The sequence below is a fragment of the Callithrix jacchus genome, chromosome 11 (genome assembly GCF_049354715.1).
Source record: "Callithrix jacchus isolate 240 chromosome 11, calJac240_pri, whole genome shotgun sequence".
In the NCBI taxonomy this organism is placed as follows: domain Eukaryota; kingdom Metazoa; phylum Chordata; class Mammalia; order Primates; family Cebidae; genus Callithrix; species Callithrix jacchus.
Window position 1 is genome coordinate 123,121,661 of NC_133512.1, and position 139,629 is coordinate 123,261,289.

General features: G+C 38.4%; 1 protein-coding gene and 2 long non-coding RNA genes across 3 annotated transcripts; 1 reads left to right on the forward strand and 2 right to left on the reverse strand.

Moving 5' to 3' along the window:
- The first annotated feature begins 393 nt into the window (after window positions 1-393).
- LOC103795062 (uncharacterized) lies at window positions 394-101,709 on the forward strand. Its single transcript, XR_001913381.5, has 5 exons — window positions 394-437; window positions 5,001-5,102; window positions 83,133-83,347; window positions 84,217-84,340; window positions 101,276-101,709. It is a non-coding gene; the product is annotated as an uncharacterized LOC103795062 (long non-coding RNA).
- HYAL4 (hyaluronidase 4) lies at window positions 38,926-49,330 on the reverse strand. The gene is made up of 3 exons (XM_035254850.3): window positions 48,298-49,330; window positions 42,689-42,778; window positions 38,926-40,417 (listed from the first exon to the last, which is right to left on the reverse strand). Exons 1-3 carry the CDS (start codon window positions 49,249-49,251, stop codon window positions 40,016-40,018), a joined length of 1,446 nt encoding a protein of 481 aa, XP_035110741.3. The 5' UTR covers window positions 49,252-49,330; the 3' UTR covers window positions 38,926-40,015.
- LOC118143802 (uncharacterized) lies at window positions 82,749-98,299 on the reverse strand. Its single transcript, XR_013524297.1, has 4 exons — window positions 97,976-98,299; window positions 96,348-97,299; window positions 93,204-93,292; window positions 82,749-83,289 (listed from the first exon to the last, which is right to left on the reverse strand). It is a non-coding gene; the product is annotated as an uncharacterized LOC118143802 (long non-coding RNA).
- Window positions 101,710-139,629: the final 37,920 nt, after the last annotated feature.

Below are 139,629 nucleotides of genomic sequence, written 5' to 3' on the forward strand. Positions count from 1 at the left end.
ACTTTTTTTTCTGGCGAGTTCCAAACTTTTCCAATGAAAAACAGACATGGTACTGAACTCTTCCTAAGGAACAAGCCAAGACAATATTGCAGTCAAACCCTGCAGTTTGACTCCATACACCACAGCCTCAAACTCTTCATGGAGGTCATAATGAGGTGGAGAATAGAGTCGGGAGACAGGGAGCCTGAGGACAAACTGTGGCTGATTTCTTGCAGTTGGACCAAAAGGAAAACCCCACCTCTCCATGCCCAAGCGAAAAAGGGCCAGAGGCCCTGCCCTCTACAAAACCCCCCTTCCCTACCTCACAAATGTAAAAATGTCTCTGATTGTGAGCCAAGCCTTCACTTCAGCCTCTGATTGGTTACAGGGCTGAGCTTCCACTTCAGCCTCTGACTGGTCACAGACCAGCCTCCACTGCAGTTTCTGCTTGGTCTCAGGTCAGTCCTTCATTTGTATAGGGCGTAACCAATCGGAAGCCTCTAAGGAGTACCTAGGGGGTGTTACCAAATTATTTTAGTTTAATTTAAAGCCTTGAAGATCATTGCAATCAGGCTCTTGAGCCACTTGCTCAAGCTTGCTCCTGCTCTGTGCAGGCCATGTTCACGTCAATCAAAGCTATTGTTGCTTTGTTCATTTGCTGCTTTGATTGTGCATTTTGCTCAATTCCTTGTTTAATACCCCAAGAACCTGGACAACTCACAGTCAAGATTCTCTGTCTGGTAACAATAAGTGATTCCAGAACTACCTTTGTGGCATGAAATTTTGCCAAATCACCAAATGTTCTGGCTGGTTCATAGGCCACTCTTGCACAACCCGGGTGGGGTAGCTTCGTTGCTCTCCTGATTAGGCTATTTAACAACAGAAATTTTACGTAAATAGATAAAAAATCTGGATTAACTCGGTCAGGTGACAAAATCAAGCCTTTTAGCTACCAAAGCCAGATTGCAGGTCTCTTATGTCAAACATTTCACAACTTTCTGCTTTTACAAACTGACAAAAGCACATGAAAATGAAGGTGTGGAGACTTTAATATGACCAATAACAGAAGTTGTGAAACACACGAGGTGTGGAGAATTGCAGGTTCCACTTTTTATTCATGAACAACACTGGTCGTTTTATCTTGTGTGGTTGATGAAAAATGCTGCCTCTGTGAATCAGGTGGGACAAATGTTGTCTGATTTATACCTTTGAATGAAAAAGATTAACATTCTAAGATAATGAGGCTCAACATTTTATTAAACTGACCTATTCCCAGAGTTGAGAGATTAGTTTAATGGGATATAGAAAAATGTGCTTAGATTTGCGCTTTTCTGCTTATTTATTCTCATTCTAATCTATATATTCTTCTTTTGAAGATCTATCACTCAGCTACTAAACTGATCCTTCTCTCCACAGCCACTAATTCAGATTTTACTATGAGAAACTTATGGTAAACTTTCAGATGGGGGAAATGAAGTAATTCAGAACATGCTACCCCAAAATATGCTACTTTGGTGTGTTGATTATTTTTATTTTGCTTATTTATTTATTTATTTATTTATTTATTTATTTAAGCTGGAGTCTTGCTCTGTTTCCCAGGCTAGATTGCAGTGGCACAATCTCAGCTCATCACAACCTCTGCCTTCCAGGTTCAAGCAGTTCTCCTGCCTCAGCCCATGAGTAGCTGGGATTACAGGCAGGCAACACTGTGCCCAGCTAATTTTTGTGTTTTTAGTAAAGACAGGGCTTTGCCATGTTGGCCAGGCTCGTCTTGAACATCTGACATCAGGTGATCCACCCACCTTGGCCTCCCCAAATGCTGGGATTGCATGCATGAGCAACTGCCCTTGACCTGGCATGTTGATTATTTTGGGCTGAAGATAATTGAGCAACAGCAGAGGCAGGAAGGGCTCTCTGTCTTATTTCTGCCTCAGGAAGACATAAAATTTTCCATGTGAGAGGCTCTCCCTGTTTTACGAAGAGAACATCTTATCACTGGAGACTGGGGGTCATACTGAAATGGATCGGTACAAACAAAACTACTAAAATAATCCTTATCTTCCATTAGATTTTCTCATGTATTTTCTAGTCACTTTCCCACAAATAACAGCTTCTTGAAGTTTAAACCCTTTTTCCTTTGTCTTATCATTTCTCCACAATTTATCATTCTTTGTTTAAAACTCTTGGCCCTCATTGTTTCTTTGTGTCTTCATTTTTCTTACAAAGGCTTCTATGTGCAATAAAAATATTAAATATATATATGCTTTTCTCCTCTTAATCTGTCTTTTATCAGTTCAATTCATGGGCCCCAGCCCCAGAACTTAAGAGAGTAAGTGTTTGTCCTTTACACCTGGCAAAAAGAAAGTACTCCATAAATGTAAGTTGTTCCTGTTATTACTAGTAGTAATATTGTCCCTTGTGACCACCCACGCCTGTATGAATGGCAGTAAAAAGCATCAAAAAAGAGGGGCCAAGCCTAGGACCATTTAATAATTCACAAAACTGCTAACGTTAAAACTTTCCTAAGAAGTTAAGAGACAAAAAGTAGTCAAAATATGTGAGCTATTAAGGAATTGTTCGGGCGGAAATGAGTACTCAGCACACTAGTGGAGCCAGATCTGATGATGGTGCTGTGTGCCTCAGTGATGGTGAGTATCACTACGCAGTGTGCTTCTGAGACGGAACCTACTCAAGGAAGTCTTCATGGATCATGACTCTGTCAGCAAGTCAGACTGACTCAAGCCTTAGGGTACATTGCATTAATTTGACTACCTCTTTGCAACTTTGTGAGGGAGTCCACTAAAAATACACCCTATTCAAACTCAGACTTCAAGTTTCCTTCCCTCAACCCAGTTGAAATAATTTCCTGACTTATAAAGTGTGACTTACCTGGAAAGTTTTCAGTCTTTTAAATTGGATTTGTGGAATAAGTATGTAATATTTAAGTAAGTGACATTTAAAACAAATAGTGGCAAAACACACTGTTAATGTAGAATCCAGATATTTTTGCAGTGTTTGGTAGTTACGCTTAGTCTGAGAAACAGGCTGGTTGTATTTTCATTGCACAAAAGGAGAGGAAGAACAATTACCAAAAATCAAGGAAACAATAGTTAACAAGATTATTTCTTAGTACTAAACTCAAAGCAACTTACTTTAGCTATTAGCATGTTTGTTACGTCTACGAGCTCTGAGCAACATTAATAACCAATATTGCTTTTATTGCTATGATTAAATAATACATCTAGCATATAACACATATCATCAATGTATGGCACATGCAATTTCAGCCTTTTGTTGACATTATAAAGATGTATTAATATTTGTAGTTCTCTCTTCCCCCTTACACCAGCCCATGATAACATAAGCACATTTACACTTATGAATGAGAAGATCAGGTAATTGTGTTTGCCTCCTCACAAAGAACACAGGAAAATAGGCGTGCTCTATGATTCTCACCTGAGACAAGAGAAACAGGAACTCAATGCTAAAACAATAGGCGACTGATCATCTGACTAGTTGATGACAAGTTGGGAGTGTCCCTGAGACTCACCCACTAGGAAAAGGCACAGGAAAAGAAGGAACTCTGAGGGAAATCAGCTAGAAACAATACCCAATAAGCCCAGGTGTAGTGGTGGCTCAACTCCCAGCACTTTGGGATGCTGAGGCAGGAGGATCACTTGAGGTCAGTAGTTCGAGACCAGCCTGGCCAACATGGTGAAACCCGCTCTCCATTACAAATGCAAAAATTATCCAGGCATGGCAGCATGTTCCTGTAATCACAGCTACTCAGGAAGCTGAGGCAGGAGAATTTCTTGAACCTGGGAGGTAGAGGTTGCAGTAAGTCAAGATTGCACCACTAAACTCCAGCCCAGGCAACAGAGCAAGACTCTATCACAAAAAAACAAATGGAATATTTATTAGGATTGGGGGCTGTTCCACTTCAGAATTTTTGAAGACTTTGGACCAAACATGAGGCTGGGAGATGGAGACAAGTTCTTTATAAAATCTACTCTTTTGATTAAAAACTAAAGAACCAGAGAAATAGCAATATAACTTCAGAAGGTTAAACAGAAACTTCAAAAGGCACATGCTCAGTTGTAAAGATAATTACAGAGCAGTGACTCTCCCAAGGTTGCATGTAATTAGTACTTTAGGTACTTAATGAATGTTTATGGTTGGCAAAAAATATTGCTGTTATGCAGTTGTGTGTGGCTTATTTGCTCTTAACATGCAACAGCCACAATTTCAAAAATCTGTGCTGCAAGTAACATTTATTAATGGCCTAAACTGTTTTAACCAAATATGTGGTGTTTGTTATGATTTTAAATGTTAAAACACAAACAGCAAGTCTTTCATTAAAATTTCATTGAGACAGGTTAACGTTAAAGCAATATCTACCAAATTTCTAAAATCAGCCAATCAACAACTGATTTTGAAGTCATCTGCAGATTTTCCATAGAGTTAAGCAGTTAATTATTGATTTAAACATTGCAGCAACACTCTGAGGTAAGAATTATCATCCTCAATTGTCAAATGAGAGAATAAGCATTAGAAAAAATTTAATAACTTGCCCACCAGTCCAAATCTACAAAACCCAATTCTAGCTAATTCTAAGGCTGTTCCTTATCCTGTCTTTAAGCCGACAAATGGCCATCTTATAAAGATATAAATATGACACAAACACAGACATTTTCTACAGAAGGGAGATAATATTTTAATTGTCTAGTACAGTATGTAGATAATGGAAATCTTTCTGCCTGTATAATCAACCATCATATTTTGCTGACAGAGTCAACCTCACTTTTTTAAAAAAGGAATTTAAAGCTCACAGTTTAAATATCTTCAAAGTTAAACATTTAGTTAGCTCCCAGTGATCGAGATAACTTTAACAAAATGGTTGCCTCATTTCTTAATTTTATTCACTCAACCATTATTTTTTGTTCATTTACCCTAAATAATTAGAGGTGTCAGCCTGGCAATTATGTTTCATGTTTTGACTTAATTTACTCAATTTTTATCAGGAAAATGGAAGTACTATATTATTTACTAACTTCTCACATCATGGGATGGAAGAACTTAGAAGTCCTTTAAACTAAGGAACAAACATTTTATCTAAATTAAAGGTGAGTTTGAATTATTTATGGGGTCTTTCATCACCTGGTTATAGTACCTGCTAATCTGGCCAACAGTGATTAACTGAAAGTCACTTCCTCAGAAAAACACAATGAAGAGTGGGTGACGTCCGCCTCCACTCATACTGACCTACAAATTGTGATATAAAGCACAAATGAAGGGGCCAGGCGCTGTGGCTCATGCCTGTAATCCTAGCTTTTTGGGAGGCCAAGGTGGGCAGATCATAAGGTCAGGAGTTCAAGACCAGCCTGGCCAACATGGTGAAACCCCATTTCTACTAAAAATATAAAAAAAAATAGCTCAGCATGGCAGCATGTGCCTGTAATCCCAGCTACTCAAGAGACTGAGGCAGGAGAATCATTTGAACCCAGGAGGCAGAGGTTGCAGTGAGCAGAGATTGCATCATTGCATTCCAGGCTGGACAACAAAGCAAGACTCTGTCTCAAAAAAAAAAAAGCACAAATGTGGAACCAGAACAAAGGGCACTAGCCTAAGTCTAGCCCGAGTCCTAAATCTAAAGAGAGAGTTGAATAGTCACGACCATTTTTACTTTTCTTTCTTTCCTTTCCTCTCTGATTTTTCTCTCACTCTACATATATTGACACATTTAATCCTAATACTACTCCATGAGGTAGGCACATGTATTATCCCCATTTAACAGATAACCACTCAACTTTTTACCCTAGACCAAGCAAGTTTCAGTCTCATCCCTTGGATTCAGATTTCAGATCCGTATCTACTTCATTGGCAAAGCCCTAAAGAGCCTTACTTAGTTCAGTGGTTCAGTTGAGAAAAATTAACCAGCTGAGTTCTTCAGTTCAAGAGATGTGTTCCATCAAAATGCTGGCTTGAGAGATGCTTCTGGCCATCTTCAAATATATAAAGTTTCAAAATCTGAGGGAGAGAAAATTCTAGAAAGTGCCACAAGGGGTGTAGCTGGAACCAAGGACCCAAACCATAGGTTTGGCTAAAACCAGTCTGTGCTGAGGACCCCTCAGTTTCCTGTGGTGTCGCTGTCCACAGTCAAGGGTAGCCCTGGCTGCCCCTGAGCAATGAAAACAGTGTTACCAGAAGGAACGGAGGTTGGTACCCACCTCAGCTCTGTCCGCTTCTATATCCTTAATGGCAACATTGGGGAATCTCCATTATTTTTGTCATTTTGTCATATGTCCCTTTAAATCTGCCACTACCTCCATTGCCTCCCTTCCTCATCCAGCAGTAACACCGTGGACTTCCCATCGTCTTTCATGCACCTGTGCCACAGGGCTTGCTGGCTTCCAGGCTCCTGCAGCAACCTGCTGCTTCTCAGCGCTTGGACTGTTCTGATGCCTTCACTTCTCTGCTTTTTCACTTCTCTATAGTACATTTGCAAGTACTCTGCCTGCTGTGATTTTGATTTCTGGTTTCTCCTCCGTACTTCAGAATCTTAATGTTAGGAATCCTCTTGACTATAATCTCTACAAACCACATAAGGCTCCTCACCCTATAGCCAAGGTGCATCCACCCATTAAATTAATTAATTAAATTCTTATCAATTAATTAAGTTATACCAAATTATTTGATCTTTTCTGGCCCAAAACCACAATTAAAATGTATTTCTCTCTTGCTCCAATTCCTTAGCTAATTTACTTCCATGCAGATTTTCACACTGTAATAGTTTATATTACATATTTATACTTATATAATCATATAGATATATTTATATTATATATTACTATAATCATGTTAGTGCATTTTAATTGACTCTATGTTTTCATTGATTGCCTAAGTGAGAATGTCAGACATCACAGAAGGATATTAAGGAAATGTTCTAGGATCATGGAGCATCTCAGATTATACCATAGGTGCCAACTACTCAAATTATTGATGCAACAATTTAACAATTTAACAAATGTTAATGGGGCCTTAATTTCTTGCCAAACCCTAGGTGTGAAGGATACTGTAATAAACCACACAGAGCTAGCCCTGTTCTCATGGAGCCTGCATTCTAGCAGGAGGAAGCAGACAAACAAATAATAAAAAATTTCCCGTGAAAGCTGATATTACAGAATTTTTTTTCATGTCCAAAGTGTAATAGATGATGCTGACTCTTAAAGAGAGTGCATCCAGTTAGCACTTCTTTCAGAAATTGAGTACTTACTTTCCCACAGTCAAGAAAACACTGTATTACCATACTTTGTAAAGTCTTTGCCAATCTGAGTTATGCAAAAATGATATCTCATTGTCATTTTAATCATAATTTATTTTCAGAAGATTTGAGTCATACATATTGTCTTTGCTGATTTTTTGGTCATTTTGAATTGGTTGCTTAAGAGCTCTTTACATCATAAAAGAAATTAGGACTTTTTAAATGTTCCAAATGTGTTTTTCCAGTTTGTATTTTGGTTTGCCCATGAAATCATTTTCATGTAAAGGCAACCGCCTTTATTTTTTATATACAATTTGTTTCTAAGTATCTCGAGAGTAAATTGGACTTAGGTCAGTTTCCCCAAGAGCAGATCCTTCGATGAGATTTCGTGTGCAAATGATTTATTTAAAAAGTTTTCTCAGGAAAAACCTCGAGAATGAGAAAAGTAGGGCAGAGAAGGAGATAAAGCCAAGAGAGTGTGTAATTGTATGTAAAGGCCTCCAGAAGGCAGCTTTAACCTCATCATTTAGGGGATCCAATTAAGGGCTGAAGGAGGCAAAACCACACTGAATGGGAGGGAGGAACAAGAGGAAGCACCTTGAATCTGGAGGAAAAGATTTACAGCAAACAATAAAAGGGGACTTAGGGGATCTCCGTGGCCACTAAAGTGTCCCTTAATGAGGGGTAGATCAAGGGCCAGTGTAAGGAAAGAATAGGGAAGTTCAAACCCTGCATTTGATTTTCATGTGGAAATCTCTTCTTATTTGTTTGTGCTTAATTATTAAACTAGATAGCAGAAGGAATCCACCCAATCAGGAAAATTTAGTCCACCCTAACCCAGTTACTCACAATTAGTCATGTATAATTGTTTCCTTCTCTCCCTCAACTCTTTCCAGATATTCATAGTCAGGCTTGAGAGTACCAAAGTAATTGAAAAGTCAGTTTTCTGCAAACTGAAAGCCAAGTAACTATAGATGTAGATCTTGGGGGCCTATGAAAAGAGGTAATGGATTGAAAAGGGGATGACTGGTTATGGTTAAAGGAACACAGACTTTAGTCTTGCACTGTTAATAATAAAGGATATCCTTGCCCTATTTCTGGTGTAACTAGAAAATAATCCCTGATACTGACTTTTTAGCATCTCAGAGTATTATCTTCTTGGAGAATACATAGGCTCCACTAAATACATTTTTAATTTTATTTTTCCTTATCTTCTTGTGAAGTAAAATTTTTATCTTGTAAGGTAAATATCGAGCTGAAAAGTCAATTCAATACATGTTTTCTAACACTTGAGGAGATAGTGTGCACAGACTGTGGGTTTGTAGAATCTTCCATGAAGGGTACATGGAACTTACCTGGTCTGATACTGGGGCAACTACAAGCAGTAATTGCTATGGCACTGTGGCTTATATCAGCAGCATAAACAGGTCAGGTGACCAATGTCCAATGACAGAGGGTCATTTAGTATGAAAGATAGTTTATCTCAGTGACTTTTCAGTTGTGCTTTTCTTGACTGAAGTTTATGTATGTTCATGTGACTTTCATCTGGCCTTCTCATGGAGATGTTTTAAGAAATGACTTGGTAAATGCCACTATCTTTCTAAGATAGTGTAATCACATTGAAATTGTTATCCCCTAGGTTTGAAAAACGTAAGTCAAACATATGGCTGAACTATTTGCTCACATCAGTTGGAGTTTAACACCAAATGTTCCCTGACCTCATACTTGTCAGACACTTTTAAAAGTCCATGCCAAGTCTATATTACTTTCTGATAAGTCACAACTTAGTAAATAATATACTTGCTCTGGCACCAGAAAGCAAAACAATATTTTGCGTAGTTCACCAGTGCTTATCAATTCATTTGAATTCAACAAATATCTAGAGGACACTAGATAGGAACATATTGGCAGAAGAATGGCATAATTGATTATATAAAATTATATGCAAAAATGTTATTATAAAACATAGATATTGGTAGACTGATGTTCTAACAGTTGAGTGTCAGAAGGTAGTGTTCTAAGACTATATATTTCTATGTGTAATTGTCATCGGACTGTCCTTCTATCTGTCCTTTCAGGGATGTCAAATATACAGAAAAACCAAAATGAACTATCACATCATATTTGATTATTTAACTTTCATAATAAAAATACAATCATGTAAAAGTTTGGTTACAAACAACATGACCTACCATGGATTTTCCCTTCTACTTCCTTTAAATCAGTTCCTAAACTTACCTTTAATAAATCTAATCACCCTTTCACCTCTGCATACACAGTATTTCATTTGTACTTCTTTTATAGAACTTGTCATAATAATCTACTTTGAATTACCTCTTTGTCCTCTTTACGTGATGGTAGAATCCTTTATAGAAGACATGAAATCTTATTAATCTTTGTAACCTTCACAGTATCAAATATATTTTATATACACAATAAATTCTTCACAACGTTTATTGAATTAAACTGATTGGTCTTTTATTCATTAAACAAATATTTATTGAATTAGTTAAGTGCAAGTCTTTGGGCAGTGGGAGGAACAAGATGAATGACATTCTTCTCACACATGAGTATTGTTGGGTTGTTAAAACACATGTAAAAAATAACCATGAACAAGACAAAATTACAAAATTTGATTTTTAAATAAAACTATAAAATAAAAGTAAGCAATATACTAAATACATTCCCAGAATGGAGAAATGGAATACATATCAAACAGTAAATAGAAGCGTCAAGGAAAAAGGAGTCACAATTTTCATTTCAACAGAGGTGGAAGTGGTATGGGGATTAGGAAGGTGTGGTCCTAGGAAACATTTTATTGGAGTCCAGGAAAATAGTGTAGTATTTGAGTAGTGAAAGATAAGGCTGGAAAGATAGCTGAAATCAAATTGTGGAGGTTTTGGACAACAAGATAAAGAATTTTTACTTTATGTGGCATGCAAGTGGCATTACAAACCAAAAAATCACATTGATTGAAATTAACCTTTAGGTAAACTATTTTGATACCAGTATGTAGTATCTTTGGTACAATCAACAGCCAATCCACTCCAACAGTCTGGGGTTCTTATCCCTCTAAGAGGAAGTGGCAGGATTTTTTAAAAAGACAACTGCAGATAATTGAAAAGAAACTCATTTTTATTTCATACATTAAGAGACATTCACTGTTACTGACTGAAATCATAAGGTGAGTTTTGAATTACAAAAATCAAATGCTGATTAGACAGTGATGAAAAATTGAAAGAAGCAAATAAATAATGGGATCTGAAGCAGAAAGGAGAAATAGAAAGCTACCTCACCTTTTTATGGAAAGACACCACATTGTACTTCTCAGAAGGTGGATCCCAATTTTATGAATAAAATGCTAATGACAAGAAATCCTAAATGATAAAAAAGAGACTCAGCCAAATAGTGAAAAATCTAGCTACAAAACAGTAAAAGTTGTAATCTATAATGACTCCAAGAAGCTACTAGGTCTTACTATTGTGTTTTTTTTTCTGCAAGTTTCAAACCATTTTGCATTAAGTGCATTTTTCATGTTATAATCTTTGTGATGTGGTTATCCATGGGTAACCAGCTAAAAGCAGGCTGTGAGGTAATTTATCAAACTGAATATCTAAAGTCAATCTGAGTGTTATCATGATTCTGGGATGAATTAATAAAGCCTATTTTTGGCAAACTGGGCTCTCAGTCTAACAATTCCTCTCATGCTCTCCCCACCCCCCTGTGAAAACGTTTCTTTAGTCTGGCATTACATTTCCACTTGGATGGGCTTCAGGAGGGTCTACTCATACTCTTAAATTACATGAATAGATGTGCATTTTCCTAGGAAGAGTGTGCCATATTTTAGATAAGTCTGAAGCAGAAGAATAGTTAAGAATTATTAATGTAAATCCCATCAAAAAGTGGGTGAAAAATATGAACAGACACTTTTCAAAAGAAGAGATTTATGCAGCCAATAAACATGAAAAAATGCTCAACATCACTGGTTATTAGAGAAATGCAAATCAAAACCACATGGAGATACCATCTCACTCCAGTTAGAATGGCAATCATTAAAAAATCTGGAGACAAGAGAGGCTGGAGAGGATGTGGAGAAATAGGAATGCTGTTACATGGTTGGTGGGAGTGTAAATTAGTTCAACCATTGTGGAAGACAGTGTGGTGATTCCTCAAGGATATAGACATAGAAATACCATTTGACCCAGCAATCCCATTACTGGGTATATACCCAAAGGATTATAAATCGATCTATTATAAAGACACATGCACATGTATGTTTATTGTGGCACTATTTACAATAGCAAAAAGTTGAAACCAACCCAAATGCCTATCAAAGATAGACTAGATAAAGAAAATGTGGCACATATACACCATTGTATACTATGGTGTAGTATACATAGAATACTATGCAGCCATAAAAAGGGATGAGTTCATATCCTTTGCAGGGACATGGATGAATCTGGAAACCGTCATTCTCAGCAAACTGACACAAGAACAGAAAACCAAACACTGCATGTTCTCACTCATAAGTGGGTTTTGAACAATGAGAACACATGGACACAGGAAAGGGAACATCACACACTGGGACCTGTTGGGGAGTGGGGGATTAGGGGAGGGATAGCAGGGGGTGGGGAGATTGGGGAGGGATAAAATTAAGAGAAATACCTAATGTAGGTGATGGGTGGATGGAAGCAGCAAACCACCATGGCATGTGTATACCTATGTAACAATCCTGAAAGATCTGCACATGTACCCCAGAACTTAAAGTAAAATAAATAAAATAAATAAATAATAACTTTTTTAAAAAAAGAATTCTTAATGTGGAATTAAGCTGGAAGAGAGAGGTATCTCACAGCCAACTCCAGTGTTAGATGACTTTATAAAAATGATTTCCCTAGTATTCTGGCATTGGTTTTGAACTTCATTCCTGAACAGACTTGTTTTTCTGAAAAATAAAATACCCCAAGCTGGGCATGGTGGTTCATGCCTGTAAATCCCAGCATTTTTGGAGGCCGAAGCAGGAGGATTTCTTTAGCCCAGGAATTTGAGGCCAGCCTAGGTAACATGGTGAGACCTCATTGCTACTAAAAGTAAATAAAATTAGCTGGGCATAGTGTTGTGCACCTGTGGTCCCAGCTACTTGGGAGGCTGAGGTGTGAGGATGGCTTGAACCCAAGAGATTGAAGCTGCAGTGAGCCGCAATTGTGCCACTGCACTGCAGCCTGGGTGACAGAGGGAGATTCTGCCAAACCCAACCAAGCAAATAAACAAACAATTAATCTAGGAGTGAAGCCAGATCTAGTTTAGAAAAAATGCAATGCATGCGTTATATTGACTGAAATTTTATAAATGCACAGTGAAGCTGCTGCAATGTTCCTTACTGTAAATTCCTTCTACAGCCAAATTTTGACACTACACTTTCAATAGTAGCATACAATGTTGCTTTTAGGGAGACATAGTCAGGAAAACAATCCCAAAATTGAGGTTTTTTTTAAGCCAACACCCTCTTTATTTCTCAGATGGTAACAGTGACAAAGGTAAAGATCTCAATTCTCCTATTGGAAGTTGTATCTCATGAGCAGTCCTGGTACCCTGATGCACAAATGTTTCCAGTTTGAGGAGAAATGGCTGCTCTGTCTGTGGGAATATTTTCTAGACAAGAGCTTCTCAAACTTTAAACTGTCTACAGATTGCCTGAGCTTTTGCAAAATGCATATTCTGATTCAGGAAGTCTGGACTAGAGCCTAAGTTTCTGTATTCCTCCTCCTCCTCCTCCTTCTTTCTTCTTCTTCCTCTTCTTTTCTTCTTCTTCCTTCTTCTTTCTCTTCTTCCTCTTCTTTTCTTCTTCCTCTTCCTTCTTCCTCTTCCTCTTCGTCTTCTTCTTCTTTTTTGAGACAGACTCTCACTCTGTTGCCCCAGGCTGGAGTGCAGTGGAGTGATCTCGACTCACTGCAAATTATAGGCACAGGCCACCACGCCCGGCTAATTTTTGTATTATTAATAGAGACAGGGTTTCACCATGGTGGGCAGCTGCTCTTCAACTCCTGACCTCGAGTGATTCACCTGCCTCAGCCTGCCAAAGTGCTGAGATTATAGGCATGAGCCATGGCACCAGACCAAGAGTCTGTATTTCTAACAGACTCCCAGTTGATGCTGATGCAGTTGTCCCAAGACTACACTCTAAGTAACAAAATTCTAGATTAAACTTTCAGGATGCATTGAACTATCATTTGCTGTTGTTCTACACTGTCTTGTAATCTGTTTAAAGTCATATGGATTGTGCTGCAATGTAGCCAGTAACTGAGACTGTCCAGGAAAATGAAACTATAGACTATTTCTTAACCCTATAATCACTTGGGAAACATAAAACAAACAAAAATATACCAGTGCCCTGGCCTCACATCACATTTACTAAATCAAGTTTTTCTTGAAGTGATATTTTGAACAGCTATATTGAGATATAAATTGCATATCATACAATTCATTCATTGAAGTGTACAACTCAATGCTTTTCAGTATATTCACAAATTTTTGCAACAATCATTGCAATAGATTTTAGAATATCTGGATGACCTCAAAAAGAAATTCTGTATCTTTTAACTGTCACATTCCTACCAGACATATGCCTCAACCCTAAACAATCACTAATCTCCCTCTAGAGATTTGCCCATTTTAGATATCTCCTAAAAAGACGATTGTATACTGTGTGGTCTTTCAATACTTGTTTCTTTCACTTATTATAATGTCTTCAAGTTGCTTCCATGTTGTAGTGAAGGGAAGTTTATATTTTTCTCCTGATGGTTTGTTAATTTGAATCTATAGCATACTGATAATAGACAGTGGAAAAGCATAGAAATATATCCTGTGCATATGCATGCATTGGAGTCATACAAAGTATAAAAACTCAAAAAAAGTCAGATGGTTGACACTTTCATACCACTTTGAGGTTATGGAAAGAATAGGGGTTCAGGAGCATGGTAAAATAGGTTTGGGATGAAAGGAAATGGAAACACCTGGCTAGAAAAGTTGGTCTTGTTATTTAGATGAAACGTCTTATGTAGGAGAAGTTAGAGAAAAATAGAGGGTAGGCAGTAGTAAATGTTTCTGCCAGACTTTTTTTTTTAATGGAGATGGGATCTCACTATGTTTCCTACAGTGGTCTCAAACTCCTGGGCTCTACTGGTTCTCCTGTGTCAGCCTCCCAAATAACTGGGACTACATGCATAGGCCACCACATCTAGCTCCATCAGACTTTTAAAGGAGTCAGACTGCCAAAGGAGGGTAATAGAGCTTAAATGTTCACTCCTCTAAATCTCATGTTGAATTGTAATCGTAGTGCAGATGTCCATGCCAAGCTTGTATAGCCTGCAAACCTGTGAGCCAGTTAAACCTCTTTTCTTTATAGATTACCAAGTCTCAGGTATTCCTTTATAGCAGTGCAAAACGACTTATGATATGGTTTGGGTCTGTCACTACCCAAATCTCACGCTGAATTGTAATCCCTGATGTTGGAAGTGGGGCCTGGTAGTAGGTGATTGGGTTATGAGGGTGCATTCTTCATTAATGGTTTAGCACCATCCCTTCGTTACTGTTCTCATGATGGAGTTCTCATGAGATCTGGTTGTTTAAAAGTGCACGGCACTTCCACGTCTTTTTCTTCCTTCTGCTCTGGCCATGTGAGGGCCCCCTGTCACCTTTCACCATGATTAAAATTTCCTCAGGCTTCCCCAGAAACCAGCATCATGCTTCCTGCACAGCCTGCAGAACCATGAGCCAATTAAACTACTTTATAAGCTACCTAGTCTCAAGTTTTTATTTAGAGCAGTGTGAGATACGACTAATATAGAAAATGAGTACCAAGGAGTGGGCCATTGCCATAAAGATACCTGAAGATGTGGAAGTAACTTTAGAACTGGGTAACAGGTAGAGCTGGAACAGTGTGGAGGGCTCAGAAGAAGACAGGAAGATGAGGGAATGTTTGAAACATACTAGAGATTTGTTGAATGGTTTTGACCAAAATGCTGATAGTGATATGGACAGTGAAGTTTAGGCTGAGGAGTTCTCAGATGGAAATGAGGAACTTATCAGGAACTGGAGCAAAGATTACTTTTGTTATGTGTTAGCAAAGAACCTGGTGGCATTGTGCCCCTGCTATAGGGATCTGTGAAACTTTGAACTTGACACTGATGATTTAGGGAATCTGGCGGAAGACATTTCTAAGCAGCAAAGCATTCAAATTGTGACCTGGCTGTTTCTAAAAACCTATGCTCATATGTGTGAGCAAAGAAATAACCTGAAACTGGAACTTATATTTAAAAGAGAAGCAGAGTGTAAAAGTTCAGAAAATTTGCAGCCTGACATTGTGATAGAAAAGAAAAGCTCATTTTCAGGGGAGAAAGTCAAGTATGCTGTAGAAATTTGCAGAACTAAAAGGAGGACAAGTGCTAATTGCCAAGACAGCGGGGAGAAGATGTGGAAGGCATCTCAGAGAATTTTGAGGTAGCCACTCTCATCATAGGCCCAGAGGCCTACGAAGGAAGAATGGTTTTGTGGGCCAAGCCTAAGACCCTACTACCATATGCAGGCTCAGGACACCACTCCCTGCATCCTGGCTACTCCAGTACCAGCCATGACTCAAAGGGGCTCAGGTACAGTTTGGGACACTGCTTCAGAGAGTGAGAGCCATAAACCTTGGCAGCTTCCACATGGTGTTAAGCCTATGAGTACACAGAGTGCAAGATTTGAGGCTTGAGAGCTTCTGCCCAGATTTCAAAAGATGTATAAAAAAGCCTAGGTATTCAAGCAGAAGCCTGATGCAGGGGTGGAGCCCTCACCGAGAACCTTTACTAGGGTGTGTGGAGGGGAAATGAGGGGTTGGAGCTGTGAGAAGAGGGCCACCACATTCTCCAGACCCCAGAATGGCAGATCCACTGGCAGCTTGCACCCTTTGTCTGGCAAAGCCATAAGCACTCAACACTAGCCTTTGAGAACAACTATGGGGGCTACACCCTGAAAAGCCATAGGGGTAGAGCTGCCCAAGACCTTTGGAGTCCACCCCTTGCATCTGTGTGCACTGAATATGGGATGTTGAGTCAAAGGAAGTTACTTTGAACCTTTTAGATTTAATGACTGCTGTGCTGGATTTTGTAGTTGCCTGGGGCCTGTAGCCCCTTTCTTTTGGCCAATTTCTCCCTTTTGGAATGAGATTATTTATCCAATGCCTATACCCACATTGTATCTTGGGAGTAACTCACTTTATTTTTAATTTACTGGCTCATCGCTAGAAGGGACTAGCCTTGTCTCAGATGAGACTTTGGACTTTGGACTTTTGAGTTAATGCTGGAATGAGTTATGACTCTGGGGGATATTGGAAAGGCATGACTGGATTTTACAAAGTGAAAAGGACATAAGATTTGGAAACAATCAAACCAACATGAAATGATATGGCTTGAATCTGTGTGTGAAGTTGTAATCTCCAATGTTGGAGGTAGAACCTGGTGGGAAGTGATTATATCATTGGGGTGCATCCTTCATGAACGGTTTAGCACCATCCCTTTGGTGCTATTCTCATGATGGAGTTCTCATGAGATCTGGTTTTTTAAAAGTGTGTGGCACCTCCCTATGTTTCTCTTACTCTTGCTCTGGCCATGTGAAGTGTGGGCTCCCTTTCACCTTTCATCATGATTGTAAGTTTCCCAAAGCCTCCCCAGAAGCCAACCAGATGCCAGAATCATGTTTCCTGTACAGCCTGTGGAACTGAGTCAATTAAACTTATTTTTCTTTATAAATTACTCATTCTCAGGTATTTCTTTATAGCAATTCGAGAATGGACTAATACAGCCTAACACAGAAAATTGGTACTGAGGAGTGGGGAATGGCTATAAACATACCTAAAATATGGAAGCATCTTTGTAACTGGGTAATAAATAGTGGTTGGCCAAGTTTGAAGAGCTCAGAGAAGACAGGCAGATGATGCAAACTTTGGAACTTCTTACAGACTGGTTAAATGTTTTTGACCAAAATGCTGATATTGCCATGGACAGTGAAGTCCAGGTTGATAAGGTCTCAGATGAAAATGAGGAACTTATTGGGAACTGGAGCAAAGGTCAGCTGTGCTATGCCTTAGCAAAAAGCTTTGCTGCATTCTACTCATGCCTAGGGATTTGTAGAAGTTTGAACTTAAGAATAATGACTTAGGTTATCTGGTGGAAGAAATGTCTAAACAGAAAAGCATTGAAGATACAATGAAGATAATAGCTACTTCTGATAACATATGCTTAGATGCAGGAGCAAAGAAATGCCTTAAAGTTTGAATTTATATTTAAAGGGGAAGCAGAGTATAAAAGTTTAGAAAACTTGCTGGCTGGCCATGTGTCAGAGTAAAACAAAAAGAATTATCAGGAGAGGAAATCAAGAAAGCTTTGGAGCAACAAAGTTGCCAGAGATTTGCAGGACTAAAAGAAGCCAAGTGTTAACAGACAAGACAATGAGGAAAAGACCTTGAAGGCATTTCAGAGACCTCCTGGGCAGCCCCTCTCATCACAGTTGCAGAGGCTTGGGAGGACTGAATGGTTCTGTGGGCTGGGCCTGGAATATTACCACCCTGCACCACCCCGCACCACCCCAGCAGGCTGCTTCATGCATCCAGGCCACCCCAGCAACCTTGGTTCAAAGGGCCCCAGGTACAGCATGTACCATGGCTCTGGAGGATGCAAGCTGTCAGCCTTGGCAGTTTCCATATGGAGTTAAGCCTGCAGAAATTCAGAATACAAGAATGAAGAAGCATTGGCAGCCTCCACCTAGATTTCAGAGGATGTAAAAAAATAAATAAATAAACTTTGGTTTCCAGGCAAAAGCCTGCTGTAGGGGCATAGCCTCCAAAGAAATACTCTACAAGGATGGTGCCAAGGGAAAAATGGTGTTCCAGCCCCCACACATAGTCCTCAGTGAGGCTTGGCTAGTGGAGCTATGAAAGGTGGGCTGTCGCCTTCCAGACCCTAGAATAATAGATCCATCAGCAGCTTGTATCCTGAGCCTAGTAAAGCCAAGGGGTAGAGCTGCTCAAGGCCTTGGGAGCCCACCTCTTGCACCACTGTGCACTGGATGTGAAACATGGAGCCATAGGAGGCTATTTTTGGAGCTTTAAGATTTAATTATTGCTCTGCTGGGTTTCAGACTTGTGTGGAGCCTGTAGCTCCTTTCTTTTGGCCAATTTCTCCCTTTTAGGATGGTAATGTTTACTCAATGCCCATATCACCATTATATCTTGAAAGTAAATAACTTAGGTTTTTTTATTTACAGATTCATAGGTGGAAGAAATATGCCTTGAATCTTAGATGAGACTTTGGACTTGGGACTTTTGACTTAATGCTGGGATGAGCTAAGACTTTGGGGGACTATTGATAAGAAATGATTATATTTTGAAATGTCATAAAGACATGAGATTTGAGCGCCCAAGGCAGAATAATATAGTTTGGATGTTGTCCTTTCTAAATCTCATGTTGACTGATAATCATCAATGTTGGAGGTGGGGCCCTGTGGGAAGTGATTGGATCATTGGGGCAGATTTCTCATTATTAGTTTAGCACCATCTGCTTGGTTCTCTTTGCAGTACTCAGTGAGTTCTCATGAGATCTGGATGTTTAAAAAAGTGTGGCATCTTCCCCCTTACTCTCTTGCTCCTTCTCTTGCCCCGTGATATGCCTGCTCCTGCTTTACCTTCTGCCATGAGTAAAAACTCCCTGAGGCCTCCCCAGAAGCCAAGCAGATGCCAGTGCCACGTACAGCCTGCAACACTGCTAGACAAATAAACCTCTTTTCTTTATAAATTACCCAATCTCAGATATTCCTTTAAAGCAATGCAAAAACACCCTAGCACACAGGAGAAAATATGGAACCAGTTGAAAGAACAAATTGAAGTATATGATCTAAGATCTTGAATCTGTCTCTTAATTCTGAGAACAGTCACTTTTCTTAAACAGTTGTGTCTGATTTTAGATGATGATAGATGATGATAGCTAGGTTTCTATTAAAGTTAGGCCTCTATATTGTGAAGTTCATGTGTTAAGTTCAGAGACATTTTTATGGATGCAAAAGATAAACAAAGGTAAATATCTGCAGTGATTTATAAGCTAGTTTTTGTTGTTGTTGTTTTGATGTTGTTGTTGCTTTTTGAGTCTGAAGTATTTTTAGTTTAAGTTACAGTCTGGCAGAATTCTCTAAATTGTAGTTTGAATCAGGTGTATCAGTGAAATTCTTTAGTAGTCCATAGTTTATAGGCATGAAGGCTGTCTGTCTACATAGGTTACTACAGTGATTTCTCCCAATGTTCATATTAAGTTGTCCAGCTTTAGTTTGTAGGGCTTTAACAAAAACATATTTTTAAATTTCTAGTGATTTTAGATCAGAAAGGTGGGAGAAAAATTGGAAATGTAGGTCTGGAGCATCACAACCAAATATAGAAAAGAACTAAAAATCTAGAATTTTGACCAGACTGTAGGTGAATAGTAAAAAGTTAGAAATGATAGAAAGGGCTAGAATCTAGCAACAGGTGTGTGATAGTTTATGTATGTATGTATGTATTTATTTATTTAATTTGCAACAGAGTTTTGCTCTTGTCTAGAATCTAACAGCAGGTGTATAATAGTTTGCTAATTTATTTATTTAGAGACAGAATTTAGCTCTTTACCCAGATTTGAGTACAATCGCAAAATTTCAGCTCACTGCAACCTACCACTCCCTAGTTCAAGAGATTCTCCTGCCTCAGCCTCTCTAATGACTGGTATTACAGGTGCCAACCACCATGCCCAGATAATTTTTGTAATTTTAGTAGAGACAGGGCTTTACCATGTTGGCTAGGCTAGTCTCAAATTCCTGACCTCAGGTGATCCACCCACCTTGGCCTTACAGTTTTGTTTAAAAGATAATTTTTCTCACTCTAGTTTCCCATTTATACAAAAGATAAATCATAGTAGACCCAATTTATTTGTAAAATAAATTTTAGTCTTATTATACTTGCCTTGATTATTTTCATATAGTAAGAATACTAATTGGATATATTGGCTCTGCGGTAGGTTGGCTTTACTGAAACTTTCATAAAAAATCTCAGATTAGGGTGGCTCCAGCTAGTTGTCTTGATGCTTGATGAGGCGAGGGTATGAGTTCAAGGCCAACCTGAGCAACATAAGAAGCTCTCATTCATGAACAAAAAAAAAAATCTCGGATTAGACTTTTAAAAGCCTCTCGAGGTTATGAAGCTAAGCCAAGAATTTACCATCAGACTATGCATATAAAACCTGTATCAGTTGAATGAATTCTGCTCTTCTTGAGGTCCCCAAAATATCTTGAGTTTTCTGGGCCTATCAGAAAACATTCTTTCCTCAGCACAGGTCAGGGACCCTATAAAGAAACTGTGAGTATAAGGTACCCACCCACCAGTTTCCTCTAAGTATATTGACTTCTTAAAGTCAACCTCAACCCCTGAAAGCATTCCAGTCATATCTAAAAATATGACCTTCCAGTCAAAGCCTTGGTCAAATAACCAGAGTACCAAGTTGTCCTGTTACAAAATAAAAGAGATTTTTATTTAACTTTAGCCAATAACTATATTTCCACAAAATATGAATACTCGTGAATAGTTTCTGAATCCTAGAAAAATCAGATAGAAAGTTAAATGCTTTAATCTTTCTCATAAAAGTATACTTTACCCAGTTGCTGTGAGCTATAAATAGCTTAAGAGAAAAAAAGTTTTCTTGACCCTGGAAAACAAAACAAAAAGAATCAGCATGTTTTAAATAAAAAGAAGTCATCAAAATTATTTGTCTATTATCAGTTCATTTTAATGTGCTTAATTTTTATTCTGCTTGATGCTGAGTTAGCAATCTTCATGAACCCATCAGTATTTTTTAAATTTAAGGTTTGGAAGTTTTAAAGTAGTCCAATGGTATGATCTCCAATGTTATCAGAAACCTGTAATCAAAAATACTTGTCAGGATTCTTCTCATAAATTTCCTTGAAGAAAAAGCAAATATTAGACTGTATCTAATTATAAACCACTTTTTTTAGAAGAATCAAAGTAAAATAATAATTTCCTGTGGATTACAAAAGACCTAGTATAGCCATGGTTAAAGACACAATTGCCAAATAAATTTGGTTACTTTTTCTGTAGCCTACGGTAATTTAACATAGTAATTGTTATTATGACTAATAATATATACCAAGACATATCAGACTTTTAGATCTCACATACAATTTTAGAGCACATATTAATAACATCCACTCAAAAAAAGGTTAAACATCTCTTCTTATTTGGCAGTGTCTCTCATATACAGCAAGTAAACCTAATATGTCTCTCTTGGACATTCAGGGAGCATTACTCCATTCTCACACTGCTAAAAAGAAATACCAGAGACTGAGTAATTATAAAGGAAAGAGGTTTAGTTGACTTAACAGTTCCACATTTCTGGGAAGGCCTCAGGAAACTTATAATCACGGCATAAGAAAAAGGAGAAGCAGGGACCTTCTTCACAGTGTGGCTGGATGGAGTGAATGCAAGCAGGGGAAATGCCAGATGATGATAAAACCATCAGATCTCATGAGATTCCCTCATTATCACAACAATAGCATGCAGGAAGCTGCCTCCATGATCCAATTACCTCCACCCTGTCCCTATGTTGAAACGTGGAGATTGTGGGGATTACAATTCAAGGTGAGATTTGCGTGGAGACAAAGAGCCAAATGATATCATGGCGTCTCTTCTTTTTGAAATGTTCAAAAGTTGGCTTAAGGTTAAAAAGACTTAATTTAGAATTTGAAATTTGAGTTTGAGAAGCTTTTCAAATATAAAAAGTTCAATAAGCTTGATGAAAAACAAGATTGCAGATCACTGTAAAATATGTCATTCATTTAGCTAAAGAAATAATTTAAAATTTTCAAAAGACAAAACAAAAAACTTTACCCATTGATAGAGAGGTTTATTAGTCCATTCTCATGCTGCTAATAAAGACATCATCAATACAGGTAATTTATAAAGAAAAAAGGTTTAATTGATTTACAGTTCAGCATAGCTAGGAAGGCCTCTGGAAACTTACAATCATAGTAGAAAGGGAAGCAAACACGTCCTTTTTCACGTGGTTGCAGGAAGGAGAAATGCCAAGCAAATGAGAAAAAAATCCTTGCAAAGCCATCAGCTCTCATGAGAACTCACTTCCTATCACGAGAATAGCACTGACCTCATGATTCAACTACTTAGCACCAGGTCACTCCCAAGACATGTGGGGATCATGGAAACTACAAGTCAAGTTGAGATTTGGGTGGGGACACAGCTAACCATATCAGGAGGAGACTCAGTTTTTCCAACCAGTCAGAAGAATAAAGACAACATGAGGCAAACTCTCTCCACTTATTGCAATTTTTGTCTTTATAATCAAAAGGTTTGCAAAAGTATTGTACTATTTTTTAATTAGTTTTACATGAAAATCTTATTTAAAAGAGAAAGCCAAATTTTATCTTTTCACTAGTACATTATTAATACTAAAACTAATTTTAACAAAACCTTCTAAACAAATATATCCCATCTGAATCATCTTTAAATACACATGATTTTATACACCTTTTATAATCTTTTACAATTTTTAATTATTTTTCTTTTACCAATTTATATATATATATATATATTTAATTTTATCTTTTTTATTTATCTGAGTTAAAACAACCTATAAATAACCTCCAAATGAAAGAAAATGGCTTTTTAAAGAAAAGTCACATTTTTATATCTTTTTCATAACTTTTCTTATCAAAAACATTTTACATTGTTGAATATTCTGTATACAGAATTGTTTTTTCTATATCTAGTAATTTGAATTACTGATATTAACTTTAATGCTAACTCCTAGGCTAATTTTTAGTAAAAAACCAAGGATGTAAGTCATTTTAATTTTTAAGTATCAAGTGCCCAGCTTAGAACAGAGAACAGAGCTTGAAAGACAATGCCTGTAGGATCCAATTCCTCTGAATGTGGCCAGAAGGCACAGCTGGATCAAGAAATATGGGGCCATATTAGGGTTGGCTGTGCCCTGCAGCTAGTGACCCAGGCACTGTGGACCCACATGAATTTCCAGGTCTAACTATGGTCTCCTGTTTATACCCCAGAATCTAAAGGCTCAAAATCAAAGACATAAGCTCACAGACAAATTAAGCAAGTATCAAAAATATCTCACAAACAAGTTTTACAATGTTAAAAATCCAGGAGAGACAGAATATATTAGTCTGACCAGTAGACCCAGGCAATAATGTCTAAAACTTTTTAAACATTTTTATCTATCTTACCAATAATTTAAAAACTAGCTTTATATATGACAGATTACTAAAGCTACATAAATGTGCAAGGCATTTGGGCTTATTTGCTTAATTTACGAGTACTGATTTATCTATATCAATTTGGTACCATATATAGAAAGACAAATATATAAAGACAGATACATACACATGTATATATAGAAATAAAGACAGACAAGTGTAAAAATGTTGGAGATTTAATTTAAAATTTTTAGCCATGAAACAAGTAACACAGAGTAGGTTAAAAGGATCATGGATTTGAACTGTACCTTTGTAAATGGAACCAGTTAAAGTTGATCCATCCTACAGAAATGAAGCCCTTACCAAGTTCTGGACAAAAAAAGAGTGCTACATTTATATCTCAAAGCACACAGAGAGAATTTAAGTTGTTTTTAAGAAGGAATTTGGATGTGTTAGAGACATTAAAAATGGATGTCAAGGAAACAAAATCATAGAAATTTACTACAGAATTTTACAAGGAAAATAGATAAACCTACATAAAATTTAGAAACTTTTTCAAAATAACCAGCTGAGTGGCAAGAAAGTCATATTTTGGAGACTAATCTAGTTATATAGGTGAATTTTAAATTTAGCTTCCATTTATTAACTGAATGACTGAGCTCAAGAAGTCCATTAATAAATAAGGCCAACAAAGCATTTGCAATTTTTAGGGCCTTATACTTAACAAATGTGAAAAGCAGGTGCAGCTGGAAGGCAGAACATCTAGATCTCCAGAAATCAAGAATTTCATGTTTACACTGAATCCTGCGTCCTCACAACGAGAAAACACTATGGGACTAGACTGTGTAATGTTTTCCACAGTGCGCCTCACTGCAAGACAACCTCACACCAATCAGCACGCTCTAATCAGCTTATCCCTCATGGGAGTCATAGCTCGACAGCAAGTGTTTCTATAGTCTTCAAGTGTACAAACCTCACTTTTCTCATCCAAATGCATAAAGAAATGAGTAGCCAGCTATAGTAATAACCACTCACACAACCACTGTCAGCCACCTCCAAACTACAGCCTTGCCAGTGGCTTGTCAATCATCGCATACCCAAAATTCAAGTGCTCTCGCAATACTTATTAGGCCCTGCTATAGGCTAAAAGCCAAAGAGATGCTCGATGTGTGAGAAAGCAGAGATTTTAGACCTGAGAGAGACCTGCGCATAATGCTTGGAACTCCGTGAGGAAGAAGACCCTGAAAAGGGATGTGTGGTGGCTTTTACTGTGTTCCTCAGGGGTCTCAGGGTCACTCGATGTAACATAAGTTTATGTAATATAAACGATGACAAAAAGGAAGGAGTAGAAATAAATGGGAGAACAAGTCTTAGAAGAGCCAATTTGAGAAGATGTTAAGCTTTCCAGAAGGCCAATGAAGCTTTACATTTTTCTCAGTAAAAATTATGTCAACAAGAAAAGAAATGAACAGGGATAAATCTATAATTGAAAAGAGGTTTAGTTGACTGAAAAAAAAAAAAGTTCCCAGGGGAGAAATGTGATCCCAAAGAGAAAATAGAAAGGCAAATCTAACTATCTATCTATCTATCTATCTATCTATCTATCTATCTATCATCTATCTATCTATCTACCTGTCTGTCTGTCTGTCTGTCTGTCTATCATCTATCTCTTGAATATCAGCTTTTAATTCAGCTGAATTTTGACCACAGAGCTCTTAAAAAAATCTTTTCAAATAACTTATCAGATTTTGGCCAGGAAAAACAGCCAATATTACTAGCTTTTGAATCTTTTTCTTTTTAAAGCAAAAGTACCTTTCCAAGTGACTCACCAAAACATAAGCCTTAATCAAGGTTTTGACTTAACCAAGTAAGCAGAAGGCATCTCCAAAGAGGTGCAAAGCAATCTTTACAAGATGCAGAACCAACCCAAAGAAAGCTAAACAACCAGGGATGTGTGAGGTGTGTCCAAGGAGGTGCAAAGCCATTCCCAAAGGATCCAGAACCACCTCCAAAGACAGCTCAAATAAAGAAATGCTTTGCTAGCCGTAAAGTGGGTACAATCCACATTTTTATCTAGCCATATATTCCAGGGTCCCAGTTTTTCATCTGATCTGCTACAAAGGCCTGAAAGCCTCATGTGCCTCATAGAGACAGAAGACAGGAAATCAAAGACTATTAATGAAAGAGAAAATAATTAATAACAGATGGGTACTCCAAAAGTCAAGTGTAACACAAACCAATTTTTAAATAAATGTTTCTTCTCCCAAATTAAAGGACTTACATTTCCAAGTGACAGGTTCCCTGACTGGCAATCAAACCTAGGACATTGTGGTAAAAGCATTGCGTTTTAACTACAAGAATACAAGTTGGAATGACTTTCACTGCAAACTTTTCAGGGAATTCAAGGAGGGCAGTTTGAGTGTACAAAGGATGTTTACTTTGTTTTGAATTCGATTTCTGCTTTGTTTCTCCTTTTTATTAACCTTGCCACGGAAGTTTCTTAAGCTACATTCCTTTTGTATCTTTTCATAGGTAACAATAGGATAACTGTTTAAGACAAGCATTCTCTAAAAAGTTTTCTTTTAAATATAGACAATTTACTTATTTTGTAAATGAGCTAGTTCTCATACTCCCTTTCCCAGACCCTACCTCTTAACCTAATTTTGGGAGGGAAAAAGACAAATACTCTTACTACCTTTATTTGATCTAGCACCATAGTCAGCTATCTGGGAGAACTTACTTGGTTAAAAAAAAAAAATTCTTACCTTTCTCTTCTGATTTTTTGTCAATTGTTCCAAGATCCCTTCCATAGCCTTCAGAATGAACTGAGTGAGTTGTTACTCTGTTTATGGTACCAAACTGTATGAAACACAAACTTCCCCTTTGCCCTCTTGAAAGTTTACAGAAAATTACCTGACAAGAGGCAGGAGGAGAAAACGCCTACACAAGCATGGGGCGGGGTGGGGGGTCAGAGTGATTACCCTAACCCCCAAATGGGGTATGGAAGTTTATTTACCCTTTTTCACAGGGGATAAAGGAAGTGGAAAATGTAGGCATTTCTTTTGGGTAGTACGTGATAATTAGGTAGAATGAATGAACTAGGGAGACAAATTAATTTCTAAATGATTCTCTTTGGAATTTGAATGAGCCCAAGAGGCAGAAATTATCTTGTGAAAAAGTCCATTCCATTGTGGTTGCATTCCTGGGTCTTCTACTCTGCAATGGATAATGAGATTTCAGGGAGAAGACAGAAGGTTATTGTATTTCTTTTGGTAATAAGCTTTCTCAGTTAGATAAAGAAATTCCAATCAAGAATTCTTCTCTGTAGTTGGGGTTGGAGGAGGAACAAGACAATGATAGAAGGATCTTAATTCTGAGGCATATTTCTGAGGTCTTTTAATTTACAAAGCATTCAACATGCCCGAGCACCATATTTTGAGGAATTGTTTTCTGCACCCCAATGGTAGCATGTATCTATGTGTCATTTCTTTTTGTCACAAACAATATTCCATTGTATGAATATATTACATTGTCTTTATCCATTCATCGGTTGATGAGCATTTGGATTGTTCTCATCTTTTCATTATTATAAATAACGCTACCATAAACATTCATGTGCAAGTTTCTATATGGACATATATTTTCATTTACCTTGGGTATATACCTAAGGGTGGAAATACTAGTGATGCAGGAATTTTTTGCTCCTTAGTTCAGCTAAAATCCAGCCTCTTCACTAACGACCAGGAAAAATTAGGCACACAAATACATTGAGGGGTGAGGAGAGCAGATTTATTAAACAAAAAGAAAGCCCACAGCAAAGAAGGAAGGGGTCCTGCCAACAGGCTCCCAACTCAAGGTGAATACCAGGCCACCACATACAAGCTGAAGAGACTACACTCCTCCTCGGCAAGATGCAAATCTCTGGTGGCTCCACCTCGTTTTCCCAGTGTGCATGTAGGCCCCAGTCTGTTGTGGGCATGCCCAGCCAAGACCCTGTGTAGGTTCCCCTATCTGCCCCTTGCATACATCACTAGGTTATATGACAACTCTATGTTTAACTATTAAAGGAACTACCAGGAATTTCAATAAAGCAGCTATGCCATTTTACATTCAACCAGCAATGTATGAAGATTCTCATTTCTCCATATTATTGTCAACACTTTTTATTTCACTTTTGAATTATAGCCAATCTAGTGGATGTGAAATGGTGTGTCATTGTACAATAGAAGGTTTTTTAAATTAGCACATAATAGAGGTACGTATTTTCAGAGTGTACTCTGAAAATGATATTTTGTGATATTTTGCTATATGTAATGTGTCAAAATCAAATCAAAGTAATCGGGGTATCCATTATCTTAAACATTTATTTTTTTTAATGCTGGAAACATTCAAATTCCTCTCTTCTACCTACTTTGAAATATACAATAGGTTATTGTTAACTAAAGTCTTTCTTTTTATTTCCCTGAGAACTAATGACATTTAGCATTTTTTATATATTACTGGTCATTTGTTTATTTTCTTTGGAAAAATGTTGATTAACTGCTTGGCCCATTTATGTATTTTTATTATTGAGTTTTAACTATTCTTTATATTCTAGGCACAACTCTCTTTTTAGACATAAGATTTGCAAAATTTTCCCCCATTCTGTGGGTTGTCTTTTCACTTTCTTCATAGTGTCCTTTGAAGCACAAACGTTTTTAATTGATGAAGTTCAATTTATCTATATGTTGTTGTTCTTCATGGTTTTGGTGTTATATTTACGAATTCATTGCCAAATACAAGGTCATGTGTGGGGATCACTCCTGCAAAGGGCCCTTGACAGGACCCTCGCCATCTTGAGCTTGAGCCCATACACGTTTCTCCTCTCCTGGAGGCTGTCGAGCTAAGGGAAAGGAGGAAGTCTGGTTACACTGATTTTATAAAGATCAATCTTTGCCTCTGACATTTGCAACAGAATGGCTGAGCTCAGGCCTTGTGGTCTAACGAGACATTGTATGGTTAGACATTGTGTGCCTCCTAGTTCCTTCTCTGCACAATAACTGTATGACTTCATTTACCTCTGCTAACTCAATCATATTGTTTGCATATGATCCTATATGAATAGGCAAGGTTAGAATGACATTTGGAAAGGTCCAGCTGTACCTTGTTAACGATCTTACTTGCTTGTTTGACTGATTTTAGATAAACATATGTTTAGATTTATGACCCTCTTTTGCAAACTTTATTGTCCCTTTGCTGTACACCCTATGATTAAGAGTCACAGTTTCTGTACCCCTTTTCTTGTGATTTATGTTCTTGATTTTATTTCAAGATACAATGGAATGTACATCACTCCTTAAACACTGAAAGGTATATAACCTGTAGTTTGCACAAATAAACTTGCTGTCTTGGCACTTCTTGCTCCGGCATTGCCTGGCAGTCCTCCAGACCCCACTCTCTATCTATCTTTTCTTCCGTGCACTCCCTCTTCCAGGTTAAGAACACTTGAGTGGGACTGAGGCTCTCCACTGGTCGGAAGCCCCCTGGCAGAGGTGCCAGACCCCCATAGTCATGTAGATTTATCCCAATGTTTTATTCCAAGAGTTTTATAATTTTCACTCTAACATTTAGGTAAGAGCAAAACATTTTGATCTGTTTTGAGTAAAATTTTATATATGGTGTGAGATAGGGGTTAAATTCCTTCCTGCATGTGGCTATCTAGTTCTTCCAAGACAATTTGTTGGAAAGACTATCCTTTCCTTCACTTAATGGTCTTGATACTCATAAAAAATCAGTTAACTACGGACACATGGGTTTATTTCTGAACTCTCAATAGAACCTTCATAATTCCATTCTGTCGATTTATATGTTTATCTTTAGGTTAGTACCTCACTCACTTGGTTAAAGTTTCTTAGTAGTAAGTTTTAAAATTGAGACGTCTGAGACCTTAAACTCTATTCTTCTTTGTCAAGATTGTTCCTTGAAATTCCATCTGAATCCTAGAGTCAGTTTGCCAATTTCTACAAATAACCGAGGAAGAATTCTGCATAACAATTACGTTGAATCTCTAGGTCAATTTGAAAAGTATTGTGATCTTAGCAATACTAAGCCTTTAGAACCATGAATAGATGTTTTGCCATTTGTTTATCTTCTTTAATGTTTTCAACAATGGTTTGTAGTTTTCACAGTATAATTTTTGCATTTGTTTTGTTAAATTTATTTGTATTTTATTCTATTTGATGCTATTATAAATAAAATTTACTATTTAATATGATTTCAGATGGTTCACAATTGTTCTTTACATATTAACCTTTATCCTGCAACCTTGCTATAATTGTTTATTAATTCTAATAGCTTCTAAATTTCTTAGGATTTTCTATATATAAAATCATGTCATCTGCAAATAGAGACAGTTTTACCTCTTCCTTTTTAATATGAATGTATTTTACTTATTTTTTCTTGCCCCATTGACCTGGCTAGAACTTCCAGTATCATGTTAAATACAAGGGGCAAAAGCAGGTATTTTTTGTGTTTCTTTTTTCCCTACTCTTAGGGCAATGGCCTCCACTTTTTCACCACTAAACATGATACAAACAATGGGGTTTTGTTGGTGCCTTTTATCAGATTGAGGAAGTTCTATCCTTTTTCTTGTTTTTGATTGTTCTTGTCATGAAATGGAGTTGGATTTTGTTAAATGCCTTTTCTGCATCTAATGAAATTATCATATAATCTTTGTCCTTTGTTCTATTGATAAGTTGTACTGCATTAATAATTGATTCTTGAATGACAATCCTCTTGCGTTCTTGTGATAAACTCCACTTGATCATGTTGTGTAATTGTGTTATGGTCTAGTATATGGTCTGTTTTGAGAATGTTTTATGTGCACTTGAGACAAATACATATCCTTTTTTATTTGGGTGGAATTTTCTGTAGATGTCTGTTATATAAAATTTGTTTATAATGTTGAAGTATTTTATTTTCTAGTTATCTTTTGCCTAGCCATTCTATTCATCATTGAAGTCTCCAACTATGATTGTTGAATTGTATGTTTCTCCCTTCATTTCTGTCAGCATTGCTTCACAAATTCTGGTTGTCTGATGTTAGGTGTACATATGCTTAAAACTGTTATATCTTTCTGATAGATTGACTGTTTTTGAGGACTTTGGCCTATGAGGGTATAGCAAAATTTATGGTATTATCCTCTCTAGAGTTGTCTTACACTATTTTTTTATTATTTAGTTCCTTAAGGGGAAGTAAACATCTATTTTCATTCAAACATGCAATCTCCTTCCAAACTGAAGCCATTGTAAGGAATAAATCAGCATTTATTCCTTACAATGACTTCAGTTTCGAAGGAGATTGAAACAATCTTTTATTATTGTTTATCCTTATAAAGCTTTCCTTTTGGAACCAAAATACTGATTTTGGCTAAGTATTTTAAAATACTGAATAAGACAACACTTTGATCTTGAATATGGAAAATAAATATATAAAATTTGTTTTATAGATTTATATATCTATAAAAGATCTTGAATATATAAAATAAATAAGACAACACTTTGATCTTGAATATGGAAAACCAGTAAGTCAGTTATTGTGGTACATTGATTACAATCTTTTTAACAATAAATGAGTCCAGTTTTCCTGTGTAAATCAATCATACATTAATATCTTATTATGGAGTAAAATAAACTGAAAATGCTAGTTAACAATCATAACATTAGGAGAAAATAGAAGCAGAAAATCTCTGCTGATGTGGTACCATTAGATGAAGTTTTATATCAAAAAAACACATATTGTTGATCAGGACTATCTCTTACATCAAGAAACAAAGTAAACGCTTGATTAAGTGTTCAACTTAATTATCCAGTTTTTCTATTTCCTGTGCATACTTTAATAATAAATGTTACATTTATAAATCATATTGGAAAGTACATATTCTGAGTAATGAGATGTTCTCATTTTACTATTTAAGGTTACTATCAATAAAATCAGAGAACTGATGTTGTGGTCAATACTAGAAGATTAAATTTGTCTCCCAAGAAAAGAAGATACACATACATTCACACAGCCTAGACACAAGACTTAATTATTTTTATAAGTCTATGTGAAGTTTGAAAGACATATAATCTTGAAAATAACACTGAGTCTTCAACTAAGTAAAATAAGCCTATTGCATTTAAAAAATTGGTATGAAGTATGACTTTCTTCTTCTTAATACTTTTTATAATGAAAGACAAAATAATTATAGACAGATCACTTAAAAGAATACTGATTTTCTCCACTGTAATACTTTAAAGGTGAATCATGAATTATGTTAGCAAAATAGCAAGATAAAAAGTTTCAGGCTCCACTTCCCCCAACAGTAATCTCTAGACCAGAACATCTTATTGAAAGCCAAATATTAGTAAATAAGCCTGAGACACCCATGAGATTTACATAACTGAATAAAAACCAGATTAGAAAGGTAAAAAAAAGGCTGGGTGTAGTGGCTTACACTGTAATCCCAGCATGCTTGGAGGCCAAGACAGGAAGATTGCTTGATCCCAGAAGTTTGAGATTGGACTGAGCAATATAGCAAGATCTCATCTCTACAAAATACATATATGTTTATGGCTGATATAGTCATGTATGCTATAGTTTTGCCTACTCAGGAGGCTAAGGCAGAGGATTACTTGAGCCCTGAAATTCGAGGTTACAGTGAGTTATGATCATGACACTGCACTTAAGCCTGGGTGACAGAATGAGACCTGTTTCAAAAGAAAAGAAAAAAGAAGGAAAAGAAGAAAATAAGAAGAATGATCTCACTTCTACTGTGCCACCTCCCTCTCTTCCAAGTAAGTACAATATAAAAGGGAGACAAAAATCTAGACCCACAGTTTCTACAGCGGGAAAAAGAACCAAAGGCAGTTATCCAATTTTCCTAGCATTCCAAAATGCTAACCAGGAAGCCCACTCCATGGGAAACGCTGGGGTTAATTGCACAGCTAGATTGACAGGATTCAGATACATATAAAGAAAGGAGTTGGAGCTCACAGTAAGCAGCATAAAAATCTTGGAAGTACCTTTGTGTTCGGCCAGCTGTGTTGCCCAATCATAGATATCAGTCAACTGTATAGCCCACCTACAGAATTGAGCTTGCTACTTTTAGATGCATAATGGAAGGTCTACCTCATTTGAATCGCTAAGCTTCTAGCTTCCATGCCCAGTCCTAGAGCCCACCCCAATGACACTGCCCAGGTAGGAAGACACCCAATTCTATGCATTCTCTAGAAGTGTGGTGGCTAGATCTACTTGACTAAAGAGGTCAACTCAGCTTAGAGCCCATCCCATGGCTCCACCCAGGTAAAAAGGTAATCCTCAATCTTGCACTTCTAAGGAGCACAGCTTGTGGTCCCACTTGTTCCAAGAAGTAACTCTACCTAAACCTCAAGCCCAGCCTGAAGTACTACCAAACTGTAGATTCCAAATCACAGGATTGCTCAACTAAGAAATATATATGACTAGCCTGATCAGAGACCACTGAAGTGTCCAGCTCCACTTGATAGCAGAACACAGTCAGTGATCTTGCCAGGCAGTGAAGAGCCCCACCTGACATCAGAGCAAAGACAGAGGTACAGAAAATTAAAGGACTCACAAATAGTTCTGACTAACCGAGGTTGTCACCAGTTAGCCCTTCCAGAACTACAGGCTAGACTAATAGCCAAGATCTATCCCTGAACACACACACACACACACACACACACACCCCTGTAAAGGCTGGTAGAGCTGTCCATCCCCTCCAATGTGCAGTCTATGACTTGTTTTGTGGCTGAATAGTCTATATTGAATAATGATTCATGCATTTGAGAAAAATGTGTATTCTGTTGTTGTTGAATAAAATGTCCACTAGGTTCATATGGTGTAAAGTGTTGTTTAAGTCCAATGTTGCCTAGTTAATTTTCTGTCCAGGTGATTTGTTCTTTGTTGAAAGTGGGGTATCAAAGTCTCCTACTATTACTGCATTGCAATTTATATCTCTTTTAATCTTTTAATAATTCTTTTATATATTTAGGTGCTCTGATGTTGGATGCATATACATTTACAATGTTACAGTCTCTTGACTGATGCACATTATCACAACATTATTCCTTAGGGAACTAGAAAAAGAACAAATTAATCCCAAAGCTAGCAAAAGAAAGAAAATAACAAAGATCAAAGCAGAAATGAATGAAACAAGTACTAGAAAAACAGTACCAAAGCCCAGTAAAACTAAGAGGCAGTTTTTGAACAAGTAAAATCAACAAACCTTTAGCTAAACTGAAATAAAAAATACAAGCAAATAAAATCATAAATGAAAGAAAAGACATTACAGCTGATGCCACAGAAATAAAAAGGACAATAGGAGACTATTATGATCAATTACATACCAACAAATTAAATAAACTAGAAAAAATTTTTAAATGTCTACATATATACTACCTACAAAGACTGGATCATGAAGAAATAGAAAATCTAAACACATGGGCAACAAGTAAAGAGAATGAATAAGTAGTAAGAAAACTCATTTTTAAAAATCCCAGAACCCAATGGATTCCCTGCTGAATTCTACCAAATATTTAAAGAACTAATGTTCATACTTCTCAAACTCTTCCAAGAAATCAAAGATAAGGAAATACTTTTGAACCCTTTTCATAAGGCATTACTTTCATACAAAAGTCAGACAAAGGCATTATAAGAAAAGAAAATTACAGGCCAATTTCCCTGAGGACATAAATGTGAAAATCTTCAACAAAATAATAGAAATTGAAATTTGACAACATATTAAAAGGATTATTCACCATGATCAAGTAGGATTTATCTGTGGGAAGCGGGATGATTCAACACAAGCAAATCAATGTTATAGATCATTTTAACAATGACAGACAAAACCAAATTATTATCTCATTAGATGCAGAGAAAGCATTTGACAAAATTCAACATCCTTCTATGATAAAAACTTTCACCAATCTAGGTATAGAAGGAATGTACCTCAACACAATAAAGGTCATATATGATAAGCCCACAGCTAACTCACTGGTGAAAAATGGAAAGCCTTTCCTCTATGATCTGGAACAAGACAAAGACACTCATTCTGACCACTTCTATTCAACATAGTATAAGTTCTTGACAAAGCAATAAGGCAAGAGAGAAGTAAAAGCCTCTAAATATGAAAGGAAGAAATAAAATTGTATTAAAAACAGACAGAAGGACCAATGAAACCAAATCGAAAGTCAAGAAATGAACTCGCACATGTATGGTCATTTGATTTTGACAAAGGTGCCAAAAACACACAACAGAATAATCTCTTCACTAAATGATGTTGAGAAAACTAGATGTCCACATGCAGAAGAATAAGAGGACCCTCACCTCATGTCATATGCAAAAATTGGATCAAAATGGATCAAAGACTTAAACCTAATACCTAATACTGTACAACTACTAGAAGAAAACATGAGAGGGAAACTACATGGCATTGCTCTAGGCAGTGATATATCGGATTTGACCCCCAAAGCACAGGCAACAAATACAAAAATAGACAAAAGTAAAATAGATCAAAGGAAAAAGCTTCTGCATAGCAAAGGAAACAATTAAGTGTGAAGAGATTGTATTAGTCTGCTCTCCTGCTGCTGATAAAGACGTACCTGAAACTGGGTAATTGGCAAAGAAAAAGAGGTTTAATAGACTCACAGCTCCACACGACTGGGGAGGCCCCACAATCATGGCAGAAAGAAAAAGGCACATCTTACATGGCAGCAGGAAAGAGAGATAATGAGAGCCAAGTGAAAGGGGTTTCCCCTTATAAAATAATCAGTTTTTGTGAGACTTATTCACTACCTCAAGAACAGTATAGAGGAAACCACTCCCATGATTCACTTATCTCCCATTGGGTCCCTGCCACAACATGTGGGAATTATGGGAGCTACAATTCAAGATGATATTTGGGTGGGGACACAGTCAAACCATATCAGAGATAATCTATGAATAAGAAGAAAATATTTGCAGTCTTATATTCAATAAGGGATTAATACTGAAAATATGTAAGGAACTCAAAAAATACAATAGCAAGAAAACAAATAACCTGATTTTAAAGTGGACAAAGGATAGAAATATCCATTTATCAAAAAAAGACATACAAATGGCTGACAAATAGATGAAAAAAAAATGCCCAGCATCACTATTAGAAAAATGCAAATTAAAACCACAATGACATAGCACCTCATTCCCATCAGAATGACTATTATTAAAAACATGAATTAAATGTGTTAACAAGAATGTGGAAAAAGGAGAATGCTTGTATACTGTTGGTTGGAATATAAATTATTAGAGTCATTATTGGAAACTGTATATAGGTTCCTTTAAAAACTAGTAATAGAATTATAACACGATTCAGCAATCTCACTTTTGGACATTTACCCAAGAGATTTGAAATCAGTTTATCAAAGGGATGTCTTTCCTCCCATGTTTAACATTTTGTACATGTGTGTACTTGACATATCAAGCAATGAACTAGAGGACTAAGAGCTAACACACGCCAAGAGTAAAATACATTAGAAACAAAACAGAAATTTTGCACAGTATAATATCTACATATTTTAATTAACTTGCAGTCAGAACTATTTAATTCTGAGTCACAAGAAAATTTTTAGATGTGTCCTTTTCTTGGTTTTGTTTTCTTTTTAATTGCAAAAGATATTCTGTGCAATTGAGCTTCCAAAGTTACTTGATTGAAAAGTAACTTTTTTTAAATCTATTTTTTTAAACCAAAAAACACTTTTCATCTTTGGCAAAAAGACAAAGAGTCATTTGTATGCACCTTTAAATGAAGGCTTTCATTTGAAATCAGACATGTTAACTGAAAAATAGTTACATTTAAAGTGTTTTCTACAATTAATCTATATTTCTGCAAAATTCCATGGACTTATTCAGAACACTGCACCTGCTATAATGCCTTGAACACACATACAATAGTTAACACTCCAAAAACATTTGTTCAGTTTAACTATTTAGAAAAGATAAGACACCTCTTGACTTTGGCCCCTGGTAGTATGATTACTAGACATTCCAAAAGACCTTTGTACTACAAAACTATAAGATTTTGGATAAAGCATACTTCTAATGCAATGCTAGCTTCATGGGAAATATGAGGAATCTGCAAATCTCTTACCCCAGAAAAAAAAAAAAAAGTGGCTCAAACCAGACTAGAGAGTATGAGCTCAAATAGCAAACAAATACTAATGGCAAGATCCATTAAGGGCACATACCAACGTGTTGCCACTTGAAGATCTCTATTCTCAGACCTGCTCTATGTCCTTAGAGGGGAACTGAGACTGCTATCGATTCCCCATTCAAATTCATAATCCTCATTAAGTCTCGGGCCGTCAAATAGAACTAAAGTACCTCCAGATCAGCAGAATCTTATGACTATCAGATTAAATAAATACAAATCCTTTCCAGAAGAAACCAAAATCACAAGCAAAAAAATAAAGAAAATTGATGAATTTGTCATCAATCTTTAAAACGCTTGTGCCCCAAAGTACACCATCAAGAAAGGGAGAAGGCAACACACAGAATGGAAGACAATGTTTTCCAAATACTGTATATGATAAGGGACTTTTGATTAGAATATATAAAGAATACTTTCAACTCAGTAATTTAAAACAAATTAAAAATGGGTAAAGAGTATGAATACAATTTTCTCCACAGAAAATACACACAAATAGCCAAAAAACATATTGTATTAAATTTGCTAAGGTTACTCTAATAAACTACCACAGACTAGGAGGTTTAAGCATCAGAAATTTTCTCCCAGTTCTCAGGGTTAGAAGTCTAAAATGATGGCCATCGGTTTTTTCTGAGGGTCTCACCCCTTGCTTGTAGGACGGCCATCTTCTCACTGTGTCTTCACATGGCCTTCCTTCTGTGAGGGTCTACATCCTAATCATCTCTTTGTATAAGGACAACGGTCACATTGGGTAGCCTAATTTAATCTCAACCACCTCTTTAAAGATGTTATCTCAACTGAGTGTAGTGGCTCATGCCTATAATCCCAGCACTTTGGGAGGCTGAGGCAGGCGAATTGTGAGGTCAATAGCAAAACCATCCTAGTTAATATGGTGAAACCCCGTCTCTCCTAAAAATACAAAAATTAGCTGGGTGTGGTGGTGCACACCCGTAGTCTCACAGTGAGTGGAGATCACACTACTGCATTCCAGTCTGGCAACAGAGCCAGTCCGTCTAAAAAAAATAATCTTATCTCCAAATACAGTCACATTCTAATGTACTAGGGGTGCGAACGTCAATCTGTGAATTTTAATGGGATGCCATTCAGCCCATAGTGCACATGAAAAGATGATCAATTTTATTAGCTATTGGGGAAATGAAAATCAAAACCAAATAGATACCACTTCACACTTATGAAGGTTATTATGATAAAACATATGAGAAAAAGTATTGATGAAAATGTAAAGAAATTTAAAACTTCATACATGAGAAATATGAAAGAGTAAAGCTACTTTGAAAAAAAAAGGTCTGGGAGTATCTTGAACAGTTAAACATAGAGTTACCACATGACCTAGCAATTGCACTTAGGCATATACTCAACAAAATAAGTATATATGTCTACACAAAGACTTGTACCCAAATGTTTGCAGCAGTACTATTAATCATGGTCAAAAAGTGAAAATAACACCATAAAAAGAAATGAAGTGCCAATACATAGTACAAGATGAACAAAATTTGAAAATATGCTCAGTGAAGATGTCAGTCACAGAAGACTATATATTGTATAATTCTGTTTGGGTGAAATATCAAGAATAGGCAAATGCATAGACACAAGAAAGTAGGCTAGGGATTCCTTAGAATCGTTGAGGAAAAACGTTGAAAAGAATGGGTGGTGATTGCTAATAGCTGCAGGGTTTTGTGGGAAGGGATGATGAAAATGTTGTAAATTGTATTGTGTTTGTTGATGCACAACTCTATGTATATACAAAAGCCATTGAATTGTATGTTTTAAGTTGATAAATTGTATAATATATGAATTACATCTCAATAAAGCTGTTATAATTTTAAAAATATCATCCCTGAAAGAAAGGAACCCAAGTTTTGTCAGTTAGATTCCCACAAACTAAGATTGATAAAATACAAACTCATAATCAAAGATTGCCAAACATGAAAGTAAATAAACTACCAAGACTGAGTCCAGCAGAAAAAAAAAAATGAAAAAAGACTCAGATACACTATTTTCTAATATTTAAGAAATAATATTAAATAGAGAATATTAAATATCTATGTAAAACACATTAAAAGACTAATCACAAGAAACTATCAAGTAAGAAACAGATTTGAAAATACTGAAATTTCAAATTTTAAGATGAAAACAGTTACTGAAATTAAAACTTCATGTGAGTCACACAGAAGATTAGATTAGATATGGCCAAAGAGATCATTATAAAGTGAAAAACAAGTCTGAAAACAAATGCCCTCACTGCAACCTAGAAAGATAAGGAATTATGAAAGAGAGATTTAAAGAGAATTAGGAAGAGATAATATTTGATGAGATAGTGGCCAAGAAATTTTCGGAATTTATGGAAGTCATTGATCTGCCTGTGAGAATGTTCTATGTGCCAAGCAGGATAAGAAGGAAAAAACGTCCACTTAGACACTGGACCAAAACTATAGAACTCCAAAAATAGACATAACACATTAAAACAAATAGAAAAAGATTATTTACCAAGGAAGGCAATTAGACAGAAAACAGTGTTCTCAACAAATACAACAGAAAAACACAATTACTGTCTCCTTTTCCTTGAAAAGGGAACTGTAATTTACTTTTGAGTATCAGTAAATTTTGTTCTTGAATAAGAGAGGAAATTTTATTCTTAGCTCAGCAGTGAGAAATATTGATATAGTTAAAAAAAAAATTCTGAAACTGTCTCATTCTGTTACCCAGCCTCACTGCAGTCTCAATCTCCTGGGCTCAAGCAATCTTCACACCTTAGCCTCCTGAGTAGCTAGGACTACAGGGGCAATTCACTGTGCCAGCTTTTTTGCTTTTAGTAAAGGTACAGTCTTGCTTTCTTGTCCAGGCTGGTCTTGAACTCCTTCTGTTAAATCAGATGATACGTCCTTAAAAAAATTGACAACTTGAAGAAACAGTCTTTGAAATCAATAATTTAATGTTTAATGTATACTTTTATGTATGTTCATTCACATTAAAAGTAAATTATACTAACTTTAATTTAAATGTAACTTAAATATTCCAATAAGGAAGAAGCGTACATTGACCTTACTACAGATCTGGTTTCCTAGCCAAATTGGAGGCGAATATAATAATATGCCTCTGTTTATGTTATGACATACATAATGTCTACTTATAATACCTCTCAATAGAATTCATAGGAGAAAAAAATTGTCATAAGTTACATCTTTCTTTAAACGACTTGGCTAGAGGCCACATAATTCCCTTTAAACTCAATTATCTCACAACTGAATGCTCTGATAACTTGCTAAAAGCAGCAGACACAGTGTTATTAGTGAGCCAGGAGAAGGGGAAACCCCAGAGCATCCATCAGCCATCTTCATTTGTCTACAATCAGCTCCTTCATATCCCTGATAACAATGACAGGAAAACTTATCTGCCATCACTGCCAGGTCTGTATCAGATGCTTTTCCTTTCACAGTAAATTCCCCGTCCTCAGAGGCCTCTATGTGGTAACTTGCAGGGTTCAAGTGAAGGTAACTGGGTGCGTTCCACATCTTCCTTATGCACCTCCCATTGTTCCTGCAGAGGTGAAAGCTGCACACCTCAGCAGCTCCAGTCACATTGACTATGTAGCTCCCTAAATCAGAACTCACAAACTGCTTCACCTTTGTACAGTTGGCCTAGAAATGTAGAAAGAAATCAGTTTTAGTGTTTCTCCCTGGTACTGATAGAATTAGAGCTTCTAGGCCCACAAGGTAGTCTTTGGTCTTGATTAAAACATAATGTCTTGGTTCCAGGTGTTGAACTTGTAGGCTTCTGGACACTAACAAGGGCCCCAAAACAGAAAAGGGAGAGGTCTGAGGGGCAGGAGATAGAGACTATGTTAGAGTAAAGCTAAGCAACTGAACTTGCAAATGGCCCCCAGAATCAGCACATGAGACCTTGACCTTCTCCAATTTACATTCCTTTTTTTTTTTTTTGAGACGGAATTTCTCTCTTGTTACCCAGGCTGGAGTGCAATGGCGCGATCTCGGCTCACCGCAGCCTCTGCCTCCTGGGTTCAAGCAATTCTCCTGCCTCAGCCTCCTGAGTAGCTGGGATTACAGGCACGCACCACCGTGCCCAGCTAATTTTTTGTATTTTTAGTAGAGACGGGGTTTCACCATGTTGACCAGGATGGTCTCGATCTGTTGACCTCATGATCCACCTGCCTAGGCCTCCCAAAGTGCTGGGATTACAGGCTTGAGCCACTGTGCCCGGCCCCTCCAATTTACATTCTTTTTTCCTTCCTTCTTACTCCCAAGTTAATGGGTATAAAAGAAAAAGGAAAAAACCCAAATTAGGAATTGTGTGGAACTGCTGCCCTCAGACCACCATTCAGGTATGTGGGGTCTTCCATGGTTGTGTTAGAACCTGAATCATAGTCCATCATTTATTGTCAAATCATCATATTCCACCATTCTACCATGTATTATAGCCTTTTGGATTTTCCTGTTAATTTCCATCAACTGCCCTGGGTCCTACACTTCTAACACAATTCAAACACAGGAAAGCCTGTGTGGCTGACTAGGTAACTTTTGTGTATGCGGTTCTGGTTTTCGAAACAGAGGCCACCTGGGTTGTGCACCCACCTTCCTTTTCTATGTATCAGGCACTGATTCGGAATATTTATTCTAGAGCTGATGAAGCTCTTCTCATGAGCCACCTAAGGGCCGTGGTGAAAATATCACACCTGGAAAGTCAGGAATTAATTCTCTCAGTTCCTGTTTCTCATACATGGGCATAGGCATGAACAGTTTCATGAAGACTATCTCAGTAGCAACAAATTGAGCCTGTGAAATTCTAAGGATAGTATCACGTAGTCATGGACTTGCAAAAAATTCAATTTAACAAAAAGTGTCAAGGGTATTCAAGGTAAAATGTATTACACTACAGAAATATAAACAAACAGCATCTGGAAATACGGAAGAGATTATGATTAATGGGGATTGGGGAAAACTAGGAATCTTTCCTGGAGTAAAAAATAAGAGCCATATACATCTTTTTTTTTTTTTTTTTGACAGCGTCTCACTCTGTCAAACAGGCTGAAGTGCAATGGCGCGATCTCAGCTCACTGCAACCTCTGCCTCCCAGCTTCAAGCCATTCTCCTGCCTCAGCCTTCCGAGTAGCTGGGATTATAGGCATGTGCCATCACACCAGGCTAATTTTTAAATTTTTGGTAGAGATTGGCTTTCACCAAGTAAGGCTGGTCTCGAACTCCAGGCTTCAAGTGATCCCATCTCCCAAAGTGTGGGGATTACAGATGTGAGCCACTGCTCCCGGCCATAAATCTTATTATAAATGCTGTTAGTTTTCAGCTGATTTCTCTATAGACAAAAAATAACTTCAATGTAGAGAGTTAAAAAGTTACCACCTGTTTCTACCTCTTAGAATAGTATAAAACACATTTGCTATCGTTGTTAAATGCAAGGGGTCCATCATCAAACTGTGGCTAATGCCAACTCTACCACTAACTATCTTAAATAGCTGTTAACCTAGTTAGGTTTCCTCTCTAGTTTCACCATCTGTAAATGAGGATGACAGTCACTACCTCATGTGACCAGTAAGTGAGCAAATCTGACTCAAAAAATCTCTTAGTGCAACCTTAGCACATCATAAATATTCATCAAACGTCAGTGTTATGATTACTATCTTTATAAAAGTTAACAATGTTGTTTAGCCTTTTCTATGTATCAGGCACTGATCTGGAATATTTATTCTAAAGCTGGTTTGCTATGGGGGGTCATGAGAGCTTTATTAGATAGAGTAATCTCTCCAAGAAAACAGAGAAATAAACCATCTTACCATGTATGTACCTATGCAACAATCCTGCATGATCTGCACATGTTCCCCAGAATCTAAAGTAAACAATAACAACAAAATTAAATATACCTTCAAGGTACTGACTTACCTTGGATGAAGTTAAATTCATGTCTCCCCAAATAACAATGCCTGCAGCTCCCAAGGCAGCACTTTCTCCTATGGTGCTGACTAGATCTTGCTAGATTGAAGAGAGTAGAGTTCATTATTAATTTGAACGTAAAACAGCCCACCAGGGATTAGGGTTAGAGTCTGAGTTCAGTATAACAGGGCTGGTACTGAGCTCATATACTCCATAGAGACCTATTTTCTGCTTTCTTAGAATTACTCAAATGCTGAATAAACCAATGCTCAAAAATCACCCTCTGTAATCATAAGCAAAACCATATAAATAGTTTTCAAGAAAAACATATTTTGCCATGCAGGATATTATTTTGAAGACAATGAGCCTGTACATGATTGTCAGAAATTATTTAATTGAAATAGATTGGCACATATACCCACACACTAGGTCACATGTATGTGCCCTGAAAACAGACTCCAAAATTTTCTTCACCAAATGCGATCCTCTTAACCAGGTTCCTTTTCCATTTTGCAACATGCCCCAGTGACACTTCACCCCACAGTGACTTGGATGGGTTTGTATCATTTCACTTCCAAGGCCAGGCAAAGAAGCAATGTGAAGGGTTGCAGGCTCTGATTATACTTGTCCTGAAATTATTATGGCCCAGCTTTTACACTCGTGTTTAGTTTCTAAGTACCTGACTGATTGGGTTTTATTTCTGACTCATCCAATCATGATAAAGTCACTGGAATTCTCTGCAATATGGTTAAGATGGACAAAGGTAAGGTTTTAGCACAGGGAATTTTGATTTTATAATATTAAAGTTTTTTTTTTTTAGTGTTTAAAGATTAACTTGGATCTAGGCCATTTTATAACTAAGATTTGAATGTATGTAGTTGGTTTCCCACTTTGTTAATTATAATACATTTCCCCATTCTTTAGGATACTAAGCATTCACCTTTTACTCCAAGGATGAATTTCTCTTTTAAATGCTAGAAAATGTAATTAGGTGATTTGGTGGAAAATAAAAACAGAACTGTAAATGCTATTTTTCATTGGACACAATATTAATACTTGAGAGATAAATCTCTTTATCTGACACTTTGATTGTCTAAGACTCAAGGGTTTTAAAGTTTTTTTTGTTTGTTTCTGGGCAGTTGTCTTGTGACTTTCAAAAAGGAAAGAGATTTTGATTTAAACTAATTTCCCTTTCAGATTAACATCCATTTTCATCCCCTATGATGATAATATCTGCTGAACAAGTCATAGCTGACATGACAGGAAGGAGAGGAGGTTTTGAGAGGTTCAGGCGAGATAGTATCGATGAAAGGATTTTGAAAACTGTCAGTGGTACAATGAACGGGGCCCAGAGGAGGAGCTGCCGGGAAGTACCCAGGCTGCAGACTGCTAAGTCCATGTCCGCCCCCTCTTTGGACAAAGACATAAGGGAGCAGAGCTCCTCACTCCCCTCACTTTGAAATTTCTCTGGCAACAGTGTCATGATGGTCACATGGTGTGATCAGGCAGAAATCCCCAAGCTCTCCACTGTCATCAAAGGAAGATAAGGTCATGGTTATGGATCTACAGTAAGTATGTAAGTGGCAGATATTTGTGGTAAAAGCCATGAACACCTTCTGAGGTTGCTGTTGGTTTCTTCCAAATTAGTTTTTAAATTAGTTTCTCACCAAATTAGTTCACTGCCACCTCACAGAGAGCAGAGTACTGAATGAACCAGAAAGCAGCTATGTTTTGGGGATCAGAAAAGCAAGGGCACTACCGAGCAAGGGAAGTCACAGATAAAGTGCCTCTGGGAGCAGACTGGGACCAGCTGAAAGCTTGGGCATGGGGTGATGTCACATTAAGGAGAAAGAAAGGAGCAAAGTAGATGTACTGAAAATGAGCCTCCCAGGTCCCATTGTGGCACAGGGTGCTTTGCATCTACACATGATCCTTGGACCTGAATCAGGGTTTCATTAGCAGAGGATAGGGCTACTCAAGGGATTCACTCCACACTTGGGTGTCAGTCCCTGACATTTACCAGAGTGCATGTAAGCAAGGTGCCCACTGTGGGGAGCTGGAGCATTACTAATGAGCTGCCTTTGTGCCTTACCTGAGACAGCATGAATTAATGACAGGGATAAACATCTTTAAATCTATAGGCAAGGAAACTCCTTTCGTTAATTTTTAAAAGCACAGCTCACAGATGGAACAGGAGGCCGTTATCTTAAGTGAAATCACTCAGAAACAGAAAGTCAAATATCAAATGCGTTTACTGATAAGTAGGAGCTAAATGATGGGTAACTACAGACATACAGAGTGCAATAATAGACACTGGAGACTCCAAAAGGTGCAAGGGTGGGAGGGGGGTGAGGGATGAGTAATGCTCTGTTGGGTAAAATGTACACTTTTAGGGTGATTGGGTACACTAGATGCCCAGACTTCACCACTACTCAATATATCCACGTAACAAAACTGCACTTGTACCCCCTAAATGTATAAAAATGAAAAACTAATAATAGTAAAAGTTTTAAAAACAGAGCATCAGGTTATATCTAGGTCGCATTCAAATGTAAATAATATAGGCGACCTTCTGTGTGAAATGAGGTTTGACTGCCAAGCTATAGCTACTGCCTGAGATCCCATTCTTAAAAATCCCATGTTTAAGATGCTGATGGCTGTTAAAAAAGTAATAGCCATACCCCATAGGTTTCTGTAGAGCTTCACACTTTTCGTATGCGTTTTCTCACTTGATTTTCATACTACTTCTGCTAGGTGAGTAGGACAGATAATATTGTCCCATTTTGTACCTGAAGAAACTAAGACACTAACTCCAGGGAGGCTAAGAGATTTGCTACTTACCAGTGAATCTTTTTTGTAATCTTAACTGTATGTGGGTGTGCATTCTAAAATTCAGACATTATTGGGAAAATCAGAAATGGAAGCCATTAACAGTCATTTAGAGTTTGGTACAAATGAATATTAGGTTTTTAATAATTTATGGGCATGGCAGGGCACAGTGGCTCACCCCTGTAATTCCAGCACTTTGAGAGGCAGAAGTGGGTAGATCACTTGATGCCAAGAGTTCGAGACCAACCTGGCCAATAAGGTGAAACCCCATCTCTACCAAAAATACAAAAATTAGCCCAGCATGGCAGCACATGCATATAATCCCAGCTACTCAGGAGGCTGAGGCAGGAGAACTGCTTTAACCCAGGAGATAGAGACTACAGTGAGCTGAGATCGTGCCACACTCCAGCCTGGGTGACAGAGGGAAACTCCATCTAATAAATAAATAAATATAAAAAAAATTTATAGGCCAATTTTTAAAGTCAGTAGGGTACAATGATGGATACCCTTATAGTTTAAAATACTTGGAAATAGCTTGTCACTCAGAAAAAAAGAGCGCAGAATGAGATGAAACCCAAATTGTTGCTCCTTTTTCCAGAGAGGAAAGAGAGCATTTCCGAGGCTATAGCTACTAGAAAAAGAAGCTTATCCCAGGTTCACAGAATGTGCAGAATGTCCCGGTAGTCTAAATTCATCTTTGAAATGAACATTTTCTCCCTCATGGTTTATTGTTTCTTCCAAAAGTCAATTTATTATCACTAAAGAATCAGGTTAATCAAATATAGAAAAGACGTTTTATTTAAAAAGCTGGTATTTAAATTTCTACTCAATTCCAGAGTCAAGATTATTTTGTAAATACTTAGGTAACTTTTTAAAACCTTCCAGACAGCAGTGACTTTCTATTATTATTCATTCAATTATTTATCACTGATGTTTCTGGGTGGTATGAATAGCAGTTCACAGTAAAGACATTTTTTCTTTCCTCCCTCACCTCATGAATGATGTCAGAGGTATGGCATTTACCATATTTTATACATATGCATCATTTCTCCCTCTGAAAAATACACTCCATTTATGTTCCAAAGATACCTGGTCACTTTAGAGCCCTCACCTCTGTGTTTTCTATGCCTCCTCTTTAGGATGTCTAGAACTCAGAACGTCTTTATTTTAACAGATATTGGTGTGTTGAAATTTGTAATGGTGGAGAAAGAAAAAATGGCTCCGTTAAAATATATTAAGCCGCTAGTATCCAGCAATACCTTAAAACATCACGTATCACACATGTGAAGGCCCCCACAAGTCCCAAGTCTTCTCAATGTAGAAAAGTTACACAAAATTATCAATCCGAAGATTAGGCTGGGCATGGTGGCTCACACCTGTAATCCCAGCACTTTGGAAGGCCGAGGCGGGTGGATCATCTGAAGTCAGGAGTTCAAGACCAGCCTGTCCAACATGGTGAAACCCCGTATCTACTAAAAATACAAAAAATTAGCTGGGCACGGTGGCGCGTGCCTGTAATCCCAGCTACTCAGGAGGCTGAGGCAGGAGAATTGCCTGAACCCAGGAGGCAGAGGTTGCAGTGAGCCGAGATCGCACCATTGCACTCCAGCCTGGGTAACAAGAGCGAAACTCCGTGTCAAAAAAAAAAAAAATGTAGCTAAGCATGGTGGTGCCTGCCTGTAATCCAAGCTACTTGGGAGGCTGAGGCAGGAGAATTACTTGAACCCCAGAGGCAGAGGTTGCGGTGAGCTGAGATTGCATCACTGCACTCCAGCCTGGGTGACAAGAGCAAAAACTCTGTCTTGAAAAACAGAAAACAAAGATTGGAATACCCACTAATTTTCCCTAGAATTTTTCATTTAAGTGGCTAGACTAGCAAAGAGAGAAGATGAGAGGGAAAACTCTGGGTGAAAGTTCACTTATTTTAATAGTTACCTTCCTGATTTGTATGAGGTGTTTGGGAGAATATGTGGGTTGATTAAAAATAAACAGACAGAATAAAACTTACCTGTAAGTGTGAACCTGGGTTTCAAAACTATCTACTGGTGATTTCAGTGTTGAATTTAGGAACTCACGTCACTCTTACCATCACTTTTCATTAGCTGTAGTCAGAGAGGCAAGAGTAACCCAGATGGCTAAATCTATAGACTCACCTGCTTTTAGAAGGTTCGCCATCTCTTTCATACCCTTTTAAAACTTTAATTTTTTTTAATTGTGGCAAAAAGCATATAACATAAAATGTACCATTTTAGTTCAGTAGCGTTAAGTATATTCAGATCGTTGTACCTCCCTCATACCTTGTACCAAAGCTGGTATTATTTATTAAAAAGAAAAAACTTATTTTTTAATCTTTTGGGTTTTAAGATGGTGAAGCCAGAATCAGAAATATCTTCAATTCTGCTTCCACGTGGATGAGCAAACACTCCATTTCAAAATATCCTTTCTGGTTTTCTAACCTGCTCACTGCCAGTCATTCCAATAACCATCCAAAATGGCCAATTGTAAGTGAGTACACTTAAAGTCGGCGTGTAGGAAATGTAGTAGTTGCTGGTATCTACTTTCAGCCTTTCTCACCTTACTTCATTCCTTAAAATAAAATAATAAATAAAATAATCAAAATTCGGTTTGCATAAATGAAAAGTCTAAATGCATGGCTAGTCAAGGAAGAATTATCTCCTACACAACAGACCATTAATGGAAATCAGCTCTTCGAAGAACACAATTAACAAAGAACTGTCCTTTTAGAGATAAGGAGGAAATCCCCCACCATTAGACAAGAAGCTTCTTACCTTAGAAAGAAAAACTAAAGGCTCATCTCTGTACCCTAGCCTTGTGTAGACAAATACAGGCAGAGCATAATCGTAAGATGTCATAGTGGAGATTCTCATGGATTCATGCACCCGAAATTGGGAGAAGCGCAAAATGTTTTCATTGCCTCCAAGGGACTTCCTGATACCGACGGAAGGATATAAAGCAGCGCTGCTGTTCCAAAGCCAACAGAGCTCATTGTTCCTCAAGATTTCCTCTTCTGGGCATGATCCAGTGTAGTTTGGGGCATAAACGTTATAATTGTGGCAATCAGGATATGAGTAATAACCCCAAAGGCCTTTGGGGCGGCTCTTAATTCCCCGTTTGATGGTTTCTTTCATGAAAGCTTTTGCACTTTCTTCAAAGGTCACTTTAGCTAAATATTCAATATCGGTAGCTGATACATTCTTTCCTCTGTCGGAAATAAGCTTTCTTGACTTCTGTCTGTAGACGTCTTTTGCATTCCAGTTCCGGGCCCACTGTGGTCGCCAGTATTCCCAATCTATAACAGCAAGTCCACTGAAATCTTCAGCAGGGATGTAATAATTAATATCTTGGTCAACTTTTTCCAGATGTACTTGTAAACTTACATTCTGTGGGAGACCCCCATTAATGGGGACCCCTTGTGATGTATACCATGGATAGTATCCTAATCTGTTGACATAAAATATAGTGACATTTTGCCCCCTGGCCTTGGCCAGTGGACTTCCAATCACCTGAAACATTTTCAAATTTAATCTTAAATTATATTTTATCAAACACTGATCTGTTGGAGCATTCCAAGCAGCTATAAAAGGTTTCCTTTGATAAATTGGAAGTCGAGCAGGTTTTAAACAAGAGATAGACTTTAGAATAAAAAATATAAGGAGCCACGAAGTGGGATGTACTGGTTGAACAACACAAAGCCTTAATTGTCCTTCAGATAATACTTTCATGGTAAGATAAAAATCTTACGTTGTCTTCTGCCCTAATGCACTCTAGAAGACCTGTGGAGAGATTTAATTTTCTGTTAGTAATAGTTTTGAGGAAAAAGATGCAAATAATAAATAGATATTATTAGCATATTGACTATTTTTAAAGTGTATCACTTAAAGACTTTAAAGAGGACTATAAATAAATTGAGATATAGAAGCACATGTAGATATAGAACCTAGCTTCCATTCAGGGCAGAAAATGCAATTCCACAAGCATTCATGGGGCACCAGACCCTACATCCAGAAAACAAAATGAATAAGATGTGGTCCTTGCCTTTGAGGAGTTCATGATCAAATAAAGATGTGAACTAATATTCACTATCATTCTGGAAAACTCATCAAATCCTAGGCATTGTGCTTAAGTGCTTTGTAATATTTACTTTTTTAAAACAACTTGTAATAACTGTGTAAGGCTTATAATTACGTTTCCATTTTACAAATGGGGAAACTGAGATTTAGAGAGATGAAGAGGCTTGCCTGATGTCACATTATATGGACTGAAAGGTGATGTAAAATTTAAATAATAAAAACCCATAACTAAGTACTACATGAAAATTTATTGGAGCAATTACTTCTTCTGGGAGTAAGCAGTAGGTAGAAATGGAAAGGAACGTGAATGAGTGGCAGGAAATTAAAACCAGCCCAACTGTCCCAAAGAATAGATATTTTGGGTTTCTTTCTAATAAACTTAGCAATTGACTCTCCCAGTGTAAAACTTAACAAAGTAACATTGTCTTATCTGGGTTCCTTTCACGAGAAACCAACCATGGAGCTTCCCAGAAAGTTTCAAGGAAATGAAACTTACCAGATCATCACATCTAGACAATGAGACACCAGATGCCTCACTTCTCATGATTGCCTAACTGACCACCTGCCTGTTGACCAACTCCTCTCTCTTACCCCTCTTTCATTCCTGTTTTCCCACACATTAGTTACATTTCTTCCCTACTTTATAAACCCCAAATTTTAATTGCTTGGGGAGATGGATTTGAGACTGATCCTTCATTCTCTTTGGCTGTAGCACCCAAATATGACCTTCTTCTGCAATACTCCTTGTCTCAGTGATTGGCTTTCTGTGCAGCAGACAGCAGGACATAGACCAAACCCTTGGTGTAACATAATGTCTCAGGTAAGAGACTGGAGTTGAAAGAGAAGATAGGTAGGTGTTTCGATAGTAGGAGATGGAAGAGGATAGTGACTACTTTGTCAAGTTGTTTTTAGTCATCTCTTTGTAAAACTACTACAAAATTATTTTTGAAAAAGCTCATCAGAGAGTTTAATGGCATAAAACATTTTCAGTCTTCTGGGTTATTAAGATGAAAATGGACTGTGGTTATGCCTGAAGCCTAGTGAGATTAAGGTGTCCAGTAGACATTTGTCCTTTGGCTGTGTGCTCAGGGTACAGACCCCTTTCCTCTGTAGTTAATTCTGCACCACATGTATCTTGGAAGGCAAAGCCCATATTTCATTAAATAAGCCAAAATGTCCCAGCCTTCCTTGAAGGTGTGGTGCTGGTCTATGACTGTGGTCAGCCCAATTAGATTCAACCTAATCTAGACTTTGAATTGGGATACTGATATTCAAAGAGGCTGAGATAGCATTGTCAGTGGTGACAGAAATTCCAGTGTCAAGGAGCAGCAAGCTGGGGCATCCAGAACCTGATGCCCATAATGTTACTGTTAAGTGGAGATATTATCCTTATGGGACACCGCCTTTCTGCTCAAGGACACAAGGTTTGTTTTGGTTGCTTACAACCAGGAACTCTGATTGATAGAGAAGTGATATGGTTTGTCTGTGTCCCCACCCAAATCTCCTCTTGAATTGTAGCTCCCATAATCTCCCTGTCGTGGGAAGGACATGGTGGGAGGTAATTAATCATGGGGATGGGTTTTCCCATGCTGTTCTTGTGCTGGTGAGTAAGTCTCATTAGATCTGATGGTTTTATAAAGGGTAGTTCCCCTGCGTATGCTCTCTTTCCTGTGGCCATGTAAGCAAACATGCCTTTGCTCCTCCTTCGCCTTTCGCCATGATTGCAAGAACTCCCCGACCATGTGGAACTGTGAGTCCATTAACTCCCTTTTTCTTTATAAATTACTCAGTCTCGGGTATGTTTTTATTAGCAGCGTGAGAGTGGACCAATTCAAGAGCCTCTGTGGCTTCTATTTCCTCCAATAAAGCCTGCTACATGTTGTATGTAATTATCATGTTTAACCACCAGGTGTCACTAGCCAAACCTCATAGCATTTTTCAGGCTTCAGACACTGCTGTAAACAAAAATTTTAAGTAATTCACAAAACTTCCTCCAAAGACATTTAAGAAGCCTTAAGTAAATGGATAAACACAAAACAGCAGGTTTTTTTTTCGTTTTAGGATTTAGCTTCACTCTTGTTGCCCAGGCTGGAGTGCAATGGTGTGATCGCAGCTCACTGCAACCTCCACTTCCCAGGTTCGAGCAATTCTCCTACCTGAGCCTTCCCAGTAGCTGGAATTACAGGCATGCACCACCACACCCAGCTAATTTTTTGTATTTTTAGTGAGACGTGGTTTCACCACGTTGGTCAGGCTGGTCTCAAACTCCTGACCTCAGGTGATCTACCCGCCTCGGCCTCCCAAAGTGCTGGGATTAGAGGCATGAGCCACCGCACCCAGCCAGAACACCAGTTTTTAAGAGCTATAGAGGTAGATATTTTCATTCATTGAATAAATACTCTTTCATGCACAAAGCTAAGATTACCCCCACTTAGTAGCATGAAATATATCATATTGCAGCTCTAAATTGTGGTTTGAAAAAAAAAAGTATTTTCAAGGGAATCTAATTTTATGAGTAAGAAAAATTGTGGTTCTCAAAACTTCCCCTTCTCTTTGATTTTTTATTATATTTTTTGCCTCCAGGTAAGAAAAATATGCATATGCATTCATTAATAAATGGGGGAAGAAACATTTCTTTAAATTTAAAATTCAGTTATATTGGAAAGGACTATATTTGTATATCAAAAAAAAAGAAAAATCTACTCTGCCAGACACTTCCTGTTTTGGTTTCATTCAAAACATAGTTTTCCACTGACTACTGTTTCCCCTTTGGTCCACTCCCTCATCACCACCATAAATGAACATCCTGGTTCATTTATTACAAAGTTACCAAGTGATTCTCTTCTCCTATTCTGGAATGTTATTATTCTTTTTATTCTGGTGAACTGGAGGTGCACCTTACATGGCAGATGGCAGATTAGCTCCTGACAAAATGTGTGGGTGCACAACCAAAACAGGCAAAATAAATAAATACTGTGCCCATGTCTTCTGCTTGCTGTATGTCGGGTTTCTGCTTCCTATGCAGCCAGGTAAGGGTGCTGGTGTGCCCTCCTAGTTAAATGTGGCTTGCTGGGAGAAGATCCCCTCATGTGATCCCTCGCAGACATGGTTTTTCCTTCCGTGTCCCACCATGCAATCTCTCTTCTGCTTCTCCTGTTCTTCCTTCACCAAGGGATCTCCAGAAGCCTGCCCTTCCAAAAGCACCCTTTGCTTTGGAGCTCCTCTAGACCCCATTCCTTCACCCCACCTATGCCATCAAAATCCCCACCGCGGAGCTCTGCCTTATCTTGACTAGCTCTTGTAGTATCGCAACCTGTGCAATTATCCACAGTTAACCATGCGTCACCAGCGATAGCAACCTTCCGTTTGTTTCTCCCTTCCCACTTCCATAACCTGCCTTGGAAAACGTGCTCCTGTAAACAAACCTATAAATGACAGAATGTTTAGAACGAGTTGGCAAGATATTGGTGGTAGACGTGAGTGAGGAATTTAACCTGGGCTTGTCCTTTACATTTTATTGTACAGTTTTCTCTTCTTAGAAGTAAGGTCTGCTCTGGGAACATATATGAAGAACCAGTTCCGTTTCTTCAACAAGGAAACTTCTCTGAAGACATTTTAAAGGCCCTGCACAAATGATTTTCAACAAAATGACATACTCATTAAAGCCGTAGGTAAAGGGAAGTAGCTTTCTCCTGACTCCTTCCCTGATGGAAGGAAGTGAGGAAGGTTCAGCTGCTATTATGTGCACCTTGGCTGCATAGTTCTAGTCTTTTTGCCCTGACCAGAGACAAATGCGACAAAAGCAGCGGACAGACAGGGCCTATTTCAAGTTAACTCAAGGACCTCACCTTATCATTGCCCCTTCTTCCTGACAGTGAAGGAGACACCGAAGAAGGTGGTAGGAGGGGTGTTCTTGTGAGGGAGACAGGAACACCACGTACAGCTACAAGAGTCTGCAAAAAAAACTCTATCCCCTACTTATTCCTATCTCCCCTCTCACTCCTTCCCCAAGGACGCTTACTTGCTTTTGATAAATTAAAAGAAAAAAAGAGAGAGCAACCCCTGGCATTCAGAAACCTGTAGTACTCAGAGCTAGGCTGCAAAATGCTTCTCTTAAACAATGTCACAGAATACCAGTCTGGACAAGTTTACTCTCAGACCACAATAAAATGAGACAAAACAAGGCCACTTTTAAATTTTGCCGAGGATCAGAAAAGAAGGTCACTGTGCAACCCACAAAATACCAAACATCCCTCTCTCTCTTGCTGAATGAATGACTGCTATTCTTTACCCAATCACAGAAATGCCTCTGCTTTCTGACATCTAATTCAGAGCAAATCTTTGCTTTCTTAGACTCTCCCTCAAATCACCCAATCAAAACCCAAATCATATGATAGGTTTCTCCTAACACCCTCTTACTGAGACGCCCCATGGCTTCCCATGGTGTGTACCCTCCCTTCCCACAATAAGTAATAAAGCCAACTAATTTAACTGCAGATGTGCTCCTGGTGGTCTCCGGGGCCCTGACCTCTGTTTGAAGGCAGAGGCACTTAGTATCCATTCGTATAAGAATTCAGAACATTTTTATTGAGCATCTTCTGTGTATCAGGCTCCCACCTAAGTACTAACAATTTAATAGTGAACAAAACAAACAAAAGCCTTTGTCCTCACAAAGTTTACATTTTTGTAGGGGAGGCAGATACTAAACAAGATGAGTAAATAAAATACTCTATTTTGCATAGTGATGATAACAAGAAAAATAAATAAGGCAGGGATTTGTTTCCAGACAGGAAAGCCTCACTGATCCCAAGGATAAGAGGAGGATGTCGGGGAAGTGTGAGGGAAAGCAGGTGCAAAGGCCCTGTGGCAGAGCGTGCCTGCTGTCTCTGAAGACCTTTGAAGAGGTCAGCGACTAGGTAAAAGGAGGCAGAGAGGGAAGAGTGAGGGTCTTGTGGAGGCTTTTATAGGTACTCAGGCTTTCACCCTAAATGAAATGGGAAAGATATGGAAGGCTTTGAAAGAAGAATGACAGTATCTGCCTTGGGCTTAACTGGATTCCACTGGCTGCTGTGTTGAGGCAAGCCTGAAGGGGAAAAGACACAAGAGAGAAGCAGAAAGACTGTAAGAAGCTCTTGCAATAATCTAAGACAGAAATTAGAGGAGCTCAAACCAGTTATTTACAACATCGTAATATTTTAAATAATCACCACAAAGGAAAAGGATATTATAAATTAATAAATTAGTCCCCGTGATTTGTTTTCATTTTGATGGCAACTCTAAATGTCTATTCTCAAATACCCAGTGCACCACAGCATGGTGATCCAGACTGAGCTTTACGACCAGAGTGAATGTTCTGGAAAAGTTTTTCAAAGCATAAACTTCCTTCTTAATACTCATGTATTAGTGAAACAAATTGATTTTCCAAATCTACAAGTCTATTTCTTTTTTTCATCATATTGGGGTTCTGTTTTAAAAAACTTTAAGATGTCAAGTGTCTGCTCCTAAAAATCGTAAGTTTAAAGGGATATCCTGAAGGTCATGGTCCCTAAGAAATTTAATAAATGCACTGTTGTATTTCCAAGCCCTTAAGGAAAGTACTGACCAACGTGATATTTTGTTGCCAATGATGAAAAATACATATACTCAAATACGTTTATCAGCCTGGGAGACAGAGCAGAACCATCAAGCTCAAAGATGTGTGCTCAATTTTGCAGAACTAATTGCTAACCTATTTTCTAATAAAAGCTTATTAGAGCAACAGCCAATAATAGGCATCTATTTTTTTCTCTGATGAACTTTTTCTTTTTTGAAACATGAATGATCTGCAAGCTGGCTCTTAATTGTTCCAGCAGAAAAAAAAACAAAATAATGTTAGAGCTTTCTCAAGTATTTTGCATACATTTTTCTTAAAAATTTGTTGCCTATGGGTTTACAATATAATCTACTTCATAACAGTACTTCTTTAAGGCCTATAATTCATCATTAAATACTGAATTTTATGACAACTCTATTTTATGTTATTATCAAAGAACACTAGCGTCCCTCCATCTGAACAAATACTATCTTCATTTTATAAAATTGTTTCCTTTCCAGTCTTCTTAAATATAGGCTTAGGTTTTGTAGATATATGAAAATGACTGTTTTAGCATCACTTTTGCTAATGGGAAATTCACTGTATTATTCAACCTGAAAGACCTCCTTTTTTATGAAGCAAGTAAATCTTGCAGTTTTAAGACATGCAACCTGAAAGAGATTACAAATGTCTTTGTATAAAATTATACACTTAGTCTTTGTCTGAAAGTATTACTTCTCTTTTAGGACTTGAAATTTCTTACAGCCAAGATCAACAGATTTCTTGGAAAAGCACACAAAGTCTTAGGATCTCATTTTGAATAAAATGTTCCCTCTGTCAACCTGTTTTTAACTAAGTTCCTTAAGATAACCTTAATTTGAGTTATGTCTTCAGGTTTTTAATTAAAGTTGCTGGACTACAAAGCCATCCAGTGATCTGTGAAATGTTACTTAAGTCTTTCCAATGTCCATAGTCAAGATTAAAACACTTGCCTCCCCCTAATAATGACCCAAGCCATTGATTAAGAGTACTGGGATATCAGGATTAGGGTTATCAGACAGAAACTAGAGATGGAGAGCTGAGACCCCCAACCTCAGGCCTGAGGACCAGAATGGTATTTAAACAGGAGACAACTGGATCCCAGTTCCCCAGATCCTAGCTCCAAATGTTAGGGTACAGAGCTGGAGAGGAAACGCAAACATCTGAGAGGCCAAAAGCTGAAACCGAATCGCATTGTCCTGTGTCTGGTAAACATGGCTTCATTTCAGATTTTGCCTCAGTCCTGACAGGAGTAGTTTGGAAACTAAAGTTCCCCTGACTTTGCAAATGGCAACCCATTGTCTCTCTGTACAAGCATGTATATTTAAGCAGGATAAGAAATTTGAGCAAGGTGAAATGTGCAGGGATTGACTCCAACCTGTTTGCAATGAAGAAAGAGTACATTCCTAGTAGAAACAGAAAACTAGAAATTTCTATGTGAATTATCAATGAGTAAAAACTTTCCCCAATAAATTCTGCTTCTATGTAATTTATTTTACCATTTCCTATAATTAGGAAGACAAAATTAATATCTTCCTGATTCTTACAATTAGGATGACAAAATAAATGTCTACCATAAGGTAAAGGCATGGCCTTGTGTACAATTGAATACTACATACCTATAACAAAGAATAAGGTTTCTTCTACATGTTGATATGGACATTCACCAGATATTAAAATATTCTTTAAAATACATATTTGTTTTACACGTGTATCTGTACATAAGCTACAAATTTCAATAAAGTGTGTATAGATTGTTGCCATTTTTCAAATAAAGGAATATATACATATATATATATATATACATACACAAATTACAAATGTACACAACATAATCATTTGTGTACTGAGGAATATCTGTGGAGGTGTATTAGTCTGTTCTCACACTGTTATAAAGAAGAACCTGAGACTGGGTAATTTATAAAGGAAACAGGTTTAATTGATTCATGGCAGGGGAAGCCTCAGGAAACTTACAATCATGGCACAAGGCAAAGGGAAAGCAAGTGCCTTCTTCACAAATTGGCAGGAAAAGAAGTGCTACGAAGGAGGCACTTCCAAACACTTATAAAACCATTAGATCTTGTGAGAACTCACACACTATAAGGAGAACAGCATGGGGGGAAAAGCCTGCATAATCCAGTCACTTCCCTCTTTCCACACATGGGGATTACAGGTCCCTCCCTCGACATGTGGGATAATAATTTGAGATGAGATTTGGGTGGGGATACAGAGCCAAACCATATCAGGAGGAATACTCAAGAAAGGGTTACATTGCTTGCTTCCAGGGAGGAGAACAGGGCGGCTAAGTGAGAGAAGTGGGCAGGGACAACATTTATTTGAGAAGGAAGTTCTGTTGGGATCTTGTGCCCTGTTGCTGTAACAGCTAATTCAAAACCATTCATCTGATTTTAAAATCTCAAAATTCTTTGGATACATAAGACAAGATGCAAATCTATTCTGACTACAGTATAAGGAATCAACTTTTCCTAAAGAAACTTACATCGCACTTGGATTTTGTTATGAATATGATTTTTATAATTTTATTTGAAAAGGTATATGCTTATCTGCAATCTGACAAAAACATCCCTTTTCATGAAATAAGAATGATTTATTTTATTGAAAGAAACACTGTCAGCCAGAGCTTTAAGTTAAGGATCTATTTTGACATTTGATTATTAAAAGTTAAATATAGATTGGTTACTATGTATGGTAAAGGAAACCCAGCAGTGGTTAATAGATTAAGAGGTATTCAGTAGGAACACTGATGATAAGCTTAAAGAAACTGATTCATATTATTATTCTCAACAAAATATAATGCACAATACCAGTGAATTATTTAATACAAGTGGAAAAATATATTTTAGAGTAATAGGCCTGCTCTGATTGTAAACCTGGCAAAACTCTAGTTAGAACAGATAAGAGTATGTGGAGAAATTAGATATGAAAAGATGATTATTTCTTATTTCTTTATTTATTAGTTTTGGTGATTTATCCAGCCTAATTTTAAATAACTCAGGAATCTAGATTGCTTGCTACTTCTTCAGCTTCAGAAAACTTTTTACCTTGGATTTTCTTGAAGACTTCAATTCCATTTTACCACCCATACCATTTTAATGAAGACTAACTTCTGATCTTCTTTTTCATTCTTCAGTGTTATGGCATTATTTTTATTTCTTTTTATTCTTCCCCACACTTTTCTAATTCCTTCCTCAAATCTGATTGTTTTCTTTGAAATATGTCCAACTACTTTGGTATGTTTACAACACAAAATATCTCAGTGAAAGGTAAAGCAAGCCAGTAAAGAATGAAGGTTAAAATCTTATACTCTGGAGCCAGTTACCATCAACAGCACACTAGAAAATGTTTCATTGTTTTGCCTATTCAATTTTTATTTCTACTGTTTTAATTTGCCTTTCCAGTATATCACAATACTGTCTTTTTTGGTGGAGGAGTGCAATAATAAATAGTAATAGCACTTTATATATCTAATCACAGTATTGATGTCTATTCTCTGCTTATAAACTAAAGTCTCAGCTTTTGAAAATTGTATTTATGAACTATAACTTAAATTCTAATTTATAAATATGGGACAGGATCTTGCACACTACCCTTTCCCCATGCTTTTCTGCACCCTTGCCTCTCTCTGGTTGACATTTTCACATAAGACAGATCTTCTAACCTAGATGGCATTCCCACTATATGGCTCAATAGACATCTTAGGTCCACTATGTGATGACCGCTGCACATTTGATTAGTCATGCCTGAGTCTGCAATGCCTTTTGGCATTGCAACTAATGTTTCCTACCTAAAACATTTCTGTCAATCTTCATTAAACTTGACTATGAGATTTCAAGCCCACCAAATTAAGCAATCTGAGAAGATTTTGGCTTATAAAGGAAGAGCTGCTTGAACTGTGTCTGTATATCATTTCCTTCACTTTTAGTTTTAGCTATTACATGATTAGCTACATAGACATTTCTTTTTCTTGTTCTGTTTCTTCTTCTTTCTTTTTTGAGATAGGGTCTCATTCTGTCACCCAGGTTGGAGTGCAGTAGCACAATATCAGCTCACTATAGCCTCAACCTCCTGGGCTCAAGCAATTCTCCCACCTCAGCCTCCCAAGTAGCTAGGACTACAGGCGTGTGCCACCATGCCAAGCTAATTTTTGTAGAGACAGGGTTTCACCATGTTGCCCAGGCTGTTCTTGAACTCCTGACCTCAAGTTATTCACCTGCCTCAGCCTCCCAAAGTGCTGGGATTACAGGGGTGAGTCACCACACTCGATCCACATAGACATTCCATATGTCTATTTAAGAGCCGAGTTTTCCACTTCAGGTACACCCTCTGGGTAAATGATGAAGTTCTTGATGTTGTAACTGAATGTGCCAATCAGCCTGATCATTACTAGGTTTTAATAACAAATAATATATGTTATCATGTGACCAAGTGAATTATGTTTTGTTTCTATTGAAAATAAAAGGTGGCTGGCAAGATGATCCAATAGGAACAGCTCTGGTCTGCAGCTGTCAGAGAGATCAATGCAGAAGCATGTGATTTAGGTGTTTCCAGCTGAGGTAGTTGGCTCATCTCACTGGGACTGTTTAGACAGTGGGTGTAGCCCATAGAGGGCAAGCAGAAGCAGGGTGGGGCATTGGCTCGCCTGGGAAGCACAAGGGGTTAGGGAACTATCTCCCCTAGCCAAGGGAAGCCATGAGGGACTGTGCCGTGAGGGACTGTGTCAGGAGGGACTGTGCCATGAGGGACTGTGTCGTGAGGGACTGTTGTCAGGAGGGACTGTGCCGTGAGGGACTGTGTCAGGAGGGACTGTGCCATGAGGGACTGTGCCATGAGGCACTGTGCCGTGAGGGACTGTGTCAGGAGGGACTGTGCCGTGAGGGACAGTGCCGTGAGGGACTGTGTCAGGAGGGACTGTGCCGTGAGGGACTGTGCCGTGAGGGACTGTGCCGTGAGGGACTGTGTCGTGAGGGACTGTGTCAGGAGGGACTGTGCCGTGAGGGACTGTGTCAGGAGGGACTGTGTCAGGAGGGACTGTGTCAGGAGGGACTGTGCCGTGAGGGACTGTGCCATGAGGGACTGTGCCATGAGGGACTGTGTCAGGACGGACTGTGCCGTGAGGGACTGTGTCAGGAGGGACTGTGCCATGAGGGACTGTGTCAGGAGGGACTGTGCCGTGAGGGACTGTGTCAGGAGGGACTGTGCCGTGAGGGACTGTGTCAGAGGGACTGTGTCAGAGGGACTGTGTCAGAGGGACTGTGTCAGGAGGGACTGTGCCGTGAGGGACTGTGTCAGGAGGGACTGTGTCAGGAGGGACTGTGCCATGAGGGACTGTGTCAGGAGGGACTGTGCCGTGAGGGACTGTGTCAGGAGGGACTGTGCCGTGAGGGACTGTGTCAGGAGGGACTGTGTCAGAGGGACTGTGTCAGGAGGAACTGTGTCAGGAGGGACTGTGCCGTGAGGGACTGTGCCGTGAGGGACTGTGTCAGGAGGGACTGTGTCAGAGGGACTGTGTCAGGAGGAACTGTGTCAGGAGGGACTGTGCCGTGAGGGACTGTGCCGTGAGGGACTGTGTCAGGAGGGACTGTGCCGTGAGGGACTGTGTCAGGAGGGACTGTGCCGTGAGGGACTGTGCCGTGAGGGACTGTGCCGTGAGGGACTGTGTCGTGAGGGACTGTGTCAGAGGGACTGTGTCAGGAGGGACTGTGTCAGGAGGGACTGTGCCGTGAGGGACTGTGCCGTGAGGGACTGTGCCGTGAGGGACTGTGCCGTGAGGCACTGTGCCGTGAGGGACTGTGTCAGGAGGGACTGTGCCGTGAGGGACTGTGTCAGAGGGACTGTGTCAGGAGGGACTGTGTCAGGAGGGACTGTGCCATGAGGGACTGTGCCATGAGGGACTGTGTCAGGAGGGACTGTGACAGGAGGGACTGTGCCATGAGGGACTGTGTCAGGAGGGACTGTGCCATGAGGGACTGTGTCAGGAGGGACTGTGCCGTGAGGGACTGTGCCGTGAGGGACTGTGCCGTGAGGGACTGTGCCAGGAGGGACTGTGCCGTGAGGGACTGTGCCGTGAGGGACTGTGTCAGGAGGGACTGTGTCAGGAGGGACTGTGTCGTGAGGCACTGTGCCGTGAGGGACTGTGTCAGGAGGGACTGTGCCGTGAGGGACTGTGTCAGGAGGGACTGTGCCGTGAGGGACTGTGCCGTGAGGGACTGTGTCAGAGGGACTGTGCCGTGAGGGACTGTGTCAGGAGGGACTGTGCCGTGAGGGACTGTGCCGTGAGGGACTGTGCCATGAGGGACTGTGCCAGGAGGGACTGTGCCAGGAGGGACTGTGCCGTGAGGGACTGTGCCAGGAGGGACTGTGCCAGGAGGGACTGTGCCAGGAGGGACTGTGCCGTGAGGGACTGTGTCAGGAGGGACTGTGCCGTGAGGGACTGTGCCGTGAGGGACTGTGCCGTGAGGGACTGCCGTGAGGGACTGTGTCAGGAGGGACTGTGCCGTGAGGGACTGTGTCAGGAGGGACTGTGCCGTGAGGGACTGTGTCAGAGGGACTGTGTCAGAGGGACTGTGTCAGAGGGACTGTGTCAGGAGGGACTGTGTCAGGAGGGACTGTGCCGTGAGGGACTATGCCATGAGGGACTATGCCGTGAGGGACTGTGCCGTGAGGGACTGTGTCAGGAGGGACTGTGCCGTGAGGGACTGTGTCAGGAGGGACTGTGCCGTGAGGGACTGTGCCGTGAGGGACTGTGTCAGAGGGACTGTGTCAGAGGGACTGTGCCGTGAGGGACTGTGTCAGGAGGGACTGTGCCGTGAGGGACTGTGCCGTGAGGGACTGTGCCGTGAGGGACTGTGTCAGGAGGGACTGTGCCGTGAGGGACTGTGCCGTGAGGGACTGTGTCAGGAGGGACTGTGCCGTGAGGGACTGTGCCGTGAGGGACTGTGTCAGGAGGGACTGTGCCGTGAGCGACTGTGCCCTGAGGGACTGTGTCAGGAGGGACTGTGCCGTGAGGGACTGTGCCGTGAGGGACTGTGTCAGGAGGGACTGTGCCGTGAGGGACTGTGTCAGGAGGGACTGTGCCGTGAGGGACTATGCCATGAGGGACTATGCCGTGAGGGACTGTGCCGTGAGGGACTGTGTCAGGAGGGACTGTGCCGTGAGGGACTGTGTCAGGAGGGACTGTGCCGTGAGGGACTGTGCCGTGAGGGACTGTGTCAGAGGGACTGTGTCAGAGGGACTGTGCCGTGAGGGACTGTGTCAGGAGGGACTGTGCCGTGAGGGACTGTGCCAGGAGGGACTGTGCCGTGAGGGACTATGCCATGAGGGACTATGCCGTGAGGGACTGTGCCGTGAGGGACTGTGTCAGGAGGGACTGTGCCGTGAGGGACTGTATCAGGAGGGACTGTGCCGTGAGGGACTGTGCCGTGAGGGACTGTGTCAGAGGGACTGTGTCAGAGGGACTGTGCCGTGAGGGACTGTGTCAGGAGGGACTGTGCCGTGAGGGACTGTGCCATGAGGGACTGTGCCGTGAGGGACTGTGTCAGGAGGGACTGTGCCGTGAGGGACTGTGCCGTGAGGGACTGTGTCAGGAGGGACTGTGCCGTGAGGGACTGTGCCGTGAGGGACTGTGTCAGGAGGGACTGTGCCGTGAGCGACTGTGCCGTGAGGGACTGTGTCAGGAGGGACTGTGCCGTGAGGGACTGTGCCGTGAGGGACTGTGTCAGGAGGGACTGTGCCGTGAGGGACTGTGTCAGAGGGACTGTGTCAGAGGGACTGTGCCGTGAGGGACTGTGTCAGGAGGGACTGTGCCGTGAGGGACTGTGCCAGGAGGGACTGTGCCGTGAGGGACTGTGCCGTGAGGGACTATGCCGTGAGGGACTGTGCCGTGAGGGACTGTGTCAGGAGGGACTGTGCCGTGAGGGACTGTGTCAGGAGGGACTGTGCCGTGAGGGACTGTGCCGTGAGGGACTGTGTCAGAGGGACTGTGTCAGAGGGACTGTGCCGTGAGGGACTGTGTCAGGAGGGACTGTGCCGTGAGGGACTGTGCCATGAGGGACTGTGCCATGAGGGACTGTGTCAGGAGGGACTGTGCCGTGAGGGACTGTGCCGTGAGGGACTGTGTCAGGAGGGACTGTGCCGTGAGGGACTGTGCCGTGAGGGACTGTGTCAGGAGGGACTGTGCCGTGAGCGACTGTGCCGTGAGGGACTGTGTCAGGAGGGACTGTGCCGTGAGGGACTGTGCCGTGAGGGACTGTGTCAGGAGGGACTGTGCCGTGAGGGACTGTGTCAGGAGGGACTGTGCCGTGAGGGACTGTGTCAGGAGGGACTGTGCCGTGAGGGACTGTGCCGTGAGGGACTGTGTCAGGAGGGACTGTGCCGTGAGGGACTGTGTCAGGAGGGACTGTGCCGTGAGGGACTGTGTCAGGAGGGACTGTGCCGTGAGGGACTGTGTCAGGAGGGGCTGTGCCGTGAGGGACTGTGTCAGGAGGGACTGTGCCGTGAGGGACTGTGCCGTGAGGGACTGTGTCAGGAGGGACTGTGCCGTGAGGGACTGTGTCAGGAGGGGCTGTGCCGTGAGGGACTGTGTCAGGAGGGGCTGTGCCGTGAGGGACTGTGTCAGGAGGGACTGTGCCGTGAGGGACTGTGTCGTGAGGGACTGTGCCGTGAGGGACTGTGTCGTGAGGGACTGTGCCGTGAGGGACTGTGTCAGGAGGCACTGTGCCGTGAGGGACTGTGTCAGGAGGGGCTGTGCCGTGAGGGACTGTGTCAGGAGGGGCTGTGCCGTGAGGGACTGTGCCGTGAGGGACTGTGTCAGGAGGGACTGTGTCAGGAGGGACTGTGCCGTGAGGGACTGTGCCGTGAGGGACTGTGTCAGGAGGGACTGTGCCCTGAGGGACTGTGCCGTGAGGGACTGTGCCGTGAGGGACTGTGTCAGGAGGGGCTGTGCCGTGAGGGACTGTGTCAGGAGGGACTGTGCCGTGAGGGACTGTGCCGTGAGGGACTGTGTCGTGAGGCACTGTGCCGTGAGGGACTGTGCCATGAGGGACTTTGTCAGGAGGGACTGTGCCATGAGGGACTGTGTCAGGAGGGACTGTGCCGTGAGGGACTGTGTCAGGAGGGACTGTGCCGTGAGGGACTGTGCCATGAGGGACTGTGCCGTGAGGGACTGTGTCAGGAGGGACTGTGCCGTGAGGGACTGTGCCATGAGGGACTGTGCCATGAGGGACTGTGCCGTGAGGGACTGTGTCAGGAGGGACTGTGCCGTGAGGGACTGTGTCAGGAAGGACTGTGCCGTGAGGGACTGTGTCAGAGGGACTGTGTCAGGAGGGACTGTGTCAGGAGGGACTGTGCCGTGAGGGACTGTGCCGTGAGGGACTATGCCGTGAGGGACTGTGCCATGAGGGACTGTGTCAGGAGGGACTGTGCCGTGAGGGACTGTGTCAGGAGGGACTGTGCCATGAGGGACTGTGTCAGGAGGGACTGTGCCATGAGGGACTGTGCCGTGAGGGACTGTGTCAGAGGGACTGTGTCAGAGGGACTGTGCCGTGAGGGACTGTGTCAGGAGGGACTGTGCCATGAGGGACTGTGCCATGAGGGACTGTGCCGTGAGGGACTGTGTCAGGAGGGACTGTGCCGTGAGGGACTGTGCCGTGAGGGACTGTGTCAGGAGGGACTGTGCCATGAGGGACTGTGCCGTGAGGGACTGTGTCAGGAGGGACTGTGCCGTGAGGGACTGTGCCGTGAGGGACTGTGTCAGGAGGGACTGTGCCGTGAGGGACTGTGCCGTGATGGACTGTGTCAGGAGGGACTGTGCCGTGAGGGACTGTGTCAGGAGGGACTGTGCCGTGAGGGACTGTGTCGTGAGGGACTGTGCCGTGAGGGACTGTGTCAGGAGGGACTGTGCCGTGAGGGACTGTGCCGTGAGGGACTGCCATGAGGGACTGTGTCAGGAGGGACTGTGCCATGAGGGACTGTGCCGTGAGGGATGATGCGCTCTGGCCCAGATACTAGCTTTTCCCATGGTCTTCACAACCTGCAGACCAGGACATTCCCTTTGGTGCCTACACCACCAGAGTCCTGAGTTTCAGGCACAAACCTGGGCAGCCATTTGGGCTGACACTGATCTAACTGCAGGAGTTTTTCTTTTTCTTTTTCATACCCTAGTGGCACCTGGAACACCAGCAAGACCGAATCGTTCACTCCCCTGGAAAGGGGGCTAAAGCCAGGGAGCCAGGTTGTCTAGCGAAGCAGATCCCACCTCCACAGAGCCTGGCAAGTGAAGATCCACTGGCTTGAAATTCTTATTGCCAGCACAGCAGTTTGAAGTTGACCTGGGATGCTTGAACTTGGTAGGGGGAGGGGTGCCCACCATTGCAGAGGCTTGAGTAGGTGGTTTTCCCCTCAAAGTGTAAACAGCTGCCAGGAAGTGTGAACTGGGCTGCTGTAGCCAGACTGCCTCTCTAGATTCCTCCTCTCCGGACAGGGCATCTCTGAAAGAAAGGGAGCAGCCCCAGTGAGGGGCTTATAGATAAAACTCCCATCTCCCTGGGACAGAGCACCTGGGGGAGTGGGCAGCTGTGAGCACAGCTTCAGCAGACTTAAATGTTCCTGCCTGGCAGCTCTGACGAGAGCAGCAGATCTCTCAGCATGGCACTTGAGCTCTGTTAAGGGGCAGACTGCCTCCTCAAGTGGGTCCTTGGTCCCTGTGCCTCCTGACTTGGAGACACCTCATAGGGGAGAGCTCTGCCTGGCATCTGGTTGGTGCTCCTCTGGGACAAAGCTTCCAGAGGGAGAAGCAGGCAGCAATCTCTGCTGTTCTGCAGCCTCCACTGGTTATATCCAGGCAAAGAAGGTCTGGAGTGGACCTCCAACAAACTCCAGCAGACCTGCAGCAGAGGGGCCTGACTGTTAGAAGGAAAGCTAACAAACAGAAAGCAATAACATCAACAAAAAGGAAGCCCATGCAAAAACCCCATCTGAAGGTCACTAGCATCAAAGATCAAAGCAGATAAATCCACAAAGATGAGGAAAAGCCAATGCAAAAAGACTAAAAATTACAAAACCCAGAATGCCTCTTCTCCAAAGGACCACAACTCCTTGCCAGCAAGGGAACCAAACAGGATGAAGAGTGAGTTTGACAAATGGACTGAAGTAGGCTTCAGAAGATGGGTAATAACAAACTCCTCTGAGCTAAAGGAGCATATTCTAACCCAATGCAAGGAAGCTGAGAACCTTGATAAAAGGTTATAGGAACTGCTAAACAGAATGAGTTTAGAGAAGAATGTAAATGACCTGATGGAGCTGAAAAGCATAGCACAAGAACTTTGTGAAGCACACACAAGTATCAATAGCCAAATAGATCAAGTAGAAGAAAGGATATCAGAGATTGAAGATCAGCTTAATGAAATAAAGCATTAAGACATGATTAGAGAAAAAAGGACAAAAAGGAACAAACAAAGCCTCCAAAAAATATGGGACTATGTGAAAATATCAAACCTACATTTGACTGGTGTACCTGAAAGTGATGAGGAAAATGGAGCCAAGTTGGAAAATACTCTTAAGGATATTGTCCAGGAGAACTTCCCCAACCTAACAAGGCAGGCCAACATTCAAATTCAGGAAATAACAGAGAATACCACAAAGATACTCCACGAGAAGAGCAACCCCAAGACATATAATCATCAGATTCACCAAGGTTGAAATGAAGGAAAATATATTAAAGGCTGCCAGAGAGAAAGTTCAGGTTACCCACAAAGGGAAGGCCATCAGACTAACAGTGAATCTCTCTGCAGAAACCCTACAAACCAGAAGAGAGTGGGGAGCCAATGTTCAACATTCTTAAAGAAAGGAATTTTCAACCCAGAAGTTCATATCCAGTCAAATTAAGCTTCATAAGTGAAGGAGAAATAAAATCCTTTACAGACAAGAAAATGCTGAGGGATTTTGTCACTAAGGCTGCCTTACAAGAGCTCCTGAAGCACTAAATACAGAAAGGAAAAACTGGCACCAGCCACTGCAAGAACATACCAAAATGTAATGACCATCAACTCTATGAAGAAACTGCATCAACTAATGTGCAAAATAATCAGCTAGCATCATAATGACCAGATCAGATTCACACATAACAATATTAACCTTAAATATAAATGGGCTAAATTTTCCAATTAAAAAACACAGACTGGCAAATTATAAAGCGTGAAGACTCATCAGTGTGCTATATTCAGGAGACCCATCTCACATGCAAAGACATACACAGGCTCAAAATAAAGGGATGGGAGAATATTTAACAAGCAAATGGAAAGCAATAAAAGCAGGGGTTGCATTCGTAGTCTCTGATAAAACAGACTTTAAACCAACAAAGATCAAAAGAGCAAAGAAGGGCATTACATAATGGTAAAGGAATCAATGCAACAAGAAGAGCTAATGATCCTATATATGCACCCAATACTGGAGCACCCAGGTTCATAAAGCAAGTTCTTAGAGTCCTACAAAGATACTTAGACTCCCGTAGAATAATAGTGGGACACTTTAACACCCCACTAGCAATATTAGACAGATCAATAAGTTGGAAAATTAACAAGGATATTCAGGACTTAAACTCAGCTCCAGACCAAGTAGACCTAAAAGACATCTACAGAAATCTCCACTCCAAATCAACAGAATATACATTCTTCTCAGCACATGATACTACAGCACAAAAATATTATAAAAATGTAGCATGTAACTAATCATGAATTTGCCTGCATTTTTAAAAAGATCATTAGATAATTTGTTCTCTACTTTGGTTAAATTCATGTGATATGAGAACTGTGCTGCGCTTGGATGTTAGTAAAGTAAGTTGAGTTCTGTGCATTAATTCATAGCAACATATATTAACCATAAAAGTGAACAAATACTTTTTCATACAAATATTTTTAGCTCTTTAAAAAGAAGTTTATTTGTCCAAGACTGCTAATTGCATGCAGTCTAATTACACAAACCTTACAACTTCAAAATGTTTTGCAATAGATTTTAATTTCCAGATGTAATCTTGAGAGAATTTCCTAATACAATAAGGAAATTTGGAAATGTCCAATCACAGATTCTGGGTTAGACTAAGGATGCAACAAGGTTGTTCTAGAACTCTCATGACAAAGGCAGAGGAATTCCAGCCTAGGATTGTAGCCAGTTCTTAAACCAACCAATATATTATATCAAAGAAATATTGCTCCTTAAAGAATGAGATTCAGATTTTTCACATATACGTGATAAGAGAGAACATGGATTTCAGTATATTATGAACATTAGGCCCATACTTAGCACTTAGGTAAAGAGACTTCTGTCTGTGAACAAGAAAACTACAGATTGTTCTTCCTAGAAACTTGCAGTATCTGTAATTCTGTTATAAGTAGAGTGGCGCAGTGGCTCACATCTTTAATCCCAGCACTTTGGGAGGCCAAGGTGGAGGGCCACTTGAGTCCAAGAGTTTGAGACCAGCTTGAGCAACATGGTGAAACCCTGTCTTTGCAAAAAATACAAAAAGTTAGCGAGGCTGCTGGTGCATACCTGTGGTTCCACATACTCAGGAGGCTGAAGTGGGAGGATCACCTGAGCCCAGGAATTCAAGGCTGTAGTGAGTAGTGATTGTGCCACTGCACTCCAGCCTGAGTGACAGTGAGACCCTATCTCAACAACAACAACAACAAAAATCTAAGTGTTACTATTTCGACAAGAGCTCGTCTTTCCATAATCAAACTGAATTCTAATTTACAGGCCAGTCTGAAATATATCATGTGACTAACTAAGCTTTCTTAGATATTGCTACAATTATATTGCATTTATGAGTACAATAAGTATCCCAAGTAACAATGATTCTAATATGTATCACATTGATTGAAGGAATTCCCAAAGCTTTGAAACAAGTCAATTCAGTGTCACTCTTAATTCTACCTGATTGGTATGTAACAGGATTGCATGCTACTCTGTAAGAGAAAACATATGAGAAATACAGAAAGGAAAGTTTTGTATAAACAGGTGAAATAGAGTCAAGTTTTTTGTTTGTTTGTGTGTTTGTTTGTTTGTTTGTGATAAAGTCTGGCTCCTAGCCCAGACTGGAGTGCAATGGTGCAATCTTGGTTCACTGCAATCTCCACTTCCTGGGTTCAAGCAATTCTCCTGCCTCAGCCTCCTGAGTAGCTGGAACTACAGGCACACTCCAACATACTCTGTAGAGAACCAAATATTATGAAGATGAGTCAAGTCAGCGTGTCTATAAAGGAAGAAAAGTTTTGTCTTATAAGGTTTCTCTTTGTTTTGTTTATGTACATTGTTTTAAAAAAGAAAGCCTGGGCCAATTGCAGTGGCTCACACCTGTAATCCCAGCATTTTGGGAGGCCAAAGTGGGGGAATCACTTGAGGTCAGGAGTTCGAGACCAGCCTGGTCAACATGGTAAAACCCTGTGTCCACCAAAAAACACAAAAATTAGCCGGGCATAGTGGCGCATGCCTGTAATCTCAGCTACTCTGGAGGCTGAGGCAGGAGAATCACTCGAGCCCAGGAGACAGAGGTTGCAATGAGCTGGGATCATTGCAGTGAGCTGAGATCATGCCACCTCACTCCAGGTTGGGTGACACAGATACCCTGTCTCAGAGAGAGAGAGAGAGGGATTGTAGATTATAGATTATTCAGGTACTCAGTATCTAGAGACAACCAGTTTTACTAGCTCATTATTTTTCAAATTTTCACTTTATATATACACATATAGTCACATACATAGTCACTAAAGTAAACAGCATTTTCCCCATATTATCGAATTTCTCAACTTTAAGGTTTCTCTTCAATAGGTTGAATGGTTCAAGAGTCACCTTCTTATACTGTTTTGGTACTTGCTTTTTCTTTTCCAGAAAATCTAAATCTATATGTCCATGTATGGATATGTGTATTTATTACTCCTCTTCCCAAATACTACAGTTTTTCTTATCTCTAAATATTCAGTCTACTCTAACAATATTTGGAAAGAAAATGTAAAACCCAGTTTTGTGATGAAAAATTATCCATTTTTTGAGCCCTTTTAAATGTTGTATGCTTCCTAAAATCTGCAATACTTATTCCAGCAAATGATCCTCTTATATTGCCCATCATGACAGTACAACTATAAAATGTGGTATGAAAAACATACTTCATTAAAGATTGTATAAAACTAAAATGTGTCAAAAAATACACTTATTCTCTAATGGAAAACATTCATGTTTATAAAGTTAGCTTGAGGAATGCTTCACATCTATTGGTTCAAAAAATATTGAAGCTGTGGCTCTCTTATAAAGTCATGTTCCTATGGCTTGTTTGAAATTAATTTACTAACCTGCTTCATGGAATACACTTTGGTGCTATCACAAGTTAAGGTTAGTAATGCAATCACAGAAACTATGCACACAAGAAAAATGAAGACAGTCTTGAGTAGTCATTAAGGTAGGAATTATTTTTAAATGTAGATTTATTATAAATAAAAAGTTATCTGAAATTTAACTCATACCTATCAGTGACAAAAATGTGTTTTTTAGTCTGCTTGGTTCATAAAAACAAATACATTTCAAAAGGTACTACATTTGAAAATTTAAAGTTAGACTAGAAAAGAAATTGAGTATACCAAGAAATTAATATTAGCTTTTTTCTAACTCCTCGAATTTCTAAAAAGAGTTTTAAAAATTTTTACAAACAGGAAAACAAAAGTCTATTTTACCTTTGCTTTTGTTTGCTGCTGGTTCTTCAGTCACCTTGTGCAAATCAGAGGTTGAATGGCAAAGGATGCCCTGTCCATGGTTCAGGCAAACATGTTATTACAGGGGTGACTCAGTCCTCCAAGCTAAACTGGAGGCTTGCATTAAGTCTCTCTATAACCAAAGTCAGTTATCTTAAAAGCATCTTGGCATACATGACCATTGCTTTCTGAAAATACCCAATTTAAATTCACTAACTTAAAGATGAAAGAAAAAAAACTTTGACTGACTCTTTATTTGGAAAATAGGGAAGTAAAGAAAACTGTATATGTAAGATTTCCAGAATAAAGAGAAAAAAGGGGGTCAAGTGCTTTGTGTACTCAAACGTGTATTATTTAAAAAACAGATCTAATGTGCTATTCTTGATGATAATGGAATTGTTGACTCGTAGTAGAGTATTAGGTATCATCCTGAATAAATACAATGTGAATTTACTAGACCTGATGGCTCAAGATGATGAGCTGAACACATGCATTTATTTGCTGTGTCATTTTCAGCACACATTTTAGAAAAAAAGATACAATATAAAGCTGAAAATGGAAAGAGTTAACATAACTCAAAGACTGAAAACAACTAAAAGTTTATCTCAGAAATGTTTTTAAAGTAGAAAGACAAAAGCAAAAATCATTGTAGAAAATTACTCTAGATCACGGCAGACAGGAGACGGGACTAGACTGCAGCTCTCACATGGACAGACTGAGCAGTGTGTGGAGATTCGCTTTGTGAACTTCTGCTCCATAACTACTGCAGAAATTAACCAGGAAAGCTGAGAGACACCACAGACCTTCTGAAGGAAGCGGATTGCTCCTGCAGGAGCCAGGAGACACCCCAAATACATCCCAAGCTGTGGAAGTGGGAAATGGGGATTGTCCGCCCCTGAATACATACCCTCAGTGGGGAGCCTGAAGATCTAGATCATGGGAGAAGATTCTGACTTACCTGGAGCTGAGTCAATTTACAGAGCTAAGTGAAACACAGGTGTAGAGAAAGCAGGAGGAAAAGCCCTGCGGGCTCTCTGAGTTTTCTAGGAAGCTATTTCTGCCTTGTCTCAGAGGGGTCCTTGGGCAGGGCTACCAGAGGTATTGGAAAAAAGACCAAAGAGAGAAGGAAACCTCCAGCTGAACTTTCTAATAATTCCAATGGAACATGAAGTCTCCCGGCCAGACCTCAGGAAGGACGTGAATCTGGTGTGCAGACTCCACAGACAGGGAGACACAAAAGCCCAGTTTGCTTTCACAGCTGGGAGGCTGGCAGCCTGGAGCAAGTTCTCAGCCCTGCTTGCCCACTGCTTAGAAACAGACTCGGTGCTGTTTGCGGGGGACATGGTGGGAGTGAGACTGGCCTTTTCTGTTGCATGGGAGCTGGGTGAGGCCTATGAATGTGGGCTTTCCCCACTCCCCTGACAACCTGCATGACACAGCAGAGACAACCCTAATCTTCCTGGAAATATAACTCCATTGGCCCAGGAACCACGCCCATATCCCACATAGCCACTGCCACAAGACCTACCCAAGGAGTGTCAGCTCAGACATGCCTAGCCCTGCCCTCACCTGATGGTCCTTCCCTACCTACCCTGGCAGCTGAACACAAAGATCATAAACTCTTGGGAGTTCTAGGGCCCTGTCCACTCCCCGATCCCCCCATACTAATACAGCTGATGCTCTCTTCAAAGTGCCACCTCCTGGCGGGAGCCCAATACAAAAATAGTGCTTTAAGCCACCAAAACTAAGGTCCCTCACAGAGTCCATTTCACCCCCCTGCCACTTTTACCAAAGCAGGTGCTGGGATCCATGGCTGAGAGACCTGCAGATGGTTTGCATCACAGGACTCCATTCAGACAACCCTCAGTACCAGCCCAAAGCCTGGTAGACCTGCTAGGTGGCTAGATCCAGAAGAGAGATAACAATCACAGCAGCTCAGCTCTCTGGAAACCACATCCATAGGAAATGGGGCAGAATACTACAGCAAGAAAACATCCCATGGGACAAAAAAATTTGAATAGCAGCCTTGAGCCCTATACCATCCCTCTGACATAGGCTATCCAAGTGAGAAGGAACCAGAAAAACAATTCTGGTAATATGACAAAACAACTTTTAAATACCCCCCAAAAAATCATACTAGCTTACCAGTAATGGCTCCAAACCAAGAATAAAATCCTGATTTTCCTGAAAAAGGATTCAAAAGATCAGTTATTATTAAGCTAATCAAAGAAGCATCAGAAAAATATGAAATCCAATTTAAGGAAATTTTTAAAAATGATACAAGAAATGAGGGAAGGAATCATCAGTGAAATAGATAGTATAAATAGCCAGTCATCGTGGCTTACACCTGTAATCCCAGCATTTTGGGAGGCTGAGGCAGGCAGATCACTTGAGATGAGGAGTTCAAAATTAGCCTAGCTAATACGGCAAAACCCTGTCTCTACTAAAAATACAAAAATTAGGTGGGCATGGTTGCACACTTCTGTAGTCCCAGCTACTCAGGAGGTTAAGGCAGAATAATCACTTGAATCCATGAGGCAGAGGTTGCAGTGAGTCAAGATCATGCCACTGCACTCCAGCCTTGGTGACAGAGTGAGACAGAGAAAGAAAGAAAGAAAAAAAGAAAGAGAGAGAGAGAAAGAAAGAAAGAAAGAAGAGAGAGAAGGGAAGGAAGAAGAAAGGGAAGGAAGGAAGGAAAGAAGGAAGGAAGGAGGGAAAAGAAACAGCATAACTAAAATAAAAAGCTATCAAAACTTTATGAAATAATGGATGCACTTATGGAAATCCAAACTGCTCTGGAAAGTCTTAGCAATAGAATCAAACAAACAGAAGAAATAATTTCAGAGCTCTAAGACAAGGTTTTCAAATTAACCTAATTCAACAAAGACAAAGAAAAAAGAATAAGAAAAAAAAAATGAGCAAAGTCTCCAAGAAGTTTGAGATGATGTTAAACAACCAAACCTAAAAATAATCAGTATTCCTGAGGACAAAGATAAATCTAAAAGTTTGTAAAACATATTTGGGGAAATAATCAAGCAAAAGTTCCCCAGCCTTGCTAGAAACCTGGACATCCAAATATAACAAGCTCAAGGAACACCTGTGAAATTAATCACAAAAAGATCATCACCTAGGCACAATATCATCAGGTTCTCTAAAGTTAAGATGAAGGAAAGAATCTTAAGAGCTGTGAAACAAAAGCACCAGGTAACCTATAAAGGGAAATCTACAGATTAACAGCAGATTTCTCAGCAGAAGGGATTGTGGCCCTATCTTCAGCCTCCTTAAACAAAACCATTATCAGTCAAGAATTTTGTATCCCACAAAACTAAGCTTCATAAATGAAGGAAAAATAGTCTTTTTCAGACACACAAATACTGAGAGAATTCACCACAACCAACCCAGCACTACAGGAACTGTTAAAAGGAGCTCTAAATCTCTTTTTTTTTTCTTTTGAGGTGGAATCTTGCTGTGTTGCCCAGGCTGGAGTGAAATCTTGGCTCACTGTAACCTTGGCCTCCAGGATTCAAGCAATTGTCCTGCCTCAGCCCCCTGAAGAGCTAGGATTACAGCTGCCTGCCACCATGCCTGGCCAATTTTTGTATTATTAGTAGAGATGGGGTTTTGCCATGTTGGCCAGGCTGGTCTCAAACTCCTGACCTCAAGTGATTCACCCACCTCAGCCTCCCAAAGTGCTGGGATTACAAGCCACGCCTGGCCAAGAGCTCTAAATCTTGAAACAATTCCCAGAAACACATCAAAACAGATCTTCTTTGAAGCATAAATCTCAGGGGACCTATAATAACACAATGAATAGACTAGTATCTTACATCTCCATACTAACGTTAAATGTAGATGGCCTAAATCCTCCATTTAAAAGATACAGAATTGCAGAATGGATAAGATTACACCAACCAATGATCTGCTTCCATCAAGAGACTCACCTAACACATAAGGAATCACATAAACTTAAGGTAAAGGGATGAAAAAAGACATTCCATGCAAATAGACTCAAAAAGTGAGCAGGAGTAACTATCCTTATATCAGACAAAGCAAATTTTAAAGCAAAAGCAGTTTTAAAAGACAAAGAAGGACATTATGCAGTGAAAAAAGGCCTTCTCCAACAGGAAAATATTATAATCCTGAATATATATGCACCTAACACTAGACCTCCAAATTTATGAAATAATTACTACTAAACCTACTAGATAGGTAACAACACAATAATAATACTGGGGGACTTCAATACTCCACTGACAACACTAGACAGGTCATCAAGAAGAAAGTCAGCAAAGAATCAGTGGATGTAAACTGTACCTTGGAACAGATAGTCTTAAAAGATATTTACAAAACATTCACAGAACATATATTACAACAATGACAGAATATATATTCTATTCATCAGCACATGTAATTTTCTCCAAGACAGACCACATGATAGGCCATGAAAAAAGTCTCTAAATTTAAGAAACACAACAGAAGAAAAGAAATAACCAAGATCAGAGAACTAAATGAAAATGAAACAAAAAATACAAAAGAAAAATGAAATAAAAAGCTCCTTCTTTGAAAAGATAAATAAAATTGACAAACCTTTAGTAAGATTATCACAGAAAAGAGAATCCAAATAAGCTCAATTAGAAACAAAATGGGAGATACTACAACTGACACCACAAAAAACAAAAGATCATTTCAAGGCTACTATGAACACCTTTACATGCATAAACCAGAATACCTACAGGATATGGACAAATTCCTGGAAATATAGCCACCCTCCTAGCTTAAATTACAAAGAATTAGATGCCCTCAACAGACCAATAACAAGCAGACAGATTGTAATGGTAACAAAAAAATTACCAACAAAAAAGTTCAGGACCAGAGAGATTCACAGCTGAATTCTATCATTCAAAGAAGAATTGGTACCAATCCAATTGACACTATTCCACAAGATAGAGAAAGGGAATCCTCCCTAAATCATTCTATGTAGCCAGTATCACCCTAATACCAAAATCAGGAAAGGACATAACCAAAAAAGCAAACTACAGACAAATATTCCTAATCAACATAGATGCAAAAATCCTTAACAAAGTACTAGTTAACTGAACCAAACGACATATCAAAAAAATAATTTACCATGATCAAGTAGGTTTCGTACCAGGGATGCAGGGACAGTTTAACATAGGCAAGTCAATAAATGTGATGCATCACACAAACAGAATTAAAAACAAAAATTACATGATCATCTCAATAGATGCAGAAAAGTCATTTGATAAAATCCATCATCCTTTTATGATTAAAACTCTCAGCAAAATTAGCCTACAAGGGACATACTTCAATGTAATAAAAGCTATCTATGACAAACCCATAGCAAACATAATATTGAATGGAGAAAAGTCGAAAGCATTTCCTCTTAGAACTAGAACAAGACAAAGATGCCCAGTCTTACCACTTCTCTTCAACATAGTACTGGAAGTCCTAGCCAGAGGAATCAGACAGGAGAAAGAAATAACATCCAAATTGGTAAAGAGGAAGTCAATGTTTTCCGATGAGATGATTGTAACATAGAAAACCCTAAAGGATCCTCCAAAAAGCTCCTAGAACGGTTAAAAGAATTCAACAATGTTTCTGGATACAAAATTAATGTACACAAATCAGTAGTTCTCCTATATACTAACAGTGACCAAGCTGAGAATCAAATAAAAAACTCAACCCCTTTTAAGATAGCTGCAAAAAAATCAAAATACTTAGAAATATACCTAACTACAGAGGCGAAAGACCTCTAAAAGTAGAATTACAAAACACTGCCAAAAGAAATTATAGACAGCACAAACAAATGAAAACATCCCATGCTCATGGATGGGTAGAACCAATATTATGAAAATGACCATACTGCCAAAAGCAATCTACAAATTCTATGCAATACGCATCAAAATACCACCAGCACTCTTCACAGAACTAGAAAAAACAATACTAAAATTCACATGGAACCAAAGAAGAGCCCACATAGCCAAAGCAAGACTAAACAAAAAGAACAAATCTGGAGCATCACGTTACCTGATTTCAAACTATACTGTAAGGCCATAGTCGCCAAAATAGCGTAATACTGATATAAAAATAGGCACGTGGGCCAACAGAAAATAACAGAGAACTCAGAAGTAAGCCCAAATCTTTACAGCCAGCTGATCTTTGAAAAAGCAAACAAAAAAATGAAGTGGGAAAAGGACACCCTTTTAAACAAATTATGCTGGCATTATTGGCAAGCCACATGTAAGAAAAGAAAACTGTATCCTCATTTCTCACATTATACAAAAATCAACTCAAGATGGATCAAGGACTTAAATCTAACACGTGAAACTATACAATTCCAGAAGAAAACATTGGAAAATTCTTCTGGACATTGGATTAGGCAAGGACTTCGAGATCAAGAACCCAAAAGCAAATGCAATAAAAACAAAAATAAATAGGTGAAGCTTAATTAAACTAAAGAGCTTTTGCTTGGCAAAAGGAACTGTCAGCAGAGTAAACAGACAACCCACAGAGTGAGAGACAATCTTCACAGTCTATACATCTGACAAAGGACTAATATCCAGAATCCATAACAAACTCAAAGGAATTACCAAGAAAAAAATAATTCCATCAAAAAGTGGGCTAAGGATATGAATAGAAAATTCAAAACACACATGTTTTGGCCCGGGTATATCTTCTCTTGAGAATTTGAAAATGTATCCTCTTTTGAGAATTTGAAAATATATATTATTTTGAGAATATGAAAAAAATGTTCAATATCACTAATGATGTGGGAAATGCAAATTAAAACCACTGTGTGATATCACCTTACTCTGGCAAGAATGGCCATAATCAAAAATAAAAAATAAGAGATGTCAGAGTGGATGTGGTAAAAGGGAACACTTCTATACTACTGGTGGGAATGTAAACTAGTACAACAACTATGGGAAACAGTGTGGAGATTCCTTAAAGAACAAAAGTGGAACTACCATTTGAGCCAGCAACCACAACACTGGGGACCTACACAGAAGGAAAGAAGTCATTGCACATTCATGTTTAGAGCAGCACAATTCACAATGGGAAAAATGTGGAGCCAACTCAAAAGCCCATCAATCTACAAGTGGATAAAGAAATTGTGGTATTGGGCCAGATGCGGTGGCTCACACCTGTAATCCCAGCACTTTGGGAGGCCGAGGTGGGTGGATCACTAGGTCAAGAGATCGAGACCATCCTGGTCAACATGGTGAAACCCCATCTCTACTAAAAATACAGAGAATTAGCTGGGCACGGTGGCACACGCCTGTAATCCCAGCTACTCGGGAGTCTGAGGCAGGAGAATTGCCTGAACCCAGGAGACGGAGGTTGCAGTGAGGCGAGATTGCGCCATTGGACTCCAGCCTGGGTAACAAGTGTGAAACTCCATCTCAAAAAAAAAAAAAAAAAAGAAATTGTGGTGTTTACATATGACTCAAAACTCAGTCATAAAAAGGCATTGACTAATGGCATTCACAGCAACGTACATAGGCTTAGAGACTGTTATTCTAAGTGAAATAACTCAAGAATGGAAAACCAAACATTTATGTTCTCATTCATAAATGGGAACTGAGCTATGATGATGCAAAGATATAAGAATAACACAATAGACTTTGGGGACTCAGGGAAAGGGTGGAAAGAGGGTCAGGGATAAAAGATTACAATTCAGGTTTAGTGATTACTGCTTGGGTGATGGGCACACCAATTTCATAAATCACCACTAAAGAACTTATTCATGTGACCAAATACCACTGCTTCCCCAAAAACCTATGGAAATAAAATTATTTTTAAGAAAAAAAAGTTATTCTAGATATATGAGCTGTTCCCTCCATTAGAAAGAGAAACTCTAATATTCAAAAATTGGAAATGGGTGGAGGGCAAAATATCAGATGATGTATTTATTTCAACATAGCAGCAGCAGTTTGACTATTTAACTTTCCAGAATATGGTAGAATGGCAAGCAAGAGAAACATTTGACCTCAAGACATTTAAGCAGAGAGAAAGCTCTTCCGATACAGGTTCGGAGTTTGTATGTTGAACCAAATATAAAAGCAGACCTAAAATGAACATATCTGAATCTTTCCAGTGGGCACAGAAGGGATAGAAAACGGAAAGGCTGCTCAGCCCAGGAGAAAATCACACTCCTTTTCCATGATAATTTCCTCTTTACTTTAATAATTATGGGGGTTTCTACAAACCTGCCTGTTTTCTAATCATCTATTAAGATGCACTCTTACCACTTTCAGAGTCTACAGGCCATCCTCCCACTCAATAAAATCATCCTGTTGAGTAAATATGCCCAACAAATGCATGGAAGTTGCAGAAATCCCCATGACAGATTTTTCAATTACTCTGGTCCTTTATAAATATAAATGGATGACCAAAGATCACAAAACATTTGCTACAGACCAAACATATAAAAAAATTAACAAAGGGAACAACATTCTATTCTCAAAGGAAGTGGAATGGAATAAAAGGTATAACAATAGAAAATTTTTTCAAAAATCTAATTGATAGCCTCAGAGAGATCTAAGAAGCTGTTGAACCAAACCACAATAAGAGTTCTATGACAAAGGAGCAATCATATTACACACACACACACACACACACACACACACGCACACACAAAAAAGTTCTTTGAAATTAAAGTAAGTGTCAAAATAATAGTGGTGTCTCAGTTCATTTAGCATTGCTATAGGCTGGGTAATTTATAAAGAAAAGAGGTTTATTTAGCTCATGGCTCTGCAGGCTGGGAAGTTCAGGATCCTGGCCCTGGCTTCTGGTGAGGGCTTTCATGCAGCATCATAGCATGGCAGAGAAGGTCAAAGGGGAAGCAGACATGTATGAGGAGGCAAAATGCAAGGGGCATCCTGGCTTTATGACAATCCATAGTAAGGGAACTCATCCATTCCCATGAGAACTAATCCAGTCTTGCCAGAGCAAGAACTCAGTACCACAAGAATTCCACTAAGCCCTTTATGAGGGGTCCACCTCCACAGTCCAAACACCTCCCATTAGGTATCACCTCCCAACACCACCACATTCAGGATCAAATTTCAACATGAGTTTTTGTGGGGACTGATAAACCATAGCCAAACCATTGTAGGTACAGAACAAACTAGTATTCTAGAAAAAGAGGTGAGCAAATCTGTAAGACAAGACAGAAAAGACAGAAACTTAGAAATGTGAGAGGAAAGCAACACGGGGTACAGATGCAGAGAAGCCAAGATCTGTCTAATAGTAATTTTATAGCTAAACAGTGAAAATTATCAAACTATTTGAAAAAAAATCAACAGCAAATTATATTGAGCCAAAACTGAGAATCTAAATTAGAAATAAAGTCAGAAGATTTTGTAAAGAATGTCTCCAATATAAAAACAGCCATGACATAAATCTGCTAAAGACCAGAAAAACTGATTATAACATACTGCTTCTGAAATGAAGACATACATCCCTTCTGATTCAAAAAATGATGTGGTCGTATAAGACTGGGAAAAATAATTATCCCATGAAAAAGTTTATGTCTAGGTGAAGAGTGTTGTGCTGTCTTTTTTTAAAAACAATAATGGGAGGTAGGAAACAATACTGCCCTAAAGTGTAGACAAAATTGTCATTTTTCAGGTAATTCAGGACAGAAATAAGCCCTCTTTGGGTTTCTAACAGGTACTACCTATCAGAACGTAGATTTTATTTGCTAAAGTGATTTGTGGTATTTATAAGATATTTTGTTTACAGGTGTACTTTTTACTAATTTCTTTTGGAAAATTATTATAGGCATAGGAAGAGTTTAAATTTTCATTTCTTTTTTAGAAAAAAAACTTTGTCTTAGCATAAGACATAATTGATGATACTCATTTTTATGAGACAGTTGACAAAGTATTATAGTCTGGAAGTCCAAAATTATAAAAGTTAAAATGAATTAGGAAAAAACCTGAATGCTTTTCATGATCTGTTTTTAACTTGAAAAGAGTTGGGTTTTTTTTTTGGTTTTTTTTTTTACAAATTAAAACTTTGAAGATTCCATTACTACAAATGTGGCAGTTTCTTTGGTTTTAGTTTATTTTACTTGCTATTAAAATTAAGTGAAATAAAATTCAATAATCTTCTTATTTAGAAAAAGGTATATGATTGTCTGTGGTTAATAGAATTGCAGTGTTTCCTAATTTTTTCCATGTATTTATGTCTATTTTCTCTTTTTCTTTCATCTACCTTGAATCTTATTATGTCCTGATTATTTTGAAGGCACTGTAAGGTTAAACAGTGGCCTGATATGAATCCTATTTATCTTTGAAGTATTCATTGATTGTTGGAGAAAATTGACTATGCCTCTTATTCTCTTCTTATTTTCTCCATCTTCAAGATGGTAATAATATTATTAATATTGCTTCCTTTATTGGAGTTCATTGAATATCAAAACCATGACATAATAATTGTTGAAGAACTTATCATCACTGTAAGGATAAAAGGAGCCATTACTTTTCACTTATTGAGTCTCAATACCAACACATGTCATGGTTGAATACAAGAATCTACTAACTCAAAGTACAGCCTTGCTGCAGCAGGACACCAATAAAAGAGGAAAACTTATCAAATAGCCCACAATTTAGTTTACTATATATCACTGCCCCTTTTAACTTTTACTTCTCCCCAAAAATGAATGAATGCACAAGCAAATAAATCAAAATAGGAGTTTGAATGTGATCTGTCTATCAAAGCCCTCTATATATGCCAGCATGCAATATATGTGGATGTCCAGTATTTGGAAAACATCAGACTGGGAAGTATCTTCCCTAAACTAAGGGGAGAAATAACACTGGGGACATTATAATATCTTTTGAGTCTTTATGATAGAAGCTCATCTGGATTTCAACTAGATCAGATTAAGTGACCACATGAATCGCATGCACTGAAAGCTGACGAACTACTTAGATATGGTACTTAGGTACAGACCAACAAATATCACATAAAAGAATGTCTCATATTTTATGGGAGCCTAATACAATTTATCTTCTGATATTGATGATTGCTGAATGAATTTCCAAGGGCGTTGGTGATACTGGGTAAAGTTGAACCCCACAGTATTCAGTATAGATTCACTTTCACCCAGATAACTTGGCATCCTAGGATCACTTATAATATTTAGGGATCCCCAGTTACTGGAGCAAATTTGCTTTCACACTTGCTATTCCCTATTCCAAGAATGCATTTCCCTACTCCAAGAATGGTTATATTTGTGACCTGCTCCTGCCTTCAGGACATCTCATCAGAGAGGCTTTGACTCCCTTCTGTAATATTTCCAGTGTTCTCTCACACTCCCTAATCCTTTTACCCCCTCCTTATCATTCTCCAGAGCACTTACGACCACCAAATATGTGTGTGCTTCTTGGTTTATTGGATTTAAAAAAAATTTTTTTTAAGACAGGGTCTCACTTTGTCACTCAGGCTAGAGTGCAGTCACACAATCATAGCTTCTGCAGCTTTGATCTCTGAGCTCAATAATCCTTCCACTTCAGCCTGCCAAGTAGCTAGAACTACAGTCCACACCACCACACTCAGCTATTTCTTTTATTTTTGGTAGAGATGGGGTCTTGCTATGTTGCCCAGGCTTGTTTATTGCTTACTTATCATTGTTTATTTTCCCACAAGAATTTAAGCTTCCTGAGGGCAGGTATATTCACTTTCTTTCCCCCATTGCCTTGCATAAGGTAAACATCCAATAAATAATTGCTATATCAACGAATGACATCAATGACTATCTTTTTTATTTTTTATTTTTTTACTTTAAAGCCAATACATATTTTGGGAGAGGCTTGAAGTCGAAAAAAAAATCAACATTTGCTACTGTTCAGTAGTTCAGGGAAAAATTGGCATTGTAGTAAGGGCTCAAAAAACTTTTAGCAGAATCAAAGAAAAAGCCATACTGAGAAAAACTAATAAATTGAAGTTAATATTAGGAGCCTTATTCATCTCTCTTAGGAGATCTGAAGAGGGATCCTGACAAGATGGTCCATACCAGCTGTAGTAGCAGTGACACGCAAATCCATTCTTCATGTCTGTTATTGTCTTCTCCTTATTGTTTTTAGAAATGACGAATCTGAAACTCTTATTTAGAACATATTTCTTACCACTGCTTTCAGGTATATGAAGATAGAAGGAGGACTTAGGTGTTTTTCGAATACATCTTCCATGACTGTTACATAGACTCTGACCACAGAACTTGGCTGCAGATGTCACATTCACAGCATAATCGCCCAAAGGCCCTTGGATAGACTGTTGCACAGATAAGCAGTTCTCCTGTAGGAAAAACAGAAATCCACTTAAAGCACTCTGAAACTGTGATTCCATTATCCAGGTAGTATTAACGCCTGAAGTTTTGTATTTGGTAAGGCTGAGGAAAAACAGCATTTTGTGGATTAGTTATTTAAATGAAGGACTAAGCCTCTATAGGGTCACATGAGTAATGAGCCGTGCCTTTAATTGGGAAGACTATGACCTAACCAAATTCATACCGTTTCTAAGGGAAGATGACCCCACAGTGTCCCAGTAGAGACCGTTCCCTAATGGAAAGATATATTTGTAGTAATACTTTTAAAAGGTGTCATTAATATGGGGATGATTTGTTAAAATTTAAATTTAATTGTGAAACATGTTCAATGCTGCTACTCAATATATTTTAACATTAGCCAGATTTTTCCAAAACTACCAAGTCATCCTACTATTCTTCCTACCTCTGAAGAGATAACAATCTCCTAAAGTTAGTGAGTAGTCTTCTCATCCATGTTTTTACACCTTTACTAGAGGGGTGTGTGTGTGTGCGTGTGTGTGTGTGTGCGCACGCGTGTGTGTGTGTGTATGTGTGAGAGAGAGATTATGAACTATAGGTGGTATTATTTTGTGCTTTTTAAACATGTACATAAATATATATCATGTAGGATATTTTTACAACTTGTTTTTAGAATGTAACATTTTCCATTTTTTTATGATACATGTAGCATTTTTTCATTTTAATTGCTATTTAGTATTTTATAAATATAACATATTTTACTTATCCATCAGCTGATTTTCAGGAGGTAGAATATAAAAGGTTATTATTTACAATCAAATGCTACTGTTACTTGTACATTGTATATAGGGTCCAATGATAGTAGGTAAGAATGTCTTCCCACAAGTCTACCATTGGGTGTTTCACTAATGTGTACATTGCCTTGGCTTTAATTCTAGGACACATTTCTACAGATTAATGATCACACTACGCAGCTAGGATGGGCAAGCCTAAATGAAATGATGTTATCAGCGAACCCAGAGGAGCTGGAATCTTGATAAATGCTTGCCTTGATCCATACAGGTAGGACCATGGAAAAATTCTAGTAGATGAATAAGTAACATAAATTGTGCTTTCTAGCCCGCATTTAGTTATTTTATCAACATTAAAACTAATGCATAATTAAAAACCAATTAACTTTAGAACAGTGGGATATTTTCTCAGTGAGAGGAGGCCGCAGAACTGTGAATCCATATGGTAAAGATTTGGGAGATTCAAATTGAAAGTAACAAGGCAGAATAAAGCTCTTAATTGACAGGTAGTTTAACATGGCCAACATAGCAAATTCTGAAGATTATGTAAGCAACATTATTTGTTACAGGAACATTCAATCTGGGGCAGCCTCATTGTATATTTAGAAACACATGCTGTTTTTAGCCAAGACAAGACTCCTTGTCTGAGGCATCTGAGGAGGCTTCTAGGAGAGACACAACAAAATAAAACAGGCAAACAATTGAAGCAAAGGAAAGAAAGAAGGGGCAAAGTGGGGCTGGGAAGGAAAAAGAGGAAGGAAGAAAGAGCCACCAAGAAAGACGAAGGTTGAGAGGAGTCAAAGACAGCATCGAACACTGGCCAATATAATCAACTTCGGCTTGGGCATTACCTGTTCTGTAGCAGCCTTCCTCCTTGAAATACCTTCTTCACTTAGCTTCCGGAATAGCACATCCTTGTCCCCAACCTTACTAGATGTTCCTTCTCAGTCTTCTTTTGTGGAAGTTTGTCTTCTACTCTGTCTTTGGATCTGAAAAAAATGTCCTAACATTTTAAAGCATACTAATACAAAATGCAAAAGTAACACTTTTTATTGCAATATGGCTTTGATTATTTAACATACAGGAATAAAATAATAAATTGAGCATTCGATTCAAGAAGTTAAAAAATAATTTTTTAGACAGAATCTCATGAAAGAAAATAATAAAGTTAAAATTATAAATTTATGAATTAGAAAATTGAATTGATAAAGAGTAGGTCTTCAAAGGAAGAAAATGATCAAACATTTATATCTGACAAGCTTAACTAATCAAAAAAGGAAGAAAAATAAATATGAATGAGTTAAAGCTTCAGAGGTAAATTTTTAAATTGTGAGTTAATATGGTATATATACGTTTATGCTACTAAATTGAAAGTTTGATGCTGAATTACAAAACTTGATTCAAGAGATAGAAAACATAATTAAAAGGATCATCAAATTAGAAGAAAGACTTATTACCACCAAAAATTTTCTAAATCAAAGTATTTTTGTGTTTTAGTTATTTGCAACTTTTAAGGATTAGATAATTTTCATGCCATAAAATTGTTCCAGAGCTTAAAAAAAGAAAATGGAAAATTGTCTAATTTCTCTTTAAAGCAATATGACCTTGATATAAAAACAGAACAAAATCACAGGCCAGTTTTACTAATGAATGTAGATGACAAATCTAAGTTTAGCCCCAAACCTCAAATTGTACATGGGCAGATAAGGAACTGGCATGAAACTCCATGTAGTGGAGATATCTACCTTTCAGAAACAGTGAAATCTGGGCTATCAGCTACACATCTTGATTTTTCAAGAGATGTTTTATAGCCCTTCATTTTGTGATGTCGTTTTTTTTTTCTACAATGGGATGTGGGCAATACAAAGCACATCTCATGCCAAATTTTTTGTGCACAACCCCCATGTTTGTTATTTCAGATCTATATAAATACAATGAGGTTTATGTCTATAAACCAAGAGTCAGCCAAAATACAAAGTCTCAGGACACAGTCCTCTGCAAGAACACCCTCACTTCTGATGTTGGCTGCAATATAAGTGCACAGGATTCCCTAAATCAACTTTAATTTCAATGATTCCCTAGAAGAACTCATTGAAAGCTATTATACTCATGGTTATGTTTTATTGCAGTAAAAGGATACAGATAAAAATAAGCCAAAGAAAGAAATGCATAGATGAAAGTCTGAGATAATTCCAAATGCATAGCTCTCTCTATTCCCTGCCATGGAATCAGTACCCTTCCAACACTGATGTGTAACAATACGGAGTATTGCAATCAGGGAAGTTTGCCTGAGCTTCAGTGTCCAGAGTTTTTATTGTGCCTTTATTACAGAGTCATGATTGATTGACTGATTGATTAAGTGGTTGAACTCAGTTTCCAACTCATTGATAATGCATGGCCCAAAGCATACACCCCATTGTTTTACCCTTTGTGACATGGTTGGTCCTTCTGTCATAGTCAGCCCTCATCATAAAACTACTAGAAACTATTAGGTGTGACTATATCCACCCTAAACAAGGATACCCCAAGACTACCACCAATGAGCCACAGACAAAGGCCAGATCTCTCTTTGGGCAAAGTCAGATTCTTTATAACCCATTGTCTCTCCATCTCACTACCATGCCATCATATAAAAATCAAATTTGGAGGACAAAGTTGTGATCGTTTTACTTTAAAAATAGGTTATATGGTCGTACAAAGAAAAATAAATGTTACTTTGTGGAATCCTAGAAGATACCTAAAAGAAATAAACATTTATTCTCCATAGCAGCAGAAACCCACAGCCTGCAACTTTACATATAAGAAACTGTGACTAGAGGGAATCAACAGTGGTTTCTGATATGAGCACTAAGGTGAAAATCCAAAGTGGGATATTCCGTATAGCAGATGTTGGTTTACAAGAAAGTTTATTTTCACATGGTCAGCTCCATGAAGCAAAGACATTTGTGTATCTTGAGTTTTCCCAGACATCACCGAATAATAAAGATAATGTGTATATGTACAAATTTTGACATAAGAAATTTTACTGTTTAGAAAGGGAATAGCTCCACTAAATTTTGACAAGTAAAACAACAACAACAACAACAAAAACCTCCAAAGTGACACACCATATGATTCATTTATACAACATTCCTGAAGTAATAAAATTATTGAAATGGAAAATAGATTGATGGTTACAGGTATTGAAAGGGAGTTGGGGTGGGAGGAAAGCGGGTGTTATAAAAGGGCAGCATGAGGGATCCTTGTGGTGATAAAACTGTTCTGTATTTTGGTGTGCCAAGGTTAGTATCATGATTGTGATCTTGTACTGTAGTTTTCCAAGACGTTACATTTGGGGAAAACTGGGTAAAGGGTACAGAGGATCTTTTGTATCATTTCTTACGACTGTATGTGAATCTACATTTATCTCAAATGAAAAATTTAATTAAAAAGTGAGGGGCATGTAGCAGATCTGTAGGGAGGATCCCTATGTATGTAGGAGAGAAAGATAGGAAAATATTGAAACAAAAGATATGCAGCAGCTGCCATTAGTATGAAACTTTGGGGAAACTCAATAATAGAAATATTTCACAGGGGTCATTAGGAAGTTTAGTTACATGTGAAAACCTCTTCTATTTTACTATGAAAGTTTTGATTATATCAATCTTAATTATTGCTTCTAGAGTTGGATTTGTCAGTCTTTTGGATGTAATTACACGGCTATTTCAGCTTCCCTAAGGAAAGATGATCTGTCTTTAAAAATTTACATCAGGAACCTAAAAGAGAATTTTGTCTATTGACAGCTTGGATTTAATCAGACCATCCCAAATACATGCTTAAATTAGGGGAAACCTGTTAAACCATGTATATGTAATGTGGCCAAAAAAAGGAACTTTGCATATAATTTATAAAAATCTAAATACATAATATATATCATATATTTTTAATATCTACATTTATCCTATATAGAGAGAGGGAGAGAAAGAAAGAGAGATTTCACCTGAAACCCAAAGCTGAAGACAGGTAGTTCACAACTAAGGAGTTAGAGACATTTGCCCATCTCCAGCATATATAAAGAAATGGCTAGAAATTCTCAGGGCAGAAGGAATATTCTATTAAAGGAATTTGAAGGAGTAGAGTGCACTGTACTAAAACCCATGGGAACAATGGGGAGCATGGAGGCTGACATGTTCATTTATTCACTCTGCAAATATTTATTCAGCACATATTGTCATGTGCAAAGCTCTGCTACAGGTTCTTAGAATAAAGACATTGAGGAGAGATGACAGCAGTGGGAGTGGCCTGCCTTCACATAATTTAACTGAGCAAGGGTATAGGAGCATTTTCATGATCCAAGTGGATTTTACAGAGGTAGCCAGGTATGCACCTTAAAGACCAAGGGGAAAGGGAATGTAGGTGGTACTTCAAGGGAAGAAGTAATGGGGAAGCTTCAAGGTGGTAGCTAAAGCCTGCGTTGTTCAAATCAGAGAATGATGTTTTTGCACGGGGGTGAAGGGGGTGATGGTGAGAGTTGTCGGGAGAGGGGGACTTCCTGTAACCAAATTGCAGCAGTCTTTCATGTAAGAAAAAGTCAGTCACTAAATGGCAGCCATATCAAAAGGCTTTCAACAGGAAAGGTAATTACAAATGTCATTAAATAAATAAAAATTATATTGCCACCCTTTCTCACCCTCATCCTCACCTTCTAAACCCATCTTTGAATTAGCTGAACAAAAGAACTTACCGTATCCCTCTTCCCCATACCTCAGATCCAGGCTGAAGTAATAATTAACACCATGTGGCACTTGCCATCTGCCATGTATAGTTTTAAATGCTTTACATACATTAATAGTGTAATTCTCATAAAACTCTTATACGAGATACTACTATTTCCTTCATTTTACAGATAAAGAAATTGAAAAGTCAATTACTTGATCAATGTCACACAGCTAGTAGGTGAGAAAAAGTGAGCATTGAAACTCAGGCAGTTTCATCACAGGACTGCTGCTCTTAACAATGCTGACGTCCTAATTTGTGTCACACTGAATGAAAAGAGATTGCTGTTTTTGTATTTTGTAAGACTGAACATTTTAATTCCTGAAAATGAGAGTGTTTGTTAAACCTGGAAGTGAAGAAGAGCTGCGGTCTCAGAATTTTCACTTAGGCAGTGGGATGGGTGAACGTGCTCAAAGGCCATTTAGAAAAGTAGTACAGTTATTTCGTGAAAAGTAATAGAGTAATTTTGTGTATGCTACCCAGGTAACTTGGGATAACCTAGAAGAAATTTATATATTCTTAGATATATATATATACAACTCCAGAATGAAAAATGAAAAAATAGAATATCTGAATAGACCAATAATGAATATGGACACTGAATCATTCATCAAAAACCTGGCAACGAGAAGAGCCCCGGACCTGAAAGCTTCACCAGTGAATTCTGACAAACATTAAAAAACAATTAATGCTAATCTTTTTCCAACTCTTCAAAAAATGGAAGAAAAGGAAACCTTTTCAAACTCACTTTATGATGCCAAAGCAAAGCAAAGATGCTATAAGAAAAGAAAATTACAGGCCAATATCCCTGACGAAATTGGATGCAAAAATCCTCCACAAAATACTAGCAAACCTAATTCAACAGCAAATTAAAAGTATCATACACCATGATCCAATATGATTTGTCCCTGGGACGCAAGGATGATTCAACACACATATATACAAATAAATGTGATACACTACATAAACAAAATGAAAAATAAAAATCATATGATCATCTTACTAGCTGCAGAAAAAGCATTTTAAAAAGATTTAACACCCCTTCATCATAAAAACTCTTAAAACAATAGATGTAGAAAGAATGTACTACAACATATAAAGGCCACATATGACAAGACCATAGCTAACTTCATAGTCAATGACGAAAAGTTGAAAGCTTTTTCCCTAAGATTGGAAATAACTCAAGGATACTCCATCTCATCATTTCTCTCATTCATTTTAATTTAATTAATTTTCTTTAAGAGATGGAGCCTCACTCTGTCACCCAGGCTGAAGAGCAGTAGCATAATCACAGCTCACTACAGCTTTGAATTCCTGGGTTCAACTCACCCTCCTGCCTTAGCCTCCTGAGAATCTAGGACCACAGGTACATACCACCGCACCTGGCTTTCTTTTTCACTTTTTGTAGAGACTGGGTCTCACTATGTTGCTCAGGCTGGGTTTGTACTCCTGGCCTCAAGCAATCCTCCTGCCTCGGTTTCCCAAAGTGCTGGGATTATAGGCATGAGCTATCTCATCCAGCCAACTCTGACCAATTCTACCCAATATAGTACTAGAAGTCCTAGCTAGAGCAATTAGGCAAGAAATAAAAATGAAACTAAATTTAAAATTATTTTTGGTGCAGATGATATAATTCTATAAGTAGAAAATTATAGACTCCACAAAAATATCATAAACAATAAAGAAATTATGAGCGCAATTTACAAAATCAACATAAAATGAGTTGAATTTCTATATACTAATTAGTGAATCATCCGAAAAGGAAACTGAGAAAACAATTCTATTTACAATACCATTAAAAATAAAATACTTCAGAATGAACTTAACCAAAAAGGTGGAAGACTTGTACTCAAAAGCTATATAATATTGAAAAAAGAAATTAAAGGAGACATAAATAAAGACAGCCTATGTTTATGGATAAAAAAATTTAAGACTGTTAAAATGTCAATACTACCCAAAATGATCTGCAAATTCAATGCTATCCTCATCAAAATCCCAATGGCATTTTTTGCAGAAAGAGAAAACAAAAAATTAAACTATATATGGAACCACAAAAAGCCCAGGATAGCCAAAGTAATCTTGAGAAAGAAGAACAAAGCTGGAGGATTCACATTTCCTCATTTAAAAATACATTACAAATCTACAATAATTAAAACATTATGTTACTGGCATAAAAGAAGACATACAAGTCATGGGAACAGAATAGAGTCCAGAAGTAAACCAACACGTACATGATCAACTGATCTTTGACAAGAGTGCCAAGAACACAGTAGAAAAAGGATAATCTCTTCAACAAATGGGGTTGAGAAAACTGGATATCCATAAGCCCAAAAGTGAAATTGGGCCCATGTCTTATAACACGCATAAAAGTCAATTCGAAATGGACTAAAGACTTACTTAACATTAGACCTAAAACTGTAAAACTCCTAGATGAAAACACTGGGGGAAAGCCTCTTGGCACTACTCTTGGCAATTATTTCTTGGACATGACACCAAAAGAACAGGCAACAAAAACAAAAATGGACAAATGGGATACATCAAACTAAAAAGCTTTTAAACAGCAAAAGAAACATCAGTGTGAAGAGACAATCTATGGAATAGTAGAAATATTTTCAAACCATGTATCTGATAAGAGGTCAATATCCAAAATATATAAGGAACTTCTGTGACTCAGCAAAAAATCCAAATAACACAATCAAAAATTAAGCAAAGAACTTGAACAAACATTTCTCCAAAAAGACATACAAAGTGCTAACAGATATATGAAAAGATGCTCAAAATCATTAATTATTGGGAAAATGTAAACAAAACAATGAGCTATCACCTCACACCTGTTAGGATGGCTACTATTTAAAGATAACCAGTGTTGAGGTTGTAGAGAAATGAGAACCCCGTACCCTGCCGATGGGAATGTTAAAAGGTACCACAGCTATGGAAAACAGTATGGAAGTTTTTCAAAAAATTCTAAATATAACTACTATATGATTCAGCATATCGGCATATTGACTTCTGGGTATATAAAATAAGTGAAATCACAATCTCAAAGAGAGGTCTGCATTCCCATGTATTTTGCAGCACCATACACAATAGCCAAGAAATGGAAACAATCCAAGTACCTGTTGACAGATAAATGAAGATAATTCAGTATATACATAAAATGAAATATTAGTTGTTAAAAAGGAAATACTGTCATTTGTGACAACCAGATGAACCTGAAGGACATTATTCTTTGTGAACTAAGGCAGTCACAGAAGGAGAAGTGCTGCATGATTCTACTTACAAGGGATCGAAAATAGTCAAACTCATAGCAGCAGAGAATACAGTAGTAGTTGTCAGGGGCTGAGGGTGGGAGAAATGGGAAGTTGTTATCTAAAAGTTGTAAAGTTTCAGTTATCCTAGATAAATAAATTCAAGAGGTCCTATACAACATAGTGTCTATAGTTAATAATGCATTAAGCATTCCAAAATTTGGTAAGAGGGAAGATTTCATATTATGTATTACATGTTCTTATAACAAAAGAGTAGATTGTTAACAAATCTTTATATACAAATAGATTTTTTCCCACATGCGTTTCTATAATAGGTAATTAGCAAAGTAAACCATCATTTTTGGGCCAGGAACAGTGGCTCACACCTGTAACCCCAGCACTTTAGGAAGCCAAGGCAGGTGGATAGCTTGAGGCCAGAAGTTTGAGACAAGCCTGGCCAGCATAACAAAACCCTGTCTCTACTGAAAATACAAAAAAAAAAAAAAATAAGCCAGGCATGGTAAAACAAGCCTGTAGTCCCAGCTAGTCAGGAGGCTGTCACGATAATCACTTGTACCTGACAGGCAGAGGTTGCAGTGAGCCGAGATCCTGCCACTGCACTCCAGCCTGGGTGACAGAGTGAGACTCTGCCTCAAAGAAACAAACAAAAAAAAGAGAATCACTTATCATTTTTGGAGAAACTGCCCTCCTTAGTGCAAATGAAATAATTGTTCATTTTTAAAATTTATTATTTTTTCTTTGTCACATATGTATTATGCCATTTATTCTACCAAAATCCTGCAGAGGAAGTTTTATTTTAGTCTAGTTTTTTAGATGGAAAAACTGAGACTCAGAAATGTTAATTAACATGCTCAAAATTACACCCTTAGGACATAAACATCAGTTTCTCACTTGGCCATCTGATTAGAATGACTGTTCTCTTTCTATCCTTCTACTAACCATAATGGCTGGTATGGAGTTGGTGCTCACTGTGAGACCCTGTATGTTTTGAATTTCACTAAGGTGAACTAAGCAGATAATCAGTAACCATTTGGCTCCGATGTGAAAAAAAATTTTTTTAACCAATCTCTAACGTATATTCAAGTTGCTGACAGAAAAATCATTGCTTACCTTTGAAGCAGAATATTCAAATCCTCCCCACAATATTACTCCTGCTGCCCCAATGCAGCACTTTCGCCAATTGTATGTACTAAGTCCTCCTAGGAAAGAGAAGGATCAGAAGTAGTTTCCAAGTCAAATTTTGCCACTGATAATGCAATAAGACTCAACCCCTCAACTGTGATAAGGAACACATTAATAATGATATCTTTGTTTTTAAAACAAAAGACTATACCACAAGGTAAATACTACATGATCTCACTCAGACAGAATCTTAAAAAGTTCATCTCAGCCCGACGTGGTGGCTCACATCTGTAATCCTAGCACTTTGGGAGGACAAAGTAGGTGAAATACAAGGTCAGAGTTCGAGACCAGCCTGGACAATATGGTGAAACCCCATGTCTACTAAAAATTAAAAAAATTAGCCAGCTGGTGACTGGTGCCAGTAGTCCCAGCTACTGGGGAGGCTGAGGCAGGAGAATCACTTGAACCCAGGAGGCGGAGTTTGCAGTGAGCCAAGATCCTGCCACTGAACTCCAGCCTGGGCGACAGGGCAAGACTCCATCTCAAATTAATTAATTAGTTAATTAATTAATTAAATGTTAAATATTTAGTGCTGGAAGACACAAACTTGCAACTTTGATATTTTTTTTTTCTTTTGGCATGTAAAGAATGCCTTGGAGGGGAAGGTCAAGATAGTACAGGCAGGAACACTAACTAGGAGGTGATAGATATTGCTCAGTAAGAAATGATGATGCCTCAACATTGTTTACAAGCAATGTCAGTCCTTGTAAACCAGAGGGACAGATTGAAGAGTTATTTAGAAATAAAGATGGATGAATTTTAGTTACCTATTGAATAATGGACAGAGGAGAAGGGAGGCAGCCAAGTGACTTTCAAATTAGGTGACTATGTAGATTACAACTCACCAAGATAAGAAACTGAGGAGGTTATGCTAATGAATATAGGCCAAAAGCAAAGAAGTAGGAAATAGGGAGAGATGGGAAATAAAGGGGATGACTGAATGAGCAATATGCATTCTTTTCTCCCCTACAAGTTACGGAGAGTCAGAGATCCAGTGCAAAGGTGGAGTGCTCACAGACTGCAATGAGTAAATTGTCACGCCACTGTAAGCTTTCCTGCATTACAGGAAGGTTTCAGCAATACTACTACTTATGTTCTGCAATTTATCTAAGTAACACAAGAAAGGAAATTATTCTTCCATTAAACTGACTAGTATCACATTCCTTAAACCAAAATGTAGTCTCTTATTTAAATTGAAACATTCCTAAAAGAGAATACCAACCCAGAACTGGTTTAAAAAAAAAATGCATTGGAAAGTTATGTAATTTCGACAAAAGGTGAGAAAAAACCCATACTGTTTTTTGATATGTGATAAATGAAATGCAATATGAAAGCATTAAACCAATTTGATATAATGCTCAGGTAATTCTATATATTTTGGTGAATAGAGAATGCAGCCTATTAATTTCTAAAGTAAAGATCAGAGGTGATAGTTAGCCTGTAATTTACTTCAAAAGTTTAATGTACTCACAAAAATTAAAAATAAAAAAGATTTAAAAGTCTAATAGCACAAAAAAAATAGGAAAGCTATGAACAAGGCTTTTATGAAAATGTGGCTCATCTCATTTTCTCTCAAGGTGAATTCTTTGACTGCATGAATTATTCTTATTTTCTACTGTTATTACTAATAACATGTTATTCCTGACACAACGTAGGCACTCAAGAATTTCTGAATGAATAAATATAACCCAAGTTTTTTTCTGAAAAGGATTTAAGAAAGTGACATGATTTGAGACAGCTGGCATCAATTGAGGAATATCTTAGTGAGAAGACTTTGGTAGGCATGACTGATGTCCTAAAATACCTGGACAACTAGCTTTTGAAAGAAGGATTTGATGTATTCTATGTTGCATCAGAAGGTAGAATTAGAACTAGTGGTATGAAGTCATTAAGAACAAAGTAGATTAAATATACTCAAAACTTTCTAGGAATTAATATTTCCCGCAAATGGCAGTTTCCCTTCTAATATAAGAAGTACCCCATCAAAAAGTGTTAAAGCAGAGGCTGGGTAAGAAAGCGTTTCTATTTAGGTGGGAGATGGATTAAGTACCCATGAGATTCTTCCACATTTTTGCCTTAATGCTGTGATTCTTTTCCCTCTAAACTTATTGAATGAACAGCCCATTCTGAATAATACTGAGTAATCTTGCAAAGATGAATATGTCAAGTCCAATTAATAACATTTGGATCCATGGATTTTATTCTGAAATATTTGAGGAAAAATTGCTACTGCTTTTAAATGGCCTTATCTCAAACCTAAGTGGTCTAAGTGAGCTGTGTATTGTGTATACAACGGCTTTGCTTCTGTGTTGGGTACTGCATAAAAAATTGTTGGCTCTCAGGTATGGATGGAGATTTGAGGGTTTTCTTATCTAGCCACCCATCCAATGATTGAATTCTTACAATAATGTCCTATGTGACAATCTAGTTAAAGTTTGAACACTTGCCATGTCTGCAAACTTACTGTCTTCTAAACAAGCTCATCCCCACATCTGCAGGCTTCCAGCTTTGTGATCAGTCTAAAGACAATACCTTTCTCTTTATATAAACCAGTTTTGATGCCTTGACATAACCACTGGATTGCATTGCAGACTCTTAAAGACAGAATCAAGAGGGTCTATGTAATTTTTTTGGTTAGCCTAACTAATTAAAACATACAAATGCAATATAATGAGAAATGTAGTTGCTTAATAATTTACTTCAAGCTCTACATTGTATGTTTTTGATTTGGAAAATTGCTGCTACCCTTTCATATTAAGAAGTTAGTTCTAAAATTTCTCTCTGGCTAAAATTAATCTATCTATTACGTTATTTATATCAAGCTTAACATCTGTAGGAAACTCCTGTGAATGCTAACCTGGTAAGAATCATTATCCAAAAATGTTAAGTGCACACCTAATTGTCAGGGACATTTTTCAGAATTGAGTTGACATTTGAGGAAATATACATGTTTAATAGCATTGTATTGCTAAAGGAAAATAAACATCCTAAAACATTTATGTATAGGCTTTATATAGTTATTCTACCAAATTTCCATTTTTTTAAAATGTGAGTGACTGTGCTTTTCCTTACCTGTGACAGAGCTTCAGTACTATGCAAGTAAAATGGTCCGGAAAAAATAAAAACTGGCAGAACATAGTTATGTCTAGCCATTGCGGCAATCCTCATGGCTTCTCTAACTCAACAATGAACAAATTTCAAAGCATTTATGCTTGTCTTCAATATTTTGTCCAAATATATTGAAGGATAAAGTGCTGCACTTTTTCCCCACAGCCACAGGAGTTGGTCATTGCAGAGAATTTCATCATTTGGACAGTTACCTGTGTACATCTCTGGATTTATTCTGTAATCATAATTGTAGCAGTCTGGATAGAGATAAAAGCCCCATAAACATTTTGGTCTCATTTCTAAAGCCAGTGTGAGAGTAGTGTTCATGAAATTCCTTCCAGCATTTTCAAATTCCTCTCGGGCAACTGTTTCCAATTTCATTTCTGATCAGTAAGGATGGTGGTTTCTAGTGAAGGCTAAAGAGTGGTTTTTATATATTATTCTGCTGCCCCAATTTCTATCCCATTGGGGTTTCCAGCTTTCCCAGTCAATAACAACAAGTCCTTCTGATCTCCACCAAGGGATAGCTTCTCCAACGTCATCAGCAGTTTTCCTAAGGCGTTCAGAAAGGCTCACGTTCTGCGGCATTCCTCCATTAAAGGAGTTTCCATCTTGAGAGAAGTAAGGGTAATACCCTAATTCACTTGGATAAAATATGGCAATTTTTGACCCACTTTGAGTCTCTAAAGGATTTGATATAATGTTAAATACTTGAATATTTATATCCACGTTGAAGAAAGGCATACAATACATTGTTGGGGCTGCCCAGAAAATGTTGAAAGGCTGGTTCTTGATCACTGGAGGTATTGCTGGTTTGAGGGATGCCTGAGTTAAGAGGATAAAGAGAGGCAGCACTCCTAACCATGCCACCCATGGGTGACACATGGCTTGAGGTTTTCAGCATTACAGCAGTCTCCTTAAAAATAATAAGCAAAATATCATACATACTGAAGTCAAATGTCCCTTAAGTTTTGTGGTATACAATGAATAGGCCAAATATTATAAAATATCTTTGAGGTTCATTAGTATCTAGGCCAATGTATAGTTTCATCTGAACAAGGGAGGATAAGTGAGACTTTATTTTTACTTGAAATGTGAAAAAAAATCTAGCGAATGAAAACTATAAAAAGTTTCACACATTGGTCAGCTATGCAAACTCTACCTGCTAACCATTCTGGTTTTAATTTCCTATGATTCTGAATACACTAACCCAGACCTTCTTGTACTGACAAGCCTTTACTGGCTGTAAGAGGAAATAGAAAGGAACGTCTGAAAAGATTGTCATATCTTCTTCATCGTTACAAAGTGACTCCACGAACATGCCCACTTAAAAATTAACATATATTGGGATTTGAATGAATATTGCACAGAACAAAAAGAACTGTACTAACAGCAAGTAATACTTTACATGCAGTTTGAAATGCACTGGCCTCAAATGTTTGTTTTTCAAACGGAGAGCAGTTACCCTTGCAACTAGCAAAGGCTGAAATAAAGAACAAGTAGATCGTGCCATTGCACTCCAGTCTGGGTAACAACAGCGAAACTCCATCTCAAAAATAAATAAATAAAAAACAAGTAGAAATGTTAATTACCCTTTGTTGATTATGGATTTTGGTGCTATCATCTTCTTTTAAGCATATAAACAAGGCTAAAATCCTATTCATTCTTTAACTCCCGTGGTTCTCCCAGAAAGAAACTGGAGTGTATTTTCAGCAGTTAAAACCAAATAAAACTTGTCTCTTTAGGCTTCTCTAACTAGTCCGTTGGGAAAAAAACTGCCAAAGAATCTTTCCAGAATATAAGGCCTATCTAATAGTTGATGCATTCTAGCCAACAAGATCTCATGCTAAAAGCAATATGGTTGCAGTTACATATAACAATTATTTTATCATATGGATTTTTTTAAATAAAGAAATTTATTTTAAACAGATTTTTCTCTGATGTAATTAAACTCAGGTGTTTGTTTTTAGAGATGGAGTTTTGCTCTTGTCAACCTGGTTGGAGTGCAGTGGCACTATCTCAGCTCACTGCAACCTCCACCTCCCTGCAACCTCCACCTCCCAGGTTCAAGCGATTCTGCTGCCTCAGCCTCCCGAGTAGCTGGGATTACAGGTGACTCCCAACACCATGCCCGGCTAATGTTTGTATTTTTAGTAAAGACAGGATTTCGCTATGTTGGCCAGGTTGGTCTCAAACTCCTGACCTCAGACAATCCCCCCACCTTGGCCTCCCAAAGCGCTGGGATTACAGGCTTAAGCTGGCCCAATTCCATTTCTTTTTAAGAGTCATACATTGTTTCTTATGTAGGTCTTAGTGTCTTTATTTAATGTACTAAATTCAAGAAAGACACCAACCAAAATCATAGGCTAACTCTCACAACATAGCACCCCAAGTTTGTAAAACAACTTGAGTATGTCATAGGCTTTCTGTACAGTGAATTTTTAAATCAACAAATTTGAATGATAATTTACTTTTTTAAATAAATTGGATGTTACAGAAACAATTGCCTTCATGTGGAGTGTGTATTATAGCACCAAATGAATCTCTAAGCTATCAGAGATGGTTTCTCTCCCACCACTCTTCTTCAATCATGGGGTCTTAATTTGACTCCCACTCCCTCCACCCCCCGCCAAAATATAAAAGCAAATCTTCTTCATTCTTTGTTGTTCAGGGAAAATGTAAGAATGCCTGCTCTCCATAAATATTATTCTTTACCTCCCTCTGGTCATGACTGCACATTGGGTATACATGCCTAATAAACTGACACCCTTGGGGGGAAAAATGTCTTTTTAAAATGTCATATCACAATAAAATTTTTAGAGATAGAGGGACTAAAAATACAAAATGCTGTACTTTAGTAAAATACAGTTACAAATTTACTCTTCTAGGAGATTTTAATTAAGTTTTCCACATATATAAATAGCATATGATTGTCTATTTTTATAGCTAGCCTATGGAAAAATTATTTTTGGCATTATTTTGGTCCTTAGTCTGCATTTTATAACAAACTTCTACTACAGTAACAAAAATATGCATTATAATTGTATGAATTTTTTAATATAATGAATTCTTTCTATATACTACTTAGGTTTTATTCTTTCTAATATTTTTAATGTTCAAAGTATAAAACTAGATATACATTTTTCCACTTATAAAATAGATACACTAATACATACATATACATATATACTTGAATTTTTATTCAACAAATCTGATGTTTCAGGCAAGTAGCCAGGTCTAGAGATGCAGTGGGGAAATCAACATAAGTCTACACATTATAAAAAGGTATAGATACTTAGATGTAAAATATAAAACAATAAGACTCCTAGAAGATAATATAGGAGAAAATTTAGATTACCTTAGATAAGGAGATGAGTTTTTAGATACAACACTAAAGGCACAATCCATGAAAGAAATAGTTGACAGGCTGAATTTCATTAAAATTAAAATTTTCTGATCTATGAAAGACACTGTCAAGACTATGAGAAGACAAGCCACAGACCAAGAGAAAATATTTGTGAAAGACATATCTAACAAGAACTGTTATCTAAAATAAACAAAATCTCTTAAACTTCAACAATAAGAAAATGAACAACAGATTTAAAAATGAGCAAAATACTTGAATAGATACTTCATCAAAGAAGATACAGTGATATTAAAAGATGCTAAACATCATATGTCCTTAGAGAACTGCAAATTAAAACAGCAAGGAGACACCACTACATTCCTATTCGAATGGCCTAAATCCAGAACAATTCTAACTCCAAATGTTGGTGAGGATGTGTAACAATAGAAAACTCTCTTTCATTGCCGATTGGAATGCAAAATGCTACAGCTATTTTGCAAGAAAGTTTGGCAATTTCTTATAAAATTACGTCTACTCTTACCATACAATCTAATTATTATGCTCCTTGGCATTTACCCAAATAATTTGAAAACTTATGCCCACACAAAAATCTGCACAAGAATGTTTATAGAAGCTTTACTCATAATTGCCAAAATTTGTAAGCAACCAAAATGTCCTTCAGTATGTGAGTAGATAAATGAACTGTGGCACATCCAGACAATGGAATATTATTCAGTGCTAAATAGAAATGAGCCATCAAGTCCTAAAATGACATGGAGCAAACCTAATATTACTAAGAGAATTAAGTAAGCATCTTACTAAGTGAAGTAAACAAAGCTGTAAAGCTTACAAGATTATATATTGCACAATTCCAACTATATGTACATTCTGGAAAAGAAAAAATATGGAGACAATTTAAAAATTAGTGGTGGCCAAGGGTTGGGGAGAGGGACAGATGAACAGATGGAACACAGTGGATTTGGAGAGCAGTGAAACTATTCTGTGTAATACTTTAATGATGGATACATGCCATCATGCATTTGTCAAAAGCCATAGAATGTACAACACAAGGAGTCAACCCTAATGTAAACTACAGACATTGGATTAGAACATGTCCATGTAGGTTCATCAGTTGTAACAAATGTGCCACTCTGGTGTGCTATGTTCATAGCAGGGAAGGTTGTGATGTGGGGGAGAAGGGAGTATTCCACAAGTCTCTCTACTTTCTGCTCAGTTTTGCTAGGAACCCAAGAGTGCTCTCAAAAGTAGTCTATTTAATACAATTGCATTCACTGCTACTATGTTTGTAATCAGATATTCTAGAAATAACAAGAAGGAGTTTACTATATTGTGAACTATATTAATATTGGTAATTCCACCAAATATTATAGTATGAAGTAATGTGGGTTTTTCTTTCCAGTTTCTTGTTGTCTTTCAACCTTTTCATTCGTTTTGCCATGAAACCCCTCTCAAGAAGAAAGTCAGCTTTAAAGAGCCAATTTCAGATTGACACCTGTGAAGTAAACATTTTTTGCTTCTCTTGCAGCCACTGATACCCATACTTCAACCATGTAGGAGCCAGAAGCAAGCTAGTATTTGGGGAAAAGTGCTTGGCAAAAGACAGAGAAGTGAAACACACCTCATCTTTTCTCCTGGCAGATTTTTTCATCAGATTTAATCCACAACAAAGAAAACACCATTAACTTTTATTAAACTTTGAATTTAACTTTATAAACTTAATTAGTGACTGAAGTGTTAAAAATCAGGTTGTCGTGTCTAAGGATCTTTAGGTGACTATAACTTTGAGGGGTTTGGTCTACTGTCCAGTTTGATCTGATGGTATATGCTTCAATAAACTGGGCCTGTTCAATACTTTGGTAATGGAAGGGACATTTGCTCCTTCCCTGTCCTGTGGGATGTAACAGGTGAGAGAGAACACAACTAGCAGGTAAGAGAGATGCAGAAGAAAAGGTCCTAGAGATGGATGGTGATGATGTTTGCAATGATATGAATGTACTTAATACCTCAGAATTGTATAGGTAAGAATGTTTTATTATATACATGTTTTGCCACAATTTTTTAAGAATGAGAGAAAGAATGCGGCAAATGCTGGGTACAGTGGCTCACCCCCAGTAATACCAGCACTTTAGGTGGCCAAAGGGGGCAGATCACTGAAGGCCAGGAATTCTAGACCAGTTTGGGCAACAAGGCAAAAACCTGTCTCTATAAATAATAATAATAATACAAAAAACAGTTAAGCATGATGGTACATGCCTATGGTCCCAGCTACCCAAAAGGCTGAGGTAGGAGGATCACTTGAGCCCAGGAGGTGGAGGTTACAGCGAGCCAAAATCATGCCACAGCACTCCAGCCTGGGCAATGGAGTGAGACCCTGTCTCAAAAAAAAAAAAGGAGGGGAGAAAGAGAGAGAGAGAAAAAAAAAGAAAGAAAGAAAGAGAGAGAGAGAGAGAAAGAGAGAGAAGAAAGAAAGAAAGAAAGAAAGAAAGAAAGAAAGAAAGAAAGAAAGAGAAAGAAAGAAAAAAGGAAGGAAGGAAGAAGAAGGAAGGAAGGAAGGAAGGAAGGAAGGAGGGGAGGAGGGGAGGAAGGGAGGGAGAGAGGGAGGAAGAAAGAATGCTTCGTGGGAAGCAGTGCACTTGGAGGACAGCCAGTTTTCTACTATAGCAAGAAAAAAAAGAGAAAACTCAGAGAAGGTGTATTTGATTTAGGAGATTCTCTTGATTGCAGATTTTCAGTTACAAAGAACATAATGGAAGTCTTCAGGGTCAGGGAATGGCATGATCTTTGCTCTATTAGAGGGATTAAATAATACAAAAAAAATAATGGCCAGGTGCAGTGGCTTAACCCTGTAATTCCAGCACTTTGGGCAACCAACGCGGGTGGATCATGAGGTCAGGATCTCGAGACTAGCCTGACCAACATGGTGAAACTCTGTCTCTACTAAAAACACAAAAATTAGCCAGGCATGGCAGTGTGCACCTGTAATCCCAGCTATTCAGGAGGCTGAGCCAGGAGAATTGCTTGAACCCAGGAGGCAGGGGTTGCAGTGAGCTGAGATCGTGCCACTGCATCCAGCCTGGGTAACAGAGCAAGACTCTGTCTCAAAAAAAAAAAAGGCAAATAATAACCTGGGAATTTGGACTTCATGTGTAAAAGGCATGATGGAATGAGTTCTGGAGGATTCTTCAAGGAAGGTGAATAACCTGTTCCAATTATATCCTCCTTCCTTTCAGTGGTACTTTGGTCTGAATGTTTATGTCCTCTCAAAATTTATATATTGAAACCTAATCTCCAGTGTGATCATATTCACAAGAGGACTTTTGGGAGATGATTAGGGAGGCTCTTCCCTCATGAATGGAATTAGTGCCCTTATTACAAAGATCCCAGAGAACGGGATCTTTACCCCTTTCACCATGTGAGGAAACAGTGAAAGGATGCCATCTATGAACCAAGGAGCAGGCCCTCACCAGACACCAAATCTACTGGGACCTTGACTGTGGATTTCCTAGCCTCCAGAACTGTGAGAAACAAATTTCTGTTGTTTATAAGCCACCCAGTTTAAGATATTTTTGTTATAGCAGCCTGGGCAGACTAAGACCATTGGTATCTTAGACATTCTGTAGTGGGAAGATCTAGAGAGAAAGGCTATCCGCATTTTCTCTTGATCTTTCAGAATTCTATGGGGTCTCTTTTCAGTTCTGCCTGCCAAGGGCAGTGTCCAAAATGAAGAAGATACAGTTGCATCATGCTTTTCCTTACACATTTTCTGCAACTGACATATGAACTTATTGACATGGTGCTAAACCAGAAAATGCACACACACACACACACACACACACGTATGTGATAATACATATAAAGAGTGTGTGTGTGTGTGCATGTGTATATGTGTGTGTGTCTGTGTGTGTGTTTCCATATTCCTATGCAACTGGGAATTTCATTCAAGAAATTCAAGAATTTCAGTTACATCTGGAAGTGAGAATAAGTTACATTTGTAAGCTATGAAATCATCGTGTTTAAGATAAAAAATTTAAAATGTTCAATAAGAATTCATTGATATAAAGATATCAACTGAAGGACTTCCTGTGGAATAATGTCAAATCTATAGTCAAGGTTTGTAGAGATTCTCACATTCAGATTCAACTCAGTAAGTATCAGCAGAGTTCACCACATTCATGACACGGTGTTTGATGCTAAAGATGACACAAGAACATGCCCGAGAAGTTCAAGGTCCAATGTGTGGGTGCGGTGTGTGTGTGTGTGCGCGCACGGAATGTGTGGATGTGCATTGGAGGGAACAGGAAGGAAAGGAACATATACATCCTATTTAATGTACCAAGGAGAATAGCATGAGTGACCGTTTTTTCTTTTTTAAAATTAGCTGTTATAAAATTAACAATCATTGCACAAAATATAGAACTATATAGACAAAATTAAGATTAATTTTGTCATTACTCAAAAAGTAATATTTTTCCTGTGTATCCCGAAGTGCTGATTAAATGAGAATCTTTTCCCTCCCTTCCCAATTGAAGAGGGCAATCAGGGCAGAAGGCCAGACGTCCATATACCTGGTCTCAGAGCACTGGCATTTGTAGCATTATTACAGCTGTGAATCGGTAATCCCCAGTGGTGGGTAAAGCCAAGAAACATATGTGCATAACCGCCCTCACCATTGACTTCTTTACAAAAACAGTGTCATATTACATATGCCATTTGCTACTGTATTTATTCACATGGGGTGGGTGGTGGCTTGTGAGGAATAATCAGCTTTGTTAGAGAGGGGAGAAAGCTACATTTTCTTAGCATATATAGTATGTGAAAGTAAACTGTGAACTCTAGTATAAGGATAAGACAATTATATAAATAACCTGTATTTATGTGGAGTAAAATAAGTTCCGTAAGCTAGACATACCCAGAATGCCATGTGAGTTCAAAACGTATAGCCATCAAGTGTGGTTTAAAAGATCTGGGTAAACTTCAAGCTGGATGTGGTATTTAAGGCTTGAAACATAAGCAGAATTTCAAAAAGCTGAAATTGCAAAGAGACTCCAGATGGAGGAAATGGCAAGAGGAAAGATGCCGAAGAAGAAAGACAAAGGGCATGTACAAATGGAAACAGACACTGATTTGGGGGTGTACATATCTTCACATGGAGATCTGCTGCAGGCAGTTAGGAATTTTTCTAGAAGCATAAAATTGGGCATCTTCTGTGATGAAGTGATGGTTGATGCAAAGGAGGAAAATATCTACAGAGCAGAGATGAGACCTAAAGATAGAATTTTCAGTATGACCTACATTTATATTGAAGAAGGAAAATGTCCAATAATGAAAGAAAAAAACGTCTTGAGAAATTGGGAGGACAGTACAGTGTACAGTGTACCTAAAGACAAGGAACACAAACTGTGCCTTAAGGAAGGCAAGTTGTGGAGCATAAAGACCAAAAAAAGGAAACTTTGCTGAAGCAATTCGATGCTGATTAAAGATATCTGTATAACAGCATGAAAACAGTGAAGGGGATCTGTTTAGTGAAGGTAGCATTCTTCCTTACACTCGAGTGATGTCTCTGTGCCCTCCTTTTTTAAATTTTTTTTTAGTTTTTAGAGGCAGGATCTCACTACATTGCCCAGGCTGGCCTCAAACTCCTGGGTTAAAGCAGTCCTCCTATCTCAGCCTTCCCAGTAGCTAGGACTAGCAACACATGCCACCATGCCCATGTGGCCTCTTTATCGCTCCCTAGAGATCCTTCAACTAGAGTAGAGAGAGGATTATTTCTCAAGAAGGGAATGCTTGGATGGTACAGCCTCTTGACTTGGAGGTACTCAACTGAATTTACTCCTGAAAGGCTAAGGGAACAGAATGACACCAGATTTAGAGTTGTGGTAAATAATCAGGTATATGGAGCCCAGTGTCTTTCAGTCCTGAGACACCAGCAAGGTCAGTCATGACAGATTTTAAGACATAAGGTTGACCTTACACAGTTGTGTAATATAGTTGTATACAATTGCATATGTTTCATAATCTTAAAATATGTATCCTATTTGAAATGGTACTACATCTTTTGAAAATTATTTATTAAATGATCTTATTTTTACTAGCAGTTGAAAATATTTGTTAACATTTGACTTTTCCTTTAGTATCTTTTGTTTCTCTCTTTAAAGACTCAGTGCCATAAAAAGATCTATAGGGTGTTGAAAAGTAACACATACCCAAGCTATACTCTTTTGTAGGGAAGTCTTCAAAAGAAGAAAAAACAAAATAAAAATTTGCCAACTTGGGATCTACAACATGAGTTAGATATTTAAATTTATATTAAGAGTAAATGTTGCTAGAGAATATACAAAACAAAGTAAATGGAACTTGATTTGTTGTCTAATATGAGCACTGTGGAATGTGCCAAAAGGCACAAATTCCATTTAAATCAAATTACCTTGATTTATTCAAAGTTGAACAGAGGATTGTCAGTAACAGATAAGTCATCTTTGGTATGCAAAAATGAGGCAAACACTCTCCTTTAAAAAGGACAGTCTATCTGAAGATTGTTTAAAGATTTACAGTAGAGGGAGCTATGGTGAGGAAAGGAGTATGTTTAAATTTTATTTTCCAAAAGTCCAAATGGACATTTAAGTTCGAATGTGAAGAAAAAAATAATATTCATATATAATATCAGAAACTTCTGCAACAAGCAGCTGGGGAAATCTTTCTTTTTTGGAAGCATCAGGCATTATATTAATTGCCTTGGCAATAGTTATACTTGGAGATTATATGCTCAGTTTCTTCTCATGAACTCAGCAATCAGAAAAGCCACTCCTCCTCCCCTGGAGAGGAATAAGAGAAGAGACAAGAATAGGTAAAAGTGTTTTCCATACTATTCTAGAAATTCTCTACCCTCCTCTAGGACACAAAAACCATGGGGGAAAAATATGCTCGCCTCACACCTGTCTATAGGGTGAACAGGTTTGCTGGGGAAAATCACTATCTACACCTGTTGCCCTTGTATGATAATTAGTAGTGCACATTTTAATCCCCAAAATGTCCCAATTTAGACAATAAATTATTTGAGCAGCCTAAATATGTATCAATTGTGGACTCAAGAGATGTATAATACTGAAAATAGAAGTTTCATAATAACTTCTACTTAGCCTACAAAATGAAGGAATAGGATACTAAGAAAAGATTATAATATCAAACATGAAATAGAATTAATGAAATCGAATAAGATATGTTTACTTATCTTATTTTGTATAAAGTTTAAACATCTCAGAAAAAAGAATAGGGTTTTATATTTATAAATTGAACTGCAGAATTTGAATCATCTTGAATAAGCCAATTTTTACTTTTTCATCCTTTCTCCTCATGAGAGAAAAGTCCTCAGGTAATTTATGGTTTAAGCTAATGAGAACCTTAAAATAGTTTACCTACTTTTTAGTGAATATTAAAGTACACGGTTAGAAAACAGATCAGTACTCCTTTTTTGGATTAATAACTCAATTCTATTCCCACTCCCACTCAATTCTACGTAAATTTAAAAGATAATCATTTTTAAACATTTTTAATAGATTTAACAAGATTTATTTAAGTACCTCAATAAGAAAACAAAAAGTGAATGAGAAATAATATGCATAATGCCTAAACTGACCATATTCTCACCAGTCAATGAGGGACAAGGAAATGGGTGGTGAGTAAAGGGAGATAAGTGAAGCCTATCGTTCAAGGCATTCTCCTTCTAGTGGATGAAATAGACATACAGGGCAATGTTGCACAATAAATTTTATTTTGAAATTACATTGAGGTCGGGCACAGTGGCTCACGCCTGTAATCCCAGCACTTTGGGAGGCTGAAAGGAGTTCAAGACCAGCCTGGAGTACATAGTAAAACCCCGTCTCTACTAAACACACACTCACACACACACACACACATTAGCCAGCGTGGTGGTGTACACCTGTAATCCCAGCTACTCGGGAGGCTGAGGCACGAGAATTGTTTGAACTGGGGAAGCAGAGGTTGCAGGGAGCTGAGATAGGGCTGCAAAAAACTAAAAAAAAAAGAACAAAATTACATAGAGATTTAAATGGGTATTACATTAAATGGAATTGTTAAAGATGCAAAGAAATGAAGTGATTGCATTCTAATTAAATCATAGACGATGATATACTTATTTGATATTTTAGCTACCAAAAGAAAAACTTCTATTTTTATTTTATTTTGAGACAGAGTCTCTCTCTGTTGCCCAAGCTGAAGTGCAGTGGTGCGATCTCAGCTCACTGCAACCTCCCCTTACTGAGTTCAAGCAATCACCCCACCTCAGCCCCGCCTCCAGTAGATGAAACTGCAGATGGGCCACCATACCTGGCTGATTCTTTGTATTTTTAGTAGAGACAGGGTTTCACCATGTTGCCCAGGTAGTTCTCGAACTCCTGTGCTCAAGCAATCAGCCCACCTCAGCTGGGATTATCCCTCCAAAAGTGCTGGGATTACAGGCGTGAGCCACCAACCCCGGGCAAAACTTCTGTTTTTAATTAATAGTGATTTCATGTACCAAATAATGTCTTCAAACAAAAATTCATATTGGAATTGAATTAAATAAGAGACTTGTTTAAAATGCAAGTCATTCCTTAGTAGAAAAACATGTCTGATGAAAAGAACAGAAAGAACAAAAAACATGGAACCAAAATGAGTAAATGAAAAATTATTAGCAAAAAATGTTAGCAAAATGTTGCCTTCCATAGTATTATATTTTCAAAAAGATTAGAAAAATGAGCCTGCTGATAAAAGAGTAGGGAAGGGAAAAAAAATGGCTTAAAAGGAGCTATATAATTAATTTTTTTCTGTATTGCCTTTTAACCAGAAAATTAAAGGGAAATCCACAATGAAGAAATAATAATGTCTTTACATAAGGCTATGAGGAGAAGAAAGAGGAAACTACATTGAATGTGACTCAGTCAGAGAGAAATGGCATCACTTTAGCAATACTAAAAGAGTTTGCAATGTGTCTACTGATATATGTAATTAACTCTAATAAATGTGGAGGCCCTGAATTTTTTAACAGCCTCTTAGAAGTTTCCCTGCTTGTACGATTGCCTCCTTCAGTCTAGTTGCAACCATAGTGTTCTCTTAAAAACTTAAGTCAGATCATCGCTCTCCTCTGCTCAAAGTTTTTAAATAGCTCCCCATTTCCTTCAAGGCCTTATATAATCTAGTCACAGTTACTTCTCTGATTTCCTTTCCTATTTCCCTCCCCTAGACCATACTCTAGTATAGAGTAATAGGACCTTCTGTTCCACACAGTCACTCAGAGACCCAGGCTACTGGAGCTGGCACCATCTTGTAGCTGCTTCATCCTAAACATGCTGCTTCCTTGGGGATTCTATAAAAGGGAAAGAGAAACTTGAGAAATCTGCATAGATTTTTCACTACCTCAATCTGGAAAGGACACACATATATCCACAAATATCCCATTAGTCAGAACTTGTCCTATCCACAGATTTAAATGCAAGAAGACCAGGAAGGGTGTACATGGCATGTTTGATGTGCTTCTGTCAGCCCCGTGAACGTGATTTGCACACCCAACCACCTGTCCCACTCCTTGTTTCAGCTCTGTCTTTCCTACGGTTGTTTTTAAGTTCATGATAAGTGTGATTTTCCGTTTTTAGAGATGGATTTACATTTTGTGGTTTGAAAAGGATAGTGCAAGATCTTTATAAGTCTTTATTTAGGACTAAATTATGGTTCTAAGATCATTGTAGGTAATCTCTCTTCCTCTCTCTTTTTTTTAATGAAGCAGTGTTTAGGGGATGAAGGAACACACCTACTCTTTCCCTTATTAAGAATAAAGCACCGAGCAAGTAGAAGGGTGGAGGCTCTGATGATTGCATAGTTTTTATAACCACAACTGAGCCGTAATCACTTGACCTTACCTCTGGCTTACGTACACAAGAGTGACTTAAAAGTCAAACATCTGAGGGTGTGGCAACTCCTCTATAACTACCACTGACAGGTTTTCAATTATAAAATTCCTATTGCATCACGGAGTCTTGAATAACAGAAACTTGCCAATTTGAATATTAGCACAGGGTACTTAAAACAATATAAAAATTTCCTTCAGAAGCCAGGCCCCATCTTTAGGAAATGTAAGGAAGTAGCACCCTCTGGTGGGGAAAACAAAAGGAGAATTTGTGAAATTGCTTATGAGGAATGTGTGATTGTGGGCACTTTTTAAAATTATTATTGTTGGCCATAGGTGTAATCAAGTTTTCAAATATAAGCTTTTTGAGAACTTGGAATTGAGACCTCAGAAAAAAAGTGCTTTTCTTAGAAAACACTGATAAATAGAAAGTGTATGACTTTGCAAATCGCCATTTTTGATTGATAGCTACTCATAAGAATTCCGGGTGAGTTAAAGAAGTCTCTGATAATGATGAGAAGGTTATTTACAACCTGAGACTATTATCATCAAGAAGCCATGTGCTGTGGTAATTTTTTTAAAGTTCACATTTGCTAGGCCCCGGCCTTAGTATGGGCCTCCAATTTACTTAGTACTTAGCAGCAGAGCCCAGGAGGGGGCCTCTTTCATATCTAATTGATCTATTTGTTAGCCAGTTTCAGAAATAATAGTTTTTATCTGTGTTTCATTTTGTTTTGTTTTTGCAAAGGCAAGAAAAGTTTTTGGCTTTTTGGCTTTCAAGTATCTGGAAATGGGGAAAACCCATTTACTTCATTTCCTTAGCTGACATTTTTCTTAGAACTTTAACATTGCTTCCTTGGGCAATTAAGTTTGGAGTTTTATTTGACCAAAAGGTTACTTAGCTCAACAGAGCAGCAATGTGATGGACCTGTTCTGGAATTTTCCTCTGGCACTTTATCATTGCCTTTTCTGTGATGTTCAGTGGCAATGAGAGAATAGAAGACCTTTTATCTAAAAAGAGAAGGAAACACAAATAGTCATAGCAAATAGATACTAAAACTTCATAGAACCTGTTACTCATCCATTTACAATTCAGCCTCGTTAAGCCAGGCTTCGTTTTAACCTTGTACCTTTAGGATACTTTTTACCTGACTTTGCCTCCATGTGTATACCAAAGCCATAAGTATTTTATGGTATCTGAGTATATGCAGCAAGACATTCTAGTCAATAGGCTTCTGTGATCAAGACAGATGAGCATAGCCCAGAGATTGAGAGCCCAGATTCTTGATCCAGATCCTGAGTTTTTTTTGAGATCCTGTGTACCCCTTAGTTACCACCTCCCCTGTGTCCTTTTTCTTCACTCCACCCCCAACTTCTAAGAAACCACTAATCTATTTTCTGTCTTTATAGATTTGCCTATTTTGGACATTGTATATGAACGGAATCATACAATATGTAGTCTTTTCTGACTAGCTTCTTTCACTTGATATAATATTTTCAAGGCTTATCCATGCGGTTGTATGTAGTATGCATTGGTACTTCATTCTTTTTCATGGCTGAATGATATTCCATTGTATGTATATAGTATATTCTGTTTATTCATCTGTTGGTGGACATTTGGGTTATTTCCACCTTTTGGCTATTATGTATAGTGCTGCTATAATCATTAGTGTACAAGTTTTTATGTGGACACGTTTTCATTTATCTTGGACATATACCTAGAATTGGAATTACTAGGTCATATGGTAACTCTGTGTTTAAAGAAACTACCTGATTTTTAAGCCTGGTTGTTGTTGCTTGCTCTGTTGTCTTGGGCAAATTACGCCTGTTTTTTTTTAATCTATAGATGGAACTGACAGCATCTCATATAGTTGTTTTAAAGACTAAATAATTACTACCTGAAAGGGTCAAAGTATACTTATAAACACATAGTATACTTATAAGTGTTTCTTTAAATAAAATTCCAGGCTCTCTTTTTTAAAGATTTTGTGAGCATCCTTAAATCAGAATGACAGAAGGAATCGTCTCAGGTTGGCCAGGTCTGGACGACTCTTCCTGTGAGGCTCCACTGTTTTCTGTTCCCATGTTGTCTAACCCACCCTCACTGTTCTGTGTTTGTATTGTTGCTTGGTTCCTTCAGTGCCTTCTGGGGATTTCTTTGCATTGGCAAAAGTTCAAAGTTCACCTAAATACAAGCTTCACAGAGGCTTCATTTCCCTGCAATATAGTTTGCAAATAATTGACTTCCTGCTTTCTCATAAACCCTGGAGAAGGTTTTTATTTATTCGGTTGGCCCCATATTCTTAAACCAAGCATCCTATTTTATATGTCTCTGTCAAAAAGCACTCAAAGAACCAGTTTTATCCTGCTCCACTGGAGTAAGAATCTTTCACCAAGCTGTATGGATCCAAGCTGTATGGATCCCACCATGATGCAGCACTGTGACTCCTCCTTTGTAACTAAACATTCTGCTAGTAGCATTTCTGATCAACCTAGTCATGCTTATAGCTGCATAGGCTACATTGATAGTGTATTAGTTTGTTCTCATCCTGCTAGTAAAGACATACTGAATAGTAGGTAATTTATAAAGGGAAGAGGTTCAATTGACTTACAGTTCAGCATGGCCAGGGAGGCCTCAGGAAACTTACAATCATGGTGGAAGGGGAAGCAAACATCCTTTTTCACAGGGTGGCAACAAGAAGTGCCAAGCAAAATGGGGGAAAGCCCCTTATAAAACCATGAGATCTCATGAGAACTCACTATCCTAAGAAGAGCATGAAGGTTACTGCCCCATGATTCAATTGCCTCCCACTGGGCCCCTCCAATGACACATGAGGATTATGGGAACTGCAGTTCAAGATAAGATTTGAATGGAGACACAGCCAAAACATAATTCTGCCCCTGGACCCTCCCAAATCTCATGTCCTCACATTTTAAAACACAATCATGCCCTTCCAACAGTCCCCACAAAGTCTTAACTCATTCCAGCAATAACTTGAAAGTCCAAGTCCAAAGTCTTATCTGAAACAAAGCAAGCCCCTTCTGCTTATGAGCCTGTAAAATCAAAAGTCAGTTAGTTACTTCCTAGATACAATGGGGGTACAGGCATTGGGTAAATACACCCATTCCAAATGGAGAAATTGGTGAAAACAAAGGGGCTACAAGTTGCATGCAAGTCCAAAATCCAATAGGGCAGTTATTAAACCTTAAAGTTTCAAAATTATCTCCTTTGACTCCATGTCTCACATCCAGGGCACACTAATGCAAGGTCTCCCACAGCCTTGGGCAGCTCAGCCTTTGTGGCTTTGCAAGGTACAGTTTTATTCCTGGGCGCCGTCAGGGACTAGCATTGAGTTTCTGTGGGTTTTTTCCAGGCACACAGTGGAAGCTGTCAGTGGATCTACCATCCTGGGGTCAGGAGGACAGTGGCCCTCTTCTCACAGATCCACCAGGCAGTACCTCAGGAGGGACTATGTGCGGGGGCTCTGACCCCTTATTTCCCTTCTGCACTGCCATAGCAGACGTTCTCCATGAGAACGTCTGCAGCAAACTTTTGCCTGAACATCCAGGTGTTTCATACATCCTCTGAAATCTAGGCAAAGGCTCACAAATCTCAGTTCTTGACTTCTACCCACATGCTCCAAACCACATGCAAGCTACCAAGGCTTGGGGCTTGCATCCTCTGAAGCAATGGCCTGAGCTGTATGTTGACCCTTTTTAGCCATGGCTGGAGATAAAGTGGCTGGGACTCAGAGCACCATGTCTCAAGGCTGCATAGAGCAGGGGGACCCTGGGCCTGGCCCAGAAAACCATTTTCCCTCCTAGGCCTCCAGGCCTATGATGGGAGGGGCTGACACAAAGATCGCCAACATGCCCTGAAGACATTTTCCCCATTATCTTGGTGATTCACATTCAACTCCTTGTTATTTATGCCAATTTCTGCATCCAGCTGGAATTTCTCCCAAGAAAATGGGTTTTTCTTTTCCATCGTATCGTCAGGCTGCAATTTTTCTTTTTCCTTTTTTTTTTTAAGACAGAGTTTCACTCTTGTTGCCGAGGCGGGAGTACAATGGCAGATCTCGGCTCACTGCAACCTCTGCCTCCCTGGTTCAAATTATTCTCCTGCCTCAACCTCCCAAGTAGCTGGGATTACATGCACATGCCACCACTCCCAGCTAATTTTTGTATTTTTAGTAGAGATGGGGTTTCACCATGTTGGCCAGGCTGGTCTTGAACTCCTGACCTTGTGATCTGCCCACCTCGGCCTCACAAAGTGCTGGGATTACAGGCATGAGCCACTGCACCTGACCTCAGGCTGCAATTTTTCAAACTTTTATGTTCTGCTTCCTCTTGAACCCTTTGCCACTTCATGATTCTTCCACCAGATGCCCTAAATCATCCCTTTCAAGTTCAAAGTTCCACAGATTTCTAGGGCAGGGACAAAAATACCACCAGTCTCTTTGCTAAAGTATAACAGTCACCTTTACTCCAGTTCTGAAAAGGTAGGTTCCTCATCTCCATCTGAGACCACCTCAGCCTGGACTTTGTTGTCCATATCACTATCAGCATTTTGGGCAAAGCTATTCAACAAGTTTCTAGGAAATTCCAAACTTTCCCACATCTTCCTGTCTTCTGAGCCCCCCAAGTCTCTAGGAAGTTCCAAACTTTTCCGGATTTTCCTGTCTCTTTCTGAACCCTCTGAATGGTTCCAACCTCTGCCTGTTAACCAGTTCCAAAGTCACTTGACATTTTTGGGTATCTTTACAGCAGCACCATTAAGCCACGGCTCAGAGCGCCACGTCCGTCCTCATATTGCTAATAAAGACATACCTGATACTGGGTAATTTGGAAAGAAAAGAAGAGTTCACAGTTCAGTATAGCTGGAGAGGCCACAGGAAACTTAAAATCATGGAGGAAGAGGAAGTAAATACATCCTTCTTCACGTGGTGGCAGAAAGGAGAAAGTGACAATCAAAAGAAGGACAAGTCCCTTCTGAAACCACCAGATCTCATGAGAACTCACTCGCTATCATGAGAACAGCATGAGGGTAATGGCCCCCATGATTAAATTGTTTTCCACCAGGTTCCTCTTATGACATGTAGATTATGGAAACTACAATTCAAGACAAGATTTGGGTGGGGACATAACCAAACCATATCAGATAGTAATCTCCCAAGTTCTGAGATAGTCTATGTAATAACATGACACAGACAAATTTGAGTCTCAGATTTTATCACTGTAAAAACAGTTAGCTTGGCAAAAGGGCAAAAATATTTAGAGATGACTGTCTAGAAAATACTTCAAACTGTTCCTAAGCAAAGAAGGCAAAATGGGTAGCTTATTGTGTGACAAGCACTAGTTGTGATAGCTGTACAAGAGAGCTCAATCCTGGTCCACTTGTCCACCAACTGTATTAAGGCACCCACACGCCAGTCTAGGAGACTGGGGTCCCCTGAAAAAGAGTGGCCTGAAGAGACCTCAGAGCCCATGAGAGGAGGTCTGAAATAGCAGGCCTGAGCTGTTAGCCTGACTGAATGTCGGTGGGCCATGGCAGGAGGAGACCGTGCTTGACCTTACCTGATATTACTCCCTTCCCCCTGAGCATCAGTGCATTATGACAGGAGAAGGTAGAATGTCAGTGACATCTGTTTCTAGGGGCCTATTCTTTTGTGAAAAATGTCTCTGATCGTGAAACTCTAAGCGAGTTTTGCTACTGTCCAAAGAGGGAGAAAAGCAAGAGATCAGCAGTCTGGGGATGAGAAAGAACATGAGAACAAAGGAACTTTTCGGCAAACCTCACCCCTGGGACCTCCCAGGCAAAATAGATTAACAGGAGGGACTTCTAGCAAAAGACCCAGTCTAGCAGATGTGGGCTCCAAGCCTTGAGATTTGGACTATTATTATATATGTGACTATTTGTATGCCGTGGCAGGTAAAGCCTTTAGCTATCTGTGTTAGGTGCATTTAACATTTACAATTAATTTTACAGAAGACAAACTGAGACTCAGTAAAGCAATTAGCATAAGTGCAAAGAGGTAAGAAGCAAAGCCAGGCTGTCTGACTCCAAAAGCCAGGCTCTTTCCCCCATACCTTAAAGCATCTCAAGAGATGGAAGATTCAGTGGAGCATAACCAATAAACACGTACAGTGTTCTAAATAATGATAATAAGCAACCTAAAGTGAGCAGTTTCTACATGCTATGTGATTTGCCTATGTAACAGTGTGACTTCCAGAGGAATTAATCAGAATCTTCATTTTTCCCCCCTATTTTCTTTTCATCAGTGAAACAATGAGGTCAGGCCTCTATGCCTTTGAGATCTGGATTTCCCTTGTCCTCAGAGTGAGAGTTCATAGGACTCATTTCAAAGCCCTCAGCCAATGAAGAAATTAAGCTGGACTGTCCCAAAAAAAATGAAACTGGAGGCTTTGAAAGAGTGGCCCAACCCTGCAGTTGGTACCACAGATGGAATAATTTGGAGGATTGTGAATTTCTCCATATGCTTGGACTTGGCATTCTGGAGGTTACAAGTCCTTGTATGGGCACAGGTATTTGAATACAGATGAGAATTGGCCATTAAATGCTATGTCTTGAGCATCTTTTTAAAACATTTGTAACTAAGCAGTCAGCAAAGAGGAATTTTTATTAAGTTTTGGGCCAGTTCTCCCAAGGAGATCATCTCCAGTGCATGGCAAAGAAATCATGCTCAAACACTGTTGAACATTTGGAAGACTGAGCTGCCATCCATGTCTGTGAGGGTTGTATACAAAATGGCCCTGTGCATAGCACCCAGGTGGAGCCAAGAACCAGGTCCTTTCCCATTTTCCTAGGAAAATGTAAGCCCCAGGGGTTTTGTAAGTTCCAGTGAGGATAACCCCAGATAATCACTGATATTGAGCTTATTATTGACCCTAATAAGCTATGATTTGGAGATGGCTTCATCTAGAAAATAAAGAATACCATCTCTTGTATCTTGAGTGTCAAGAAGCTATTCATAACTTTACACAGATAGTAAATCATGCTCTGTTTACATGAGGTATTACTGAAGTTCTATTATCATTCTCTTTTTACAGGTAAAGAAATTAGACCTTAAACTTGACCAACTTGCCCATGTTGACACGACTCATAAGCTTTTGTAAATATAAGGAATTCATGCCTTTCAGACTGCCCAGATTTATGACAAACACTGTGGCACAGCTCCACATGCTGTGAAAACTAATTCAACAAGTCCGTTGCCACAAGCTGCATAAACAAATTGTTACCAGCATAAACAGGATGTATAGCAGAATTTATTCTTTAAAAAAAATACTGATATTCAGGTCAAGTGCAGTGCCTCACATCTGTAATCCCAGCACTTTGGGAGGCTAAGGTGTGTGAATTACCTGCAGTCAGGAGTTCTAGATCAGCCTGGCCAACACGGTGAAACCCCGTCTCCACTAAAAATATAAAAATTAGCCAGGCATGGTGGCGGGCACCTATAATCCCAGCTACTTGGTATGTTGAGGCAGGAGAATCGCTTGAACCCGGTGGGGCAGAGGTTACAGTGAGCCAAGACCATGCCACTTCACTCCAGCCTGGAAAGAGCAAAATTCCATCTAAAAAAACAAAACAGACAAACAAATAACCTTACTGATATTCAATTACATGTAGGACACAATATGGTTGGTCATAAACGGGCATGCCTTTGAATTTAGTTGGATAAATAGAATGTACATCAATAGGGATACTTGGCACTAAGTTTCAAGAGAGGGTTACAGATAATAAATGCTATGGAACTAGTAGATGGCACAGCAGAAAGATCACTAGATAATGAATCCAAAGACATCAGTTCTAACTCTGACGTCAGCTGTGCCACTTATAGTTCCCTAAACTTCCAGATTATTAATTTATCTGTGCTTCAGATTTGTCATTTAGAAACTGTTTATAATAATATACTCCCTGCTTTTTTCACAGGATTTTTAATGATTATATATGCAAAAACATTTACAAAATATAATGAGCTATAAGCAAATGAAAGACTTTACTGCTTTCCCTATTTTCATTACTGCCATGTCTTCATGATTCATGACAGCTCTGATGGTCAATTTCATGTGTCAACTTGAATTGGCTAATGTGGGTGGGCTTCAACCAATCAGTAGAAGGCCTTAAGAGAAAAGACTGAGGTTTCCCCTGCCTCAAAGAAGACATTCTGCCTCCAAATTACATCAGACTCAAGACTGTGAGATAAATGCCTGCCAAAATTTTCAGCCTACATAACAGCCCTTCAAATTTCAGACTTGCCAGCCCCCATAATCGTGTGATTCAGTTCCTTAAAATCTCTCTCTCTCTCTCTGTCTCTATCTCTGGCTCACTCATTCTCGCTTTTGCTCTGGCTCTCAATCTCTCTGTCCAACAAATAGGATGTATACACACACACACACACACACACATATACACATATACATGTTTGTACTAATGTGTATATGGGTATGTATATGTACTAATGTGTATATGGGTATGTATACATACCTATATGTATTATATACATCCTATTGGTTCTATTTCTCAAGAGAACCCTGACTAATCTAATAGCTGAGCTAACAGCTTACTTTGACAAAAAAAAATGTGGAAAGCAATCAAAAGGACTTCAGAAAGTACTATTTCACTCTCAATATACTTTCTGTCCGTCATTTTTGAATATTTATGAAGTAGCAAGTAACAGAGCATATGTTTCATAATTATATCTTTAATTATTTCAATGAAACATGAACATTTTACACACCCAAGCAGGAAATACAATGACACATGACTATTCGCTATTGTTTGGAGCAGCTGATTTGCGTGTCTTGGTCAGAGTGTGCGTCATTGTTCAAGGTGTTCCTTGCATCATCTTACCTCCCTCCCTCCCCAGTCACCCCTTGTCCAAATGGATTATAGTTCATTCTCAAAAGCATAGTTCAATGACCCCTCTAAGCTGAAATGCTCAATTCCTCTAGCTGAAAATGGTCACTACCTCTCCTAAACTCCATTCGTCTTAGACTATTTATTACTTCAGGTCCTGAATTACAGTTATTTGTGTTTGTGTTGTTTCCTCCTCTAGATATAACAATCTTCTTGAAAGTAGCATTTACTGATAAATCATAGTTTTTATCACAGCCCGCTATGGCTCCTTGTGAAGATGTCTTCATAAATATGTGCTGAATAAATACAACTTCATGAGTCATTTCAGTCTCCAGAATTCAATCTCTTCTCTCTGATTTGTGCCATAACAAGTCCTATAAGTAATTTCTATTGGACTGACTGTAATCTTTAATGTATGGCGGTGGTCTGGTGGTGAATATTTATTAGATGGTGAGAGGATGAAAAGCAGCAGCATGGGGCTTTAGCTATCTAAAGAACAAGCTTGAAAGTTGGCTTACACTTACATTTTTAATGAAGGAATTTTATGAACAGAGGGAGTAAAATAGCACAGGCTTTGATGTGTACACTGATATCTGCACAGTAACCAAGGTACTTCCTTGTTCTCACATGAAATGTTCTTGATATTTGTCAGTGATATAAACTAACTGCTAAATATATAACAACAGCAAAGTACAAGTGTCTGTGTACCCATCAAATATTTTACTTTCAAAAATATTCCTGTACCCTCCATGAACAGTGTGTACTTTTCAGCTAAATTCAGAACACTTCAGTAACTTCACAATATGTGAGGAGACACAGTGGTACAAAGAGGTAGAATGGATTCTCAGGGGTTAAAATCAGAGCTGAAACCTATTTTGGATCTCAGAATTTAACATTTTTAATTTAGCATGTTTGATAACCAATATTCCTTGTACACTTGGGAGCAAATTTATCAAAATGTTATGCTTGGAGAACAGAAATTAGCTCTTGAGTTCTATTCAACCAGTTTCATATTTTAATGCATCTAAAAGTTTCTAAGACCAGAATTATTCTAGAAGACACAAATAGTAACTGACAATACATTCAGTTCATTGAGCAAATTTGTTTTGAGACAAAATCTCACTACATTGTCCAGCCTGGGCTCAAGCATTCCTCCCACCTCAGCCTCCCAAGTAGCTAAGACTATAGGTGTGTGCTGCCATGCCCAGCTTAATTTCCAAAATTTTATTTTAATAGAGATGAGGTCTCACTGTGTTGCCCAGGCTAGTCTTGGACTCCTGGGCTCAAGTGATCTTCCCACCTGGTGCACAACGTGCTGGAAATACAGACATGAGCCCTCTCTCCTGGCCATTGAGCCAATATTTATTGGCCAATAACATGTACTATGTTGAGTGCTGAAGACCCATTTAGAAAGAAACAAAGCTCTTAAAGCCCCATTTAGAAAGAAACAAAGCTCTTATCCTCAAGACCAATGTCTATTGAGAGGGGTGGACACACATCAAACCAACTGGTAAGTTGTGTTTGCTGCTTAATGCTATTTTTAGTTTTCCCTGCTGTTGACTCACCATGATAAAATAAATTATCTATTTTTTTGTCTTTCATCTAAAGAGGCGAAGTTTGCTCTCACTGCAATTGCCTCTCCTCCACTCAGTAAACATACAGTGAATTCTTTAGAGACAAAGTTAATCCCTGTTTGTGATTCAGGTCCATTGAGGAAGATTATGCTTCCTCGTCTTAGAAGGAGAGTGAATAGAGGTTATTGTTTGAAATTGAAGAGGGGGTTGACTGTGCCCTAGAGAGGATTTCCTAAGGTGGGTAGGGACTTGGGTCTTATTCCCACTCAGATCCCAATAGGTGGCAGGACTGCTGATAAGAAATGCATATAGCTAGCTGGTGACTCAGAACTGCCACAGCCTTGCAAGCTTTGGAGAAGGCTACTGAAGCTGAGTTGAGCATGGAGAAGGATACTTCACCAGCTGCCGGTCAGCCTGCCTTCAGACAGGCCACATGGGCTTGAGCAATGGGCATGACATTAGGCAACTAGAATGAACTCAAGTCAAGAATCCTTTCCTCTCCTCAGCCGCCCTGTCACAGAAAAAAATAAATAAATAAAATATAGAAGAATCTTTTCTTCCATGATAACATGGGATGAACTATATAATACCCCTGGGAATCTTGAGGAATACTAAGGAAGGGCCCTCTGGTAAATCACCGGCATGTTGACAAGGAAGTTCAGAGTGAGATACATTCTGATTTTTCAAAATAAAGTAATGCAGCTTTTTTTTTTTTTTTTTGAGACAGAGTTTCACTCCTGTCACCCAAGCTAGAGTGCAATGGTATGATCCTGGCTCACTGCAACTGCCACCTCCTGGATTCAAGCGATTCTCCTTCCTCAGCTTCCTAAGTAGCTGGGATTACAGGTGCCCACCACCATGCCCGACTAAGTTTTGTATTTTTAGTAGAGTCAGGGTTTTGCCATGTTGGCCAGGCTGGTCTCGAACTCTGACCTCAGGTGACTTGCCCATCTCAACCTCCCGAAGTGCTGGGGTTACAGGTGTGAGCCAACGCCCCCAGCCAGTAATGCAGTTTTATTTCATCCAAGTCTCATGAAACGAATTCATACCCCTTACAGTTTAGATAGCTAGATAGACATAAGATAGATAGATAGATGAGTGTGATACATACCAAAATAGAGAATGTATTATATGCTATCATTGCAACACAACAAATGTGGTAGACAAAGCAACTACCGCATTTCCTAGACTTTAAAATTGTTTGATTACTTCAGTGTTTCTCCATTGGAACATGTCTCTTAAAACTGATGCATACTTTTAATATTCTATTTGTTTTGCTTTGATTCAAAAAAAGAAAGATGACGTTTTAGAATCAAGAAGGCATCATAATTCCCTTTAGGGAAATAACAGAGAAAAGAAGGTATCATAGATGACTTGATTTTTCAATTGGCTTAAAAGATAAGTAGCGAACAAAGTGGAGTAAGGATAGCAAATGTGGAGGTGAAACGTAGAAAATTCATAGTGAGTGCAAGAAAACCTCAACATCATGGGCAACCAAGTGATTTAACACCTCTTTCACTTTCACTCCAAACTACATTTTGAGCACTTATGTAGAGTATGAAAAAACTATATTAAAAAAAGTTTAACATAGAAACAAACTTCTTTGCTAATTGAGTTCTGCTTAAAGCACAATCCATGTTTTGAAAAAAATGTGACCACTTAGTTTGAAGCATATTCAGAGATTAAAATTTTAAATTAAAAGGTGAATCCTGTCCCTATTAAGCAGTATTATGGCCTGCATTTTGGACCTTGGGATTTGGGCTGTTTGTAACTGTTCATGTGCAAGAATGCTCAGAAAAGAGAGGTGGCTCTAGCAAGGAGGTTTAGTTGTTTTTTTGTTTTGTTTTGTTTTTGTTTTCTTGTTTCTACTGAAGGGCTTACTTCTTTTGCCAGGAAAGGAACCATAAACTTACATTTTGCCTAGGATAGCAAATCAAAGCCTAAATTATCAGGCAACACATTTTCAGTGTAATCCAGGGCTGGGTTGCATTTTTATAGGGTGGCACTCAGCTGAGGCTGGCTGTGTGTCCCCATGCCTTAATCCAGCTCCGAGTTCAAGGAACTTTAAGAAGCAAAGGGAAAGTAAAAATGTGTTTGTGGAAGGGATGGGAGATGAGTACAGCAGTGTGCAGCCCATTATTATTTTCATAAAATATGTGGCATATACACTCTCTTTTGATCACTTCTTTGCAGTATAGGTATCATCATCCCCACTCTTAAAGATGATGAAACTGAGACAAAGAAAGTTAATCTGCTTTAGACAAAGTTAATCAGATAGTAAATAAGTAGAAGACTGAGTGTAGGCCTTCTGAATCTCAACTCATAGACTGCCCACTACCTCATGTAACAGGCATAGTGGCCAGCTAGCCAAGTGAGAGATATTTAATTTGTTTAAAGAAATCCATACAGTTAGGCCCAGCACAGTGGCTCATGCCTGTAATCCCAGCACTTTAGGAAGTCAAGGTGGGTGAATCACCTGAGCCCAAAAGTTTGAGACCAACCTGGGCAACACAGGGAGACATCTTCTCTATAGATAATCAAAAAAATTAGCCAGACATTGTGGTATGCACCTATAGTCCCAGCTACTTGGGAGGCTGAGGCCAGAGGATCTTTTAAACACAGGATATAGAGGCTGTAGCGTGGTCAATGGAGGCTGCAGTGAGCCATGATCATGCCACTGCACTCTAGCATGGTTGGCAGAGTGAAACTCAGTCTCAAAAAATATATACATACCTAATTTTTTGATAATTGTTTATGGTACAAGGATTAAGGCAAATGGAAGAATGAAAAAAAATTATCCAACTGATTTAGATCAGAAAAACACCACTTCTCCCTTTGTTATGCTCAACATACAAATCCCCAACACAGAGGCAGGATTCTAGTTGCTAGTTCCAGATGTCACACAGCTTGATCTCTGACTTACTCTGAGATATGTACAGTAACAAAAGCAACAACCACATAATCTAACCTATGGCTGCCAAGGTCCTTCCCACATCCTGGAAGGCTCCTTGTTTTCGGTGGAGTTGGTAGTGGTGGTGAAAACTAGTAAATTCAAATCAGAGCAGATGTGGTTTGTAGCCGTCTTTATAGAGTTAAGGTAAGCAAATTTATTTGTAGCAAAACACACGCAATGAAAGTCCTTTAAGATAAACATCTCTAAATAAAGTTACTGAAACACTGGATTTTTAACCGCAAACTAATTCCCTGGTAATCAGTTTCAAATGCTGACAAGCTTGTTTTCTTCCGGTTTCCTATTTCTGACCTTCTAATTCCTTTCTTTAGCAACAGTAAGAATATTCCAAAATAATTCTTTCCAAGGACTCTGTGTCAACAGCTGTGAAGCCTCTAAGCTTCTGTTTTCCTTTGGCTGGTCATTAAGTGAGGTCAGTGTGAGGCTTATGTCATATTTTCTAGTTGGATTAAGCAACTTCTCAACTGGTGAAAAATGTGAAGTTCTAGATTATCAGTATCTCAGGAGTTTTGAAAACCAATTATGATGTTGCTATTATGTAGTATACAAAAAGTCTGTGCTAAATTTCTGACTAACAGGTTCGTTAGACATAGTTTGAACTCACTTATCTAATATCTTATTTTAACAAATATGCTAAAATTAAAGAGTTTCTTTTTTTAAATCAAGACTAAACATACTTTAAAATACCAGGAAAATTATTTACACGACAGATGGGAAACTAAAGATATTCAAACAACAGAATTAAACTCTCTTTTACAAATATACGCTGTGGCTGTTACATGAACACACACATGCATGTACACAGTGGCTAGGTACTTACTGGAAGAAGTTCTTGCTAAAATAGTAAGATTAGATTACAAACACATTTTATGACGATTATTTTATTGAAAGGGAGTGACCAAAAGCTATTTTACGTGGTGCTAATTTAGCATACTTTTTATTTCTTTGGTTGATGTTTAACATGCCTATGAAAGTTTCTCATCAGGCTGTTAGAGTTGCTGTCCAATACTGAAAGGCACTCATCAAGGTCATAAAGTTTAGTCACTAAAATCATAGATCATTTCTTCATTTTCCCTAAATCGAATTTAAAGAGACTTTATATTTGGTTCCCACTTATTTTTTTAAGCTTATATTTGCCCCATCACCCTAACCTATTCCCAGCAGCATGGAACATGGGCCTACACGGTCTCTACTGACATTGTTTTTTTTGTTGTTTTGGTTTTTTTGTGAGACAGAGTTTCACTCTTGTTACCCAGGCTGGAGTGCAATGGCGCGATCTCGGCTCACTGTCCTGGGTTCAGGCAATTCTCCTGCCTCAGCCTCCTGTGTAGCTGGGATTACAGGCGCGCGCCACCATGCCCAGCTAATGTTTTGTATTTTTAGTAGAGACGAGGTTTCACGATGTTGACCAGGATGGTCTCGATCTGTTGACCTCGTGATCCACCCGCCTCGGCCTCCCAAAGTGCTGGGATTACAGGCTTGAGCCACCGCGCCCAGCCTGGCATTGTTTTTAACTGTGCAAACAACTCTCTTGGCCTGAAAATACTTGAACTCTTTCTGTGTCTGTCAGCATTTTAATGTTTTTAAAGGCTTCACTCACTTAGGACCTCCTCAGTGAAATCTTTTTCAGTGATTCTGGAGACAGCTGAGTAATTCTTTCTCTTATGTTTTAATATCACTCCATTTATGTCTTGTTCTATCACCTAACTATTAAGTCTCAATACAATCATGTGTGTTCTACCACTAGATTAATTCCACTAACCTTCATAGAATGTTGATAATACGATAAGATGTAGAAATACAATTATGATAACAACCAATCAACAAAAAATAGGGGGGAAAAGTCCCTGCACAGAGACGACAAACTAATGCACATTTTTCTATAAAACTTAATCCATAAGGGATCGTGTCTGATTCATCTTTGCATGATCAGTACTAGCCAGGGCTTGATGTGTAGAATACATGGAATGAATATTTATTGAAATTAATTGAAATTAGCAGGAACTCAGATTTCCTGATTATGAATAAAAGGAAAACATTTCCTTAAGCAGATATCTGCTCATATCAATGCTACTTTAGAAAAAGTCAAAGAGGCTTATTATATAAAGATTACATATTTATTTACATCATAATAAAAAATTGTAATTCCTCCTATGGTAGAAACCTATTAGTCAAAAAAACCTGGCACTGAAAAATTCTCAATATGGTTAAACTAATTTTAAGTGTGTTCCATGGGATGCTATATGTGTCACAGGAAAAAAGGAGTTTCATAATGAAATAAATTTAGGAAACATTGAGTTACACTAAGTTAAAAACATTTATTATGTGACTTCTCACAAGCTAGTATATGTTGTAAATTTCTAAGAGGGAAATGAAATATGATTTATTTCCCACAGTTATTGAACCAAGAAATCTTATCATCAATAAGGATATTACAAAAGGTGAACCATGAAACTTATTGTCCAAACTGAAACAGTTTTGAAAGTCAAAGGGAGAGCTAGTTAATAAATTATACCAGAACCACTGGTGTAAACTGGGATCCTGCCAGGCAAATCAGGATGTATAGTTACCCTGCTTTTACAGAATTTTTTTAAATACACTTCGAAAAAAGAGACTATATTAATATGGTCAAGAGATAAAACTATTTTATGTCAATACATGTCTGCTATCAGTATCTGTGTTGATGATACGAAGAGGAAGATCACTTGCATTTTAAACATAATGGTATGTTTTTATTTTTCTAGCTCAAGGAGTCTCACCATTCCTACAGCTCTTTTCCTGAAACTATAATTTGAACAATAAGGTTGTATTGTTGGGGAACAATAGTACACAATGGAAATTCTCACTTAGCAGTTAGGAAGATGATTGAAGAATTCTGGCTTTCAAGAAATGTCTAGGTTGTGGCACTGATATCAGCATTTCATTTGGTCTTGGACAATAGTTCTCAACCTTTTCTTCTCAAGACCTCTTTTTATTATCAAACTTGTTGAGGACTTCAGAGAGCCTTGGTTTATGTGGGCTATAGCTATTGATGTTTACTATATTAGATATTAATACTGAGAAATTTTTTTTAATATTATTAATTTATTTTAAAATAACAATAAAGCTTACTTGAAATGCGGAATCTGGAACTTATGTAAGCTTCTTACATATTAACATGGGTACCATATTTGTATGTAAATATATTTATTTTTCCAAAACAAACAAACAGAAAAGCTAATGAGAAGAGTGGCATTGTTTTACATTTTTACAAATCTCTTCAATGTCTGCTTAATAGAATTCATTTGGACCCTCGTATCTACTTTTGCATTTAAACTGTTGCAATATACTGCTTTGGCTAAAGAATATACAGAAGTATGATTAATTTAAGTATATTCATCATTATAGGCTAAAAATATAGGTTAAATTTTGAAGAGGAATATTTAGATATTCGGATTGTCAAAGTATCTCTCTACTGACTATTTACGAATTATAAAGGTAAAACCTGAAATTTTACAGTACAAAAATCTATGGCCATCATCTTAATCAAGCTGGCATCACCAAAATGGGAAGCTAACATCCTGTGTTCCTGATGTGGCACCTGAGATCGCAGCATCACTTATGTTGCACTCCTGTCAAAAGATTCATAACCTGCATCTCATCACCAGGAAACTCACATCAAAACACATTGTACAAAACAATTAAAAATTGTTTAAATTTAAGAGGCCCAAACTCTTAAAAATATCACTGCCATGAAAGACAAAAATGAAAAAAAAAAAAAAGGGCTGGAAACCGTTCTTGATCAAAGGAAACTAAAAAAGACATGGCAATTAAATGCAAGGCATAATCTTGAATTGACCCCCCATCAACTGGAGGGTGAAATACATATCGATATTTAGATATGTATTGTATAATGGATAATTGCATTGAATTAGTGTTAAACGTCATGAAATTGATCAGTTTATTATGATTTTATAAAAGAACACACTTATTCTTAGGAAATGCTCATTGATGCATTTTGGAGTAAAGAAGTGTAATGCCTGCAACTCTCTCTCAGATGACTCATGAAATAATATGAATAGATGATAGATAGACAGATAGGTAGACAGATAGACAGATAGATATGGAACAATAAAGCAAATGTGGCAAAAAATTGATAAATCTGCTTGAGAAGTATATAGGAGTTGTCTTATGCTGTTCTTACAAGCCTTCTGTGACAAAATTATTTCAAAACAAGTAGCTAAAAATAAAAATAATAATTAGAATTTTAGAAAATCAGTTAATATTTCTTTCAATCATAAATTAATAAAATCTTATGTGCACAAAAAAAACTAATGAAGAAATATGCCCTGATTTCTTTCTTAAATTTCTCGTTTTAGAAATATAAAACAAGGAGATCAAAAATAAGCTCATGAAGGAATTCAAATAATTCTGTTATTCATTAGCACATTTTCTGAACTGAATGCTTTTTATAGCAATACAAAATTCAGTTTAAAATCAAAATGTACTGCTCTAGGACACCATCTAAAAGTGGTTCACAGTTTTATGAAAATTTAATAAAATCTTTTTAAATTAATTCAAATCAATAGGTATATAGTGAAATCAGGTGCTAATAGTACTTAAGCATCTGGACTAATGAAAAATAGAAACATAGAATTTATCCTCAAGGAATTTATAATTTTATCAAACCAAAACTTGTTGCACATGTGAATTACAAAGTAAAATAAGCAGCATATGATTTAGCACTGAAATGTTAAGTATCAGTCATCTCTGTCTAATAAAATTATGTAAGCCACAGGTACTATTTTTAATTTTCTTTTCTATTAACCACACTAAAGTAAAAAGAATCATATGAATAATTTTAGCAATATATTTTATTTAACTCAATATATCCAATACATCATTTCAACATGTAATCCATATAAAAATGAATAATATTTTACATTCTTTTTTATACTATTTCAGAAATCTAGTGTGTATTTTACACTTATAGTTCAGGTGAGTTCAAATTAGCTACATTTCAAGTAGTCAACAACACATATGGCCACTGGCCACCATTTGGCACAGAGCAAGAGTAAATAATGATAAGAGAATTCTTCCATAAAAATGGCACAATGGTGGTGGTGTATGGCTCCAAAACGGTGTCATTATGGGGGTGCCAAGGAGTTTTTATTAACTGTAATTACTCAAATTTGGTGAGTTTCTTATTCTCCTATGTACTGTTGCATAATTCCCCTTCACCATAATTATTTTTTGAGAGTTTTCAGGGATATTTTGCCTATGGTCACAATCAATCAATCCTTTCAACAACCTTGGTTGAGAAGCCACTTGAAGGGAAGCATCATCACTATCAAAAGACATGTTTCCTAATACATCCCAAATCTGCAGTGTAAGGATGGGAAAGAGCACCTCACAACTCTTCGTGCCAGCACCGTAGTGTGTGCTGCCCCAAAATGTAGGACATGTCCCTCTCTCAAACCTCATCTTCCCTCATGAAAATGGTGCCTTCAGCCAGGCATGGTGGTTCACACCTACAATCGCAGCACTTTGGGAGGCCAACATGGGAGGACAGCTTGAGGCCAAGAGTTCGTGAGTAGCCTACTGCAACACTGCAAGAGAACATCACTACAAAATATAAAAATAAAGTCCAGCTGCAGTAGCTCATGCCTGTAATCCCAGCACTTTGGGAGGCTTCTCATGAGGTCAGGAGTTCAAGACCAGCCTGGCCAACATGGTGAAATCCCATCTCTACTAAAAATACAAAAATTAGCAGGGAGCAGTGGCGGGTGCCTGTGATCCTAGCTACTCAGGAGGCTAAGGCAGGAGAATAGCTTGAATTCAGGAGGCACAAGTTACAGTGAACCAAGACTGTGCCACTGCACTCTAGCCTGGGTGACAGAGCAACACGCCATCTCAAAAATAAATAAATAAAACATAAATAAATAAAAATAAAATTAGCCAGGCCTGGTGGTGCCTACCTGTAGTCCCAAATACTTGGGAAACTGAAGCAGAAGGATCACTTGAGCCCAGATGTTTGGGGTTACAGCGAGCTATTATCACACTGCTGCACTCCAGCTTGTGCAACAGAGTGTTTCCCCATCTAAAAAACAAAAAAAACAAAAAAACCACACACCTGCAGCTTTTGCCTAACACGCCTCTCCCCAAAGGGCCTTGGTTTAATATAATATCAAGAAAGAGGCAGCATATTGCCCCTTATTGCATTGATTTCTAGCTCCCAGATTCCCAAGCATAAAGCTTCCTCAGAGTTCCTGCAGCCCAAAAGTCTTCATGCCAATCAATCCATGAAACTCGTGCTCTTCTTAGGCTTGTCCTACCAGTTCCCAATTGCCACTCAGTCATGCTGAGTCCCAACAGTAGGCCCAGTCCAATTTAAAGCTGACATCTCTGCCATGTAAGCAGAGACATATATAAAGATATTGTACTTTCTGTAGTAGATGTTTTCTTGAAACTTTTATATAAATTGAAACTGTCTTAATTAATTCCTATCTAAAATGGATTATAGAAGGCAAGTGTTGGGTGTGCCTGAGAATATCTTCTCTAACCCAATTCCTCTGATTTTCCAGATGACAAAAGTGGCCAGGCCAGTTTGATCTTGCAAACTTGACATACATGTGTTCTGCTCTATATTTCCAGATAGCTGTATGTCTTCCAACTTCCTGTTTAGGGAGCTTCCGGTTACACCAGTTGGCTAGGGTGGTGTGCCATTTTAAAGATTCATCTAGAGAATGATCAAAAAAAGTAGGGAACTCTTTTCGGTCTGTCATGTAATGCAGAGGAAAAAAAAGGTAAAACAAAATTCAGAGATTAAAATAAAGTAGGCTACATCAAGTTCTTGTCACAAATGGACTGCACTCAGCATTTTATACATGGCATAGAGGACAGTGACATTGCTGTTATTTTTTGCCTTATTCCAGATGTGGTTGAAGACTAACAACAAGTCATTGCTGATGTTAAACATATAGTTTTAGTATGAAATACAAAACAGGAACCCTGATGGCATTTTTTTTCCCTTTTTTTTTTTTTAGAGACAGGATCTGGCTCTTTCTCTCAGTATGGAGTGCCGTGGCGTGATCACACCTCACTGCAGCCTCAAACTCCTAGGCTCAAGCAATCCTCTTGCCTCAGACTTTTGAGTAGCTAGTACTATAAGCATGTGCTACTATGCCTAATTTTTAAATTTTTTGCAGAGATGCAGTTTTGCGATATTGCCCAGGCTGGTAAGCAATCTTCTTACGTCCACCACTCAAAGTGATCTACCCAATGTGCTGGGATTACAGGCGTGAGTCACCATGCCTGGCCTCTTAAGGCATTTTTAAAAGATACACAAGTATTCTCTTAAAATATTTCATGAGTTGTTGCCTTATTCAATCAAGTGCTTATTTAGCACCTACAAGACAGCAAACACTAAGCTAGACTCTAGGTTTCCAGAGAGGAAAGGATATTTCCCTGCTTTCAAGTTGCTTGTGGAAGGAAACAGGACACAAAGAGAAGCAATTTTAGTACTGTCTGTGGTAAAGGTACATAAAGAAGAGATGTCTAACCCAGAGAAAGCTTCCTGGAAGTAGTGAGCATAGTGAGACTTAAATTTGGCTGGAATTAGCTAGGAGAAGCAAAGCGAAGAAGGTAAGATAAAGAATATTGACACAGAGTCAGAAGGGAAAGTGCCTCCAAAGACCCAGAGGTGAGAGAACATATGTTCAAGGATCTAAACAGGCAGGTGAGATGTATGTGAGATGGATCAGAAAAAGCTTGAAGAACGTTAGGAATCTGGACTTTTATCATAAAGGCAATGAAAAATATTGAAGGGTTTTTGAGTGGCTTGAGACAGTCTGCTTTGCATTTCAAGGAGATCCTATGACTGCAGCATTGACCATGTATTAGGGGAAAAACAGAGATCCATTAATTAGCAGTTGCCACTATCCCAATCACAATCATAATAGATATCTGATCTATGACGGTAACAGAGGCTGGTAAGAAAATCAAGAGACAGATTTCACAGGGGAAAAAAAGGCAGAATTGACAAGACTTTGTGACAAATTGAAGGTCAAGGCAAGGGAGAATGCCAGACTGAGCAAAACATAGGAGCAAGAATTAAGCATGTGACTAGGCGTGATGGCTCACGTCTATCATCCCAGCACTTTGGGAGGCTGAGGTGGAAGGATTGCTTGAAGCCAGGAGTTTAAGAACAGCCTGAACAACATAGCAAGATTCCATGTCTCTAAAAAGTTTCTAAAAAATTAACTGGGCATGGTGGTATGCACCTATAGTCCAGGCTACTTGGGATGCTGAGGTGGGAGGATCACTTGAGCCCAGGAATTGAACCCAGGAGTTTGAAGCTGCAGTGAGTTTATGATCAAGCCACTGCACTCCAGCCTGGGTAACAGAACAGGATTCTGCCTTTAAAAAAAAACCAGAAATTTAAAAATTAAAAAAAAAAATGAAGCATGTGAGACCATATCTCACTCACCCTTGACTCCTCACTGAGTAGCAGACTACCATGCATAACAGAGTGTAAAACAAATGTTTGATGAACAGATGGAATAATAGGGAACTATTGACTGACTGACTAAATGAATTTATGAAGAAGCAGGAAACTTGAGGGGAGAGATGAAAACAAAAATGAGCATTGCCTAAGAAGAAAGTTCAACTTGAAAAATTAAAAACTCCCTTTTAGATTGAGATACTTTTTGAATTCTGAATCATGAGCTTTAGGGGTTTAATTAGGCAAACAGTAAAGATTTAAGTCAATGAGATGGTTTCTGTTAAGAAAATGCACACAAACCACCCCCAACATGAAACTGAATTGTTAACAGCTAATACCATGTAAAAAATGTACATTATATAAAGACATTCTATGAGATAAAATTTATCGCTAAAGTATATAGGTACACTGTAGTCAGCCCTATTTGAACCAGCATAAATTGAGCTAGTACAAACTAATATGAAATTTTTAAACCAATTATGTAATTTCAGGTAGTGATTAATTTGATCTTATTTTAATCTTCCATAGGAAACAGAAAATAATTAAGAAAATAAGGCATAAGTATTATTCATAAATAGATATATATTAAATAAATGAAACAGTAAATATTTACTTTTTTAAAATCCAGAAATAGAGTCAAATCTGATAAACCACAGTTTATCTTTCCCATATAAGAGCACAAACAGGAATTCATACAAGAAAAGCACCTGGACTATTTGTTGCATTAGCAGCAAAAACTCCTTAATAAACTATAAAATACAAAGAAGCAAAAACTAAGTGTGAATAAGAATCAGGAAAAAAACAGAAGACTGCCGTAGCTTTCATGGGCAAGATTAGACTCAAACCGTCAAAAACTATTTCTATAGAATACAAGTTCCAATGACATGGAAAAAAAGAAAAAGAAAACAAACCAAGACAACCACTGAAATCTTAGGAGACAATATTATGTGCCATGAAATGCTGGCATTATCAGTTCTTTTTCATGGGTGTGGTCTGGTATGACATAAGATTCCATTTTTAACTGTAGTATCTGCTATCAGTGTCCTTGTCCTTCATTTGGCAGATCGCCCTCTGCACCCTTTGATCTTTCAGTCCCACCCCACTTCCTTCTGACTTGAGGCTAAAGGCGCAGAAGCAGCTTTCATCAGGCAGAACTTGGCTTTAAGATAATTTTCTGTAATTCCATTTCAAAGATGTTTCACTTTCCAAAGGTTTCATTTACTATTCCACAAGTCACAATTTCTGCACTGCATACATCAAATAATTGGACTGCTGCTTTGTCCCTATTTCTTAGTTTCAGTCTCAGTTCTTTGCCTACTTACTCATTCCCACCACTAAGATGAAGCACCTTTTTGTCTATTTTAACTTTAGTCTCCATGTTTGAAATTTTGTACCAGAAACATTGTTTTCAGTGGTTGGAAATCCTGTTATTTGTGCACAAGCCTCTCAGATGACAAGTCCCAGGTGTCATGTATCTAGATGCCAAAGTGTCACATGTCTCAGGTACATGAGTATTATGATTATGCTGTTGCCACCCATTGAGATGCCCACCTATTTCCTGAACCATGACTAGATGTTGCTGTTACCAAGGAATCTATCCAGCAGTGGCTCTGCTTCCAGCCTTAGTGAGTTCTACCCAAATCCAGGTGCATAAGTCAAGGTTCTGTAGAGAAACAGGACCAGTAGGAAATATATACACATAACAGAGCTTTGAACTTCCTGGGTCTCCACCTTTTTATATACAAAAAAGGAGATTTATTTTGAGGAATTGGCTCACATGATTATGGAGGCTGAGAAGTCCCATGATCTGCCATCTGCAAGCTGGAGACCCAGGAAAGCCGGTCAGTCAGTCTGAGTTCAAAGGCCTGAGACCCAGGGGAGCTGATATAAATCCCAGTCTGAGGGCTGGAAAAGATAAGGTGAGGTGTCCCTGCTCAAGCAGTCAGGCAGGCAGGCAGCAAAAGTGGTTAATTTCTCTTCCTGTCATCTTTTGTTCTACTAGGCCCTCAACAGATTATACGATGCCCTCCACCTTGGGCAATGTACTTTACTGAGTCCATTAGTTCAAATGCTAAAGTCTACATGGATGGGTAAGTCAAAAAAAAAAAAACCTCAAACCAAACATCAAAAACACACACAAAAAAAACAAACACTAATCTCATCCAGAAACGCCCTCACAGACACCCTCAGAAACAATGTTGACCTTGGGCACCCTGTAGCCAGTCAAGTTGACACACTAACCATCAAATCAAGTAATCAGTATCATGTAAAAACTACCCATAATGAAAATGCCAAAATACCATAACAATAAAAGGTTTTAAATTGCAACAAGATATTAGTAAGGAGATGACGCACTATGGAAGAAAAATATTGCCAACGTCTATGAATGATAAGCTGAAGAGAATAACAAGCTGGGTAACTGAAATTGGATACTACATGCTACCGGTATCTAGTGGGTAGAAGCTAGAGAGAGAGGTTGCTAAACACCCAATGCACAGACAGCCTCCTCAACAAAGAATTATGCAGTCTGAAATATTAATAGTGTTAAGGTACAGCAACACTGATATGTAGTTTTTGAAATCTGTGTTCCTCATTTCAGATAGTACCATGTTGACGGAGATTTGGACTCAGTGAAGAGTAAGAGTAAGGAAATAATTTCAGTAAATATGAGATTCAGTTAACATCAAACCATGCAAAATGAGGACTGCTGTTATTTATTTGTCAGTTGAAGCTCTTCTATTCATGCTATTGTAGCAAGAAAGGAAAGTATTTTTAGAAACAGATCTCTTCAGTCTGCTCTTCCCCAGTCAGATTATATGAAGTTAGGATGCTTAGAACTACCTGAACTTTTCATCTTCTTTCTAAAATCTCTCTCTTCCTCCCTCTCTTTTTCTGTTAATGAAACTACCATTGTTTTTTTCCTCTTCCTTCTCCATAAGCCTTCCAATAAATTGCCAAGCTCTGGTGATTCTCTTTCTACTGTATTTACATTCATTTCCTCCTTCGTATTCTCAGTACCCCACCCTTAATTTATATCTTCCTTTTGCCTTTCACAGACTACAACAATTGCTTCATAACAAGACACAGAATCTCTGCCATGTAATCCATTTTAAGCATATGTCATAAATAAAACCTTTTTACTGATGAATTACTTTTCTTAAAGCGCAACTCAGATCATGTAAATTCTTTGCCCCAAAATCTCTACTACTTCCCATTTTCTGCTGAATAATCTGACCCCAATGTACTCTAGTTTCATTTCTCAACACTCCTCTCCATGACTAATGCTCCCTTGAGCAGGATTACTGCACTTCATTGTGTTATTACGCCCTGCACTTCCCCATCTCTGAGCCTTTGTTCACACTGTGCACTCAACTAGAAACCTCTTCACTGATTCATCTTGTTACCTATCTTTCCAGCTTTAATGTTACCTTTGCCACCAGGTCTTCCCTGGAACTTCCATGGTAGAATTTTTTTTTTTAATATCCCGCTTATGGTAATAATTTCCAAATGCCAGTACATGGACAAACCATCAGTGACAAACTTTTCTCCTGTCCGTGATGAAATGAAGAATAATGTGGTGAATGTTTTACAATGGAATATTTATTCAAACTTTTATCTGATATTATGTCCAGACTTTTATTATTAAAAGATTCTCTTTTTAATTATTGTTAAAAAAATCCTTACTTGGCAAAAATAAAAGCTGGCAACCATGGGTTTGTCATTTCAGTTGTTGAGAGAAATTTCACTGTGAAATCCAAGAGTCCTCATATAACATTTTACCTAGGATTAGTAAGTGGTCCACTTTTTGTTTCGTGGGGTTTTTTTTCAAGTCTCTTTCTCTTACAGATTTCAGGCAGCTATTATTACTCTATGAGATAATTTACAAAAGGACTATTTAAACTATAGACAGACAGATATTTGCACTGCATAGTCTCTTGCACTTGTTGGTGAATTTTAGTGGACACTGTGATGCATCACTCAGATTCTCCTTTCAGGAAGACTTGTTTCCCCCATGCTCGAAGGGCGGTTGGCAGAAGCCATCAGTTGACAGCCTTTGCAGGATTGCTCCAATTGCAGAGAGCCACCTCAGTCAAGGTCATGCCCCTTTCTTGGCACCTCATACCCAATGACTAATTCACACAATGTTGGGAATAGTCTGAAGGGCCATTCTAACCCCAGAGGTTTTCCTAGGACCAGAAAAAGTGTTGCTGGTTCTGCTCCACAATTCAACTCCTCCTTCTGCCTACTCCTGCTTCCTCCTTACCCCTCCCTCCAACAGGTAGAGATTCCATAAACGTTCCTACACACAGCGCCACTGCTAAACGCCATCCCAGAGTTGGTTTCCTGTAGAACCCAATCTTTTTATTAACTCATTGAAATCCAGAACTATGCTTTTAATCCTTACGTCTTCCCAAGAGCCTTACGTTGTATCTTGAACACGGACTTGACACAATTAGAAAGGTTAATTAGGATAGATCTTCTTGCTTGAACCCATAATTCTACTTAGGAAAAAAAAAGACTAAACATACATAGGTAATGAACTCACTTTTGTTTCCCTGTGACAATATCATAAAAACTCTACTTCAGTATTAGTATATTCTTATGTTGAATTTATAAGCTGACATGAGAAATACAATTTAAAATGTCAAAATCTTGTGACATTTACTTAGAAAGGCTCATGGGTCTCTGAAAACAGAAACAGACTCTAGCATACAAAAAGGAAATTATTAGAAGGCTCATACAAATCTTAGTACAGAAACAGGGGCAATGTCATTTGCCTGGAATTATAGAAAAAAAAAAAAAAGAACAAATGGACAATCTCCTCAGCTAGCTCATCAGAATGAATCAACTCCTTTTTTGGCTCCAAAGTAATTCCTCTTGAAACTCAAAATTGAGGGAGAAATTGTTTGCTTAGCCTGAGTTGTGTCACACATTCACCTGGTAAGAGATGGCAGGACACTGAATTTACCATCCTACCAAGACTACATGCAACAAGAGAAGATGTACCTCCTCGAATGGCAGCAGAAGTGCTGCCATAAGGGTGGTGCAGACGTACAGTATACACTGATGAGTTGGCCTGCCTAATACAAGTCTATCAGATGACATCAGCAAAAAAACATCCTGAGACTCTGAGTCTGAGGATGAATCAAGAAAACATTGTAGTAGCCATTGCCCAATAAATGTAACCAAAATGACCTATAATTTCACATTTCAGGAGTGCTAAACAAGTGGAAATATCTTAATAAGATAGGTCTTTGCCAGGTAAACAAACCAGAAAGCACAAAATATAGATATTGAAATTATATCAACCAAACCTATGTAAATAAAGTGAGGTCAGGTTGCTTAAATTATTGAAATTGAATTCTTTGTTTTTTATTTTAATAATGGAAATTTAATTGTAAATGTTATTTATTTTTACTGTAGTTATGTAGTACTGTAGTTATGTTTATAGTACCTATGATTCTAGGTGGATGAAGTGGCTGCCTAATATAAGATTACTTATATTCCTATTCTTTTAAAGTTAATTTCAATCTTATATTTTTTAAAAATTAAATTTATGTATATACCTTTGTGGTAGGGATGTCAGATAAAATACAGAATGCTCACTTAAATTTGAATTTCAGATAATTGATAATAAATAACAATTTATTTAATAAAAAATAAATAATTTTTTAGTATAAACAGTCCCAAAGCTTACATGGAACATATTTATACTAAAAGTTATTCATTGTTCATTTGAACTGTAAATGTCCTCAGGCATCCTGCTTTTTATTTTCCGTCTAAATCTGGCAACCCTGCTTTGTGATGCATACCTAATGTTTTTGATTATTCAGTACTCATCATTTTCCCTACCACTAGTAACCAAACCTCTCTTTTTCCTTACAGGACTATCCACCCTACTATTAATATATGTGGTGTGGGTGGAACTTACCCATCTCTTACAGGTGCATGATCCAAGCTGTATCAACCTAACTACAGTGTCATGCCACAGTGACTGGTTCAGTAATGGGCACATGACTCTGGTCAGGACAATGAGAGCCAGACCTAAGATTTTTGCTCTTTGTAGAAAAGATGAGAGATTTTGTTTGTTTGTTTTGTCTTGTTTTGCTTGTTTGTTTTTCCTGAAATTATTGCTAAGCTGGTTGGTGATATGTCCTGGAGCTTCAGGGAGCCATCACATGAAAAGAGTCTGTCCAAAAATAGTGGCTACATAGGATAAAGCTGAAAGATGAAGAATAAAGGCTGAGACCTACTGATGTCATTGAACCCTGGATCCAGCTAAGCCTGAAGAGGTCTGTCTTGGACTTTTCCATTATTAGAGCACAGAGACCCAACTCACTGAAAACAAACAAACAAACACAAAAAAGCAAACCATAAGGGAGTACATTTAAGTTGTTGCCATTTGTAGTCAAAAGTCCCTTTTAGCAAAGATATTTTGAGGCAATGAGAGGCATGTACAATAAAGTTATTAAATAGAAAAATCAGAACCAAACATAGGAGGACAAAATAAGCCAATCCTAAAAGTTAACATAATTTAATGTCTTCTAATATATGTGTACTACTGATAGTATGTGAGATGATTCTAAACATATATAAGTAATAATTTTTTATTTTAATAGTTTAATACTATTTCAATGTGAATTAAATACATAGCACATCATACCCAAGTATTCCTATAAAACACATTTGCTGAAGTAAAAACATGATTTGATCAAAATTAGAATATAAATTATTCTTCTGGAAATATAAGGATATGGCAAACATCATGAAAGTATCAGGCAAGGTCCAAAATAGATTTGAAAGCATTGACATGGTTAATGTGATTGTATATCACGTTTTGCTCTGAGTAACCTGGCAGTCAGGGTTGGGGCAGGAAATGGGGAGAAAAATGTTATTTTATAACTATCATGAGAAAAGAAAAATTATGTCAATATTTCTGGAAGGCCTATTTATTCTCTGCAGCCAAATTCCAAAACAAATTTCTCATTTATTACTTATATGAAAACTGTTAACCTTTATTACTTAAGAAAAATATCCTCTACAATAGTTTTATAATCAAAACCATCAATATAAAAAAAATTTTTTTAATGTTTTTTCTTATAACAATCTTCCATTAAAGTCAACTGTTTTAAAAATATACTTTAGTACAACTGGTTCCATAAAATGTAAGTTAATATGGTACAACCGTGCAGTCTTCCAGGGCTCTAATTTAATGAAGAAAAAAAAAAAGCTTAGGCTACCTAGGGGTTTCAATGAAAAGCATTTACATTGAAAACTTTCATAAACCCCACATATCTTACCAGGTTTTGAAAGTAGCTGAATAGCCAACAATTAGCTATCTGAGGTGGTTTTAGAATACTGCTGCTGTATATTGCTAATGGATTCATATGCTTTGAAAAGCAAGAGAACAAGACAACTATTATTGATGAGAAAAAGAAAAAGGCTTTTTGTAATTCAAAGAATTCTATAGCAATTACAATTAGGAACCTTTCACAATAGGTAAGATACCAGCATAGTGTCCCTTAGAACAGAATGTACATTGCTAGAAATCCAAGTGTAGTAGGCCTTTTCTATTAGGAATTATAAGGATAGGAGTAGAAAGTGAGAAATCAAGAATAGTTGTTGAAGAAAGAATAAGTAATACAATGGAACAACAGCAAGAGATAAGTGAGAGAAAGATATGAAGTTAGGCATTCTAAAGCTTACTTTGGAGAGGAAATTCAAATAGCTTAAGGAAAAGTAAAACAATATTACATGAAACCTAATCTCGGCAAGAGAGTGATAGAACACATCCAGAGAATAAACATATCCAGTGAATAAACATCCTTGGATCAATGATTTCTCCTACTAAGGAAGCAGGAAGAGTGCATTGTTCGCTATTTTTAGGTATAAAGTAGTTTCAGTATAGCCTTGGTTTAATGAATAAGACTAAGATAAAGACATGCACTGTGCTGGTAGCAGATGAGTGGAAATGCTGACTACAGAAAGGCACACTACAAAAGGTTTAGTTCCTGATAAAGTAAATATTTAAAAGTTATTTTTTCTTTTATTGCATAAATATTTGCCTTCTACTGG

Coding starts and splice junctions, on each gene's coding strand:
- HYAL4 (XM_035254850.3), bottom strand. CDS start 49,251: ATGAAAGTATTATCTGAAGGACAATTAAGGCTTTGTGTTGTTCAACCA. Junction 42,779..48,297: donor CTTTAGTTTTTCTTTCTAAG/GTAAGAAGCTTC, acceptor TCTTCAATCTAG/CAAGATCTAGTCAGCACCAT. Junction 40,418..42,688: donor TGAATTTAACTTCATCCAAG/GTAAGTCAGTAC, acceptor CTACATTTCTAG/GCCAACTGTACAAAGGTGAA.